Source organism: Agelaius tricolor, unplaced genomic scaffold (genome assembly GCF_023055355.1).
Source record: "Agelaius tricolor isolate 1412-34295 unplaced genomic scaffold, bAgeTri1.0.p SCAF_4, whole genome shotgun sequence".
NCBI lineage: Eukaryota > Metazoa > Chordata > Aves > Passeriformes > Icteridae > Agelaius > Agelaius tricolor.
In genome coordinates this window covers 27,526,164-27,670,342 of record NW_027269264.1, presented here as the reverse complement: position 1 = coordinate 27,670,342, position 144,179 = coordinate 27,526,164, and the positions used below count along the sequence as shown (strand labels likewise).

Genomic DNA, 144,179 nt, shown 5'->3' with positions numbered 1-144,179 from the left:
CTTGTACTCATGGGTGTAACACTGAACATAGGATTTGGGGTGTGGCCACATCAGTGCTAAGGTACAGGGAGACAATCCCTGCCCTGCTCCTGCTGGCCAAGCTGTTGCCAACAGCAGAATGCCAATGGTCTTCTTACCCACCTGGGCACACCCTGCTCATGTTCAGCCATTGTCAGCAGGACCCCCAGGTCCTTTCCCAGTGAACAACTTTTCCAGTTACTCTGCCTCTGGCCTGTGGCACTGCCTGGGATTGTTGTGACCCAAGGGCACGACCTGGCCTTGAACGATCTTGTTGAAGTTCATATTGTTGTCCTCTGCCCATCAATCCAGCCTGTCCAGATCCCTCTGTAGAACCTTCCTGCTCTCCAGCAGATCAACATTCCTGCCCAGCTTGCTGTCTGTGACCTCACTAAGGGTGTGCTTGATACCCTCATCCAGGTCATCAATAAAGGCATCAAACTGAACTCGACCCAGCAGTGAGTCCCAGGGAAGACCACTGCTGACTGGCTGACAGCTGGATGTAGCTGGATTCCCCACCACCCTTTGGACCCACCCATCCAGCCAGCATTTCATTCAGCAAAGAATGCACCCCTTCACAGCAGGAGAAGCCAGTTTCTCCAAGAAGATGCTGTGCAGCACACTTTACTATAAAGTCCAGATACACAGCATCCCCAGCCTTTCCTTAATCCACTAAGTGAGTCACTCTGACATGCAAGTTATTAGTTTCAAATTTTGATGTTTCACTCAAGCACACAAAGAAGAAAAATTATTCAGGGCCTAGTTATTAAGGCCAAGCAATAGAAATAATACTATTCCTCCATTTTAACAACTGAGGACTTCTGTTTTGCATAACTAAAAACATGATGCCTGAGGTCTGTGGTTAGTTTCATTCATATTCTTGTGATTTTCTCAGAAACATTTACTGTTAAAACTCATTTAGAACTTATTTTCTAATACCTATAGAAGAAAAGTAAGCTGAAATAAGATTGTGATTGTTAGATTTAAGGCAATGAAATACCTCTCTTGAGAAAATTTCCAGTATCACAATATTGTCATAATAAAGTTGAATGCAAGTTTAGTAGCAGAAGTCTAAATTCAGCATTAGTTTGATTCACGAGAGGAAATCTTGAATAGTAAAGCAGAAAAACTTGGAATGTCAAAATATTCTTTCTCCTTTTTTCTCTCTTTTGGTCCTTATCCTGGAGTGGTCCACACAATATTTGTTTTTATCCCTTTTTTTCAAAGTCTAGACATCTGCAGTAAAAAACAATCTTGAAAAATACTATTATCTTTGTTGACCCATATGCTGACTAGTACAATCTCATTTGTCTCTTGTGTTTAGAGAGATGAAGAATTAGAATCTCTATTGCATAAAGTCAGATGATTAAGAGATTTGAAAGAAATCTGAACAAACCTTACATTTTGGTTTGTTGCATTAGTTTGTGCACTGTTTGTGGTTTAGTGCAAACTTTTCAAGTCTCACCAGAATAAGTGAACCATAAGATGTTCATACTTAGAAGTGAATGGAGAAAATGGAAATACAAAAGAAAAAATATAAATCACTAGTAAACTTAGCTCTCTCTTTGTTCATAGCCTTTATCCCATCCCAATTATGTTAAAAATGTTCCGCTTAATCTTGAGCATGCAAAATGAAAACAGTCAGCCTCAAAACACTAATTCTGCATTTCCTGCAGACTCAGGTTTGTGCTAACAGTAGCCATAGGCCAGTAATACAACCACATCAGCTTCTCTCTTTAGGCACATAACTAATCCCACTGAAACAAGTACAGCTACTTGAATATTGAATGCCTTGTTTGTCAGATAACTCCAGTATATGGCAGCTGTCTTTTATGATGAGCTAACTAAAGGAATATGCAAACCACCTTAATTCTACCTAGATTATAATATTAGTTTGATGAACTTCAAAAAGACCTGGCATTCTGCTGTAAGCAAAATGAAAAAGATATAGGACCATTAGTGAAGACACCCATTATTATTAGGCAATGTATGAAAAGTCTAAATTTAAAAATCTGTCTCTGTTTGATCTCTGAGTCTAATCATCCTGCCCACCACAAGCCCAGGAGAAACATTTGGCTTTGTTGCTCAATAAGTCTCCTGACATCTTTGCATTCTAGGCATAGGAAAAGTGCATTGAAAAAACATACACAAGTTATGGGATGTCATTTCAAGCTAAACAGTGTCCCAATGAGTTGGTTTTGTTTCTGTTTTGAACCACATATGTACTCAAATTAAATAGCTCCAGCATATATGCACAGCACTTCCCTCGTCTAACTCAGAGCCCTTGGGCTTCCAAAGTTGCCTCTTTGAAGCAAAACTCTCACATATCTGCCCTTTGGAATTTTGTTGTAGACTCTGGGCTTCTCTGAGTTATGCCAAATCCTAGATGTAAGCCTGGAATTTTTTACTTCCTAGATGAAGCAAGCAACATCTCACAGGTTCTTCAAACAGGGAACTGAAAATTTCACAACTGGCTGAGTCAGTTGGCAAAGGGACTCTACCCAAACCTGTGAGAGTCCATGCAAGCACAGACAACCTGGAACTGTTTAGGTGAGCTATGACTACTCTATAAGCTGATCTCCACTGCCAGAGCTGTTCAACCTGCCAGAAGCTCCTGCTTTGAGGAATTGAGATACAATAATGAACAAGTTGGAATGCGTTTTGTGTAAAGCTGTACCAACTTGTTCACAGACTGTAGGAGAACAGCTTTTCAGGATTCACATGTCTACTGAACCAGTTCAAGCATGAATTCTTAGTGTGTTTTTAAAATGGATTTTCATAGAATATCATGGTGTGATGCTATCACACGATGTGTTGGAAACAAGTTTTTTCTCTGAGAAAGGCTCTCGCATATCTATTCTGGACCATGTCACAAAGATAAAAGGAAAAAATCACTATCTAAAAATGACATCTCTGAAGCGGTTTTGGGTTAGAATTGCAACAGTAACCTACAACAGACTAATAATTCTGAAGACAGTGTTTTTACAGCATTGTTTCAGCATGACTCAAAAGGTAAAATAGAAACTATCATACAGCAGCAGTTCATTGGAGTCTGCTAGCCTGAATTAAGGCAGCAGAAAGCATAGACCTCCAGTGTGTCCTGGGCCAGCACATCCCAGAAGCTAACCAGCTTGCCATCAGTATCCTGTATTCTGAGCTCTTCTATCCCTTATTTATCCAACTGCATGCTATATTTAGACTATATACTAAAGAACAATGACTGTATATCAATCATAGCCTCGGAATCCCCTCATAGAAATATGGTGCTCTGTTGAGAAAAGGAACTGTCCATTGCCACATGCATCAAGAAAACACTATGAGAAGCAGTTGCTGAATCACATGATGTTCAGAAAATATTATGTGAAGAAACTGCATGTGCTGTTCTTTTGTAACTCTGTTTATAGGTAGAAAAAAGTTACTGGAATTTTAAGTTAGCAGAACAGGATAACATTTTCAGAAAAGTGTTAGTCTTTTTCTTAACTCCTTGTTTGTTATAAATTTCATCACTAAATAATCACCTATAATGAGGATTGAGAGCAGCCTGCAGTAAGTATCAAAGACCTCAAGGATGAACTGGTCCAAACTTTCTTGGCAAAAGCACAGTCCAGACAAGATGGCCCTGTACTTTGTCTGGATGAATCTTAAAAGTGTTCAATGCTGAAGAATCCACAATTTCCTTAAGGAGATTATTACAATGGTTGGTTGTTCTAACTGTAAAAAAATTTCTCTTTTGTCTAATTGGAATCACGCCAGAAGTAACTTGTACCCATTGCTCCTCATATTCCTGTCTGACTCCTCATAAAAAGGGAATCTCCTTCTTCTTTGTAGTCATCTTTTGAATATGGGAACATGTTGATAAGGTTTCCTCTAAACTTTCTTTTCTTAGCCCTCTCTTTCTCAAGCTAGAAAAGCTAGATACAGATATACTATAGATATAGCTAACCATAGGTTAAGTGGCCTTTCATGCTCCTTAGGGCATTCAAAAGCCATGTCCTACCTTTCCTGCCTCCACAGCCAGCAGGCTTGTCCATGGTGAAATAGACATCAAGAGGATGCTCTGTAAAATCTGCAGAAGGGAAACACACACCCATGTGCTCCTCAGGGAGCCACCCGCAGTTCAAGGTTACTTGGGAAGGGACAGTCATTTGTGGGCTGAGAGGCAGAATTTGCTGAAAATGGCTCAACTAGGGTCAGTTAAAGTTTTAGCCTGGTGTTGAACTGAAGCTCCCAGGGGAGCAGAGAAGCAGAGTCATGAGCCAAGCCTTAATTCACTGTGCGGAAAGTCAAACAGTGGACTAGTTCAAACTAGATAATGCGAACCCCTTTTAATGACCTGCCCATATGTTGCTGCATAGATCAGCTATTATTAAGTAAATATGCTCTCTGGGATTTGAGCTCCAAAACAACACCAGGTAGCTATTTATTAATGAAGGGAAATCGTACAGTCAAAATTTACCAAAGTTAGGTCATATAAGGTAAAATCCATGAGCAATTTGCTGTTTAGATAATAGTGGAGTGAAACACTATTACTTTTAATATGTGTGGAGGAGATGGTTCAAAAAATTAATTTGGAATCAGGAATAACAGGACATAGCGGCTACAGGATAAGAGTAGTAGAAGAAAAGCACCACCCACTTCTGAAAAACATGCTGTAGCTCTTTTCGTCTTCACCAGTATTGTTGGGAGGAATCTAAGCACCAATGCAGCTCCAGCTTTGCTGCCCAAGGACCTATGTTGCCAAATACAGGCACAGGATTTTAAAGAGTGTAACCAAAATCATAAGTCCTTGCAAGGGGATTGTCTGCAAAGCATATCTCAGTCCACAACTCTGGGACACTTTCAAACAACTGCAAACTCAGGTTAGTGCTCAGGGGAAGCTGAAAGTAAGCACTTGAAAGCAACTCAGACTTTTAAACCATGTATCAGATGACATGAATTAAATCTAATTTGCTACCAGATGACTGAAAAGTGAGCTGAGGTTAAACACAAGCCCTCGTTTTTGTTAAAATTCTTATGAACTCAACAGCACTGATCTTCCAGAAGTACCAGCTCTAGTACCAGAAGCTGCTGGAGAGATGTGAGCAGTGTATTGTGGTTGTGGCTGCATTTGAATTTGGATAACTTCATCCTGTATGTAAGAGCTGAGTGCTCATACCTGGGCTGTGTGAGCAGCCCGGTTCCTTCAGGAGTTCATCTTGCTGTGGAAAGCCACATACACCAAATACAGACTCAGAATTCCAGGTCAAGCACCAATCCTAGTAGATTCTTTGGGATTTTCTGCCAGCAAAGCAGGTTCCCCTGAGCACATTGCATACTGACCTCCCTTTGGCTGGCCACAGGACTGAAGTCAAACATCCCCCTACATCCTGGCTGTTGCACAGTAATCATCTAGACCATGAATAAGCACAAAGGCTGCTCAGGCATGGCTGCAACTTTTTTAAAAAGCTGGATAATTAATCCTGGTAACAAGTTGGTGAGAGAATGTTCAATCTGTTGTTTGTAAATAGAGATGGGTTGGTGGGAGATGTGGTGGTTGAAGGTCGCTTGGGGCATAGTGATCATGAAATTATAGCATTCTTGGTATTTGGTGAAGTGAGGAAGAACATTAATAAGACTTTTAAATTGGACTTTTATACTGCCCTTCAGAGGGCAGACTTTGGCCTATTTAGGAAGCTTATTAAAAGAGTTTCTTGGGAAGCTGTCCTTAAAAGCAAAGGACTTCAGGAAAAGTGGATGTGCTTCAAAACAGAGATCTTGAGGGCACAGGAGTAGACTGTCCCCACATGCTGAAAGACAAGGCAACAAGGCAAACACCCAGCCTGGATGGGCAAGCAGGTTTTGGAGGAAATTAAGAGTAAAAAGATGGTGTATCATCTTTGGAAGGAGGGCCAGTTCTCTTAGGAAATATTTAAGGGAGCTACTAGGGCATGTAGAAGAAAAATCAGGGAAGCCAAAGCTCAGTTTGAATTTAGAATGGTGACTTTAGTAAAGGACAATAAAAAATGTTTTTAGAAATATATTAAATATAAAAGGAAGTGTAAGATCAGTCTTTGTTCTTTATTAGATGCAGGAGGGAACTTGGTAACTGCAGATGAGGAGAAGGCAGAGGAGCTTAATACCTTTCTTGCCTCAGTTTTTAGTAGGAAGACAGCTTGCCTTCAGGGAAACTGCCCTCTTGGGTTGCTCAGTGGTATCAGGGAGCAGAATGGTCCCTCTGTTATGCCCCAGGAGGAGGCAGTCAGAGAACTGCTGAGATGCTTAGATATTTATAAATCCATGGGACCAGATGGGATCCATCCCAGGGTGATGAGGGAGCTGGCAAATGAGCTTGTGAAGCCCCTCTCCATCATTTGCCAATAGTCCTGGCTCACTGGAGAGGTTCCAGATAACTGGAAGCTGGCCAGTGTGACACCCATTCACACAAAGGGTGGGAAGCAGGACCCTGGTAATTATAGGCAGGTTAGCCTGACCTCAGTACCAGGTAAGATAATGGAGGAATTTGTATTAAGTGCCATCACACAGCACTTACAGGGTGGCCAGAATATCAGACCCAGCCAGCAGGGCTTTAGGAGGGGTAGGTCGTGTTTGACCAACCTGGTCCCTTTTTATGACCAAGTGACCTGACTAGTGGATGCAGGAAAGGCTGTGGATGTTGTCTGTTTGGACTTCAGCAAGGCCTTTGACACTGTCTCCCACAGCACACTCCTGGACAAGCTGGCAGCCCACGGCTTGGACAGGAGCACTCTGTGCTGGGTTAGGAACTGGCTGGATGGCCGGGCCCAGAGGGTGGAGGTGAACGGTGCCACATCCAGCTGGGGCCAGTCAGCAGTGGTGTCCCTCAGGGGTCTGTGCTGGGGCCTGTTTTGTTCAATATCTTTACTAATGACATGGATGAGGGGATTGAGTCTTTCATTAGTAAGTTTGTAGATAACTCCAAGTTGGGGACATGTGTTGATCTGTGGGAAGGTAGGAGAGCTCTGCAAAGAGTGGAAGGGATAGGCAGAGTCTAACAGGATGAAGTTTAATAAATCCAAGTGCTGAGTCCTGCATTTTGGCCACAATAACCCCCTGCAGTGTTACAGGCTGGGGACGGTGTGGCTGGAAAGGGACCTGGGGGTACTGGTGACAACTGAGTGGACATGAGCCAGCAGTGTGCCCTGGTGGCCAAGAAGGCCAAAGGCATCCTGGCCTGTGTCAGGAGCAGTGTGGCCAGCAGGAGCAGGGAGGTCATTCTCCCCTGTACTCGGCACTGGTGAGGCCACACCTCGAGTGCTGTGTCCAGTTCTGGGCCCTCAGTTTGGGAAGGACCTTGAGACGCTGGAACGCGTCCAGAGGAGGCAACGAGGCTGGAGAGGGTCTGGGAACACAAACCCTGTGAGGAACGACTGAGGGAGCTGGGGGTGTTTAGCCTGGAGAAAAGGAGACTCAGAGGTGCCCTTATCACTCTCTGCAACTCCTTGAAGGGTGGCTGTAGTCAGGTGGGGTTGGTCTCTTTTCTCCAGGCAAAAAATGTCAGAACGAGAGACACAGTCTCAAGATGCATCAGGGGAAATATAGGTTGGATATTAGGAAGATGTTTTTCATAGAAAGTGTGATAAAATATTGGAATGGCCTGCCTGGGAGGTGGTGGAGTCACTATCCCTGGATGTGTTTACAAAAAGACCGGATGTGGCACTCGGTACCAGGGTTTAGGGGAGGTGTTAGGGCACAGTTTGGACTTGATGATCTTGAAGGTCTCTTCCAACCTAGTGATTCTGTGATTCTGAGAATGGCATTGGCCCTGCTATTGACTGTCATGGAACGGAAACAGTCACTGAGACGGAGAGAGAAAGCCACCATTTGTTAAACCCCAGCTACCCAAAATTGATCTTACCCTCTCCAATCCAGTCTGGCTGTCTGCCATGGAAGCTGGTGGAACGTTGGAAGACCAAAGGGCTTTTTCTGTGACAGAAATCTCTCTCTCTCCATCATTGGCAGGAGCAGCAAGTCTAGAGGGTGGTGCAGGTCTTCTACAGCTTGATGACCCTGCCTGAGCTTGTTTTCTTTTTCTGAAAATCCTGTCAGAATAATTTCTGCCTGAAAATTTCTACCAATCCTATCCTGTTCAGACAGCTCCTGTCAGCAGGAGTGGCCTCCCATTGAGGTTGAAGGAACCTTGGAGGCATTTGATGGACTGAGCAGAGCCCCCATTCCCGGTCCTCTTGCTCCACTCAGAAGGAGTTAGAGAATTCAGGAGTAAAACCTGGCAAGAAAGGAGATGTAGGGGGAAAGGAGTTTTAAGATTTAGTTTTTATTTCTCATTATCCTGGTCTGATTTGATTGGTAATTAATTCAACTAATTTCCCCCAATCAAGCCTGTTTTGCCTGTGAGAGTAAGTGGAAGTGATGTCTCCGTGATGTCCTTATCTTGACCCATAAACCTTTTGTAGTACTTTCTCTCCCCTGCTCATCTGCTAGAGTGACTTTGATGGTCACGTGGCATCTAGTCAGGGTCAACCCACCACACATCTGTTTTCCTGTCCCAGGAGAGCTCCTTAACTCTCCCCACTGCATGACACACAAAAATTATCAGTCACAATCTTCCCAATCCTCAGCACAATGTAGCTACATGTTCCCCCACATCCCATTTTTCCCCCCTAACTTTCTCCTCCATTTTCCAGGAGCACACTAACTTGCTATGTTTGAAGAATATGTACTGATGTGATATTGGCAGGTTCCAAATACACATTTTGATGTGAAAATTCCTTTGCAATTTAGAAATACACAAACCAACTTTAAATGGAGTTTATTGTAGTATTACTGATGGTTTTGTGACTACTGACAGGGTAAAGCTCTTTTTGGGTAAACCTAGTTCTGCTATTTAAAACTATACTCCAGACAAAGCATAACTTTTCTCAGACAGAAATTGTAACGTTCCATTCCCTTTTGCAGTAACTCTGGTGGCTGATCAATTCCTACCTCAAAGGGAAAAATTCCTCCAAAGCAATCTTATAGTAACACAGTGCTGATGAAAGAGCAAAAGAATATATCTCCATTGCCAACAAAACACTTTCTTTACTCATGTCAGGATGTTCTAATGTCTGGAAGAACAGAAAATGAAAAAATTCTCATGCATGGGCTAATGGCAGAAGCATCTGAGAAGGGAACCCTTATTTCAGACCCTGCACTGAATTCAAGATTCTTCTTAATGTTCTGCTGGTGCTGCCAGTAATGGGTGCTTGCATGTCCACCAGTCACACAGACATCATAGCCAAAAGTTTAAAAAGTTTTTTTCATCTTTACTGAAAACCATCCTCATCTGATAGGATCCCACACCATCAATAGCGAAACAGCTACATTTAGAGATTGCACAGCATCCTTGAAGACTAAATATATGGTCAAACCACTGATAGAGAAATAAGGTTACTCCTCTTAAAGCAACAGAAGGAGAAAGAATTCCTGTCTTTTGTCATGACTTGGATGTGAATGAAAGCTGGGAAGAGAAGAGGTTACTGGAGCATATTTTACCCCAGTCTGTTGCTGCTGTATTGCTGGTAACAGTCCTGCTCTAGTCACAGAAGAAGGGAGGCTTCTGTCAAGCTGATTTGGGTATGTGCAGTGTACAGGTGTTTATCTTGCCTTGTACTCAGTGGGGAGTGAATGATTCACTTTGACTCAATGTTTTTTCAGTCATTGAAGAGAGGTGCTGTGTATTTCCCTTCTTTACCAAACACCAATGTTAAGAGTTGTTATGGAACAGTTTGTACCTTGCTTGGAGATTGTGAGATATTAAAGTAGAGAGAGGATGTAACCTAGTACTTCACAATGTAGATATACAGTGTAGAAATGCTGTCACTACACTGGCTGCCAGCCCAAAGCAATAAGATGGAAATTTGAAAAATTAAGATCAAAGTCCTAAAGTTCCTATTTCATTATACCAAAAAGCTGAAGGTACTTCATAACCCCCCATTCTGCAGTTCATCACACAAAACAGGACACAGAGAGTCTGCTTCCAGTTGTAACATGATAATCCACCCATTTATCCTGAGTATAACTCCTAGATCCAGCTGACAGTGGCAGAAAATAGATAGAATTTTATATTACATTATGTTTTTACTATTCAGGGAGAATTTAATCATGCCTTTGGGCCTATCAAAATTTTCTACTCCCTTCTGCAGCCTGTGCTGCATACCAGCCTCAATTCTTCTCAAACACACCTCTTCATTCAAAGGTTATGCCACATGGCTGTGGAAGATCATTATTTTCAAACTTCATTTCTATTATATTTTAAAAGCAGTCCCTGATGCTCTCAGAAAGGGAGATAAAGGTTATAAAGAATAAATATTTGAAAAAAATGAAAAGATTTTACTTCAACACACAGAGTAAACAGCCTGGAAAATACATTGTATTTTTACTAAATACCAGGTTTCACTCAAGGGAAATCTATGGGAAAAACAAAGGAAAAGATTCTCTTCTGCCATTCTGTTTCTCCCAGTAAATCAACATCAGCATTTATAAAGAGAGAAGAGACCACATGCTAATAATTCCACCTTCATTTGACATGAAAATTAACCCCATTCATAGGAAGATTCTTACCCATTTTCATACAGATTGCCAGTGCTCACAAGTGTAAACTAAGCCCTAAACCAAACTTTCCCTGGAGAAATGTCTTTAATCTGAAAGAGCAGCAGCCACTGTGGGTTCAGTCTGTTTTACCACAGCATTATTACATTGTCCCCTTGCAGAGCACATGATTGCCTTGTGTGTACAGCATTAACCCACTCCAAATTGTGGAGCTGCTTTTGTACTCTTCAGCTGTGCAGGATGGGCAGATGCTCTCATGGGGTTGTTATGATGTGGTGTTTACAGTGTCAGTGCTCTGAGCAAAAAGGCTCAGCAGATGTTGTGCTGCTCTTCCACACGTGTCAAGAGGTTTGCTGGAAAGGACACCTGTAGTCTACAGCCCACTCTGTAGACCTCTTGCTAACTACCTCAAAACCCCTGATTTATTTTAAAGAGTGGTTTATGAAGCCACAATGTCCTTGAAGGGATTATGTCTATATTTCCATAAAATGTGTAACACCATACATTATGACATCGAACAAAATATTCAACCTTAGTCTAGTTGTCTATTTGTGGAACAGGTGCTACAATGAAGTGTGAAATATAGAGCTAACTATAGCTCTATATTTAACCATTACACGTTGGCAGTAAAACTGTAGTTATCCTGTTTAAAAAACTTGAATTACATATGTGTTAACTTAAATCACCAAAATCAAGTCTTCCCTGACAGCAACACTACATCAGCAACAGATACTGGTCACTTGAATAGTTTTTTTTTTAATTTGCAAGGCCAGCAATATGTTTTTATTAACATGGCAGTGTTACAGGAATTAAATTATAGAACAAATTATTGAATCCATGACATGCAATACTCTGTTCAACAGGAGTGAAATTGTTTATAATACAAAAGCCAACCCTTCCACAAGCAGGGGTTATTAACTATGCCTTGTTTATTTGTATCATTTTCATATGAAATTACAGATGTATTTTAGTGCTGCTGTGTTGAAACACTCAAAAGTGATACTAAATACCCTGATTATGTCCCACTCAATACCACAGAATTTGCATGCCTCTGAAAAGGAAGAAAATAAGGGGCTACTGTTGTCAATTACAAAAATCAGAGTGCAGATACTAGGAGGAAACCTGATTCACACTGTGGTGGCAATATTTGAGGTTGCCACCATGTTTTCCCATGCAAAGCAGTACTGTGCTTCGTACAATAGTGCAACTGAAGCTCCAGACTGAACAGCCTTGCCCTTTGTGCAGCCCCCTCACTTCCAGATGGAGCACACGGTCTTTTCCTTCATAGCTCTTCACCCACACAGCAGAGGATTGTCAGGGAAGGCCAGAAGAAATGAGCTGCCCCCATGGCGCTTTCATCCTTGCAGCATGATTTTTGTATTGATTTCAATTGTTTATTTCATGCGCAAAGCTTCTGACTGCAGCCCTCAGGAAGCTTTGATGCTGTTAATTTAGCTTAGTTTATCTACCCAATTCTCCTTTTTCTTTGATTTGACAGTCTGTAACCTGGCATTTAAATGTTCATTTTTCTGTCAGTGTATTTTAGTTGCATGTTTGTAAATAAATATTCTCGCTACAGTAACTGAACAGAATTGTTTTCCATTATTGAGGCCTTCACGCAGAGCAGGGCCTCTAGCAAAACAGGGTTCTAATTTCCATAGATTTGGAGTTACAGAGTTTTTATAAATCAGTGAGGGAAATACCACAACAACAACCCCCAATGCAATGACACACGTTACACTGGCTAGTGAGGAACTTCTATACTTGTTAACAGTAAAATATCATTTCTGGAAAAACAACCTGCTAACCTTGGAAAAGGGATGGCTTGAAGACTAGTTATTTGCTCTGCCTAAAAATGTTTAAAAAACTGATTATTTTTTTATTCCTGGCAAGAGATGGAATCTCCTGCCAGGAATAAAAAATCTCTAAGAATGTTGCATCTGAGATAAAGTCAGCAGATCTGAGATTCAAATCCAAACATATTTCTCCTTTTCTCTCCCACACCAGGCTTTTATTTGTTTTGGTTTTTTTTCCTTAGCCCACGTAAAATTATTGGGTTTTAATACTAGGAGAATTCAGAATTATTTTTAATGAAACAGGGAGTTGTGTCCATTAAACCAGCTTGTAATCAAAAATTTACAAGTTAAAGGTCATCAGCAGGAAAAGGAATTATATATAATAGAACCATAAAAATACAACTCCTTGTTGCTGTAGTGACAAGACAAACAAAAACGAGGCATGGAGAAACACTTCCCGACTAAGACTTTTTCTGTCCAAAGTACACAGGAGATTATTTGGCAGCTGTCTTATCACTGGGGTGCTCTGAGTGGGATGGGAGCCTGAGCAGCCTCTACTCACTGTGGTCACACAACAAACAAATTTCTACAGCCAGCAGCCTCAGATTCTTACAGCCACAATCAACAGCTGCAGGTAGCTGAGGGATGGAATCTGTGCACAGTAGAGAATTAGTTTGCATTTTGGCATGTACGAACAAGGAAAAAGGAAGCCAAGATGGAGTCCTGCACCAGATTGCCTTGCAATCAAAATGGTTCATCTGCTCTAAATATCTCTGGGAAATGAGATCTCCCTGTTGTCTCTATTTGTTTGATTATTTTTTAAATCCTTTTTAAACAATGTAATTATCAGAGATGACATTTTGCCTAGTTTGAAACAAATGCACCTTATGACAGTGACAGTGTGCAAGTCAAATTTTCATTGTATGCTTATCTACATGACTAATTGCCAGAGACTACAGTCAGTAAGCTGACCTTCATAACTTTATAAAAATGCTATTCATGTGATCTGTTATCATTTTTCCAGTAAATCATACTAAAATTAAATGTTGTAATTTTACTGCATGCAAACTATTCTAAAATCAGTTTATTTTTATTTATTTATATTTGATTTTTTACTTTCAGAAGAATTGTCATGGTATGCTTGCCTTAGTCTGGGACAGATGTAAAAATCTTTTAAGAATAACTTAAAATCTTTTAGGAATAACTAGGCTTCAGTTACATCTGATATTATTTTAAAGAAACTTTGATCTAAACAGAAAAAAACATGTAAATCACCATGGCTCAAAAATCAAAACTGAAAGGAACTAAAAAATTTATGATAGTAAGAATATGTCTAACAAGTAGGATTTGTTTGTTAAACCTTTTTCTCTGATTTAACAAACATAAAAAGTTTAAGACTCATGCATGCTAGCAAGGTTCTTCCATTTAGCAAAAAACCCTAATTAAGATATTTCAGATATTCACAAATCTTCATATTTCTACATATGCTATTCATTTTTCCAAAGTACAAGGGACTCCTTCTTTTATCAGAGCCTGAGAAGAAAAATGCACAGTATGGTGCACAATTAATGGGAAAAAATGCACATAAAATACACATAAAATGTAAAGGTATTGAGGCAGCAGGTGTATATGTAAACTTTTCCAAAAATTGCATTGTAAAAACCTTAAAGGTGCTCATTCTTCTTTTCTTTCATCTCAATAATATTGCTGTTCTAATGTTTTGTTGTCAATTGCTATTTAAAAAAAAACCAAGGCAACAGATCTTCTCAGTAATGCAGGCATTGAATTGTCTGTTTCTAAGCAGTAATGTGAAAGAGGACTACTAAGAGATAGCATTTTGAAAATTTAAATCCTCATAAATTTAAATATAATTTTTAGCATGTTCTATATTATAGAGACATTTAGTGTCCTGTAATCCTTTCTAAATATTTTTAGAATTCAGGCCAGGCAAACTTAAAAGCATACTTTATCTATCAGACATCTTAAAAAAATTATGGAGAGATAGAAATGAGCTATAAAAACAAATAGGAAAAATTCAAGCATTCTACTCCCTCAGCTCATGGCAGATTATGGTGCCAAACAGACTGAACAAAATCAGTGAGGTGAGAAGTCTAAAGCATTCATACAGCTGCAGAAAAAAACCCAAATGAAAACAAATGAAAAAATGGAGAGGGTCAATGCCATTGACCTGGTGGTAGAACATGTAGCATGGAGAAAAAATATCCACCTGCACCCTGTCAGTGCGTGCAGCTGGTCAGGGGCTGGCAGAATGCATATCAACAACCAGCAGGTAAACAGCAGCTTCTCTGCTTGACATTTTGAGGAGACCTTGCCCCCTTACTTGCTTTCCTTTTCCTTCACTTGTGGGCAGATGCAGTGCTTTTCAACTTCTTCAACCTTTTGACACATGCATGTGTCTTCTTCTCCAGAGCATCACTTCCCACACTTCCCACATGATCAAAACACATTAAAAGAGGGCTTTTGTCCCATGAAGCCCAAAGTCTGTTCATTGTATTTATATTATCTCCTCAATACTGCTCTATTGAAAAGAGCAGTATTGAGGATATAATATAAATAAAAATAATTGTCCTAAAGTCCTGTCTATGCAACAGACCACTGTTCTTTTGAAGTTGCTCATCGGAGCAGGGAAGTCAGAGATGGGATGCCAAGTAGCACTACAAAAACATGTATTCTGTGACCTAAGTCAGAGTACATACAAACACAGAAAGCCAAATGAGCAAAGCCTGTCATAAAAGCACAGTATTAAGCACTTGGCTTTCCACAGAAGTTTTCCTTGTCAATGTTTACAAGTGAAGTTTTCCACCTGGTTAACAGCAAATCATTTTTCCAATATGTATCAGCTTGATGCAGTAAATTGGAAAAAGTTGTTGGACTCCAAAGAGAAACACAATATAAAAAGAAAAACAAAACAAACAAACTCATGTCAGAAATTCAAATCAAATATTTATCTCTATCTTATTTATTCACCAAGCCCACATACCATTGTTCCTATATCATTATTATTTTTCCAGTCCAACCTCTATGTCTGCTTTCCTATATATCAACAGTGATTTTTCCTGAGTGCAACTTATTCAAAAAAAGCTTCCTTCTTTTCACCAAGCCATATTTATACTAACAAGAGCTGGTAAATCTTTCTGCAGAGCCTCTCACCAACTTTCATAGGGTTTTTTAACTTTCTTATAAAATTATCAAGTCAGAATTAGTCAAAAGTTTCATAGCTATCAAATAAATTTACAGAGGACTGCTATTGCAATATTTTATACAGGAAGAGCTCTTGAATTTGATTAATCCCAGCAGAAATCTAGATTTTTCTGCATCAATTTCAATGGAATAACTTTCAGGTATGATCCCAAATCACAAACATATTATATTGTATTTCAATTACACACCAGACTCCATTGTCTGATGCAGATGATCCATCTACAGATATCTAGACATAAATATGTATGTATATTTATATAAAATATATCTCTCCTTAAGTATAGTTTCAGATGATTATCCAAAAGATTTTTTTAATATAATGATGCTTAAGTAGACTAAGATCCAAATACTTTCATGAATTTATACTCCATGTGAATAAGAAGGAGAGAAAGATTAAGTGGAGCAAAATAGACCAGTAAAATCCAGACAAAATTAAAACACAGTTAAGAAATTGTGACTGTTTTCAGAAATACCTGTAGTGAAAAAAAGAAAAAAAAAAAGAAAAAAAATAAAGATTTCTACTCAAAACTTCCATCTGCCCTAGTATTAAGGCAGTCTTGACAGTCCTACTTGACTTTTTCACACATAAACATTCCCAACATCTGCTTTTAGGATAAAAATCTATGGCCTGTTTCCCTTTTTCTTTCTTCAAATTAAGAACTTTGATTTTCTCATGTTTATGCTATCAGATATTGAAACAAAAAGGTCTGGCAAGCTGTGTTAGACATATATTGTGTACGTCTTCCAGTGCATTTTTCTACTGAAGTCCCTTGCTGCCACTAGCATCTCCTGGCATCAAAAGTCAGCACGTGCTCCATCTCTGTGTTCTGGGCAGAGCATTGAGAGTGGGGGAGTCTGTTCTTCCCCTCTCCACATGGATATTAAACCCCCTCCACAGACTTTACTGTGAGACACCCTGTACTTCTGAAAGGGGCAATCAAAATGACAGACTTCTCCCTCAAGCAGCACATTCAGTGAGTTTTTGAAAGGTGTATACATGAATCATGCAGAGAGGAGATAAAACTACCCAAGCAGAGGACATGGAGAGTTGCACCTTGGCAGGTGAAGGTGTTAGGAGATGTCCTGATTTAGGAAAGCAAGCATAACCTCTTCAACCCGTTTTGGAAGAAGACTAAGACAGACCATGACTATGCACACTTCCACAATGACAGTCCTGGCACTTACAGGATTATTTCAGATCATCTCTGAGATCACAGTATCTGATCCACAAAGACTTTTTGCAAGGCTTATCTCAATCTTCTCTGTGATTAGAAATGTCTTTACTGTAACAGCACCTAACTTTGTCATTTGCAAGGACAAGGGGGTCATGTCACAAAGAGCAGAAGAGGAACACAAGAGATACCAAGATGAACACATATTCTCATATGTATAGTGCTGAAAAGTAGAAGTGGTACACATCTTTAAGTTTGACATGGAAACTAAAATTGGCATGAAATTCAACAGCAGTGTATCCAAAAACCAAAAGTATGAAAGGCATGACATCAAATGTACCAGATGTCTTTGAGTGTTGTCCCTGTCTTAAGCATAAGTGTTCAGCCATTCGATCACAGGTAGCAAGAAACAGATTTTTCACCTTATGCAGATACTTCTATGTTGACAATCAATCTTTTTCCCCACTGAAATTACTTCTTCCTCTCTAAGAAATAATTTTGCAAAACATAAAAAAGAATAAAAATCTTAACTTGGAAGTTTGTTCATATTTCACTTCCACATCTAAAGAAGATTATCCTGTGAATAATGAGCTGAAGGAAAAGCGTATTTGTTTACCTACTTCCCTTTTTTTCCCTTATATATTCACTGCGGTACATCATGTCATGACTTGATTTTTTTTAATATTCTTTTGCACCCACAAAACAAAGGTTTTTTATTGTTCTCCAAAGCAAATTACCAGAACCTTCAATGGTAGTCTAAATTAAAGAAAAACCTGTTAATGCATATAAGTGCAGAATCATCAGTGTTGAAAGAGACCTTTAAGATCATCAAGTCCAACTATGAATGCAACACCACCATAATCACCCCTAAACCAAGTGTACAGAGGACTCTAACCACCAAATACCCCCAAGTGCCACGTACAGAGGACTCTAACTCTTGACTCAACCATATCCTGGGTAACTTATTTAAATGCCTAACCACTCTTTCAGGGAAAAAAAAAACCTAATATCTAACCTTAACTTTCCTTGGCACAACCTCCCGATATTTCCTTTCACCGCTTCACTTGAGACATGACTCAAGTGAAGAGCCCAACCCCCTCCTTGCTACAACCTTCTTTCAGGCAGTTGTAGAGATCAATAAGGTCCTGCCTGAGCTTCCTTTTCTCCAGGCTAAACACCTCCATCTCCCTCAGATACTCCTCAAGAACTTGTGCTCCAGAGCCTTCACCAGCTCCACTGTGCTTCTCTGGACACACTCCAGCACCTCCAAGTCTCTCTTCTAGTGAGGAGCCCAAAACTGAATGCACAGTTCGAGGCGCAGCCGCACCAGTGCTGGATATAGGGTATAGTCAGCGCTGGGGACAATCCCTGCCGTGCTCCTGCTGGCCACACTATGGTGATCCAGGCCAGGATGCCACTGGCCTTCTTGGCCCCCTGGGCACAGCTGGCTCATCTCCAGCAGGCTGTTAATCAGTACCCTCCAGTCTCTTTCCGCCCAGCAGTTCTCAAGTCACTCTGACCCAAGCCTGCAGCTCTGCCTGGGGCTGTTGCAATGCACATGCAGGACCCAGCAGGGATTAATTAATTGAAGCTAGTGTGGGAGACTGAAATGTTATGGTCTACGGCTATTTTCATGAAGGACTTTTGTTCACTATAGAAAAATTGTGTAAAAAATGCTGCACAGAAGACCATCGCACCCTGAATAGGCCTCTTGACTGAGGCCCTGAACTGCAAGTTGATAGAGATAAGAAAAGTGACACTATTATTCAAAGCATCTGGGAAGTGATGGATAAGACATGAAGAGCACCCACGGCAGGGCTCAGACCTGCAGCTTAGGGTGGCAGCTATAGTCCCATGTTTATTATTGCCAGGCTTGCACACTCCCCAAACCCAGGGGCATGGAGAAAGGTGTTGGATTCATGGCCACAAAAGGCCTCTGGTCAGCCCCCCCTCCCTCCCTCCCTCTTCCTCCCTCTCTCCCTCTTCCTCCCTCTCTCTTCCTCCCTCTTCCTTTTCCTTTTTTCCTTCTTCTTTCTTTCTCTCTCTCTGTGTCTCTTTTTCTCTTTCCTTTTTTCTTTCTTTTCTCCTTCTTTCTCTTTCCCTCTTTTACTATTATATAAAATATATTGCTTTTTTTTTGGTGTCAACATCTAACCTCATTTGGTTTTAATAATATTTTTGGGAATATTTCAGGGTCCTTTCTGCTTTATTCACAGAGAATTGGTTCTCTTTGCTCTTATGTGATTAGAGTGGATTGCAATGGACCATTGCATAAAACTCCAGTAATAAAAGGAGTTTACAAATCTTGTTTTTACTAATGGCCAAGTCTAGAGCACAGTAGAAGTTCTGGCAAATACACTCTCTAAGTGGTGTGGTCTATCACCCACATAACTACTTTATTCCTCTGTGTGGATGTTACTAATTAGTAGCTGCCTAAAATCAGTATTAATAAAGTAGTGTCCAAGCATCAAGACATTTAGCAGCCACTGCACATTTGCAGCCACAGGATGATTCCAACACTTATGCTGCTCAAGAGTATATTTAAGACACCATTGCCCCTAGAGATGGCAATTTTCTGTTGTTATTTTAAACGCACATCATGATCTCACCTCTTGGCTCAGAGATTTCTGCATTCTTCCATAAGCTCCCACACAAAGACTCTTGTGCTTCAGAGCAGATGCCAAAGGGACTGTGTCATTGTCTCGGGAGTCTGGTCTATAGAAAGGCAGATCCCTGCAGAGACTGAGATCCCGGTGCTAAGTGTGGAAGCTGTCCCCCCACTCTTCTGAGGGACTCTGGGGAGTGTCTTCCCAGAAGCCCCTGACTGGCTGACTTCTCTGACAAGAGCAAGTCAAGTAGGTTCCTTGTCAAGGGCTTCTTTCACGCATGCCTGTTTGTAGCCAGCAATCCCATGTACCAGGAAATAGAGCAAATCTTCCAAATTACTAGCAATCTAAACAAGCTGGGTCTCCAGTCATCTAAAATTTAACAAAGGAGAAATTATTCATCTGCTTCAGATGAACACATCGCATCTATACCAGGTGGAAGGATGTTGGCTGAACAGAATTTAAAAAAAAGACCAAATACTGCCAGGCTATGGATTAGAAAGTCTTTTGCCATAGCCAAAAGAGAGGAGAGGATTCAGTATAATATTACCTCACTTATAATGGAGGTGTCACTTGCATTTAGTGGCATGCTTTGAGCCCCTTCCAGTAAAATGGTCTAAGGAAAATGACCATTTATCTTCAGGATAGCAGAGGAATGGTCATAACAAGTTTTGAGAAATACCAGATAGCAAAAGGGACTCATACAATTTCTTGTTCCTTCCTACCTCACAGTTTATATTAAGTGGCAAATATGGTATCCCAAAGAGTTTTTACCTACATTTCCAGTTTCACCAGAGTAAGTCTAGATCTGATTTTTCAAGATTTGTTCCTGTGAATAGCATCAGTGTTTCCAGCAGGATCATTAACACAGATGAGTATTACTCACACATATAAAATGTGCTGTATTAGGTTCTTACATGATGATATCATGGAAACTCCAGTCTGGATTTGCCCAGATAAACACACCAAGGAAAGAATAGCTAGACAGCTGGCACAAAGATAAGAAACAAAACAGAAAATCCAAAATCATCACTCCATATTAGGAAGGGCAGGTAAGATGTTCCGTACCAGCTTTTTCATAACCTACCTTCTCCATCTTGCAAATATTCAGCATCTTTCTTAAACCGACTGCATGCTGAATTCATGCTGAACAGTTAGAACACAAAAGCAAGCTGCTCATTGCAGACCAAATGCACTATGGTGCAGTTTTCACAAGTTCAAATAAAAAATGAGCATCATGGTCACCTCTGGTTAACTTTATGGCACATCTTGTCTCTCCCCTCACATCACAGAAAACTTTATTTTGTACTCCATTTGTGGGAACAGTGAGAACTTGGGGACTTTTTCCCCACAGAACGAAGCTGTCCAAAATTATTTTCTTTTTATTTTTAAATGCATTTTATAGAACCTAAGTTATTAAGCATGAAAATATAGTATGAACACAGTTATGTAGCATTCTATCAGGAATCTTCAAATTTTTGGAGGGTATTATTATCAGATAAAGGGCATACACAAAGTTCTTGTTATTTCTTACCATCTCCTACTTCCTTGTCAATTTTCCTTCTTGCCAAAAACAGCATCTGCCAACATCTCCTACACCCTGGAGGTGCTTGCACGGATTCTCCAGAAGGCAATCATTTTGCTGTCACTGCAGGCTAGTGATAAATCATGGAGCATCATGTAGTGTCACAAAAATGTCATCACTACACCCAATACAGGAGAAGAATATTTGTTTGGAATAGAACATAAAATGATCAGCTGTGCCATGATCGGTATCATGCTGCAGTCTGGTAATTCTTACACAATTCTATTAATTAATTGTGAGCTGATGAATGACAAATGATGAGTTCTAATGACTTAGAAACTGAGGAGAAAAATGGCTTAAAGTACATCTGATGAAATACAATTCCAGTTCAAGGCAAGGAGGTTCAATATTTTCCCAGTTTCCATGGAGTTTTCCCAGTTCCCAGAAGGATTCCCACAGCTGGAAAGGGAAACATTTGTAGCATTTGACTGATATCACTAAAATTTAAAGTGCAGAAGCATGTGCACTGTTTTCTGCAACCTGTTTTTCAGGCCTGCTGTAAGATCAGGAAGACAACACTGCCCTGTGTCATAGTTGGGCATTTTCCCAGGGAAAAAGGAAGGTCAAAAAACATACCCCTAAGTTCATGCCTAGCAAAGGGAATATAAATACATCCTTCAAGCACAAGATGAGCAGCAAGCCAAACAGCAAGGAAGGGCAAAGAAGCCGTATGCTCCATATCAGCATTGGGAAAAAAACAAACACACTTTCCTTAGAAGATCACTTCTCATCTGAATCCTGAATTCCAGAATCACATTTACTCAAATCATCTGTGTGAAATTAGACAGAGAATTACAAATAAGCTCTCATCAGCTGTTTTTCACATCATTTAATGGCCAAGCACTGATAATATACATCAACCAGATGTAGTGAAGGCAGGAGAGAAAGCAGTTTGAACTAAATTCCTCTTTTGGCTTGAGCTTTGAGTCTGGCTCCCAAATGCTGTGGGCAACACAGGCAGAGTGCAAATTGTGCTCAAAACACAGCATGTTAAGAGATGTTCCAAGCACCTGTGCCATATTTTTCCACAGCGCAAAGCCTCACAGAAATGTTGCATATTCTGGAAAGAGTCACTGCTGTATTTGACCTAATAGAAGAAATATCACCCTCAATCCATTGTCTTGAGTGTCATCTTATTAGCACAAACCAAACCATGGTTTAGGATAATGTGGTAAATCACAGATCTACAGTGCCCACCCAAATATTTTCACTGCAATATCTTTTTGTTTTTTGGGGTGGAACGGATGATGAGCGGAGGGGAGGGGCTGCAGGGTTGGGGGAAGACTACCTCAATATGCAGATATCTTACAGCACCTCTTGGTCAATAGGGTACACAAGAGAAATGTCCAGCATAGAGGAAGGGTGAAAGAGGCACAGCTCAAATACATGCTCTCTGTAATTTGCAGTAACGTCTTTGTACTATGGATTTACAATAAATCTTTGTTGCTTCAAATTTACTAGTATATTTACAACTCCAGATTTTAACATTCCTCATAAGATCACAGATACATTTAAAAAAATAGTAACATCCCTGGGACATGCTGAAGCAGATGGACTAGTCAATGTACCTACAGTAATTTATATAGAGGAAAATTTATTTGTTTATACCTATACTATAATACCACCTACCAGCTTTTTTGTCACTAATTTTGTATTTTGATTCAAACTTGGTCAACAGCCACTTCTATATTTTAGCAAACTTTTTAAAAATAGGTAGTTGAATGCACAGGATTCAGCTGAAAATCTTCCAAGTAAATAAAAAAATCAAGTGAACAGGAATACATTATGCATTACAACTTCATCTAAAAAACCAATCAATGGAGTTCTGTCTGTAACCTCAGCATGAAAGGTAATTTATGTAGAAAAGCAAATCAATGGCACCTGAATTTTCTGTAAGTTTAACTGATGCTCTCAATGGGGACCATTGACATTGGTTTATTGGGAGAGATAACATGTTTGCCTCAATCAGTTGTAAGTGAAGATAGGGAAGAATAAGTAGTCTGCCTAAACTCAAGGAATACCCTAAAATAGCTTTCAGAAGGCAATAACATGTTCAATTAAACAGAAGCTACACTGAAATTAGTATTGCATAACACTGACACAAACAGGTGTGCATAACCTTCCAGGGGTAATTTTTTACATATAATTTATGTGGTGGCCTTAAGCTGAAGTACAACAGTCACCACTAACATGCTTGATTCTTTAAAAAGTTCTTATTTTATGTGAAATATTACTTTTCTTCTTTGTTGTCTTTGGCACCAGTACCTGCAGGAAGTAAATTCCATCCCTAGAACAATACTATCTTGTATTACATGTGCACATTCACATCCAAGTATGACCATGCTATGCAGCATGGTCAAATCATTTGGGAGTAAAATATGGAAAAAAGACTTTCATCGAGTTCTAATACCTATGAACTTGAAGATCCTAGCACTAACTTTATTTTGCCATTCACTTGAAGGAGTTTTCTTGCTCTCACCTGTGATAGGTGACTGAGCCAAAAAAAGGAAGATGCAATTTCTTAATAGGTACAAGTTACCAGAAAATTTAAAGGCAAATGAGAAGCCTTTATTCTTGGGAAAAAAAACCCCAATCCTCAAGGAAAAAAAAAAAAAAATCCATGTCATGTCTCCCAGATGTCATCTGTTTTTTTAAGAATCAAACACAATGTAAATATTTAATTCAGAGTGAGGCAAAGTTAAAGGTATATATGGACATAGAAATTTTATGAAACATATATATATATGTCTATATATATATATATATGTATATATATATATATACACATAGAAATTTTATGAAACAGGCCCAAACCAACATATTATGTGCTTCTCATTACCCAAAAACATCTGGTGAAGCTGATCTTCAGTCTGATATTGCAAACTGGGGAGAATTTACTATTGATTCCAAAAATTATTTGCATTGATGGCAGGAAAGGAAGTACTTCATGCAGTAAAGTTTTGAAACAGATTATGTAGAGAGCTCAATAATACAAATATAGAATGCAAACCATGTTGATTTCTTGAAAAATGTATGCAACCTCCACTAGAATGAATGAACACCATAGCAATTAACCTATGACAGCCACATGAACAAGCATTGCACAAAGCAGGCTGCTGGACAGTTCCATCAGCCTTGAAGAAAGGCAGCGTCACTGAAATGGTCATCCAGTAGAAATTCACTCTCGAGAATTAAAGCTTTAACACTCAGTACCCTCCTGTTTCCTGAGAAAGAAAGGCTGTGTCTGTGTGGGAAAATGGGGGAGGGCAATGTCTGAGCAGTCCTGTCAGCAGAGGGTGAGTTACAGGGGTTGTGTGTAAGCCTGCCACTGAAGGCAGTGCACCCGAGTGACCGAACTGCGCCCAGCGACACCGGGCCGAGCAACAACGCGCACCCCAGAGCAGTGGGATACAGCTTCTCAGAACAGCCACGCCAGGCCAGTTAAAACTGAAATATCTGGAGCTGAGCATTTAAATGAACAGACCAAATTATGGGTCCAAATTAAAAGCCATCTCACTGAGCTGCTCTTTAACTCCCAGAATGCAAACCCAGGACCAAGACTTTGTGATCTTCTTCCTCGACCTGTAAGAATGAAGAAGAGTTTAGACACAGCATTATGAATAGGCCACGCTGAATTCCAAGAAGCTATATCAGAATTAACCTATGACTTCCTACTCATTAAATCCAAGCATGAAACTTTTCTTAGTATAGCAGTTCAAACTCCCCAGCCTGTGAATGTAGCATTTTTGTCTCAGATTACATAAAAGCACCATTAGACAACTGTTACAAATTAAGTGATGGAAAAAAAACCTAAAAGTTTTTATTTTTAGCTGTAAATCACCAGGTTTCAAAAACATAATGAAGGACTGCTAAAGTCACACCAGCTGTTTTAAATACATGAAGCTGGGGAGGGCTTGGTTAATAATTGATGAAGTACTAAGAAGAAGACAAATCTGAAGAACTAAACAACCAAAGAGCAAAAAACATTACAAGAAAGGTGGGGGGGGGGGGGGGTGGGCAGACAGGGAGGGCATCTATTTTCATAGGGCAGTTTCCAAGTAAAAAGGGCAGTTATTTTAATTTGACTGATTACAGAAATCTGCCTATTAACATAGTCAGAGATAATGATTCCTAATATATTTTTGCTAACCCAGTATGCCTGCTGGGCATTCTATGCTGTCATTTCCATCACAGAGGCATGTACAACCAGCTTGCTTCAAGCAATGTGTTTTCAGCAATCACTCAGTTCAGACATTCGGTGCATTCACATCCAGAAAATTTTGCAAATAAATAATGATCACTAAAAAAAAGAGAACAAACTCACAAACCCCCCCTTTATTCAATTTTAAATTCACCATCTTCTGGGTGAGTCCAGTTGGGGTCCCTTAGTCATATGGAAAAACCCTGCACAGTGTGACAAGACAAGCACAAATAAAAAATATGAAACAGATGTTTGTCAGATCACATATACACAAGAGAATTCAGATATTCTTGCCATCCTGATAAGGCACTTAGAGATTTTTTGCTGATGAGGAAACCCCAGCGAACTGGGGAAGAAGAGCCATTGCCTGGAGCTCTCCAGACCAGCTCCTTCCTGCTGCTCTGCCCTCTGCCACCAGCTCCAACTACATCCTTACATTGGTGGCTTGGTGGTATCAAATAGTCCTTAGATTATGATCTTTCTTTCTTTCTTTAGAGTTTGAAATTTTCATGTAGGTGTTTTCTCTCTTAGAAAATCCTCTTTGATCTTTATACACCTCATGGTGCTGTTCCAATCACCCTCCATCTGTTTGTAAAATTCTCATTTTATTTCTCTGCAAAGTTTTTTTCTGCTCACTTTTACTCCCTGTTGGTGCTCGCACTTCTCTGAGATAGGATTGTGCAGCTGGGTGGGATCCAAGATGAATCTTTATCTGCTAGGGCATCCCACCTAAACAGCATGGTTACTCTGAGACAGAGCTTCCTATTTGGAGAAGGCACTTCCCCATAGAATGCAGATCACTTTTCTAATGAGTGTCAGTAGAATCATATCTGGATACTGCTTACAGAAATCTTATCCACAATTTTCTTCACTATCTCAGGGGAAGTCAGAGAATTGGGAGAAACAGAAGAATCCCTCATTAAGAGAGTAAGATTGACAGAAACCAGGCTGAATTGCAAAATATTCTTACTGTGATAGGAGGATCTTCCAGTGCTTGAACTCAGGTTTTAGGAACAGCAAAATGAACACCCCAGATAAAAGTGCAAAAGTTTTTGCATAGTACATATAATGGTATTATTTATCTCATCTGGCAATGAAGACTGTCTTAAAAATTCAAATGAACTGTTTTAGAGAATTCAAATCTGTAGGGATAATACACAGTCAAAATTATGAGAGGTAGGAATGGCTATAATTTCTTCCTACTGACTCATTTGACCCTCTCAGCTTCCTGATTTCCGACATTTTTAATGCCTACACTACTCCTTTTCATGCATTTTGGGTCCTTTTCTATAACAAAATTAAAAAAAAAAAAACTTAAATAAGCCAAGGGAAGAAAAAAAAAAAATCAAACACCTGCTACAGTATCCATCACTTGTTACAGTCAAGATTTAAGAGGAATTAACACCAAAAGGCATGTTCATTTAAATGTAAATGTGTAAAGAGAGTTCAGTGAGGTTAAAAGTGCTGCCATGAATTGCAGACAAATTTCCAGAATCACAGGATTTTATTTAGACATCTTATCACTCTTGAACTTACTGGAAAATCAGACTGTAAAATTTCTTAAATAATTGTATACTGAGAAGGCAGCCTGGGTATAAACAACAACCTAAAATCAGTGTCACGTAGACAATGTGCCCACCACTCAGTATGAGATGCCCACCACTCCCTGGCAGGAACTGCTACTTTTTGGCTAGTGGTGTGTATGCTGCTTTACTGTGAACTAAGAAGATTTGCATAGACACAGGCGCAAATCCTGTGCACCAGAACGATTAGACCAAGTGCACATGCCTCTGAAATCAGAGGCATGATGGCTTTTTCTGCCAGAACTTCTGCTCTGAAATGCAGGTAGAAGCAGATAAATGCATTCCATAATTCAGGATAATTTCTGGTTTTAGGACTGAGTAGGAAGTATCAATAGTTTCCTTCTCACAGGAGTTTTGCTTTTTAAGTGGAAGGCACAACAAAACATTCTCGGACAAAGCAAGCCCTGAAAATTAACTGCATTTGGTTGAACTTACTCTTCCACTATAATGGAGATGTCTCAGATAAAGTATCTGAGACTGAACAGTTGTGTTTAATTAGCTTAGTTTTACCTGTATATTTTTATCACTGATTTGTCACAGGCAAGTGTATTTTTCTGTGATTCAGAGGAAAGCAACTTCTTTAGCTCAAAGGACTAAAAACTTCAGTTGAAATAAGGAGAACAGACTCAGGACAAAATGTTGTACACCATTTTATGACAGTAAGAGACAGAAAATATTTTTTGACCTCCTTTTCAAAAGCATAGTGCAGTAGCTAAGCATTAAATAACAGCTCAATATGTTTTCATCAATGCAGAAAGATAATTATCTGGGAAAACATATAACCTCCAACAAACAAGGTCAAGATATTTTTATCCATGGTCTGTAAGCTTCCCTCTTGCATGAAGTAACTTCTTGGATAGAAAAAAAGGCTGAACACAAATGACTTATTATTTTAGCACCAATTAATTTTCCTTCATGTTGAGCCTATTAGGGAAATTCATTATGGAGTCCCACTGGTTATTCTACTTCTCTGCTCCAGGCCTATCCATGAATCCATACTGACCAACCAAACTGCATTTTTCTTTATTTCAGAAGTAAATCTAAAAGTGTTACTTTTTGTTCTTTACTAGAAACAAAATTTTATGGGCCTCTTCCAGCTTGTTTCATTGACTTGTCTTTTCTCTTTTTCCTGGAATGTATAACTATTGCCCTTGTAGTAAAAGAGATCCCAGTGCACAGTTAATCTACGCCAGTTAACAGCCAAAATTCTGATATGAATAAAGGGCTGAACCTCATGTCCTTGCAGTAAGAGCCAAGAGTTTCAATTATTAACCCATCACACTTACTGCATTAAATAGATCATTAATGTTCTCAGCAACCATAACTGAGTCAACATCACCCAGCAATTGTAAATGCGCCTTATGTGAGGACTGCTGCTTACCTGGCTCTATGTATGACATCTTCAGGGCTGGTATGGGAACAATTCTGGCACAACCTCCTATTTCTCTGCGGTGCCTCATTTAAAGAAGTTTTATTTTCCTCTTGCTGAGATTCTGCCATTTCTGACACTAAGCAATAGACCTCCCCAGTGAAATACTGCCTTCCCAAAAACCAGAGCGCTGAGATCGGTTTCTGTGTGGTCAGAGTTTATTCTGCTGAGTCCGGGACTTCCCATTTAAGCGTGTGCAACACATGGTGCTGCAAATTGTGGAGCTGAAGGACTGAGAACAAGGAGTATTTTTCAGTCTTTCATAAGGCGCTTGCCAGGTTTGGGGGCAACTCTGCAGGTTATATAGGAAAACCCAGTTTAACCCAGTTGGCTATGAGCCAACATGAAGAAAAATTTCACTGACATATCTGGGATGATATCCTGGCAGTTGTTTCCTACCACCTCCCTCCAAACCACTGATTCTGACAAACTGGAGGTGGATCTTGCGCTGACAGTTTGACCATACTAATGGAGTGACATATGATGCATTTCCAGATAAATGGAGTTCTCCTCACCACTCCAATTAGTGTGTTTATATGAAGCATAATGCCACAGGATTCAAGCTTGAGAACAGCTACGATGGAATTTTCAGCCTATAAATGTGATCCATTTTCTATGCCATCTCCATCAAAACCAAATCCCATCTCAGTTTGTCAACAGCTAACCCAAAGTCTTTGACAATCTCAGAAATGACCATCAATTTTAAAACCATGCTTCAGGTTTCCTTGAACATTTTAACATTTCTCTTGTGTTAATAGTTTCAAGACCAAATACAAGTTCCCTGGTCAACTCTGTATCAGATCCAGTATCTTGCTACAAAAATCTACACTTTCCCACTTGAACACCTTTATTGAATAACATTGGTGCTGGCATTACTGACTTTCCAGTCCTAGTTATTATTAATTCTCTATTAATTTACTATTAAGAAGGGAAAGCTGCTTCCACTGAATATCTTACAATAGCTTAAATAATTTAAATCCATTAAAAATTTTATGGCTTTATAATTATCACTTATAAATTAAGGTATGCAATTAGTGAGCAATATAAGTAGTCTCACCCTCTACAGGTGCCAGCCCAAAGAAATTTCCAGTCCTTTGCATAGAGCAGAACATCATATGGTTTGTCATTAAGGCAGCTGTGAGCTGGTAACTCCCCTGCTAGGTGCTCCAGTGGTGCTGCAGGTGAACAGCTGGATGTCAGCCTTTTTCCCCACTGTGCTGGGAAGTAACATCTTCCTGGATGACCTTTCCTACCCTGAGGAAAAGGTTCAAGATTTTGGACACTGGAAAGACATTTAACCGAATGAAGGCTGAGGTGATGTGTAAAACCTAAGAAAGCAATTCAGTTAACTAGTGTGGGTGGCAAATTAACCTGAGAACTGTTGGTACAGTCTACTTGTGGATATTTGACTTTTCCTTTATTCTGTAAAGAGGCATTTGGTAGTCCCAGTGGATGTTCAGACAATAAAATACTTGGAATGCTGTGTGCCAGAGCTCTTCTAAGTTAAGGAAGTGCTACTTCGAAAAAAATCCTTGCCTACAAGACTATATATACATACACACACACACACACACACACACATCTGTATTTATATATACATATCTTCCAGATATCTCTCAGGGGAACAGTGGTATTGTGATCGTTTCTACAGCTAAACATTTTGCACCTTCTCTGTTCTCTTTGACTGAACTGATTTGATAATTTGTATTCTCTAGTAGTCACTGCCATGTGGAAAAGATCTGCTTCTACTGACATTTTTCTGCACATCAACTACGAGAAATGGCAAGTGCTACCTTGTCCATGACAAGTGTTTTGATTTTGCTCCAGTATTTGAGAGGACAAGAGGAATAGGGTCTGAGGACTAAGACCATCCAAGTTACTTGGACAACCATTTGGGTTACTTGGACATAACCAAGTTCAGCTTTCTTTTAGGCTTACAGTGAACTGGTCATTTCCAGAATTTCAAGCAGTTTGTATGGAGCTCTTCCAAGTCCAAAGCACCTGCACTGAAGTCCTTTTTTGAATGAGCTGTCCTGAGCTGTCATGTGACAACCCAAAGACAAGTGCATACTGCTTCTCATCTTTCCAGGTGCGCCAGATCCAGGACACAGATTCCAGCAAAGTGCTGGAATTCGACCTGCCTTCGCTCTGATGCACCATGCAATGTGGAGCACTATAGAGGGGGATCCCTGCTGATGAAAAAAGTGCACCAGCTTTTTGGGCCAGGCCTGTCCTGTTTCTCCAGTCCAGCTGTAATTCCCTCTGAACAGAAACAAGTGTCTCACACATCTTCCCTGGCACACAGAGGCTATTACCTTGTCCTTTTCATTCCCTAAAGCAAAAAGTATGTATAATACAGATTCTAGGGTTTAAACTGTAATTTTTGACATTTCATAGAGCATTAAAATGCCACATTTCTAAGCAGTAAGCAATAATTACATATTAAGGCAAGATAGAGAATAGATTTAATAATGTGCAAACATGTACCCATGGCAATGAATAGGAATTTTTACCTTTAATAGGTCAAATTGTGCAGCTGAAATCTCATCACAACTACATTTTGGCTGAAAAAATATACATTTGGATGAAAAATAGGCATTTGCTCTGGCCCCTTGAGGGCCAGGAAGCTCTGATGACACCACTGGACTGATCATGCCTTAAAGCATTTGGACTGCTCAACAATTATTTTTCCATAACAGTAGTTTCTGGGTATATTTACAGAACAACTGCTGGAAAGTTTTATTGAACAGATGCTAAGGGGTGAGTTACTTTCAGTTGATTTGGCTATGAGGAAAATTTATACTTTGCAAATTTAATTCAGATCTGCGCTGCTTGACTAGTTCACTATCACAAAGACAGCTGCTTACTATAGTTGTCTTAATTCCGGTTGCATGTTTTGTCTGCTCAAGCAGTAGATCTTTGGAAAAGCAAAGAAGGAAACAATGATTATATGGATAGAGAGGGAAAACGTTCCAGCTGAAATTCAGATTTATTTTCCCACATCACCTAACTCAGGAGCTTATCAATAAAGCATACAAAACATGTAACTACTTCTCTCTTGAGCTGTGCTTAGCTTCAGACATTACCCATCTTTTGGACTCTATGTGGCTTACTTTCAGGTCACCACATCTCTCCTCTGAACACAACATAATCCAAAGGCAGTTTTTTGGGGTCACTACACTTTGAAAAAGACAAGTAGTTCTGTTTTATTTTGGTGGTATACCTGGTTAATCTTAACTGTCTTCAGGGATTAAAATACAGCAGTCTCAATCTCTGGTGTGTCTGTAAGACATGCAGAAGATGGTCTGCTGTTTAATGAAAACCAAATGGAGATGGTTTAGCAGATGTCATAGAGCATGATTTTCCCAAGCTACTTGTTATCAGCAGAAACACCTAGGCTGGAATGTTCTCACCCTTTCTTGAGCTGGGCCTTTTACTCAGATGTAATGTAAGCACTAGACCAGGGTCTACAGAGCACTAGAAAGGTAAAGCCTGCCTGCACCTCTCCTGAGACAGGATAGCATAGTGATATGTGGCTCCTAAAGTTTTCAGTCAGATACCTTTGCTAATGCTTGCTTTTGCGATTGTCAGCAACCACACACAGCACTGCTTATGTCTTGCACACACCATCTCTCTTGCCATCCCACACGTTCACTCTGCTTTTTTGGGAACCACATGTGTTGACACAAATTCTGTCTTTTCCAGCTTCCAAATCCCCCTGCCAAGCACATTTTTTTTAAAATTAAATAATGCTTGGTGGCGTATACAAGCAAACAATTACCCACACAAATTTGGTGCAAGCAAGTGTAAGACCACAGCAACAGAGCAGAGGAAGTTTGGTTTAATCATTAAAATGTGTCAAGTGCAGGTTCAGCAATTGTTTTTGTTCAACAAACCATGCTATTTTATTGTGTGGTTAGCTTTTCTGGGCTATGGATTGAGCCTAAATCAAGTTTTAATAAAACACCCAGCTTCTGTGACAAAATGGAGGACCATCTCATTATCACAACTCTCCCCCCTGCTCTGACCTTTTCTCACAGATGAAGGCTGAATGACCTACCATTTTGAGACTTCAGTGCATTGCAGACACAGATAACACTGTATTAAGGACCAAATACAGTTATCAAGGAGGTTTTGTGTCTTCCCAAATACAGCAGCAAATAGGTTGAGGAAATTAAGTTTGGCCCTCCAGCTCTTGAGGTTGTTTTGTATTCTGTCACTTCAGATGCTTCTGCCTGTACCATTCTCACCTGGTCCTACTACTTCACCCAGCAGCTGGCCATTGCAATCCGCTTGATTAACTTTTAGCTACAGCAGTGTTCCTGGGATTTTGATTATGACTTAATTCCCATGCAAAAAGTAAAACAAGGAAAAATTTACCCATGGTTATTTGAGAAGCAGTCCTGCATCTAAATGAAGTCATACCCAATGCTGATGAAAGAGCACTTGAAACCAAAGGGTAACCAAATGCCTCAGGCCATTTCATCATCTGAGCTACACAGGAGTAAATATGAAAGACCTCTGATGTAGATTAATAGGCATCACAGGTATGTAAATGATATCTCAATTTGGCATGCTATAACTTACTTGCTCTTAGATCTTAAAATACCCTAAAGTGTAACTTTATAACACAAGAAAACTGTTCTTAATTCCCTACAAATACTCCATGTAATTTTAAAATTAAGTTAATTGGAAAAGAAACCTTTTATAAAGAAAATAAATACTTTAAACTATATATTAAAGATCAGAGATTACTTGGGAAAAAAAATCTTGCTTCAGGTTTCACTACAGATTAGAAATACTATCAGAAAAAAACCCAAAAAACTAAAACATCAGTTTCTGTTCTCATTTTTCCTACTCTGCACTAATGCCAGCCTACAGCTCCCTGGCATCATAGTCTGGTTTACAAAGCATGTGTGCCTTCACTTACTACTTCCTAGTGGTAACTCCAGTTCCTTCAAAAAGAATTGCAAACAAGGCTCCAAAAATAACTGGCTAGAATTGTATGTTGGCAATTCAACTAATTTTTACCGCCTCTAATATGCTGAATGCAGGTTGTCTTATGCTCAAGTGTTTCATCCCTTTGTCTTTACTAGGGAAATCTTCCCCACTCTGGCCACACACAAGCTTATGGGCACAGCCTTGACAGCCCTCTGAACTCACATGAAAAAGATTCTCAGTGTTTTGACAGCAGGTTTCCAAAACAAGGACTCTCCCCCCTAAAAGAGTTATTGAATTACACAACTCATAATCTGCAAGGCACTGTCCCCACAACCCACATGGGAAAAAAAAAACCAAACTGCAATAAGCAGGATGCTGCAGATAGGTTTCTGAGATTGTACTTTACCATACCTAGAAGTTGCTTATACACACATGCACAGATGGATTCACACTGAGATTTTACACGTCTCTTGGCCTTCTCACTGTCTGGCTGTAAGTTAATGGGTGTGAGAACAATGCCAGTATGTGCCACTTTAAGAACAGCCTTTTATGTAACCCAGATTAAAATTTAACTGGCCTGTTTCACTATTCAGTATGTGCAGCCTTTTCAATGGGATCTGATAAAGATCAGTTTTGCTGGAACTTGTTTTCATAGCACTTAAAAAAACAGCTTCCTTGCCACTGGCACTTGGAGCAAAACAAGCTGCATTTGAGAATGAAGTAACAAGCTTAGTATGGTTTTACATGTGCAATAACTATAAGGCCAAAAAGGGGTTGGAAGGATTTTTAGTACAGTGTCAGTTGCCAGTCTTGCTTTAGTTGCACTGTCACACTAGTTCACCTCCTAGTCCTGTAGGCTTTACAGGCCTGGAAACTGCAAATAGCTGTCAACTACTAAAGGATGCCCGAAGCTGCCTGAAAGTGTGACTGAAAACCTTACTCAGCTCCATCCTCACGTAATGGACTCTTATCACTAAGGAAGTTCAGCTCTCCAAGCTGAAGTTAAGGAACTGGCGTGGGAGGAAACAGGAGAGCTGCAAAATCTTCATTTAAATTGTGGAGAAACAGATGATCAACCTTCAGTTCCGTTAAATTTCTTATCTTGTTTAAACATGTGCCTCTCACATACTGTCAAGAAAAGGTGAATTTATAGAAACTGGTAGGTAATGATATTCTGGGTGTGCTGCAAGTGCAAGCAAGCCTCAAAGACAGCCCATGCATCTCCTGATAACAGGCTGTCATTTCTGCAAGAAACAGTTCACTGGCTGAATGAGTTCACATATGCATCAGCCCAGTCCACTGGGAACTCATGTGAGCCCCTATTGATGACAGCCAAGACTGAGGTGTTTGAAGTCCCCATACCTAAGATGAAGCATACCTATAGCAAACAAGCCCCAGTACAGTTGCACAGTTTGATATCAGTCTGTTTAATGTACTTCAGAAACAAGCTACAAGCGCTAGATGCCCTGAGCTGATTATGAATCTCTCCTTCAAGACAAGCATTTAGGCCACATTACTCTAGGAGTTCAAGACCATCAAACTTCAGATTTTAGATCCTTGTGAAAAACTCTTAAGACATTATCAAGGGAGGATTTGGCATTCAGTATAAAACCCCTGTTAATAAATAACAGAAGAATATGTGATTACTTTGAAGTTACTTTGAAACTGAATTGAGGAATGCAGTTTTCAGAGGAGACACAAAGTTCTTACCTCGAACAGCACCTACAGCACCATGCATACCTGTGGATATTCCTCAAGACTGCCACAAAAAACTTTATGAATGTGCAAAACAAAATTACCTGCGTGCATTAAGTACATGGTTTACTTAAAGAGGACTGCAAAACCTATGAAAATGCACTGTAGATGCAGGCAGAAACCCATGTATTTCTCCGAAAACCTTTATGCCTTTCCTAACCCAAGTTCATATGGGACTTCTTGAAAGGCTATCAGTAAGGAAGTCGAAGCAGTACCTTTATAGCTTTCATAGCAGAGATTAGAAAGATCAGTCCCTGCATTCTCATAGAGGTCATCAGCAAAGATTTCTTCAAGATCCGAAACTATACTTGAAAAACCTAAAATGATGAATAATTTTTCAAGGGACAAACTTAGAGACAGTGACAGACTTTTTATTCTCTCTACAAATAAACTGAGGATTTTTTTGAGGCATGTTTTTGGAAAGCCTATTATCCCTATGGATATTTTTAGAGGTGTTTTTATTTTAAAGCATTCATTTTGTGATGCCCAGTGTTAAAAATTTTGGATTTAATGCATATTTTGTTGAAGCTTGTGGTTTTCAATAAAGTTCAAAAGCATTAAAACCAGGGTCAGAATAGGGCAACTGTTCAAGCTACTACTATGTGGTTTTCTGCTTGGAAATATATCAGTGTAGACATTTTAAATACATCAGAAGGTAAAATAACATTCTCCTGACTGAATAATTTCCATTAGGCTGCTGATATGAGCTGAACACCAACAACAGGCTCCAGTGGTTTTTTGTTTTGGAGTGCTTGTGTTCGTTTAAATCTCTGCAACCCATGCAGTTTGAGATTTACCTTGATTCTCTAGTGCTATCTAGTGGCTATTACTGAAAATTATTAATGTGTATAAATGTAGCAAAATACAAGTCAGCTTTTATCAACCAATCTAGGTCCTCCTTACGGGGCTAGTCTGACTTCAAAGTACACCTATGGGGCTGTGCAGCAGAGCCAAATAGCCTCTCCCACAAAGCTTCAGCACCTGGAGCTCCCAGGCTAGGTGCACAAGCTGAAACCAGCCACTGACGGCATGAACACCTTGCTTATTGGTTTTGTAATAAAAGAGGAACACTCATGGAGCCATCCCCATGCCTATTTGTCCTTAAATAAGTGAGCACTTCCCCTCTCCTGCTACCCCTTAATTTAACTTACCCCTCTCCTGTTAAGTCACTTTTGAATTGGATGTTCGTACTATGGCAGTTGCAGCCCTCTTTCAAAACAGAGAGACTACACAGGCTGCCAGATGTCAGTAAATACCTTTGTCTCCTCGCTGCTGGCTGCCCAGCATTTCTGTTTGGTTCACCTCCTTGACATTTAGAATGAAACCAACACAATTCAGGTTGCCACTTCTGGCTCGATCAGAGATTTGTTAGCTTGGCCAACCGATTCAAGGTTTACACTCAAGTGAGAGTCCATAATATATGTACATTGAGTTCAAGCTATCAGTAAATTAAAATTGAGTATAATTCCTGTATAAAAAAGGAACAATCCTATGAATGTGAGGTCTTCAACATGGGCCTAAACAGAGGGTTTCTATGAGTGAGGAACTATGAAGTGTATTCCTACTTCATGAGGTGATTTTTGCCCCAGAAACACAGCATCAATATCCCAGACCCAAACATTTCTTTTCTCAGCTTCAAATAGGACTTGATTGTCCTGAAAGCAGAACCTGGAATGTGTTCCATTGTTAAACTTACCAGACTAACAGAAAGATGTGCATTCACATTAGAAAAAGGTCCACTGGGAATCACAAAGAAAAAACAGATAATGCCTCTCCTGCGGTTTCTTTCTGACATTAAAATAGATATTTATTCTCTTTCTAAAAATCCTTTGAGAATGTATATATATTAAATAGGATTAGAGTACCAATTTAAATTTCTTCTGTAGGAAAAAAACCCTAACATATCTGGCAGGAAGTATCTGCAGGCCAATAGTACTTACACAGTACTATTCCCAGATATACACATGCACACACGTGCACGAGCACACACAGAGCCTTTGACATCCTCCCCTCACACATAATTTCCTCCCCCCCCCACCCCAGCCCAATGCACACACTTCAATCAAAAGAAATGGGAGCAGGAGAAGTGCAGACAAGAATGGTTTGGCTGCTGGCATAATACCATGCTTTGAAGAGACTCTGACTTAGAGTGGAAAGTAGAGAACATCTTGCAGCAAACAAACTGTTAATGAGCTATTTCTACTAAATGTTAATATTCCATAAATCTGCACTTAAAGCAAAGGTCCAATTGTATTCTTTTTCTTCCTGCTCTAGCAACTACAATAGAAAAAAAGCTTTTTTTCAGAGGGAGACTGTATACATAGAATTCTGATGGTCAGCTTCAATTTGAAACAAACAAAAGCCCAATTGTTCCTAGGAAGATAAGGCACAGATTAAAGAGAGCATGCTCAGTCACAGTAGGAAAATCAGCTCAGACCAGGAGGTTCCTACCTTGTCTTAAGCAATTCTCCTTCCTGCCCAGATTTGTCCTTATTGCAAAGGTTCTGTTAATTTTGCAAAAAGGCAATCACTGCTGTCATTCAGTGTTGTGAAAGAGGCTGTAAAAGTCTCATCATGAGAGTGTGTCCATAAACATTTTTGTGAAATAATCAACATACGTACTTAGTTAGAACATACTTAGTTAGAACAACCTCTAGGTCTACATTAACAATAAATTCAAGTGCAGTACTTTTCCTTATGTATTTGCTTAAAAAGGGTACGAAGTAAATATATTATGAGGTAAATATGAATACTAGCATTTTTATGCTTCTTCTGGTGTTGGTGACAGTAACAAAGGTTAATGCTTTTCCCATATGACAATCTTTTACTATCACCTATCTTCAGTGGTCTGTCACAAACAGGAATTCCAGTGAACATCTGCTGTCTTAACAGTTATGACTGTATTGAGGGCTATCTATCTATCTATCTATCTATCTATCTATCTATCTATCTATCTATCTATATCTCTTTCTCTCTCCCTCTCTCTCTCATTTGCAATACTGGTCTTTCTGCTTCCAACAGACATTCACATTTAACAACAAGTAATGAATACATTTTTTTTAGTCAAAGCAAACTGCACATGTTTTTGACAGTTTTTGATAAATATTCCCCTAAAAAGAGAGTACAGCTTATTACCTATTAACTACCCAAGGTGCTGCTCCCAATGCTTTTGTAAAATTCCCAACAATGTGAAACCTTGAACTGTTGGACACAGTGGCTTTGGCATCCCTGTGATGACAAGGCATTTCGAAGTTACAGCCTGAAAAGACCTTTCATGTGCCTCAGTCTACGTGCTTGTGTGAGGTGCCCAAACAAGAAACTTTTTTACCTCTAACTGGTGTACAGTAGTGGCAATCTGATAATGCATCATTTAAATGTACCCCATGCCCTCAGTTCTCTGAGTCCCGGCATCATTCTGTGGCTGTGGACAGTGAGGAGCATGAACAAAACGCTATGACAACACACCAAACTGACACTCTGTTGTTGAACAGTGTTGCACAGAACTCAAAAAGTCAACCGACATCCCACAGAAATAATCGAGAAGAGCACTCACTCTCTTTTACGTATGACATCTACCTTGGTCAGTCAAAGCATAGTTTTAATTAAACTGAATTCACTTAATGAAGTGCAATCGTAACTAATAAAATACCAAACGCTGAAATACCAGAAAATACTAACAACTGTTAACAAATTCAAAGCCTCCCCTCTTAAATAAAAAGCTTTCTCTTGTCTGCCTATGGACAAACCAGACATCTAATTGCCAGCACTTAAAAACCCACGTAGTACTGGCAATCACAAAAACAACTTACCTGTTTTTATATGTGATTCCAACACTCCTTTGATGTAATAAAAAAAAAATTTATTAGGTAATTTATGCATTTAAGCCACCTATATGAAGATCAAAAAACAATGGACCGAACAGAAAGTAGTCTGAAGTGAAATAGTAAGTGAAAACCTGCTTGGCTCACTTTCACAAACCAACTTGCTGCTGTAACTAAAGAAAAATATCTTCGGCTGCAAACTAATAATTTAGTTTGGAAAACTCTGTTGTTTTCAGCTCAGGCATATGCAGCTTTTAGAATTAATATCTTACCAGAATTTAATCTCCTTTCTACTGAGACATGAGAAGAAGTATCTACGTTTTTTCCACCCATTTCAAACAATCATTTTCACAGAGAGTAGAAAGCTTAGGAAGATTTTATGTCAGAAGAATAAGAACACAGGAACCTCAATCTACTTAGGCATCATTTTCTACTAGGTGTATTCTTCTCAAGTGTTTGAATTGGATCTTCTTACCTGCCATGGTTGCCACTTCCATGAATACAGGTGGCCAAACTTCCCAAGTAAATGCATTACCCTGCAACACCAGCTATGGACTAAAACACATTATATTAAAGATCTACATGTCTGTTGAGAAGCATGTATGATGACCAGTTACAAAAAATCCACACTGCAGGTATTGAATATCTTCCTGTATTCAAAACAGGAAAATACTGTTTACTATTAAAAATATTTACCATTTTAATAAAATTTGTAAAGAATGTGAAAACTTTATTCTAAGTAGCTTCAGTTGGAGCTTAAAAGAGAAGTGCCCTCTTCACAGGAATATTTTAGATGCTTCAAACTATTTGTTTTTAAAAAGCAAGAAAAAGTGTGTGTAGAAATCTAACAAATGCCCCTTTCCAGTGTCACTCCCATTTTGAGGTAAGGCTTTCTTTGCAAATCACTATTAAATGACCTAAGTACTTCCACATTACTTGCAAGTCTCTGTCACCAAAACAAAACATCCTGACGCTTAACAACAAGGATGACTCTCTCTTCTTCTTCTAGGTCTATAGAATATACAGTGTCTTTTTTTTTCCTTATAAAAAAGACTGAATAGACTGAAGGAAAGGGGATCAGCAATAGCTATTAAATTCCAACCCTTCTCTCAGCTGAGAATTAACAATACTACTGCTACCATAAAGCTAACCCAGAAATAAAATCTAACAGAAGAATGAACAGAAAAGCAGCCATGCCAACAATACATGGTCACTGTCAAGAAATGAAATATGTGCATTCCTATGAATCAGCTGTCCTTTGTTCAGACTCATGCTTTCAAAAAGTGACAGTCCCTTTCATTAATACCACTCTAAAATTAAAGAGCTTTTCATTAATACCACTCTGATTACCCCTCAGCAATACATAGTTGAGAGTTTAAAAAAAGGGCTGGGTATCTGCCCAGACAATGGGATGGGGCCTTTAAGGTGCCAGACCCTTCCAAACCTGTAACATGGTGACATGGAAAAAACGTAACCAAAACCATAAAACTTGGCAGAACTGGCCCACAGTATCTAGCACCTTAGAGGACTAACTCCTGTGACTGGAAAGTTGCATTGAATATGAAATGATAAAGAAAACCAAACATCCTAAGCTTGAAAAGTCTATTACTACATGGTCTGATGCATGGCAGCCACTAAGCAGTTGTCATGCAACAATTTCCTGGCAAGGGGCCTGGGGGAGAGCCCGTTCTCTGAGCCCCAAGCTCCATGGCCCACTATTTTTGTCCCTCATGGCACATCCCATGCCTGAAGGAATGGTTTTTTTAACAATGATTAACGGTCTGTTACAAAAAAGCAAGACAGCTTCACAGTTTCATGAATTTGCTAAGAGTTTGCAAGTGAAGATAACTTCTTTAAAAAAAAAAATCAATTTTTAGAAGATGCTTTAAGGTTTACATCAAGAGTAATGCCTTTTTTAAACTATTAAATTGATTTGAATTAATCTTTTGCAACAGAATGAATAATAAAAACATGCTATTGTAAAGCAACTAGTAAAAAAGCCAGAACTTCACTTCATCATGACAGTTTGAAATTTATTAATTTAAATCCCCCATTGTGACACAAGAGCAGTAACAAAATAGCTGTACACTACTTCTGTTACAAATATAGATACTATTTAAAGTGACTTTACATACTCTAATGTAGGCATTTCTCACTCTATGCAAGGAATAACTACAAAAGCAATTCAATAACAGCAGCATCCAGCAATGGCACCATCTAGTTTATTGCATCTTAGCCTACCACAATGTAACTTCTAGAATAGTTAAAAAGACAAAGAGCAGGGTTTTTTTGTTAATTCACTTACACATAGCTATCAATTTGTTAACACTATTTGACAGACACTCCTAATACTGCTTTTGTGACCCACTAAAATGAATGCTAGTCTTTTGTATTATCCCCTAATAATGGCCTGACCATTGCCTGCATTTTCAGTTCATATTTCTCGTAAGTGATAGTTAAAATAATGGCCTTCTTGCTAAAATTCCATTTTTGTTAATTAACACAAAGCATCCTCCAGCTAAACAGCATACTAGTTTGACTGGTATCTTCCTCTCTCAAAAGACTCAGCTAAATTTTTCTGCAGGAAAATAAATCATGGGAGAAGCATGCTTTATCTGCCAGATTCCTAAGAGCATGGCAGGCAAGGGCAGGCAGGTTACAATCAGCTAAGTGTTTCATTGAGTGCAGTTTTTAGATAAAGTTTAAGTAATGAGAAAGTGATGCATTTATTGACCATGCTGCTGATCAAAGAAAGCTCCACAGTTGCACTATACTTATTAGATGCTTTTATCTGTGCCTCTAAAATTAATATCCCCAAAATAACAGTTGTAGCTGTCAAAGCTCCTCTTCTGCTTATTACTGATGCAAACCCTCGCTACTGTCTTACAACTCACCTCCACTGTGAGGCATTTTCAGGTCTTTACCCAACCTCAACCCATCACTCCTGGCTGTATGCCTCCTCAGTTCAAGGAGGACTCTACCTTTGCTGCTAGTGATAATGGCAGCAACACCATTAATGTCAACTCCTTCCACACTGGCAATATCTAGACATCTGCTGGCAGCTAAGCAGAGCTGCTCTGAGAGGTTTGTTCAAGGCTCTGAAGCAAACAGCTTGCAGAAATGTCTGCACTGACCCTGTATGTGGTGTTGCATGTTGGAAGAGGACAACCTTTGCTTACAGACAAAAAACTTCATATTAGAAAATTTGTTTTCACCCATAAGGACTATAAAATATTCCTACTTTAAAAATATAGTTCTTCTAATACTGCAGTTGCTGGGCATTCTCAATCACCAGGAAGTTTCCACTAGTAATGGATTTTTCAGCCCTGAGCACAAGTCCCACAAAACCCACAAACAAAACAAAGAAACAAAAAACAAAACCATCACCACCACCACCACCACACCTCCCTGACACCAAAATAATGAAACCCTCAAACCTAAGCCAAGTGAAACACAGTGTTCTTTTTTTTTTTTTTTTCAGATACACCACGACTTAGAAAAATTTAAACACACAGAAAGGCAAGCAAAAAAATCCACCCAGGTCACCAAACTAGTTTCTCCTATTGAGCATTGTGAAATAATATGGTCATTGGACAGTCTGGGTTGAAAGGAATCTCAAAAATTGTCTAGTTCCAAAGAACCATCTAGTCTATTAACCATCTGTCTCCAGATTACATACATTTCCCCTTATCTCCCAAATCTCTGATTTAGTAATATTTTCTTTCTTCATTAACCTTGTTCCTGTTTTCTGGCTACTGCTACACCTGCAACCTCCATGCTGACTTGGTGAATTTATCATTTTTCCAACATTATTCAAATATACAGCCTCTGCTTTTCAACTTTCTTGTGTGGTTATTAATGGCAACATTTTTTTCGTGGTGAATTACTAACAGGAAAAATATCCATGTGTTTCCATTGTGAACATAATTTCATTCCAGTGGTTTGACAGGAAGAGAAGTACTTCTAATGTATACAAAAATATGGTTAAATGTTATTTTTCTTCAGTGTTGTAACACAGTCCTGTGAAGCTGAAAGAGTAAGAAGACTACTCAAACATTTCCATTCTCTTTACTATGTGGAAAGTAAACAATATTGTCTTATTGACCCTAGCCTGTCAGGCAGCCAGTTCATGACAACACAGTCAAAGTGACTGTTCCTTTTGTCCTTTTCAGAATAGCAACTGCTTCCTCATGGGTCACCCCTTCTAAACTCTGCCCATTCACAGCAATGATTTGATCCCCCCTCTTGAGGCGTCCATCTTCTGCTGCTGCACCCTGGAATGATAAAACAAGTAACTGCAGACTCACACATTTCTTTTTCTCCCTGACACACAGTCCTGAAAACAGTCCTCCAATATTTTTCATTTTCAGGGATACAGACAGAAGCAATTGCTGAGAAGACTGACAATTTTGCAATACTCCCTTCCCAGTCTAAGTTCCACATCTAGAAATTGGAACTACATGATTGTTTGGTTCCCTCAACCCTGTTTTTCCAGCTAGTGTAAGATTTAAACCCTAGTATTATAAAAGTAACATTTTCAAGACCTGCAGAACTTTTCACCAAGTGCAGGTGAAAAAGACAGCTTTATAGTTTCATATACCTTAAAAATTTAGCATTCATGATTCCAATTTTCTCTGACTCTCTGTTGTTTCCTAGAGCCATCCAAATTATCAAATCCAGGTCAGCATCTGAACTTCTCTGAATGTCCAGTCTGAGTTCAATAAAACACTTTCGTCTACTACCTGAAGTAAACACACTCTAAATATAAGGCAAGGGAGCTTTTCTTCCTAAGTATTACACAATTCAAGTCTCGACAGGTGGACAAGACTCTGATGATAGGGCTGAATCATGTCTATTTGGAAATTCTCAATCTTTTGAAGACTACAGCCATCAAATGCTTGCAAGCACATTTTCATCAGCCTTTGCACTAAAGAGGGAAAGCTGTGAGAAACTGTAACAATCTTTTGATTGCAAACCCAGGCCAAGATTTAGAACAATAACTGCAGTGAACTAATAAATGGATTGATTGGACAAATTTCCACCTACCTTTGCAAACACTGTCTTCACATAAATGGGTAAGTCTCCATGGGGACTGCCATAGCCACCCACAATACTGAAGCCAAGGCCATCTGGTCCTCTGTCCAGAGTAATGGTCTTGTACTGAGGAGGTCTAAGAAAAGGGAAAAGAGTATTTTGTCTGAACTTCAGATTTAACACATCTAATATTCAACAAAAAACATTACTCCTTTTAAGCTAACCAATATATTTTTCTTTCCACTAAAACTACAAATACTTTTGTTATAAAGAACGGGCTATTGCAGTTAATGTAAAACTCTGTAAACTAACTAATGCCCATATTATTATAAGAAAGTAGCTATTTCAAATACACAGCTCAGGGCATAGTTATGGCTGCTATGTGCCACCAATAGTGGTTACTGGTGAACTAGAGAGTTATTACCAGTATCTCCAGATTCCCTAACATCTACTTTAAAAAGCCTGTAAAGCCTAAAATAAGCTCAAATAGTTTACGCTATTAAGGTTGAATTGCTTCTCTCCTAATAGATGACTGTGTATTTGTATATATGTGTTTATTATATAGATCATTTATAGGTGTATTTCCCCACATATATTTTGATAGTAAGAAATTTTGGAATTCTACTTTTCAAAGTAGGTATGTGTGGCTAAAGAATACTTCTTCTCTTTCCCCTTTCCTAAAAGAAAAAGTGCCTCAGATTTATGACAGAGTTTGACACAAAACTTGTTTACATAATGCACCTTGCAGAATACAGGAGCAGTATACCTTGTATACCAGAAATATCTGAGACTCCTGATTGCCCAGCACTAGAGAGCACAATACAGAAACACAGATACAACAGTGGAAAGAGAATTTCTGGGCGTATCAATTAATCCTAGCTACCCAGCCTCAGTGAAACAATAGAGGCTGTAGAAGAAATCAGATCACATAACAAGTCTACAGAGAGTCGAAAAATTTGCAGCACAGCAAATTGCATAATGAAAAACACAGAAGAGGACCTATGGCCCACAGGTCTTAGATATAACAAATGTGTTAATCATGATTAAGCCAAAAATGCCACCCACTATTAGGTAGAATTTGTAAGGTTTATAGGTTGATTATTATCTAAAGTAACAGGCTACAGAGGCTGTACATTCTATAGTTACTGACCCTAAATCATCCTGAAAAATGCCAGTTGAAGTTAGTCCTGAAAACGAAAGACCGGGAGTAGGTGGATCCTGCTGCTGACCAGTTATGACACTCACTTCTCCTCCAGCTACAACCTAGGAATAGAGGTTGGAAATCAGTGGCATAAGAATGCTGACACTAAAATAGTTCAATGTAGCAGCTGGCAAAACAGTACTCAGAAAATATTCAAAATGTCACTGAGGATTTTTTACCTGCAACTCAATAGTGCCTGAAGCATTTTTTAAGATATTAACAGCTTGGGAATGAGTCATGCCCTCAGTAGATGTTCCACAGATGCTAACAATCCTGTCCCCAACCTACAGAAGAAAATGTAGAAAATCTAACTTAGTTACATAGATTTGTCACTTTAAACAACAGCAGAGCTACGAATGGCCCAGTATGAAGACAGGTAATTCAACATTAGAATTGGCAAATTACACTGGTTTAGTGTAATCAGTGTAAAAAATACGGATGCTTTACAGAACTGATCCTAAAACTCTAGAAATATATGTTAAAAAACAGAGATGCATTTTGCATGTCACCTAAAGACAGGCAGACTGATGTAGCAAATTATCATCAGAGATTTGGTCTGACTTCATCTTGAAATAAAATTTTCTAAGAAACTTGAGCCAAATTCAACCACTTTTGATGCAGATTGGATACAGCATGCATTTAAATACAGCTTAAAAATCTCTCACTCTAACTCAGAGCCTAAAATGTACTCTTTCTATCCTAAGCATAGGAAACACAAGAGATAAAGCAGACTGCACACCTACATTTGCAGGAACGATCACTACACTCAGCAATGGCACTTGTTTATAGAATGCATCCTTCTGTACCACTTTCTATGCTTTTAATTTTCACAAGCTGACTAGCTCTAAGATCCAAGACTGCTTTAGAACCTCCTTTCTTAAGTTAGCACATGTCAGCAATTACATTTTCCCATGCTACCAATCTGAGTTCCTTTTTCATCAATCCAAACAGCAAGAATTCTTTCCACAGCCAGAAGCACTTATGACTGTATCACTGAACTGCTAGTTTACTGCCTGTCTAGAGTAATCACATTACCCATGCAATCTTTACAGCCTTCTTAATAATTAACTTACTCTTAATTTCTGAGTCTGAGCTGCAACTCCATTCGGGTGCATCATGGCAATAAATATGGGAACATCTCCAAGAGGACTTCCTACACCTCCAGCAATGCTCACGCCTAGTGAATCTGTAGGGTTCTGTTACAGTAGTGAAAAAAAGATTAGATTTTTCTGGAAAGAAAACACAGAACGGCAGGCTTACCTCAGAAGATGGCTAAACTCCCTATTTTATGAAGACTAGAATTCCTGTGTCAAGCCAGTTTTAAAGATTACACACTTTGCATTACCTCAAGAAAGCAGAGAGAACAGAATGGATGTTTCTTTCTCTCAGTGGTAGGAGGAAATTTGCTGATTTAGTTGTGTTTTTTATCATAACTAAACTAAATAATTACAGAATTCAGCACCTGACTCTTAATGTCAGCACAGAGGTCTGAGCAAGGAAAACCAACGAGTTGGGATTGCTGTCCTTAGTACGGTCTATATGAATATCCTGTTATGAATCTCCTGAAGACTAGAATTAATCTTTATGCTCCCCCTAGTGCCCAAATGTTGAAGGGCGAAACCAGCTGTGAAACCCTGTACCACACCCAAATACTACACTGGAAAAATTGCTATTGCAAACTGCTATTTGCAGATTCTACTATTAAAAGAATGACTGAATACAATCCGTGTAATCAAGTGAACTAGATGCCAAGCAAAAACATATAAATATTTTGGAAAATAAGATGCAGTTTGTGACTAAGCACACATGCATAATGAAGGTGACTGAAGTTCACACTTGAAAACCTGGCAGCTGTCATGCAAGAGCCTACTAATTAAAAATATGTGTGAAGAAAAATATCAAATATCAAAAAACAGCCTTCCAACTTTGGTACAATTCCTCTGACTTTACCACAACAGAATCTGCATTTAACTCAATCTGGTAACAATAAAACTAGGTCCCAGTATCTCTTCCTTCTTTTACTTTCAACACAACTCACAAAACATGATACCATAAGTCACACTACTTTACATAAAAATATAGGCAGTGCAGATTGTACAGTCCCAAACTGAAAAGACAGACAAATTAATGTCCTGTTCCTTTCCTAAAACAATGAATGGGCCTAGACTTACTTCATTCTGTAAAGACACCTACTGAAAACATCTACAACCTATTCCTGATATATGCCACTGCAAGCTACAACTTACCTTTTTTATTTCAACTGTTCTTAGTCCCTGTATTTCAGAAGCTGCTGTCAAATGAATTAAGATAGATTAAAAAAAAGTTAAACAAGCATTCCTAGAAAACTTTTTCAATAAAGTCATCCAAATCACTATGATGATTCTACCTTTCTGCTTGTTTGTTATATACATTTTAATCTGATTTTGATAGTGACCATCATTGCAATAACTGGATTGAAATACTTCTAGAGTAGGTGAAAGAATCAATCATTTTCTCCATTTAAATAATTTTTGGAATAAGACTGCTAAGCTCAAATGGAATAGAAAAAAACCACTATTTTCTAGCAATACTATGATCAGAAATAACTTTGTTCTAAATTTAAGCATCACATCACATAGTTATAGCATTTTAACAGAAAGATCTCGGCTACCAGTTCACATATATAAAATACTGAAAGCACCAAAAAACTCTACAACTTACTGGTATGCCTCTTTAGGCCACTTTCAAAGACCTCAGGTGCACCAGACCCAGACACTGGGAAACTGAATGATGAGAGACTTCCACTTCCTTCACTGACCTACACACAATGTTAGAGTGGGATTAGAGATGAGCTTCACTGACCCAGGTACTAAAAGTAAAACTCTAACTCACTGTATTAATTTTATTTTCTGCAGTATTTTATTTTTTCTGTGCCCAGTTAAAACTGAGTCAGAGAACAACACAAATTTTTTGGTCACTGTAGATAGCTCTTTTTTGAAGCATCATCAGACCAAGAGAGATTGTACTTCTACAACCCCGTGCAAATCTTTGAAAAGCTTCTTCTGAGGGCCAGCAAGGTCCTGGTATTTGCACCTTCTATCACCTTATAGAGATCTTCTACTGCAAGTTAGCTACAAGTACCACAGTAAGGACAGAATACAAAAGACAGATATCAGTACGTCCTCATGAGGGCTTTCAAACGTTCAGCTACTGCACCAGCTGCAACTAAGATTAGGCTCTCCACTCCACTTGACCTGCACAATTTCCAGGATGATTTTCACTACACTTGAAGGGCAAGTAAAGGAACAACATAGTTCCTAGTAAGAATAGTCCACTGACTGTGACACACTTTTCAAAACATTCAACATTGTGAACTTCATCTTAGAATAAGATCAGCCAGAGTCTGCATGTTTTCATACTACTTAACAATACTAATTCTGAAGATAGCCTAAAATGTCAGTCCTATCTAAACTGCTCACTTGAATTTTAATTATGTCTTAAAATTATTTATATTTAATACTTGATAATTTTCATCCCCAGTTCACAATCAAGGGAAGTTATTAAGGTAATTTGTGAGCTTTCAGAACCATAGCTCCTACTGGATAGAATCACAGTGCAAGCTGTTATGCCATGGAAGATGCTTTCAAATACAGGAATTGATTTGAGATTGTAACAATTCACCATCAGACCAACAATAAAATAAGTAAGAGAAGTCTGATGGAAAGAGCACATGTTTCCTGCTTCTGGCAGGCAAGATTTCTAAGGACATGCAAGGAATGGAGAAATTCCCTATGCTTACTGAAGCAATACTCCACTGCATGCCAACTACTCAGACAGGTTTAAAGTTGATTCTAACTTCTTCTGGTATTGATTAGAACTGGAGTTCTCTATGCTTCCAAGCTGGAGTCTGGAGCAAAGTCATTTCTGGATTATATTTTTGGCTGGATCTTGTCTATAACAGATACAATTTGCTAAACTGAACATAAAATGGCTACTGAAGAGCTGCAAAATTTTTCCATCTCAGATCAGGCATGTAAAAAATAATTGTCATCATAAAACCGATCTTTCTATTTAACATTATTCTTTATTTTATTCTTTATTTTTTCATTATTTATTATCTTTATTCTTTCTTTATTTAACATTATTTCTCCTGAATTAACCAGTTTTATAGTTACATACCTGGCTGCTCTGGGATGTTCTCCTTTCAGAATGAAATGGCCCAGCTTTTATTCTTCCAACCTCTAGTCTTACTGTACCTAAGGAACACTAAAGAAACAGTTACTTGTAACATATCTCTCCTCTCTACAAGAGTAAAAACTACAATATTTAAGTGACTTTCTAGAAAGTGGAGGAAGAAAAAAAAACACATGGACAGATGGAAAAAAACCCCCATGGACTAGCAATCCTGAAATGAGCGCTTTGCAGATAGAGTTCATGGCAAGACCAGTGACACACACAAAGCACAACAAGGTACTCAATACTAAGGGTACTTTTTAATACTGGATTAATCAGTATTACAATGCAGACATGAAAATCACACAAGAGGAATAATTCTATAGCATTGCACTTATTAAGGAATAGCTTCTGAACTGAAATGTCAACATATAATTTTTACAATAGAAAGTAAAACCATTGCAACACACCAAAGTCTTAATCATTATTTATCTTTAATATGACTGAGAATATGGTAATTGAACTGGAAGTTACTCATCTCTCTCTAACTTTTGAAATTATTTATTACTCTGGATAGACACCAATGTAACAAAGAAATTTTGGGCAGAAAATTTCCTAAACATATATAGTTTAAGTGAATTTTCTGCATCTGACTCCCAGCAATAAGCTGGGTGATATGGATTGACTATACATTGGAAAGTCCTTTCACTAGCCTTTAAGATTTTAACTACTCTATTGAGTATTCACACATCTACACAAAATGCATGTCTCAGAAGAAAATTCATCCTACAATTAAATATTTCAAAATAAAAACATTATTTTGAAAAAACAGAAAAGTTATTACCACAAGGGTAAGAAAATTAGACTTTCAACATAATACAAGTAGTGTCAAGAGAAGACATCGATCTGCAATGTATTAATATAGAAATTTCAGTTTTGCTGTTATTTTGATTTTTTTCTTTCACTGGCAAGTTGTAAGAGGAAACTTCTGCATTCAAATAATTTAATAATACATGAGGTTGCCTGTATTTGCCATGTTTTAACTTTATTATCCTAAAAGAGATTCATGCATTTATCAGAAAAATCCATAGTACTAGCCCAATATATCAAAACCAGCCAGACATATCCATTCAAACAAAGTTTCGATACCTCATATCCTGTTGCTATTCTCTTAGGAATGACACTAAAAAAAATTTATTACTAAATTGCTTTTTGTTTTATAAATAATGTTGATTTCTCAATGTCCTGGAAAAGACTTGATCAAAGCTCAGGCAAAACCATTCTTCTCTGCTTGTATGAATTTAGTCACATTAAACCATACAGACAACTCTTATTCAAAGTGGAAAATGGAGGAAATATGTACCTAAAATTACCACATCCTCACGAATACACAAACCCACAAATGAGATTTTAGAATTGTGTAAAAGTAGGAGGCAATACTTTCCAATGGGACTAGTGAATAAATCAATTTCCATTTAGTTTTACTACACCTTTCTCCCTCTTCCTAAATCCTCCCATTTGATAGATCCAGTAAGTTTAGTGAGGGGAAAAGCTGATAGTTTTTTTACATACTTTAGGGGATACTTCAAAAGAAACACTGCAAGAGAGACAGAATTCTCAGACTGATGACACATTCTATTTGTATCATTGTACTTAAAATACACAGGAATTTTCCAAAGATTATGAAATAATTTTTTAGCAAAATACATTTTAGGTAGTTCACAACAATTCACTCTAGATCCTGCTCTCACGAATGAGAACCTAATGGACACCTGAACAGGAAATAGTGACTACATGGGAGTGACCATGTTTTATTCCACTTACACTACATGAACAAAACAATTATTAACAATAATATGCTTAAGGTATTTTAAAAGCCCATTCCTCAGGGCTATGACAATTAACTACAAGTACTACTACTGAGCAATGATGAAGTACTTAAAACTTGAATATATGAATGGTAAGTGGAATCAGTTAGATACTTCAAAATGCTTGTCAAAATGAAAAAAATTTCCCACATGTAAAGGCATTTTTATTCAGAGGAGAGGTACAGCATGTGAAGAAGAAATGCTGTGTTCTTAAATAAAAAACTATCATGTAAGAAGGGAAAAGCACTATAACCAAATAAGAGTATACTAACAAGTTCAGTGTCACAACATAGATCCTGTTCCGGCATTCTCACTAATGGGCGCAGACTGAAAATACAGAAGTCCTCATATCTCCCTTTCTGACCACTGCTCTCCCCCAGGACCCCTGCTCCCCAATAAATCCAAAATCTCAAGGACCTGCTCAAGATCTGAAAAAATATACCTTTGAATCTGAGTGTTAAGAAGCATGACCATGTGCCTATGTACGCAAGAGACAGCTACAACTAACATCTGTTAATTTTTTTCCAGTGAAACAGTTTTCCATTGAAAAAGCTGACTCAGTGGAATCCTTACCATGCAGCATGTCTCAAAACTCTGGACTGACAAACAGACAAGGTGGTTAACCAGCTGGATTTCTTGGCAGACTACAGGAAATACTGTGTATCTGACTTCATTCTGATTTGCAAATAGGGGAAGGACATCAGAAAAAAAAAAAATATCAAGAATAGGTTGTCTCCAAGAGCTGCAGGTAGTTACCTCAGCAAACTCTGAGAAAGCAGTTTCTTATACCGAATATTTGGTAACTGAAAAATGCATTGTACAATTTAATGGATGTAAGGTGGTACAAAACATACCAATAAAAAAAAAAAAGATTAATGTCTCCTAGTAGACCAGGTTACTCAGAGCCCCATCCAACCTGGCCTTGTACACTTCCAGGGACAGGGCATCCACACTCCTCTGGACATTCTATTCCAGTGCCTCACCATCCTCATTGCATCTCCCTCCTCATTTCTTTCATTAAAGAATTTATGCCTAACAACTAATTAAACTTACTCCTCTGGTTTAAAACCATATCCTCTTGTCCTGTCCCTACAGGGCCTTGTAAATAAACTATGAAAGTAGTCATTTCTAGCACAACTACTCTGCTGAATTCTCCATCATTCGAAGTCAGTTCTGCATATCTTTCTGAAAATGCAAAACAGTTAACCAGCTATCAGTGTGTTCGACAGAATACAGTGCTAAGTTTTCAGCTGTTCTAGGTAATGATATTCTATAAAGGTCATCTATCAGCCCCATGTTCATTAATATATGGCTTTCTGCACCACCACTACTTTCAGTTTTATCAGGCAAAGTTTCAAAATCTGAGTGCTCTAGATTTCAGGAAGCTTAAAGCTGGATCCCCAAGTCATCTCACTGACATCTCAGTAACACTCTCATCTCAGTCTGAATAAAGTTAAAGCTTTCAAAAAACCTGGATCTCAGTTTTTCACTATTATCCACCTTCTCTTTTCCCCAATACCTTTAGCAAAGCTGCAACAGCCTCCTGGTTAGCATTTCGGACATCTTCTCCATTCACTGTCAATATCTGGTCTCCTTGCATCAATCTCCCATCTGTATCTGCTATTCCTCCTTTGACGATGTCTGACACAAACACACCTGTGTCATTTCTGCAAATACACACATGAATTTTACATTAAAGTACTGTTTGATGGCAATGTTTATGGCTTTCTATTGGGAACACAGATAAACATTGTCTCATTTTTCTGTTGAATAACACTGGCTTAGTCCCTCCAGGGAAGACTGGTTAGCTTAAGCACAAAAATAAGATGTATGGCCTTCAAGCCCACAGAATCTGAGCACCAAACCACAAAGAAACATGATAAGCAAGTTCCAGACACTGAATCTCCAGGTACATTACATACCTTTTCCCAACAATACTCAGCCCAAGGCCTTTACCAGGCTTCTTCTGGAGCTCTATATTCAGCACATCATACATGTCTTCCTCCTTGTACTGGGCTTCATCTCTGTACACAGTCAGGCGAACTTTTTGGGGTGTCTGACGGAGGACATTAATGGCCTCATCATGTGTGGCATTCCTGAGGTCAATTCCATTCACCTGCAATGAAAGTGTACAATGGCAAATTGTGCAGCATCTTCCAGCAGACAAATACAAAAGGCTTAGCCAGCAATGAAAACAAAAACAACCAAAGAAATCACCATGCCTCTAGTATCTGATCACCAGCCCACAGTCGTCCATCTTTAGATGCTGCTCCTTCTTCATATACCTCATGGATAATGATTGCTCCCTGACAACAAAAACAACATCAAAATTTCATGTTGAAAGAAAAGCCACCATTTTGAACCAAAAGTAACTGAAAATTGCTACTACAATTCATCAGTGAAAAGTCAGATGGAATGAAAGTCAGATGCATGATGAAAAATTACCAAAATATTTACGAAGCTCATTTTTACTTTTAATTTTAGAAAGGGTTTTTTTCTTGTTTTTGTTTCTTTTGTTTCTTTCTATAAATACTTTAAAACAAATGACAAAAAATCTCTTCTATCAGACTTTATTTTCATTACTGTTATTTCACATGACTGACACATATTTTTCCAACGAACCAGCAAAGTGTCCGCTCCTCCAACAATGCTCAGCCCAAGACCAGTCCTTCCTTTGGAGATATCAATGGTTGTTTCACATCCAGGAATGATGGGACAAGTAGCTGGGTCAGAGATTAACATGGCTGGAGTTGAAGACCTGCTTGTGTCTAAAACGACAATGAAACATCCTGGTTACAGTAACAGCATTTTTCAGAGTTCACTGACAGCTGTATAGCAGTAACTGAACATCTGATCCACAGAGAATGATGCTCCCAATTCTCCCTCCTCCTCAGAGAAATACTATCCTGTAGTTTTATTTGCATGCCTCCTGTAGCTTTTATGCCATCAAGTACCTGGATTATAGTCCTGACAGCCAAAGCAGACATTCTACACAACATACTCTATTTAGGATAGAACTTAAGTTAAACATCTATATGATGTGTGCATTACTTGAATTATTATTAACTTTGAAGTGTCTTGCTTAACTATGATCCATCAGAAACATCATGAACTAATGACTATGATCCATCAGAAACATCTTGACACTCCACTCTGAAGGAGAAGAGCCAAATGTGGCTAGTCATAAATGGCAAGACATTCTCAACCATCCTTTTTTTCCACAAAAATTGACATGACTTTTCTCCCTCACCTAAAGGAATGCCCTTCACTTAGTTCTAGACAACCACAGCAGAGGCACCTGCTGCATATCTGCTGCTGTAATCTGGAAATACTAGAAAATGCAGAAGGCAACTCAGTGCACACAAAAGGGGAAAACTTACAAGCTGGGTCTCTGTTTATGTTACAACCCCAGTTGTAATACAGACACACATAGGAATACAGACACACAAGGAAAACAATACTTTTGACTGCTTCTGGTTCCGGTGAGCTGGAAGTTGGGACAGCTGCTGGTGGTTGCATATTCCTCTTCTCTGCTGGGACAGTGCTGGGAAGGGCTGGTGCTGTAGTCAGGTTATCTGTCTCTGTTGGGTTGATTGTAAGCCTCACCACAGATTTGGATGTCTTCAGGAGACTAATAAACTGAATTATAAAGAGAAAAGCCTATGAAAACTGTAACTGGATCGTTCAAAAATAAAGTAGAGTAACAGTTCTGCAAACTGGAGCTACTTGTCACAATCTTGCAGGTTTTCTCATAATGAACAAACACAAATATTGATGTTTTTTCTAAGAAAATTTTTTCCATGAAACTCTGCCAAACTATAGTAGATGACAATATGGCAGTCTTTCAATGGTTTCTCTAGACAAAATACTATATTGTATAGCAATTATTGGAGAAACAGAAGTATTGCCTTTTAATGCTGGGTGGAGCCCAATTCTGATCTCACAGAAGTCAATGCCAAAATATCTAGTGAACCAAAGAAATGTGCAACTGTCATTCTGGAATAAAAGCCTGAAAATACTACCTGAACTATGGAAAGGAGAGATAGACACCAAGGTGTAATGCAAAATCTAGTTCAAAGAGATACTGAAGACCCTCCAAAATCAATTGCCATCTTACAGAACAGACACCAAATCCTCTTGAGACTTTACATTTCAGTAGAGATATTTTCAGAAATTACTTACTCAATCTCTGTTCTTACAAAGCTTATCTACCCCTATCTCCTTACAGGCAACTTCACTATTTCTTACTTATTTACTGCCTCAGAGATAGCAGCACATCAAAGAATAAGATTGATGCTCTCCTAATTGCCCTTTAACAAACAGAAAGTAATCTACTCATGCCTAAAGAATCACTTTTCTTGGTAGCAAGGTAGGTGCTAGAAAAACAGCCTCCTTGATTTACTACAGAACCCAAATTGAGTTTGCAGAGCTAGAAGCTAGAAATAAATCTTGTTGTTTAGGAATGGAGGTATTTTTCTCCAAAGGTTTGAAATACTAGGCTTGGAATATAATGAGACTGTTACTACAGACAGTTCCCATGGATAAGCACAGTTTATGACTTGATTTACCACTGAAACAACTCACTCATGCTAATTTACACTTATTAGTTTTACTGGTTCTAACACCTTTAAAGTGGACTAGCTATGCAGAGTCATTACTGAGCAATAGTTCATGGCTTTTATCACACTACTAAGTCTCTCAGTCATCAGGTCTGAACCACAGGGAAAATAAAACCACATTTGAAGCAGAGATAGGAGGATTCATGTAGTGCATTGATGTAAAATAACAGTTGAGCTATAAATTTATTAGGCTTTAGCTTATTTCGCAGAGTTTTCTTTTCCAGACAGTGCCTGCAGATCTTTGATTTTTTTAGTCAGGTTTGAAAATTAAGTATAGTCATGAGAACTTCACTAGTTTAAGACACGATCATCTCCTACATTAAGCAGTGTGCTTTCTGTAACATTCCTGACACTTCAGAAGCACCTTTTCTACAGGATATCCCACAACAATTTCATCATCAACTGCCAGAATCACATCTCCAACTTTGATACGTCCATCCTGGAAAAACATAAAATAAAAAATATAAACTATGGATGCTACTCCAAAAAACGTTCTTCATTCCCTTATTAGATTTTAAATGTTCTCACACCTTTGCAGCTGCACCGTGATCTGTTAAGCTTTTAATAACTACTCCATTAGTTGTGTCTTCTTCACTAATGGCAATTCCAAAGCCTCCTTGATCCTGGGGCAAACAGAAAACGCAAATGGTTAAATACTGTGACATCAAAATGTTAGAATACAATCACTAAAGACTAGTGAAGCCTGCTGATATATCAAGTCTGAGGTTTCACAATGCACCAATATTTTTGTTTTAAACTATTTCTGGAATAGATTCTGCCAAACAAACAGTATACTGACTACCAAGATAAATCTGAAACACTTTTAAATTCAAATCCCTTCCTTTGAAATCTACAAGGTAAATTGTTATTCACTTTTTACTTTGAACAATTAGGGCATTGATTTCACCTGAGGAAGCATCAGTAGCGATGGTTATAAGAAGTTGGGCAAATAGAACAAGAGAATACTTCTTCCAGAGACACAAAGCAATTAGCAAATCAAAAACAGTCTTTCTGTGAGGAAAACTTTGAGATCCATTCCCAAACAGGAAGAGTAGATCTCTAGAAATCTCTTTTCCAACTTCTAGTAACTGAGGGTCTGTTTGCTGTAAGAGGGACAGCATTACAAAATTGAATGGCTATTGACTGATGTAAATTCAGTACACACCTTAGGAAGTTCCACGTACTGAATGTTTTTACATGAACTTAAGTCAGAAAATGCACTCGGATTTGCAACACTGATGTCAATCTAAGAGAAAAATAAAATGCAACTGTAAGTGACTATATCCAACATTTTGCACCAAAACAAAGAAGTGCGCAAATATTTAAAGCAAGTCTGCTCATTTTCTAGTTTTGCCCAAGCTTCTAAAACTTTACTGATGGGAATATTAGACTTACTTCATAGTATAGAAGAATATAAAACGAAACAAAATTGATGACAGCTGTACTAAATTTAGCAACTTTACTAAAATCTCACTTGTTTTTCTATGAGTTTCCTTTTCTTTTACTGTATTTACTAAGCAGACAGGATCCTGCTCTATCCAGAACAATGTTAGTATTTTGGTCAAATAAGGAAAACAAATATTTACTTTACCTCTTGATGTTGAAGTGTTCCTGAAGTACACTGTGAAGCCTCTACTGACTTTGCAGGGCAAACAGCCATCTGATTTACTGCATCCTTGTTTCTGCAATATATTCAGTTAAAGGATGTAATAAGAAGGCAATAGTACCGCCCCATATTTCTTAGGACAAGTTTAAGTCTGGTTCTTAATTTCTGGCACTCACAATACAAATATCAAAACAGAAAACTACAAGACATATTTAACAAGTAGTAAGATTGTCTTCAAAAGTACATCTATGTTACCAAAATTAAAAATAACAAACGCTATGTGAAACTTGAGCACATTAAAAATTAAACCTTTCCAGCCAAATCTTAAATCAGAACTTACCTGATAAAGATTACTTTAACTTTAGATGGTGCGCATTTGATTATTGAAGAAGCGTTCTGATGAGTCCTTCCATAAAGGATTTGGCCATTTATCTAGATAAGGAAAAGCAGCAATTATTTATCAAAATATTTTAATTCCTTACACTTAAACTAATTTTTTAGCCTTAAAACAATCCATATCACTGACTAAACAGAAACTGCATAAAAATAAGTGTTATGTTATGTCTTACTTTCACTCCCTTTTTTCAGTAAAAATATTCTCCATGGTTTGACTTCAGACTAACACTTTCACAGTGCTAAAAATGTCATTCTCTGAGTTATATTGGGTTGACTTGGCACATAATCTATTTTCACTTGCCATTGATCACTTCATGACTGATGAGGTGATTAAGCAGGGCCATGGGAAATTCTAACCATAACAAATAAATGAATTGCTTACATCCTGCAATGAGATTGCTATTCTTTATTGAATCTCAGGCACTTCAAATCCCTGAGCCAGGCACTTTTTACATAGAAGTCTGAACACTGGTACATTTAGCAGAGTTTTAAACTAGATTTGATGAGGAAGAGGGAAGGGGATGTACTAAGGAGGCTTCTTCTCAGAAGGTGAAGAGGTTGACAATCCAGCTTAAGTGCCTCTACGCCAGTATGGGCAGCATGGGTAACAAGCAAGAGGAACTGAAACCAGTTCCTCGATTGCACCAGAATCATGCGACTCAAAGTCTATAACCTAGCTAGACTCATAGAAACCTGGTGGGATGAATCACACAACTGGAACATTTCAATCAAGGGCTACAACCTTCTCAGAAGAAAGAGGCTGGCAAGAAGGGGCAGCTCAGGAGCTTGTGGGTAAAAAATTAAGGACAGCATCAGAGAGGGACACTTTGTGGCTGGGGTCTACCACAGGGTGCCTGATATCTGCAAGTCTGTTGACTTCTTACTTGAGATACAGAAATCATCATGCTTGCATGCTTTCATCCTGATGGGGGATTTCAACCACCTGCATGTCTGCTGGGAAAGTGGTACAGCTGACTGCAAGCAATCCAGAAGACTCCTGGAGTGCACTGAGGACAACTTCCTGATCCTGGTATTGGACAAACCAACCAGAGAGGCAGTGTTACTGGACCTGGTGCTCACCAGTGCAGATAAGCTTGTTAGTAAGATTGAGATGGAGGCAGCCTTGGCTGTAGTGACCATGCCCTGCTTAAATTACTGATCTCAAGGAACATGGGCTTGGAAAAGAGGCAGAGTCAGAACTGACCCTTATCTTAAGAATAAGGGACTTCCATCTGTTAAAAGAATTAGTGGATGAGATTCCCTCAGAAACTGTCCTTAGGGACAGAGGACCTCACCAGCACTAGTTGCTTTTTCAGGATTCTCCATCCCCGTGTGTAAGAAATCAACTTAGGCAAGCTGGAAACCAACATGGCTGAACAAGGACCTGCTCCTCAAATTGAGGAGTAAGAAAGAAACGCATAGCCAGTGGAACTAGGGACAGATGATCTGGGAAGAGTACATAGATATGGTTTGGATGGGTGTAGAGATGGGTTTAGGAATATTAAGGCACAGAAGAAAGAGGCTTTGGCAAGGGATGAGAAGAGAAATCAGAAGGGGTTCTATAAGTAGAAGTCAGAAAAGAAAGACCAAGGAGAGTGTACCTCCCGAACAATTAAGAATGGACAGTTGGTGACAATGGATATGGAGAAGGGTGAGGAACTCCTAAAGTTCTTCACCTCAGTCTTCAATGACAGTCTGGCCTCTCACATCTCTCAAGTTACTGAACCTCTAGGTGGAGGTTGGGAGAAGCAAAGTCTCTCCCACTGTAAGCAAAAAGCAAGTTTGAGACCACTTGATGAAACTGAATAGGCACAAGTCAATGGGGTATGATGATCTGCAATCCAAGTTCCTGAGGGAACTGGCTGATGGAGTTGCCAAGGCACTCTCCATCCTACTTAAGAAGTCAGAGAGGTCAGGTAAAGTCCCCAGTGACTAGAAAAAAGAAAATATCACTCATTTCTTGAAAGTGGAGAAAGGAACCTCCAGGAAACCACAGACCATTGAGCCCTATCTCTGTACCTGGAAACATCATGAAGCAGATCCTCATGGAAGCAATGTTAATGCACATAGAAGACAAGGAGATGATCTCAGCCAGCACAGCCAGTGACACCTACTAAATCCTCTAGAAGGCCTTTGACAAAGGTCCACACAATGTCCCTATCTTCAAACTAGATAGAGATATTTGAAGGGTGGACTATTTGGTGGATAATGAACTGGCTGGATGGAGGCAGCCATAGAGTTGTGATCAATGGCTGTGTGTCCAGGTGGAGGCTTGTGACAAGTCAGGGCTCTGTCCTGGGACAGGCTCTTTAATATCTTTATCAATGAAACAGATGAAGAGATCAAGTACACCCTCATCAGATTTGCAGATGACATGAAGATGAGTGGTGTAGCTGACACAACATAAAGATGGGGTGCCATCTGGAAAGACCTAGACACACTTGTCAAATGGACCTGCAGGAATCTCATGAGGTGCAACAAGTTCAATTACAAGGTCCTGCACCTGGGTTGGGACAATCCAAGATAAGAGTACAGACTGGGAAGGCTAATGTCATCCTGGGCTGCATCCAAAGAGTTGTGACTAGAAGGTCAAGGAAGCTGTACTCTGCCCACATGAGACCCTACCTCAAGTACTGCATCCGGTTATGGAGTTCTTAGCACAAGAAAGATGTGAATCTGTCAGCGCAGCTCCACAGGAGGGCCAGGAATATGATCAGAGGGCTGGAGCACCTGTCCTGTCAAGATAGGCTGAGAGAGTTGAGGTTGTTTAGCCTGGAGAAGAGAAAACTCTGGAGACACATTACTGCAGCCTTTCAGAACTTAAAAGGAGCTTACAAAAAAGAGGAAGAGTAACTTTTTATGCGGGGTGATAGGGTTATGACAAAGGTTTTGATGGTTTGGTTTTGGCAATGGTTTTAAACTGAAAGAAGGAAGTTTTAGATCAGATGGCAGGGAAAAACTCTACCCAGACAATAGTGAAGTCCTGGAACAGGTTGCCCAGAGAAGCTGTGGATGCTCCACCTCTGGAAGTGTTCAAGGCCAGACTGAATGGGACCAGAGCAACTTGATCTCATGGTTGGCAACCCAGGCCATTGAGGAAGACTTGCAAGTAGACGACCCTTAAGGTCCCTTCCAACCCAAGCTATTCTAGACTCCACACTTATTATCTGAAGATGTGACCTGGCAATCTTTTTTCCATTTGGTAGAGCAGACTAGTCATTGTAACACCTTGAAATGCCTACAATTCAGACAGGAGAGGAGCTATCAGTGTGAATTTGCAGACTAAGTCCATTATTTGTTTGCATTTTATTAGTTGCATTTTTTCTTGAAAAAATGAAAAAAAACTTCTCAGTGCTGAAGTTAACTGAAGAAAAGAGAAACGACTGAAAAAGGACAGTCTGGACCTACACAAGGGAAAGCAATAAAATGCACATAGGTAGGACTAACAGAAGCAAAGACACAGCAAAGCAACAGATGCAAGACACTGTACTGAGGGATGAGCATAACACCAACCACCTCCTATGCAGGGTGTGTGCATCAGGCATGGTTGCAGGGATTCCAAGCTCTGTCCTTTACACCGGAATTCACAACCCAAATGCAGCACTCCTTCCAGTGTTTGCCACAGCCTTATGAAAAATACATGGTCAGGCTGCCAAGTGGGGGGGATGGGACATGGCCCTCATTGTTGGCCCAGACATCTCCTCTCAGAAGAGGTTGAGGCAATTTCTTAGCAGTAGTCTGCAAGTTTATAGTGTGGACAGTAACCAAGAAATCACAAGACGATAGCTTCAGACAGACATGTGTCAACATGTTTTCAGAATATTCCACCTCTTCCACTTCGGGATTTTAAAAACGGATGCTTCAAGTGAACTGTCTCACAATACTGGAATCTGCAACAAAGTTCCCTCCATTAGTCTTGGTCCACAGTGCCAAAAATCCCTTAATTTTTTTCCTAGTCTGCAAATTCCAGCCAATGTAATTTACTTTCTCAATGTCTCCCTCAAGTTTTATTTGGATTCACCATTCCCACTCTGTACCACTTTGCCAGTACATCCCCAACACTTCCACACAGAGCTTTGAAGTTACACAAAGCAATTCTGTGAGGGTAATGTTACCTACTGCTATCAGAAAGAATGGGAAAAGCTCTAGTACAGAATACATCTCCAAGTACCATCAACTGGGCTGTGGGAGTATAGAAACATAAATTATGCTCACACATGTACTTGAAATGTTAGTTGCATGTTTAGTGGTTCAGTCACTCCACTCCACTAGAAAACAGCACCCAAACACATCATGAGTTAGAAGTCTATAATGAAAATAGATCCATTCCTGTTTCCCCAATTTAATTTCCACATTCTGTGTTACGCAATATAAAAATATTCTGCTATTATCACACTTCTAGTAAACAGGGAAGTAATTAGAAACTCTAGAATACTGCACAGATGGATGGATTGGAGGACTTCGATATTTTTCATGGCCTGCAATTCACTGCCATTCCACACATCTCAGTAACTCAGAAACAGCTGTCGTCCCATATTTCTATTCAACACACCTTCATTCATAATTGCAGAATCTTCTGAGTTGGAAGGGACCCACAAGGATCATTGAGTCCCACTCTTAAGTGAATGGTGCATACAGGGATCTAACCCATAACTTGGTGTAATTATAACCAGGAAAAAATCCACTACACCTATTTGGCATAGATCAAAAGGAAAATCTTATAGCATAGTGATATGAACTTGGATAAACTTTGGATTTCAAAGTCTACTGAAAAACATACACATTTTAGCAAGAATCTGGTATTGAAGTCAGTACATTTGGGCTTCAGTATAAATTGCAAAAACTCACCTCTAGCAACTCATCTGCAATCTGCAACCTCCCATCTTTTCCAGCTGCTCCATTTGGATCAATTCCCACTATAAAGACACTCATCCTGGATCGGTCTTTGTTACCAGCAAGACTAATTCCCAGACCTGTCTTTCCTTTTTCCAGCTCAATCATGTGTAGCTCCCCTGGTAGATTTCCATAGCGCTGCATGATCTTTTCTAAATGTAAAAGTATAGGTAGCAGAGGTTGGATTTACATTAGAAAGTTTCACAAGTCACCTAGAGTCAAGATCAGTGTGCAGTATCTGACAGAAGAAGCCCAAAAATGGATGATTAAATTTTCAGTGTAAACCCCACCCTCTTTTAAACTAAGCCTTAGGTGATTTATAATAATATTTCTAGCTTCTTGTTTTCCTTATACCTTCAGAAAATATTATAAATTTTCTTTAAAAAAAATTCATACACAAAAGAAGCAATCTTCTCTCCAGTAACACTTTCAGGTAATAGATACTATCATATTGATCACTGCCAACAGTTACCTGGAGTATACTGAAATTCTTCAAGTTGTCCTACATTGAACTGGAACCATGGACAAAATCTTTTTTTTTTACTATGTGCATCTGACCAAGCACAACTAAAATAGCAACCTTAGCACCCAAACCATGATGCACATGAGAAAGAAGCAGTTTAAACTGGATGCCTCCACACCTGTGTCTTTTACAGTGCTATTTTAATACTAAGCATTTCAAATATTATCACAGGAAAAACTTACTCCAGCTGTAACCGTACTCATCCTCCTTCTCCACATCTTCTGGGACCCTGATAGAAGATGACTGTGCAACATCAGAGCTCATTCCTGAAAATGGTGAAGGAGGGGGCAGAGGCAAGTTACAAAGCGAAGTCTTTTCTGGCTCCATATCAGACTGACCAAATGCCTGTGGAGAATAAGAAAAATGAAGTGGCTAAGAAGATGCAGGCTCTCTGTAGGGCAAACTAGTACACAAAAATGTCAAAATGGCAATGACTATAGCTTTAAAGTTTCAATACCAAGCAGCTGAAACTCTAAATTAATAACAGCACACAGAAAGGCAGAGAGATCAAAGACAGAAACAAACACCAGGCAAGGTAAGAAAAAAACATCACTCCAAAATGTATCTGGAAGCAAACAACTCACAGTAAAAGCCCAATTCAGTAAAGTTTTATGTGCCACTTTATGTTTCAGAAAAAGCCTCTAACAAAGACTCAAGTGCTTTTGTTTCAATGCCAGATTTGTGAAAGATTTATAACCAGTTTTAAGAGTCATCACATATAATTCCCTACAATCATATGCTTAGGAAGCCAAATATGAGGAAAGAGAAAGCAAAAAAAAAAACCAAACTGGGAACTTTCAAAAATACCTACAGGAAAAAAAAAAGCAATTGGCATATTAACTGAAAGGAGAGTTTAAAACCAAAATTAAACAGAAGAAATCCATAGTGACTGGATCTTTTCAGTCTCATTTACTAGTTTCTTACCAGCTGCATAGAGAAGATCAAATAAATGAGGATACAGGTTAAATCACAAGAGACAGATACTTGATGTGTTCTATCCATATTCACACAAAGAGGTATAAAAGCACTACTACTGCAATATAATGGTTAAATGCCCAAATCCACAGCCTTGAAAGCTTTCATTCAAGACAGCTTCCTTGAGGAATATGGAGTCTGATAAGGAATTTTGCTACGTGAAATTTGTATAATTTTTCCTTGCTTGAAGTAAACATGCAAGCAAGAAACCTCTCTCTGAATATCATCATTCTTTACTTATGTACGCCCAAGAGACCTTGATACTTGGCAGATTGGCTACTGAAGTAAACAAAATTTTAAATAAAAACCAAGTTTTTACAACACTCAAGTTTTCAGGTGTGTTGCCCTCACTTCATAACCCTATTCTCATCATTTCAGTTCTCACTACTTTCATCATAAAATTTGAACACAGTACCTCCGATCATGCCTTTAGGTGCCAAAATCACTTAGGTAATAATCTCTTCATTCACAGGCAACAGTGAAATGAATAACAACATACACCTTGGAAAAATTAATCAGTTTTCAAACTGAAGGTGTTGAGAAACCTGGGAAGTTACCAGTTTAGTTCATTTTGAAATTTAAGAAAGGTCCCACGTCTAAACAAAAATTACTTATCTTCACTATTAACTCCAAAGATAAAGATATTGAAAATGCCCTATTTCAGTTCTCTCATTCTGCTTCTGCTCAAGGAAGAGGAAAGGAGCTCCTTTCATTTAGGAACTTCTTAGAGGAACTTAACTAAGAAGTCACTAAATCTCAAAAGTGTGGGAAGTGACACCAAAGCAAATAATTTATCTAAGAAAATGTCATCCTCCTAAGATGATACCTAACATTCCTAAGCTGAAGCAACAAAATTCTAGCACAGACATTGTCACCTACCAGAATCAGAGAACAGTAGAAACACTGCCTCGTAACATTAAACGTTATTTTTCACAATCAAAAATTCATGTGTGCACAAAAAGAAAAGTTGGTAATACCTCCACATTGAGAAAGGGCAAAAGGGAGAGACGTTCTAGAAAAACTCTTTTTTCAGAGGTCTTCCCAGAGTTTTACTAAAGCTAAATAATATCCTGGAAAAATGAGGAAATATGGCATCATGGTGGGTTGACCCTGTCTGAAGGCTAGGTGCCCACCAAAGGTGCTCTATCATTTCCTTCTTCGGCTGGACAAAGGAGAAAAAATATCACAGAAGTCACCCCCATAGCCTCCCCTACCACCATTATCTTGCAACACAAATCCAGTACAAGTGTGAGATCAAACCAGATCAGCGAACTTTAGTTTTCGTGTTTTAAAACCAAAATTAATATATTACTTTAGAGGTACTGTTTGTAAATGACAGTGTCCAAGAACAGCAAAACTTAATGAAACCAAAAAAAGGAACAATATATTGGTGTAAAGGATCTCTGGAAGATTTGCAAGGTGTGGATGTTGGGCTACATCCTGACAGATTAGCACTTATTAACTGCTGCCACCATAATAGGACTGACAAAAGAAAGCATCTTTTTGTACCATTGTGAATGTATAACAACATAACGTAATCTGAACGTTTTTGAGGTTTAAGAAAATGCTGAAATGAAAGTAAAAGCAAGTGTCCTTTGCAGGAGGGTAAAAACTGTGCTACAATGCCATTTGTGGGGAGTGGAACATGTCCTGCCTGCAGAACTGAGCCTGACACATTTGAACAGCCAGAAGCAGAAGCCAGTCCCCACAGTTTACACACACATAAGACTTTTGCTCCCTGAATCGGGCAACACACAGAAACCTAAAAGGCTTTAACTCATGAAATACTTTCAGTGTGCCACACCACAGTATTTCATTTAAAATGCAAAGCATCCAACAGTTGCTGAACCCATTTAGCTACCAGGGTCACTCTGGTCACAGCCAAGCAAATACTGAAAATTGCAGCAAGTCTCGAACTTGAAAAGTTGAAGGAACAGGCAGAAAAGAAGCAGTACTCCAGAAGTTATCACAGTCCATGTACAAATGTACAGCACACATACAGTAGGACCAACTGACGGGAATTAAGACAAACCTTGAATGGTGTGGGAGCAAAAGGGTTAGTTGGGGAACAACGGAAGGTAACCCTAATTGGATTCGATACCTCCTACAGTAACAGAAAACAGCAATCCACATGTTATAGCATCTTTGGCAATACACAGTAATATTAACCAATATCTCATTTTCAATTACGGATTCATTTTGCTAACTGCAACAACTTTATTAACTTGATTTATAAACGGACAAAAGTATTTGAGGGGTTACTAAGGACCCTGACTCATCAAAGTTTCTCACTATACATGAACCTGAGTTCAGAAAAGGAAAGATGACAAAAGGCCATTCTTACATCAATGCTAAGAAAGGAATTATGCATAAACTACAGGATCATCAGGTTTTCTCTTAAAATGCATGCAATGTTTTTTCAGAAATACTTTTAAAAAAATAGAAAACATAAGTCATCATTTATGTCACATGTCTACTCCCTTTCCTCAGAACTGTAACAAACACAAAAAGAGATTTCAAAACACACATGCAATTACACACCACATATCATAAGTGTTTGTTGCACATTCAATATTTTCAACAGCATGGGAAAATAGACAAAGGGCACAATCACTTGCAAGACATAAAACCAGCTATAAATTATTTTATTAAATCAAAAATGCATGCATATTAGGATAAAGTATTTTTATTAGAGATTAGCGCTGTTTCTATTGTGAATAACATGCAGTAAGTATGCACTAGCCACAAATAAAAAAGAGTCTAACTTTTTTTTTATTTCCAAAGACTTCAGCATCCTAATCATGGTGCATGAAAAGAATTTTCAAGAAGCAGAGGGAAAATATTTCCATGAAGCATCATAAAAAAAAAGCTGCAAGTTTGGGGGTTTTTTTAATGCAAAAATAAAAGAAAAATATCAAACCTGGAATGTCAGAGCCAAAAAAAACCAAAAAGAAGTACATAGCAGCAAAAGACCTTAGACTGATGAGAGAGTTACACTTACGTATTTTAAAATATACATCAGGGACTGATCCTATAATTGAAAACCTATTCCTTTGGTAGCTCTGAATAGATCAGCTTTAGTGGTTATGATTAATGGAGCTGGCATTTTTTAACTTCTCCATAACTTTTCTATGTATATGCATGTCTGTGTCTTTAAATTCACTACATAGAGTTCTCAAGCTCATCAGCACAGCACATAACTCAAACTAGTATAAAAGAATTTAAATGCAGAGAGACACCAATGAAAAAAAAGCACACATAGGATGTTTGGTGAGTGAAAAGATAGTGTGTCATCATCCGACCTTAGCAGTGTTGAACTGAGAAGAATCAGCAAATGGGTTAGTGCTGCTGAAGACAGCTGGCCTACTGAAAACATTGTTCTGCAGAAAAGGCAGGGAAGGGTTCTAAAAGGAAAGCATAATAGAAACTAAGCAAAAAAAAAGTTTTAAACGAACCCTTTTTAATCATGAACCAAAACATATTCATTTTGTTGTCTGGGCTAACTGAACAAGGTCCAAGTTCTGCACTTGCCACAGATACGTGAAATTGGGCAAAAGTGTATTTGCCCTGCGTTTCTGATGCTCTGTCAGCAGAGAGGAAAAGCACCAATCCTCACACCTGTTCTAGACCACAAAGTACATCAAGTGCAGAATTACGCTGCATTTATGTGCTGTTGCTGTGATATTTGAAAAATTTTTTCCCAACATATGGGACACTCTTAGACATTAATTAATTGTGGATTTCTGGGTTAGGATGAACACAAATATCTGTAATAATGCAATAGCTTTAGTCTTATTTTGAAAACCACAGATTCTCATAATTTGATTTAACTTCTGTGGTAATACATTCACTGTTTATTTCGTAAAAGTGAGGGCATAGTAATATTAGGCATCACTAAGCAGATTTCATATCTAATAATACATTTCACAGAACACTTTGTATATGCACATATGCATGTGTAACTGCCTGAATTTATAGTTTCTTGAAACAAAATACTCTGGTCTTCCCCTAAAGCAAGGTACTCTCTCATTACCATTTACCAGAAAAAGAGTTTACACATTTAGACCAGATAAAAGGATATAATTTGACCATTTATATTCTTTAAGCAGTATTTGTACTGTATTCTATTTTGAGATCAGAATCTGCTTAATAAGGAGGAAACAGCTTTGATTTCAAATAGTATGTTGGAAATATACTGTGTATACTTAGAAGTAATTTCTACACTGGTTGTATCCATCTGGCAATTACCTGTAAGTCTAAGGGCTGTAAATTTAACACTGCTGGAAAATAGTATGGACAGAAATGTGAAAACCTTCCAGGATCATTCGTACCAAGAGTAATTTAATCAAAAGTTACAGTGCTATTTAAAAAATTTCTTAAAGCATTTGTTTTTTTAAATGCTCCTGAAAATAGTAAACACATCTCTAAACATTTATTTTCAAATACCATGTTGCAAAAAAGTAATTCTATTTTGTAAGACAGCAAATGTCTTGGCTCTACTGTATCTTCAGCAGTGACAAAGTAATGCCATGAATGACAAAGTTTTCTTCACTGTCAAGTCATTCAATGTCAACAGGCTGTTTCCCTAGGGTACAATATTTTCTGTATTTGTGATTCCCATTTGATTTTTAATATTATGAAGAAAGGTTTGTGAAAAGTAAATTGTTACTGTAATCACCCTATTACACTTTAAAATTTACATGTTCTCTGCATAGAAATTTAAAATACATCTTGTTGAAATTTTAGGCAATTAAAATAAGTATCACAAACACTTCATAAATCAACAGTACAATCCTAGTAAAACAACAAAAGTTCAGCTACAGTCATTCAAAATTGTGCCTTTTTCATTTTGTCATGATGTCCTAAAATACTAACCCAAATACTAATCCATGCAACAGCATTGTATTAATATGAACTGACTATTATGACAAAATATGGGGCATTTGAATTTGCCTGAACAGTTCAGTTTAGCATACTTTTTGTGCCGTCTAGGACAAGAGGAGTAAATGCTAAATAAAGGGAGTTCTCTCTTTATCTTTTAAAATTCAAAACACAGCCTAAAGTAACAGGATTTTTTATTTCTGTTATTTCCTTTTTTCAACTAACTTCCATTCAGAATTTTATCCATGTGTCCAAGATGCTAAGTTATCAGAAACTAGCTAGCATTTCATATAGTATAATGCTGTAACACTACTATGGGACCATAATCACAGTGATATATTGTTTCTTACTCAGAAATACACGGAGGGGTATAGGTATGAAACACAGACTTGATGGGTAACTCCTCATTAACAAAACTATCACTGTCTTTTCACAGGACAATTGCATTATTCAGGCTGTTCTGGAGTACACACAGGCCCTCTCTTAACTGCTAAACCTTGCATGAAACAAAACAGAAGAATTTGGACTCATTAGCTACATGTCACTTAAAACCGACTGCCTGGTTAAATACATAGTGGTACCATAATAATTATAGCTCATGTGTGCAGGTAGCTAGCTATGGGGGTGACTGGACACGAATGAAAGCAGGAAATTCTTATTATGTAGTAGGATCTTATTAAGTACAAATGCAAGCTTCAAAAGATGAAAATAAAAACATAATGCCATTTATGACGATCACAACATAATGTATGAGTACAGGAAGAGCATTTGCAATGTTTCTGCTTACAGAGAAACAAGAGTTTGTTAGTACAGTCAAGAAATAACCAACAAGCTTAATTTGAAAATAGAGAATAAAGAACTACAATCAAACAAAGGAGCATTCTCTAAATAAAAGTAGTGATATAGTAATGGCATCATTTCCATCCCAAATCGGCATAAACATTCAGTAGCAGCAATTCTGTTCACATGACAGCAAATACAAAAGCATTACTTTAGTAGTTTGAGTGTCAATAATCAACATTCAACAGAGCTTTTTCATGCAACTTTACCTTAGATGACTGACGATAAAATGGGTTAGTAGTTTTCTGCCCACAGGGAGCAGAAGCTGAAGAAGGGCTATAAAGAGACTCTGGCTGGGGAACAAGAGTTATGAGACAACTAGTAAATAAACATGCAGCTTACACAGACTCTACAAAGAGGAAGTTTAGTTTCTAGTGATGCAAGGAATTTATATTAAAGCACTGTAGCTTTTGTCTGCAACGTCCATGCAGTTTAGTGACGGAAAACTTCCGTGTACTTCTAGGTCTTTTCATTAATGTCCACAGAATTTTTTAACAGGTGCTGTATTTCTGCATGCGCTCCTCAGACATGCTGTCAATCTCTAACAGATGGTTTTAGTTAGACTCCTACTCTGCCCCCCAATAAATTATCTTTCTTGAGGCTTTTCAAAATAGTTTGAGGACGGCGTGCTGGAGGGTATTTCCAAATCCAAATCGATTTCATTCTAAATGGAAATAATACTTAAATCAAATCTTTGTTCCTAAAATAGTTGAGATGGCACTTTCAGGATTAAATATCCCATTCCCAAATACCACCATCTTGAACATTTGCTTCATCTATTACTATGTATTACATCTCTTTTCATATTCTTTATGCTTACCCTTGGTCTGCTTATAATGCTCTGTACCATAAAGACTACAGGATTGCCTGCCTTCCGTATGGCTTCCACAGCTTGTTCGTGGCTGGCATCTCTGAGGTCAATTCCATCCACCTGTAATTGGAAGGCCTCATCTTAACATTGCAAGAAGCTACAAGAGTCATGAGTTGGTTCTGAGTTTTGGTTAGGAAACTTTGACTAAAACCTAAGCCCAACCCTCTGTTTTTAGTGGACCTTTCTACAGATTTGGCCTGAGGTTCTTCAAACACAGGTTTAGGATTTCCAAGAGCACTAATAGAACATCAAAAAAATATTCTCTTATTCCTCTGTTTTAAAAATGTTTTCCAACATTTTTAGTTAAGACTCCCTAAGTTTTCCCACAAGCAATGTAACAGAAGAGAGATGATAATCTGAAGAGAGTAGGAGTGTTTACCAAATACTGCATCCTGCAAATCCCACCTTAAGAAAAAACTATTACCCAGGACTTTATGAGACTTTAAAACTGAAACTTGTTAGGTGCTGGAAAGTCTTTCCTGATGGGGTATTAAGCCAGTACAGTGTACTTTTTTCTTTTATCTTGTTGTTTTGTTTTTTTTTTTTTTCCTAAAGCAAAATAAGATTAATTTTAGCTATTAGACACTTCAGAAGTTAAATTTTTAGAGCTGAAAATCTTTTTATCTTCTGGAAAAATGCATGTACACAGGATGGCTAAGGACAAATTTGCACCTGGTTAGTGTTATTTTTCATGTCTGTATATGTATGGGTGTGTAAAACATTTTGTCCTGTTATCCAGGTAAGAACAATGTTAAGGTGAGGTTAGCATCAGTAAAGTATTGTCACAACGACCACAATAAAAGCTAGAAGCTAACACAAAAAGGTTATTTGTTAGTGACAATTATAAGCACACAAACTTATATGATGAAGATTAGCCCTACAACTTTTTAATAGTCTAAGTCTACCTTAAACTTTATCACACAATGCAAATAAGATAGCACAAAAACAATCTGAGAGAAATTCTAAACCTATGAGCAACTGAACAAGAACAATAATACTCTCCAACTTCCCATGTCTGAAAAACTGTATGCACTGCAGAGATGGAAGTTTACATATGCCACAACTTGAGAAACTGAAATTGTTCATTCAGAAACAGTCACATTAACATAACATTTTGTTTTCACTCACCCATTCAAGTTTCCGCAAGCATCACTGTCAGAGACAATTGCACTTACAAAAATCCAGTTATTCAGGTGAAATGAATGTTTTTAACTTTGTGGCCTTCAAGCAAAATTCCACCTCCCAACTTCTTATACACTGCAAATTGTTCCATCCTGTTATAGAAAGTGCCACCTATACTAAGGTATTATTTCAAGATCCTCAATATCGGTATTGTAGCAAACAGCAAACTGCAGTTTTAGTACCACCATGTAAGTCAAGCCCAGTGTGAGCCAGAATTACCAACTCCATCACTCTGCTTGTTGGGCTTCTTACTGATGGACAGTCAGCTAAGGACATCCAGTAGGGTTACATGGAGGCAGTTTCTATTAGCCTGACACTGGAGATAGGGCAATGTCTGACAGGAAAGATCTATTCCCTTCAGTATGTTCATTCTGCAATATCTTTAAGTGACAAAAGCAGAAGTGGCTGCATGAGCACTGGACTAGCTATGTAGAAGAGAAATGAAGATAAATCCTACCCTGCAATACCACTGGCTACATTATACTGAGGAATGGGCAAAACGTTCTTCATGTCTCAAGTATCAAACACAGATTTCTTCATGTCAGGAGAAAAAAAAAATGTGCCTGCCTTTACTCCTGCACAAGACGCATAAGAACTATTTGAATCAGTTAAGATTTCTGATGGAAATAACCTTGGCATTCATTTTACATGGTTTGCACTGGCTGTTTCTATTGCTACCCAGTGAAAAAGTACAAAAGGTGAAAAATCTTTTTGTTTCACCAAACTTAAGCTTTTTCCTACACATTCTGGTTTTCAAATAGGCAAGTCAAACTGCTGGCTTTGTAGACCCCTGCTCACACAGTCAATCATATGTTTCACATTGAATATTCAACTTAACAGGCAGCTGTCTGCACACAAACATCAGCAGATGGTACTACAGTCTGTGTGGTTCAAGTGGTATCAGCTGTGGCAATTGCACAGCTGTCAGCCCACCATACATTCATCTCAGTGACTCCTGAGATGCTGGGGGAATTGCAGCAAAAGGCATTCAGATGGTACCTCTACAATCCGATCTCCAGTTTTCAGTGTTCCATTTTTGCCAGCTGGGCTGTCTTCCAGGATGTGTTTGATAAAAATCCCTCTCATCACTTCTCCATTGCTCAGGCGGCTTCCCATCCCTCGTCCTCCAACAATGCTGATGCCCAGTGACTTGCTAGGCTCTCTCCAGAGTTCAACCCTTTTGTGATAAGAAAAGGACCAAACTAAATTAAAATCTGTTGTGATTATGACAAAGACGCACACTGAAGACACCTGGATTTGCACAACTATTTTGAAAAATTCTTTTGAAAAATTGTTTGAAAATAACTCCTCCTTGCAAAGTTTTGTCTTTCAGTGGAAGTTATTTACTGGATTGATCAGAAACTCTGAGTTTAGTATTGGTCAGTTTGTTTTGAGTTCTTATAGAAACTTTGAATCTTTCTCTTCTTCTTTTTTGACTTGATCCCTGCAAGTCAGCTTGGAATAAGCAGAGATAAATTACTATAACAATCAAGACACTTCTAGACTGCAGGGATTTAGCTCAATGGCAGTAAAAGTCAATCATTAATTACTGCAGCAATGCACAACATACATAAGTGCAAGAATTCTGTTGTTTTTTCCTCTTCTAAAAATATGTTTTGGAATTTTTGAACTTCAGATGACATTTTATAATGTTCAAGATCTGCACTTACTTTCTGGGCTGGTTCCAGTTACTTAAAGCTGCATTTTGAAGTTCGCTTTCTTCTCCCTCCCCCTCTTCACGTTCTGGAAGCTCTGGAAGTTCCCTGATGATAAACACGAGCATGCAATTAATTTCTAAAGAATCCACATAATCACTAGATTTTTCTGAAAAATTTCATATATTGAGTAACCCTGACAGTTTTAGAATTTGTACATCGGATTTAGGTAAGGAACTTCTTTTCTCATGTCTTTTAGAATACATACGGTGTTCAGGGATTCCCTATCCACTTCTTATCTGCAATGAAGTTTCTATCCGCAACACAGAACAACAAAGTGCAATTTGGAACTACAACCAAATCAAAGCTAAAGGTAATTTACTGTTTTCAAAATGGAAGAAATTACAATAGCAGCACTCAACTAAATTTACTGCTTTTGGAGATAAATTGCAAAAATCCGAGTATTAATCACTTTGAAATTTTGGACAGTAACTGCAATGAATTTTTGAAACTGAAGGAAAAGAATGACACAATTTATTCTTTCCAGTTATGTTCTGGAATAACCATTGATACCAAAGTCTTATGTTGGAAGCCCTTCAGTATTTGTGGCAATCCATAAGTCCAATTGCATAGTATTTAAGAGAAATTTAGGATAAGAAAGAATTCAAACTTCTTTTTGGACAGATCAAAGAGACTTGTAAAAACGCTTAACAATTTGCTAGTCAAAGCAAAAACTCTATTTTTAACAGCTTTTTACTGTTTTTGCTGCCAGTCTGAAGAAAATCATCCATCTTTCACCTCTTCTAAAATAAAACTTTTATTTCCAAAATGTGCAAGGTGTATGGAAAGCAAGCTATTTGGGAGAAAGCTTTATGCCTTTCGACTCACCTCACAATATGTGAAGGAAAAAGTTCAAGTGGCACTGTTCCCTCTGTCTGTTGTCCCAGACTGGCCCTGTACTCGTCTAAATTTTCTGCTGGCACATATGTAATACTGCAATAAAATGGGACATGATTAAACTAGCATAGGGAATGCCAGTCCTCCCTTTAGTGGGGGTGAGTTATGGATATGAGGAAGCCACTCAAGACTACTTTGTTTGACTTCAAAGCAACAGCGCTGGTATGCTGGGAATAAGCACTCACACAAATCCTTTGCGACTTTGCAACAAGTATACATCTATAGTCAAATTAGGTAGCTGAAGAGCACATAATTTTTTGTAATTAAAGTAAATGGTGCTTGAACAGTGACAGTAACAAGAGACAATCCAGCTTCATTCAAAGCATAGATTCATCATGCAAAGAGAAACACTGAAGGATCTGTGAGGTTTGAGGCACCATTACCACACTTAATGACTGCTGAAAATGTTTCTGAAAGTTGGCCTGTAGGAGGTTTTGTGCTTTTATGGGTGGTTTTGTATTTATTTTAGATTTCTATGCTTTTAGTGAAGAATACTTCATAGGTTTGGACATAAAAATGTGTTAAGGCACACCACCTATGCCACAGGGACCAATCCCCTGCTCAACTCCTTCCCCCAGATCTTCATGCACTTCTAACCAGTTTAGAACAGTCAGAGAGTCGTATTTCATCAGAAAAATGATGTACAGACTCCACTTGATGTTTGAATGCCAGAAACAGTCCAATAGACTGGGGAAGAGTGAAGCAAAGAGGGGAAAAACGATTAAGACATGGAGAATATTTCTTGAAAAGCTTCCATCTGGGAGGCAAAAGGATACAACAGTATCTTTCATGATATAAGCAGGGCTACTTAGGTAGCCTTCCTTTGAGCTCTAAAAAACTACAGCTTAGCTATCATACTAAAGTATATCAAGAAGTAAGGCTGATGGAAAAATGGCAGGAAAAAGTCTCTTTTGCCATACATCACATTGTTCAAAGAAAAAAATAACATATTTGTCTCAGATATCTTTTATGAAAAATCCTTTCCTTAGGATTTTTCCTCCTGAGAAGCTGAGAGGCCTCAGGAACAAAATGTAAACATTGATTATTTGCTGCTGTGGAATGCAACAGGTGAATCTTTGATTGGCTCATGTTGGATGTTTGTAATTAATGGCCAATCACAGCCCAGTTGGCTTGGACAGAGAGCCAAGCCACAAACTTTTGTTATCATTCCTTCCTATTCTATTCTTAGCTAGCTTTCTGATGAAATCCTTTCTTCTATTCTTTTAGTATAGTTTTAATGTAATATATATCATAAAATAATAAATCAAGCCTTCTGAAACATGGAGTCAGATCCTCGTCTCTTCCCTCATCCAAGAACCCCTGTGAACACTGTCACACATATTTCCCCATAGAAGAGACAGGGCTAAATCAAAAATAAAAGGCCTTGGCCACTTCACAAGGATATGTAAGCTGCTGGGAAGAGACCCTTTCAAGTCTGAGGCTTTCACATGGAGCTGTCTCCTGTCCATCATTCCTGACTGATGTCATCTTTGTCATACCCTGATTACCACTGATTCCACTGTCTCAGTAGTTTTCTGCTGAATACATCAAGCATCAGAACAAATGCAAATAAAATTTTATATGACTAATGCTATCAGTCTAAAACACTACCAAAAACTATTATAAGGGTCACCTTAATTTGTCCATCTGTGTATGTGTCCAAGCATGTTCCCTACCTTCTCTCACACCTACCATATCTAGAAAAGTGAAAACAAGTGCCTAGGGTGCTGAACAGAAGGAACTTCCTAGTTCTTTTAATGGAAATTTCTAAAACCATATAATCCATATAAATCTCCCTGTTCTGCATTGGCCTTTTTCAAAACATGTAAGTCTTACTCCACTTGACACAACATATAATCATTTTGGAGTGCTGAGAAGTTAATATACACTTGGAAACAAACTCTCAGCACTATCTGCCTTTCCTGAGGGCATTCTAGCACTGCAAAATGCTAAAGACATGCAGCATCTATTCTGCAAAGACCCAGCAGTAAAACAGGAAGAAGTAAGAGAGAAAAGAATTTTGGAGAATAATGACTAATATTTCTCAGCCATCTCCAACTCCAAGTGTACTGAGCTACAGCGAAATACTAGTATTATGCTCACAAAATTCTCATGGGTCGAATGCTGATGCAGCAGCTTCACCCAACAGGTTCACAAGAATACCTTGCCTCTACAAAAACTGTTAAGATCTGTAAGTTACATTTCAATGTAAGAAAATGTAACATTCATTCAGTTATATTCATCACTTATAAAAATAAGTAGGAAATAATGTAGTTTTCCCTTGACAGAAAGATACAGTTAAGAAACCAGAACTTCTGGCTAGAAGGCCTGGACAATCTCCTTTATGCTAAACTGAAGCTGGAAGCCATAAGTATGAAAAGGAGAATGGGACAGTCCTACCAAGGAAATAGGTTATCCCAGATTCAGCCTGAATATATATAGCAGAGTGTGACCTCTGATAGTACAGTGCCGTTATATATCAACTCTTGTCTAGTCCTGTTCTGAAAGGAGAACAAGGCAAGCAATTATGCAGAGTGCCAAGGTCCAATGACAGCAGTTGTCCTTACCCTATGCATGAGCACTTGAGATCAGCTGATCTCAAGGGGGAGGCAAACCATATGCACTCCAACTTCTGGGATACCCTATTGTGTTTTGTTATATGATTAAATAACTGACATTGTGCTGAATCATTAAAAAGGTATGACTGAAAGGATGCTCTCCAAGAGTTTTAAATGCTACTTAGAAATGTCTCTGAAAAGCTGCCCTAGCTTCCTTTTCTGTGTACAGCACTGGAATTATAAAGAAAATAGGTTTGTTTTGCCAGTTTTAAAAAATGGATCTAAAACTGAATATCTGAATTATCCTAATTGATTTCCACAGATGGAATAAAATTTAGATAATCTCACTGGCACCTGTTACATTTTAGTTCTTTGGAAAAAACACATTAATTGTATTCTAGTGCTTAACTACAGTTCTAATAGCCTGGTATAAAGCACTCAAATGAACATTCATTATGGTTTTAACAGCTCATTCTTATCTACATGTTCATTCTTACCTAGGTCTCTGTAACACTTCAGTTATTTTACAAACTTAAACCAGAACACTTTCATTTTGCATAAAAATAACATACAAAAGAAAAACAAATTACATGGATCAAATACATGAAAAGTTATATTCTGTGTGGAGTCCATCTTTGTATCTTGCTCATGATTTCTAAAGTCCAGTTAACAGCAAAGGTTTCACTAACTGCTCTTATTACTTGTATTACTGACGTGACTGTCCTCCTACTCTCTCTGTTCTGCCTGTTATTATTGAAATGAAAGAGTATTGCCCTGCTTAGTGCTCATGGGCAGACACCTCACAGTTATCAAATCCATCATTTGCTGGATTGCTGCTGGAGCTCACTTGGAGGTCAAAGTGAGGTCTGAAGACATTCAGCATCATCCTGAACAGCCCAGCCAGTAGCTGGGATGATGAGGGGCACAGAACAAGAAGTGTTTTTGGCTCCTCTGGCTAACTCTGTTGAACTTTGTGCTGTAAAGCAGAAATAAAACCCCACCAAGGCACCAGTTCATCTGCAAAACAGACTGGTAATTGTCTTAATACAGCTACAGGGAAGAACGTAAGAGAAACAAGGGCCAGAAAACAGACATGAAGGCAGAGAAAACAAAATAAATAAATGTATGCTCCACTTCTGTGTCATATTTCTTTGCTGCAAGAGAAATAAAAGTTCAACAATTTCAAAGGAAAGTATATGCATGGTTTAACCATCTTCTTCTCTTTTGTAGCTGTAAAGCTTGAAAGAAAAGTGTTCTGGTCTTCTTTCTTAAGAGCTATCACCATTTCTCCTACCCCCAGAAATATGCACTAGCAACTAAAGCAGTGACAATGGAAACACCAATGGTTTTACTTATGAAAGTATCTTGTAAACACAACACTGCATGCAGTACAGAGGAACATTTATCACATGCTTGACTGAACAGCCACACAAAACCTTGAAACATCAACAAATAAATTACAAGTATGGAAAATGCTTAGGACAAATTACTGTAATTAACATTTAAGGTTCAATTTGAACCTTTGCATATATGAAGGAAGGAAAATGTAAGTGCCACAGAAAATATGACACTGAGATTAATCCAGATATCAGTACATTGTACTCATGCCAATTCTAGAAGTGAACCATGTACACATACACACGATATGCACACCTGCTCTGAGCACATCTTGGGTGGCTGTCATAGATGAAATTTAAATATATTAGCAATATTTTTTTTTAGAATACAGGTATTTTCATTCCAGACTTAGAAAGTATGCTCCAATCTTCAAATTTAAAGCCACATATAAATATATAATACAATTATACACACACAGTTGTATCTTTCTTAATTAAAAAATATATATACACATCCGCATGTGCAGCCACATGTGCATGCACAGACAAATATACATGAGAAGAAAGAGAATATGTACCTATATCTGGATATATCCCTGACATTACTATTGATATCATAAAAGCATGGAATGATTTTACAGACAACTTGCAACACAGAGCCATAATGAGTTTCTGAATTGCCAATACTCACACATAACACAGGGCCTGATCATCAGCAGGTGCTGGAGAAGATCTAGAACGTGAAGCATACGATGCAGCATCTTTTTACAATGGTGTTAATTAATATCAATGTCTCATGCTGAATGTGAGAGGCATACTTATGTACATAGAAGTGTGAGCTGTTGTTTTTTTTTTCTTCCTTTCCTTTTTTTTTCTCCTGTTCCACCTCCACTTCATCTACATCTCACCCAGAAAACATCTGCTCTTTATTATTGTCTATAGCACTGATTATTTAGAGGCATGAAAAATTGAATTGCAATCTCTCGCATTTCTTGATCAGGAATTCATCCCCCCCATTCAGTCAGGTGAATTCTAATTCAGCTTTATAATTATCTGACAGATGTTTCAAGCCTCTGCTGCTGAGCATAAAACACTGACTTTATTACAGAAATACAAGAGGTTCTGGCAAGGTAAAGTGAGAAGTGAAACAGAAAGCATTCAGTAGGGCATTTTTCTATACACAGAGGGGAAAAAATTAAATACACAACTCTAAAACTCAGGCTGCTTGTTCTTGAACTATTGAAAATCAAACATCCTTTAACAGAATTAAAGAATGCCTTTACATGGCCTGTAAGAACAGCTTTGTGTTTTATCTGCAAATACTATTTGCTACTATTTGAAATACAGCTTTGGAAGCAATATACTTCTGCTTAATCACTTTTCTGGGCCACCCAGCTACCCAAAAAATCAATCTACAAAGGCCAAATTTTGAAGTAAGGACTAAGAGGAATGATATCTAGATGGTCACGTCTGAGTGCTAGCATACCCTTGTTTTCCAAGGAAGACAGCAGAGATTCAACTTAAATCTTTGAAATGATGACCCTTAAATCAAAAATGCTGCAAGGTGATGCACCACATCAGCTCTAAATTGACAAATATGGGAGGGGAATGGGGGAGGGGTGAAGCTTAACATGAAGCTCCTCATCTCCAAATTTCTGATTTGGGGTGTTAGCCTCATGTTTGTATCATAATATTTTTCTGGGATCCTGTACTGCTTGTTCAAGTTAAAAATTAAACAAAAGTTTGATTATGCTGAATAGTACTACAGCAAAACTATGTAGTCACAAAAATACTGTCATTTTTCTTGCAAGACTCCTTTAGAAACTACCAATGGATTTAGTCTTTCTGTTTCTAAAGTGGAGAAAAATACTTTCTAAAGTGGAGGGAAAAAACTCTTAAAACTTGTCACAGGAATGCAAGAAAGAACATAAATACAAAGCAAAAGACAAAAATATTGAGTAAGAATATGAATAGCAATCGCTCCTTTTCTGCAGTATCTTTCAGAAATGGGATGCATTTTTCTCTGGAAAATCTGAATATCCACACCTAAGGCAAGATTTCCAACATAACTGCAAAAGAATAAGACTACAAAACAAAATTTGTAGTCACCCAGCATAAAATAGAGCAGCTATAAAAGCATAAGCACAAATAGTGAACATACTATGTAGTACTATGATTATGAACTATAGCATGAGGAAAGACTCCTCATAGAAGAACAGTGCTGCAGCATTTGTGTCTGTAAGCAGATATACACACACATGCATGTGCACATACAACTGACTTCAATCATGACATAGGGAGTCATAGTTTGGAACCCTACAGTAATACTCAGACTTTATCAACGTCAGACTTTATCAACACTGACTCGCTTATATTCCTGAGAGCATTAACAATAATGTAATTCATTTTATGAGCATATCCCTTTATTTAAACAGGCTTACATTAAATCATAATCTTAAATGTATGACAGCTATGGGGCAGGCAAGTAACCCCAGTAGCCATTGTGAAGGTACTTTGCCCACCTGTTCCGAAAACACTAGATCTCTTCCAAGCTAGAATACTTCTGGGCGAGTATGGAATGCCCTGCTGTCCATTCTGAACCCAGTTTTAACCTCAGTTACACCCATAACCACACTGGGACTGGACTGATTCTTTCAAGGACACCCTTACCAATAAGTAGAGGCGTCTATTACGAACAACTCCATTAATCTCTTTCCATATCTGACCCAATAAATGTTACCACAGGCTAAACAGAGAAAATAGTCATTAAGTTTTGAAGCTGTAAACTCAGCATTGGTGTTCCTACAGTTCCACCCACATCTTCAGGAACAGCCTCATTCCCAGATGCTTCTTGTAGGCAAAGTTAATTCCACAACCACAGCAATTAGAAAGAATTGTACTTTAAGGCAGTTAAAATTTTGCAATTTTGTGAACCTGAGGAAAAGAAACTTTCTCCTCAAAAGGGGTTCTCAAAACTTGTATTAACTATTGGAAATTTGAAACTACTACTACCAAGAGCAGACAGTTGTGCACAAGAGCAACAGCTCATTCATGTGTACTAATAAAAAATTGGAAGTGCCTACAGAAAACAGTGTTTCTAATGTTTGTCATAGACATACTGAAATGTTTTAAGCATTAATTTTCTGCACTGACATCATATTTCACACTTTCTGTCTGGCACCCAAAACCAAAAGCCATGAAAAAAACTAGACGAAATTACTTGTGCAACGGCTGGGAGAGTTCAGCTTCAAGAACCACAAACATCTTGAGAAAATTGTAACTTTCCTCAGAAGAGTCATACTATGAATGCAAAATTCTGTCTAATCCTATTTTTCCCATAAAACTAGGCAGGACAGTAATAATGATACTCATGACAGTGATTTCTAAGAATATCTGAAGCCTCTCACTTAAGTGATTTCATCTTTGAAATCCATGGAAATGTAATCTGAAGGTGAATTATCCATCTGATGCTGCAACTTAAATTGATGTGTAATAACGAAATTTTCATTTAAAGACTTGCAAAAATTTTAAAAAAACTGATTATCAGCTTTTTCCTACCATAACTCATCATCTAGTTTTACCTACTTTATGTCTGGTCCAATGAGTGAATGTCGTCTCAGCATAGCCCGGGCTTGTGCATTGGTTAAGTTAGTGGTTGACTCTTCATTAATGGACAGGATGCAGTCCCCAACACCAATCCGTCCATCACGACTTATTGAGCCTCCATGGATGATACTGCGAACTATCATTCCCAAACCATCTTTATTGGAACTTACTGTCATCCCTATAGTAAAAACACATGAAACAGTTATTGTCTTTGAGTCACAGCTCTAGTGCCAAGATAAAGAAACGGGGCACAGGGAAAGGAAAAGTCAGCCAGCCAACCTGCCAATATCACCAAGCCTATAAACATTGCTCTTACTCTCCTCCTTTGAGACAGCAACTACAAATCACAGTTACAGTAACTTTACCTTGTTATCAGTTTACATACTCAGTTCAATACAAGAAAAATTAAGACAGCAGAATATTTAAGCAAAAAATAAGAAAGATAATGAAATTGCTTAAAAACCATTTAAAATCACCACTCTTTTAATGGTTCACTGAGTTTATACACATTTACTTTTGTTTATGACAACTCTATTTGGAAAGGTGGAATGATTAAACAGGTAATTATTAGCCGAAAACAAATACACACTTACTTTCACAGAAAGCATGAATCAGATCCCACTGAGATGCTGGTTGTCTTCCCGCTCTCTTAGGTGGGCCGTAGCTTAGACCCAGAAGAGCATTCTGACTTCTGTGAAAGTCTGTACATTGCTAATGGATACAGCCCAATATTTTACTTTAAACAGAAGGATACTGCTTCTCAATATTTATACCCTTTAACTCCACTTTCTTTCCAGTAATGGGAATAAGATGGATATCCTCTTGGCATCTCCTCTCCCATGGGGAACCTATAGGGACTGACTTATGATGGCCTTCATGCATCACTGTGACTGTTCTTACACACATGAGTTGTCACTGTTATCTTCAGGGCAGTTAGTGTTCATGAAACAGACCCTAATAACAGTTACAGGAAAAACTTAGTTCTTCACTAAGGCAGTGGGAAAGGCAGGGCTGGAACCCTGAAGTCCACTCAGTGGACTTCCACTATCTTAATACTGCTTAATAAAAACTTTTTATTTTTTCAAAATGTGGTTTGAAATTCTGAACCTAACTTTGCTGTTTGGTTAAAATAGTAACAGACATTACTGAGGGTAGTATAACAGCACTTTAGGAAAACATCACACATACAACAGACACTCTTTCCCTTTTCCTATGCTGACACCATCATTACAGATCTGAAAGCCTGATGTCACACTTTGGAAACCTACAGTTTCAGATTAAAAATGCAAATTCCACTGTAAAGTTGCCAAACTTTTTGCAGGACAATGGCATTTCAACCCTTCTGCATTTGGGTGCTTCTCATCTTTTAAAAAATCACAGTCAAAATGTTAGAGCTCCAGCAGCGGCTGGCATTAAAGAGCTGCTGCAAAATAAGGGTGACACCATTTGAAAGGAAAAAAGAAGTGCCAGTTCCTAACCCTCAATTATTTAATCCATGCAGCTGCAGCTTGCAACATCATTCATAGCTCTTGACTTAGCTGCTTTTTTAAAAATGAAGGGTAAAAGCAGTGCAGCCATGTGCATAAACTGGTCATTGTGCTGAAGCTGCTTCCCAGGCCAGAGCACACTCAGACTGGAAGAAAAACGCTTCAGTCAAAAGCCAGAAGAAAGCAATATTCACATTCATATTTTGTACATATCAAGACCAGTCTTATTTTTTATGCATAAAATGTCTGCCAATATGGACCCTGCTGAAGTTTGTATTTTCATGCCGCATCAAGCTTGAGATGAAATTTGCTTTGATGTTCACTGCACTTAAAATATTCATCCATAAATGAAAACCTACTCCACTCAATGAGGAGTTTATTGCAAAGGAAACGTTTTTTTACAAAATCCAGATGCTTTGAAATGCATTGTGACGTACACTTTATACAGCCTGGCAATGAGGCCAGTAAAGGTAGTAGTTAACCAAGCCTCTCACACCAATGAAAGATAAACCTTATACCCATATCAGCCTTTCCTACATCTTTTTATTTTTCAGATCCTAATTTTAAACCAGATCCATTTTGAAGGATGGCTGTTTCATGAGGGTAGTATGTGGCAGACTGAGCATCCAGCCATCAGAAAGCAGTTTATTCTAGGTCAAGATGCCCACTGAAATACAGCATCACAGCTGTAAAAAACTGACATCCACCTCTGCACAGCAAGGAAGTCCTGACTTGGGACTGTTTATAAACATCCAGTTCTGTGGACAGCCCATTTTAAAGCATTTGCAGAGTTATTAGCCAGCACCCACACAAAGTCCTGCTCTACCAATCCCAAAGAGTCTTCAAGGTTATGCAGTTGGCTGGAAGAAACAGTACTAGGAACCTAAATGAAACCAAATAAACAAACAAGCCACAAACAGGAGGCATACATCACTGCCTTTCAACACAAAGCCTTCCCTGTCAACACAAAGCATGGGCTCTCAGAGGGTTCTATTCCTGTTCTCCTCCTCACACTGCCCAGGGCCACACCTGAGAGTAGGACAGGACAATTAAAAACATTATCATCTGTTGTGTGTGTTCACTCCAAAATATGTTTCTAGTCAGTATGCTCAGGAAGTTGCAGATTGCAGATATTGAAAAACTTAGAACTTCACTACAAAACGATAATATTATTAAGCCAAAAATACTGCCTATTAAATTTATCAATGACATGATTTTTAGAAATGTTGAGGCACTTTGGATTCAAACTTGAGGAATGCTTAGTCCCATCTGACCATCCTCAGAAAGCAAGATCATTTTGTGTTTACAAATATTTGAAAGTCTCATCTTCAGCTCTTTGACCACATTGTTCCTCTACAGCATTCCTTGGCTATATCTTGGTTTTCCACTAAATTAGTACATTGAACAATGATGCATTAAAATTGTTCTGTAAACACTAAGGAAACACTAAAATCCTTTATGGGAGAACAGATTGTCAGATGGACTGCACATTTCACTTTTGTGTTCACAACGACAGCGTGATCCAGTGCCATCACTGTCAAACAGGGAAAGAGCAGCAAAGAATGAATGTCCTGTTCCCACTAAATGGAAAATACTTATTTTTTACTAATTAAACAGGGAACCTACAAGGGAAACCAATAGTCATATTCCTGAAGAGTTTACAAAAAAAGTTCACTAACTTACCTAGGCTTGAATTGCCTTTTGCAATAGTGATAGTCTTCTCATACATGTTTTTGACTGAATTTTGGGGTGTGGAATTTCCCTCCAAAGACACTGGGCATCTCTTTTCCATTAAATGCAATTGATCCTAACATAAGGGAAAATAACACCAGCTCAGTTTACCAAGATAAAAATGATTGGTCACACTGATCTCAACTACTTTTGCCTTACACAAAACCCATGTACATAAATAAGTCAGATTCCTTATGCAGACAGAAAAGTCAGTTCACCAAAGATCAATATTTTCATTAAATATCATAAATTGTGTTTTCATTCAGGCAATGTATCACATCTATCACAAAGCACGCTTTTAATTTAGAGATATCAAAATTAGCATAACGAATTCAAGAGCTTCACATTCATTCACCACAGATGTCTAACAATTTGCCAGTACAAAGTAACAAATCCTGTAAGAAATTGCAACTCTTTTAAGCATTTCTTAATAAATCACTGAATGGAATAAATAAGAAACACAGGTCACAGTGACTGTCATATAAAGGAAAATTATGTTTGCACACTGCACTATCACAGATCAGTTTGTGAGCTGAACTGCACAGGCTTACAAGAACAGCATGATGCAAGACATTCACACCACCCCCCCTCGGCTTCCTAGGCCCAATTCCAGCTGTGCAGCTCCTACGTGCACTCATGTCCCTGTGAAGGTTAACAGGGGCTAAGCAAACTCCCATCCCTCCCAGGAGGTGCCTAGCAGTGTCAATGATGCAAGGTCTGAGAAGACTTGTATATACCCCTGTACTGCCAGCCTCTGAGAAAATACTGTCTTGATGACAGTAAAATAAATTCTGTCTTGTTTTGGAAAGGTCTATGTCCCAAAGTTTTGATGTGAGCTAACATATTCAAAGGAAATTAATAATCCAAGAAATATACATGGCTATTGGCTTGTGACAATTCCTGCAGGAAATTCTTTGGTCTAATTACAGCCTTTCTGTATGTTTTTTAAATGATTGTAAAAAAAAAAAAGGCAAACAAATTTACTTTTTCATTGGGATCAAGCTGTGTGGTAGTAGCAAGGCTTGTATTTAGCACAACTTCTGATGCTGTCTGAGATGTTGCCCATGTTGCTGTATTTTCACTTTCATTTTCGTTGATATCTGAAACTTCCAGAGTCAGAAGATCTATTTTAGTAAAATCACTTGCAGGTTCCAGGCTACTGTCCACTACAGATTTTTCATCTCTCAGTCTCTGATTCAGATTCATGTTGTACAGATTCTTCTCAGACACATGGAAATCACCTGCAGCATTTGGGCATTCCTCTCCAACAGACTATTCAACACAGGAGACAATAAACAATCACCATTCATTTGTAGTATTATTCAAAACCACATTTCATGCTAAAACCTTAAACAAAAACTAATCTCATAGAGTTTAAACATATTGCTGTGAGATCAGCAAGACCAATGTCATCTGCAGTTCCCTACAGGCATTCATTCTACTATAAAGTGAACTTGATTTCTTAGACCATTTCTTCTGCTTTATAACACCAGAAATCAGTACAAGTTACTAACTTTAACTTGAATAACTCCATTAAGTTTTTAAAATTCAAGCATACAGTTGTTTTTCTCAGGTGAAAGAATTTTGCAATACTTTCAGCACACTTAGCAAGTAAAGAGGAATTTCAAACAGCTCAGACAATAAGAATGTAATGCTATCTTCCATTTAACTGAGCAGAAACTTTCAGACTTCTCTTCCTTAGAGAGTGACAAGTAAAAACTAGGTCAAAACTCAGCAAAAGGTGAATATGGGGGATTTGAAATGTGACAACAATGAAATACAATAATGCAATTGCAGAAGCTTACTAGTTAATAATTATTGCAAATCTACCAATTATGGCTGCACTACTAGGACTAAGTTCCCTACACAAAATTCTGAGGCCATGACTTTGAAATGTTTCAAGGGATTTCAACAATCACAACATTCTGGAAAAAAAAACCACTTCAAATATTCTCTAGCTGACCTTTTAAAGTAAGTTATTTTAAAAATAGTTAGGCCATTAGATTTTAAAAAGGTATCTCAAGGACTCAGAAGTTAGACTTAGAGGCTCTGTATCAATATTAGAGATTTTTTTCTGAAATGCAATAAGAGAGCTCAAAATCAACTACCTCTATCTGTCTTGTTATCCACTGGTCCTATTTTAATTCTTCTACTGCTTCTCCAAAAAGCTGGGGAGATGCGCTTCCCAGGATTTGGGGATATTTTGCAACATTTTGTCTCAAGAGCCCTAGAATTCATTTTTGTCAACTTTCATGAAGTACATACAGGCTTGCTCTGTCCCCAGATAAGAATCAAAAAAGGCTTACCAGTAAATAAGTGGTTTAAGTAATAGCTGAGAAGATAATTGAGTAGAGCCTAAATACAACTAATCTGCATGATACAATCAATGACATAATTTCCTACCTTTTTGAGAACAGAACACAATACTACAATCTATTTAAATTATTTTACAAGGTTTCAAATGCAGCTGGGACATGTACTCTTAAGCTTGTTTCATATCCATTTCCAAATCAGTGAAAACAAGCATCAAATCATACTCAACATTTATTTTGTATGCCATATATTAAGAGTTGCATCATATGCTCATTTTTATTTTTGTTTCACTTAAAGAAAAGCCAATGATGCAATTTTTTAGGACAAACACAATTCCAGGAATTCGTAACTACAGTAACATATGGCCTCACTAGAGCATCTGCATTATTTAAAATAGGTTTTTCAACACCTATTTTAATGTGACACCAAAGTGACCTGGCAGAATCTACCAACTGCCCTGTAGCCAGAAATAACTGAAAAAATAACTGAAATATCTTTGAATTCCTCACAGCATCAAACAGTGCTGTTTTAATTTTTACTGCATTTTCCTTGCTTCAAAAGTCTTCATCAGACAGATCTTCCCACTATGTTTGTTTTTTCAATCATGAATAGGCTACTTGATGAGAACTTCATACTAGTGTACAGAGACGGTGTACATACTAGTGTACAGTACTCACTTCATACTAGTGTACAGAGACGGACGCTGAAAAGTCAGGACCATGGTATTTTAATAGAGTATGTAAACCAAAGCTATCTTTAAGTCAATGGTCAAAATAACTAAAGATTTTCTAGAGCCTCAATGCGATATATAATGTAAATCCAGTCTCTATCTCACAAAATGCTCCTAAGCATGTAAAATGCATAATCCATTTAAGTAACAATTACGGAGTTAAACAATACAAGCCGTCCCACTGGCACAGCAGAAATGTGCTCTTCTGTGGATTAGGAGAAACCATTAGAAGATTAATCTTGCTTTCTAACCAGCACCTCATAAGAGCTAAACATATTCCAGAATGGTTAATGGGAGTTACTGCAGCTCAGGTGTGGCAGAAAAAGCAGCAGCTACTCTATTCAAGACCACAGACTGCAAACCCAGTGGTTTTCAATGAAGACTGCTAGGAGAATGGAATTGGAAAGCTCTAGGTTAGTGATATTAAAATCTAAAGATTAAAAAAAACATGAAAAACCATGGAAAGAAAGATAACACAATCAGGTTATTATGGGTATGTGACTAAGAACCAAAAAAGCTATTATCTTCTTAATACTCTGAAATAAATCTTCATTTATTGCTTTACATAAAAACTATTAGCAGTTTTGACATTCAAGGATTTGCTTTTCATGACAGCATCATTATGAAAATTTCATTCAAAACCACAGAAACAAACAAATTATGAAGCATAAAAGTAAAAATAAGGATGAAAATTTAGTCTTGCTTTTCATACTAAAATATGAGCAACAGAGTAATTTTGTGTTACCACTCTTTACTATACTTTGAATGACAATTATATTTTTCTAGCAGACTGCTCACCACACCTTTAATACTACAAACAGTTCACCATACTCTAGCTAAATCATGCTTTATCTAGCAAAAATCATGCTTCATCTAGCAAAAATCCAAGCTTTGTGCCTTCTGTGTGCTTCTCTCTTCAAAAAAGACATCTGCAAGATATCAGCACTACTCTAAACAAAATTTTACCCTGCTAGCAAATAGAGCATTTTGAACCAGCATGACACAAAACATTTCTATCTGATAATACAGCCTGCTCACACTTAAAATCAAAGTTTGCCATCAATAAAACCATCCTCAATTTTACCTTGGGAGTTGATAATGGAAGAGAGAAGCTGTCGTTCACCTCACCGCTACAGGCACTGTCATGCAGAGCTGCCACTGAGTCCTGGAAGACGTCTCTCTCCAGAGAATACTGTGATTCTAAGGTGGACTCATCCGCTAGATCTGCCTCGCCAGAGTCCACCTAACAACAAAAGCAATTCAATCAGCCAGGCTGTTGCCATCACATCACATAAGCCTCAAACACATGCACACCAGCCACTACATACTGAGACTTTTCTTCTTTTTCTTTTTCATTCCATGTTTTAGATTGAAATTACATTTGCACAGTGCAGAAGAAAAACTTCCTGCTTCCAGTAAATCTGTGTTACTACTTCTTCAAAGGTTGCAAAGAATATCTGAAGTAATGCAAGAGTCTGAACCAGAGTAAGTTGCGGGGCTGAGGCACGCTCATGCCTATTAATAGAAGTACAAAGTGTTGGGAGAATTCCACTGTACTTTTTGGTGTCTATATTTTGATTTCTTTAGAGTTTTTTCTTTTTTCTTTTTAATTTTTTTTTAGCATGGACAAAATAGTGAACTTCACTTGGTGCCACATGTCAGGAATGTTCTCTTCACTCAACTTAGGATCAGTTATTTTTAAACTCTCTTAAAAACAATTTCGAAAACTACAGAGCTTTTAAGTGCATTTATACGAAAAAATCTTTATGTGATTTTTTTAACAGATTTTAAATTATTTTGCTTTTGACAACAAAATTACAATAAGTATTTGTACATTTCTATTACGCTTACATGAGAAATAATATTTTTAAAAGTTTCAGACATTGACATGGGTAGTATTTTTGCCTTTTTTTAAAAATGAAACGTATTTTTTTCAAAGACTCATATTCTTTTAAATACGAGAATAAAATTAAGCCCTAAAACCCCTAATTTATGGTGCTTCATACACTAGACTTTGATTATTATTTCATCTCCCTGGCAGAGCTCAAGAACATATTGCAGGCCAACAAAATGATCACTGGATTAAAAGCCATCCTCATATGATAAACTTGTATGAAGCAGATGAGTGCACCCATCTACTGAGATGGGATCTAACTTGTTTTTCAGCCCCTGTGGTTAATCATATTATGAATCCATTATAGCAGTAGCAACAATCTGCAGTAATTCAACACACTGATTCCTTTTCAGGGTAAAAAGAATTATTTTTTTAAATTATTTCAAGCCCACAGACTTAACTGCTAATCCAAACTGCTTCTTTGCTGTAACTTACTCTCAGTTCATCTTCTTGAAAATGCATATTCGTTTTACCAAAGCTATGGCCTAAAAAATATTGTGAAAATTCAGAACATATCTGTAAAATCTGAGTACCGATTTGTCTATGAAAAACAGTATCTCATATGTGCACTCTCAAAACATATCTTCAGCTGGGTGACTGCAAATTTAATTTCCCATTTTGCACATTTAATTAAGACAACTGACAAACTTGACTGACAATTTTATTAAGCCATGTATTTTCATTGCTTTTTTCACAAGTTTTTTTTTATTTGAAGCACAGATAGAAGTCAAATTTTTTAGACAGTTTGAATTTGATCATTTCAACATATCTTCAATTAAAGGCTATTTAGAATACAAAACTTGTGCTTCTTCTAAATGAATGGAGCAAGAAAAATACTGTTACCTAACTGCTAAAGGTAACAAACTGAAGAATTAAAAACAGGCAGTCTTGTTTAAAAGCAAGCTATTAATCAGCTTGTCATATACAAATGTGAAAAAACAGCAAAACTGCTGGAAGCAGTAATGCAGAGATTTTCTCCTTGACAGGATACATTTCAGGTTCTTGTTCAATTTTGACTTTTTCTCTAATGAACTAAGTTCTCATGTTTAGAAGCTGTTTCCCTGCTCAGGTGCCCAGAAAATGAGGGCCTAATAATTTCAACATCAGACCCAGAACAGAACAAACAACCATGAGAATACACACTTAGAATACATACATATACATGTGTATTCTGGGTTGTTGCTTCATTGTTGTTTTTTTTATTTTATTTTGTGGGAGGAGAGGTTGGGGGATTTTTTGCTGTGCCCTAGGTCCTGTGTCTTTTTAATCTGAGTTCTTATTGGCAACTTCTGGGCTATGTAAGGCACTGAATGCTCAGGTAAGCCGCATTGTTCGTACAAGTGAAGACCTTTTGACCTTGTAAATCTCATAATCACTGATTGATGTTGAAGGCTGAAGAATATTATTAGGAGGAAGTATTTGCAGCTTTTGAAGACAGAGTATTCCTTGTAACGCTGGATTACATGCAAAAAGGGAATATCAAAAACCTTCCACAGTAGAAAAGTGATGTATTACGATACATAGAAAAATAGGCACATGAAAAGGTGCACATCTGAAAAGGTGAGATTTCCAAAGGGCTGTTCAGTGCATGCAAGGACAAGGGGATAGCCATGCACTTTTGAAAACATCAGCAGAATACTTTTTTTTTCCCCAGCAGTGAACATATCAGAGGCCAGATTCATAGCTCATGCAAAAAGACGAAGTCTCTAGACACCAGTTTCTACAAAGTCAGAATCCATCCCACCTATGGTGGATGAGTAATGTGGAGACAGTGCACACTAAAAATAAGCATGGACAGTGACAAGGCAACTCCTTTCACTACAAAATGCAAAGACTGAAGAAATCTGTGGTAAGTTGGGCCACTAACCAGAGCCAGCTCAGCATGGAAGAGGGCTGCATCAGCTGGCCCCTCTTCCTCAAGTGACTGGGCAGTGTAGAAAAAGCAATCTTCCTTAGCAGAGACATAGCCCTCCTCAGGTGAAAGCTGCAGAAAGAACGAAGCTCTGAGTCGGATGAGTGGCCTGGACACAGCAGGTGCAGTGTGCATTCTGTGAGAGGGGCAGGGGGCTGTTCAGAAAGGCAAATGGATTCCAAATGCAGCAAAGAGATCATTGTAATCACAGTCACAGTATCCAGTGGGTAAAGAGACTTTTTTTTTTTAATTTACCTGAATTGATTCAGCTTCACACCTCATTCTAAAACCCCAAATAATGAAAAAGGTTTGTCCAGGTATACCACAGAGCCCACAAGTTAAGTCTAGGCTCATTTTCAATTTCTGGTCTTAATAAAGATAAACTAAAACTGCCATCACAGCTGCCAACAGAGAAAGAGCCTAACAGCAGAGGTCTTTATAATCTTGCTAGCCACAGAGCAATCCTGCTTGCAGGCAGGAAGACTTCATCTACTCTCTGTGTTTCACAATTGTATCTGTCAGCCTCTAGAGGACAAAATGTAATCTGACTATAAACCAAGACCTTTTTCCAACATAATTTGATAGTAGGTGCATTTGTCCAGTACTGCAAAAGAAGCAGGGATTATTTGCAACATTTAATTACTTGGCAAACTTAATACATGAAATATTGAAGTGCAAATGCCGTATGTTTACAACTTTAGGGAAACAAAACCACATGCATTTTGTCTTTTAGAGTGGCATCTTCTAGAGTATGAAATTTCAATTGCAATTAATATGGAGTCTCCAATTAAAAAAAATTAATTTAGCAGAGCAAGTTAAAATGTACTCTCTTACTACAAAAAGCAAGGTTTCTGGGAACTTAAACAATAGACATTCCCTCCCACTCACTCCACAAAGATCTACTAAGAATGAAAATTTGGTATCTACATCCATAAGAGTTACAAGATTATAAATTTATGAAAGGCAAAAATGAACCCCTTAAACTGTACTTGCACTTACTAATATAGAGAAAGGTATCTTCCTTGTATGTATGAACTAATGCCATTCTCCTGATTTGAACTTAACCCACCAGGGATGCTCGTTCACTAGCATTCTTACTGCGATACTATCTCAGTGACCATAGGTAACCTTTAACCTCCTTTTTCAAATTTTTCCAGACTACCTTATAAAACCAAACCTGAAATAACCAGTTAGATGTATACAAAGTGAAGACCACACAATATAACATAAACAAAGTGTGCTATTTAAATACAAAGATTGCATAGAAACTTGTGAGGGGCTGGAATGTTAATCGTCAATGCATCAAACATTTGCAGAAGCAGCAGGCACTTTGCTGACCAAGCACAAAGTAACCACCCAGCTACAGAGGGGGTGCACACCCACCACCCAAGGCTACAAGCTGGGTTTTGAGCCAGATAAGGGAAGAGGCTGGTAAAAAGCAAATCCTGCAAGGTGCCATGGTGCTTTTTATCATATCCATGACCTTACACAAGTGGCTCAGGTGTGAAACTCCCCTCTAGAGACCTACCAGGACACTCATATAAAGCCTGAAGGTATTCATGCCTTCTCATGGGCTGTAATTCACTCCATTATGGTAACCTGAGAGGAAGCTGTAACATCTTAGGTGTCATAAACCATCAAAGGGAGAAATGCCCCGTGATCTATGGTGTTACATGAGACAGTGTAAAACTCTCCACCTCATGGGATGTAGTTGGGCATTCTCACCTAGCCTGAGCGTGTATTAACTCTTTGAACTTTGTGTTTCAAGGGTTTCCCCCATCCCCAGTGGATCAAGACTGTGACCAGCACTTTGAAGGGGCACTGAAATTGCAATAATCAAGTCTTGTCACTGGATCCATGGGTGGTGACTACATACCTTTCTATCCTTATCCCTTCTTTTTCTCTCTTTTCCCATATACATTTTCTGAAGTGTTATTTTTTTGCTTTTATATGGTTGCATTTCTAACTAAAATACCTACATTTTAAAATTTGCCAAGTATTATTCTACCTTAATGTTCTTAAGCTTGCAAGTAGAAATTTGTTATTGAACCTCTTGAATGTTTTCTTGTTTCTCCCACACAACACCCAGAATAAATAAAACAACCTCCCCAAGCAGAATAGCAGCTGTAACAATACTATACCTTGCAAAGCAAAGAATCAGTAAATTCCACACAAATCAAAACCAACTTTATGTCACCATCTCACACATTCAGAGAACCATGTAAAGTGTACAGTGTACAATATTATGGCAACTTTCAGCCCTGAAGGACTCCGCTGTTTGCAAGGTGTTTTGCTGTTTTTTCATCTGCAGGACATGTGTGCTAGGTCCTGCAATCACTACACCAGCAATATACTACCCAGGCTACTCCTACATGTGAGGTAATATTTGGGCCACCCAACTGTACCTCAAAACACACAAATGTATGGAGAAGTCAGGATCAGCGTGTACCAGCTTCAATTATATGAAAAATACACACTGAATTCCCAAATCCTTACAGGCAATGGTTTGGCAACTCCTATTTTAACTGTTCCTGTCGGGGCTCCTTTCAGTGCTTGCACCGCTTCCTCCAGGCTGCCATTTTCCAAGTTGATATCGTTGACAAACATAAGCCGATCTCCAGGAAGAAGTCTGCCATCTTGCTCAGCCACACCCCCGGGAACTAATGAGCGAATTACAATTACAGTGTTTGCTGGATCAACAGGATCCTAATTAAATAAAAGGGAAGAAAAATATTTAATTTTTTTTACTCTTTTATATCTTGAGAGGACAATTTTTATTCATGACCTTTTATTGACTAGAGTTGTGTTATTAAGAAGTGTTGTTCTCCTCTAGATGAACCCTCAGTAGGAGCAAACCATGCTGTCTGTACTGTGCATACATTTAGACCTCCTTTAATTTCAATTCTTAAATGTAAAAATTATTACTCCTGTCTAGGTGATGTTCCATCATGTATCTCCAATTTAAAATACTACTATATGTGCACAGTGTCATTCATGCACACCAGAAATTCATAGACTTCCTACTGTAACAACAGTGTTGCAAACTCCATCCTCCCTCACACTCAGAGGACACAGGTGGGGAATGTAGATGGGGGAAAATATAACACATACACTCTAGTGGAACGAATTACTTATTTTCAATAACTGACTTGTACTTCATGATATTGCTCAAATGAGAAAGTAGTTTTCAAGAAGCAAGGTCTTGTGCATGCCTAATTAAACACTTACATGAGAGAAGAACATACCAATATATAGGACTAATCAACAAGACAAAACGAAGTGATATTTGCTTTTAAGAAAGAAAACTGCTTTTAAGTGATCATCCTCCAATATACTGATTTTTATTAAAAAAAAACTAGCATCAAATACTATTAAAAGGGATATATAATTCTTCTATAACAATTATCACATACGCAAAAAATTTCTGCAATTCTTACAGAACTACATTCACAAGGAACATCATATTAATACTTCCAACATGCAGTTCACTTAAGAGCATGAACAGAAAAAGAACCCAAAAAATGTAACCCTGTAACAGTTTTACTGAAAGCAAAAGTAGAGAAAAGCAAACATCTACAGACCAGCATGCAGCTGTAACAAGTTTTTATGTCAAGATGTACATCTGAAAGGAGAGACACCATCAAAGCAACATGAAAATGCCACAGGAATACGGAGACTGCTGAAAGCTGGTGTGAGAGAGAAGTGTTGATGGAGGGAGGGAGGGAGGGAGAGAGAGAGGGATGGAGGGAGTGAAGGAAAGAAGGAAGGACATCAAGAAGACCCTTAGCACTTGATGACAGTAAAAAAAAAAATGCCATGGAGCAATAAAACACCTCCCAAGTCAAAATGTAACTAGCAGTGCTGCTGAGCATTGACATTTTCCTTACTATTTTAACAGTAAATATTTACACTGTCACTTTAGATGGCACTGCATGACACATTTTTGGGGAAAAAAAAACAAAACAAGCCTCTCTGGTCTATGTGGCAGTCCTGTTTAGGGTTAGAAATTATGCAGACCTTTCTACAGGCCTGCCATTGTATAAAACATAAGGAATGCATTAGTACGTGCACAAATCTCCTTAAGTTTAGTTCACCCTTCACTGAAAATGAATTGAGAATTTGATGGAAACAGAGAAATAGAAATGTAAATCTCCCTGTAAGTTTACTGTTCACAGTCTTATAAGAAAGAAAAAGTTCAGTGACAAAGTGGAATTTTTTTACTGCACATCAAAGGAGAGAACACATGACAGTACCCAAATATTGCAACATCAAAAAAAAAGCTAAGTGTTAGAAAGCTGAGTAAAGCTGGAAGACCAACTTCTATTTGAAAAATGTAAGTTATACTACCTTATATTTGAAAAATACGTTAACCAGCTTAAGGCACTTCCCACAAGCCTATAGTACTATTATCCATACACAAAATTCAGTCACTAACCACATACGCACCCACCATTTGTGTTAATGCTCAAAAGAGGCTGAAGCAAAAAGATCTTCTACTGAGTGCTGACATGGATTCAAACACTCAGTCTCCTCTGTGATGTCTCACTGCAGAGCATCATGAGCAACACTTTAAAGAGTAGTCAGTGCTCAGCATTCATAAAAGACACTTTACTATACCTTTATCCTTCACATTATTACACTACACTGCTCTTCATTTTATCACTGTGCAAATGCAAAATCTAAGCCATAGCTTAATTGTAAGGAGTGCCCTGGGGCCATAATTTCCCCCTGGAAGTTATGTCCAGATGCAAATGCATTTCTATGGACAAGATCAAGCAGAAACCTGGAAAGAGATGTGACCCCCACAGCACCACAGCACAGCTCAGCAAAAGCCTACATTGACCTCAGGGAGAAATTACTTGATATTCAATTAAAAATTATCCACTGGAAAACTGGGAACAGGAGGAATATTTGTTCTGACATCCTTACCAAGTGAAGGCAAGAGACAGGCAGTAAGCTGTTGACTGGGACACACCAAGAAACATATTTTAGATATCCAGGAATTCTGAAGTCAAACACAAAATGAATGGGGATGTTTAAGCATGTCCCCGACAGACAGCAGCTAAGCAAGGGATTTCAGAATTACAGTTCTGGATTTTAGTAAATCCTGCTTTAAGCATTTAAGTCCTTTATTGGATCTTGCCCTAAACACCTCACTGCAGGTGCAAAATACATGGCTAAATGCCTAAATATGCTGGCTACATAACTTCTTGTCCTTGGATCACTAGGAGACAGGTTTTTGAAAACCCTAGCATATAATGGATCATCTGTTTTTCTGAACCAGTATTACTATAATTCGAAACTGTAGTCTTAATACAATGAGACAAATATGTAATATAATTACTGGAATGCCTATCAGCTGTGATTAGTTCTACTCTATTGCTTGGTTTCAATTATTGTTGACCCTTAAAATGCATAGAACATACTGCAAGATCCAAACAATATGAAGTATTTTGTCCTCCATCCAAAGAAGTGCAGAAATTACCTGATAGTCCAATATGCTAAATCCAAGCCCCATACTCCCTTTCTCCAGCTCAATGTGCTGTATTTCTGTTTCCCACATTGCCAGAGACGAGCTTTGCACCTCTTCCATACTCTGACCGTTATCAGCTGTTTCCGAAGTTGTTCCCTCTGTGTTTGAGGAGCCGACAAATCCAAGCTCTATGTGACCCTGAGAAAAAGAGTAAATGTTCATCAATAAAATGTAAACACTTGAGAATCTTTAGAGACAAAAACCTGCTTACAAAAAAAAGATAAAACCTAAGTGATATCTCTAAACACAGAAGAAGTGCAAGCACTCAGGAGATTTAACAAACACTGATAAACCTCGCGCAAAATTCATATCCTTCATAGCCAAGCTGCAAGTATATTAAACTACTCACGACAAAAATATTTAGAAAATTCTGTCGAATGAAAATCTTCAAAAAACTTCTTTAGTATATGCAGTCAAATATATGGGAAATATATGTTATTAAATATCATGTCTAAAATATGCCTTCATTAAATGTAATCATACTATAGTAGCCAGAATATTTAATAAAAGTAAAAACAAACAAATATGTACATACACAGACTTTTCTTTACTTGGTTTCATAGAGAAGTTTAGAAACTATAAGCTGAATTTGGTGCCTTGCTCAGAACTCAGAGTTAACTGTTTCTCTTTTCATACAAATGCTATTGCTTTGTATACTACACCCTAGGCTATTCCTACATGTTTAGTTCACCAGGCTGCCCAGAGCTGTGCACTTACAAGTGACAGAAGCGTAAGTCAAGGAAAGCAAACACAGCTATGTGCAATGCAAACCCAGGCAGCAAAGTTCAAACCTAGATTAAATACATTCAGATTCTAAAGAACCCAAGTTCAATTTGTTATACTCCTATATCTTGCCTACAGGACAAGAAGTACAGTACTTAGAGAGAAAGCCCCACATCCTAGAATATTTTGCCTCTGACCAGCCAGAATTCATATCTTCTGGGGGCCTAAAAATAGCATATAAACATTATTTGCTGTTTCCTATTAGACTGGCTCCAATTCCAAAAATATTAAAATATATTTCTAATCATATAGAAGAACTTAATCTTCTTTTTTCTCAAGGAAACTGTCATTTTCGGTGATTGTTTAAAGACAAAATACCTTTTCTGTGAGCTGAACTTCAGATAGGCTTAGACTCTCTAGTATTTCTGGTTGAGTAACAGGTGGAGCTACTGGACGACAGCACACCATTGTCACCTTAATAGGCAGCTCTTTCAAGATACTGACCACATCCTTGTGGTTTTCTCCAAGCAGAGAGATGTCATTCACCTCAAAAAATAAAGAATACACACTGATTAGAACTACAGTGTTCATTTGAAGCACAATAACAAAAATGAGTAAAAAAAACCCAAGCCAACCCCAACTCACTAATCACCTCATTAAAAAAAGTAAAATAAAAGCAACAAAAATCCCCATGCTAATAGACACTTCCAACCCTTAATTTCTACTCAATTTGGTTCTCAGTACCAAGATACGTATTGAACTAAATGTATGTATGGTCTTTTAAATTGCATGACACTGCCCTACAAACACCATATACAATGTACCTTCATGTTTCTTGCATTAATATAAACCAAATTCACATCTTAATTCTAAAAGAATAATTTAGAAAAGTAATTAGATGTTTAGTCCATTCACTGAGTTGGGATAATCCTATTAGATCTTAATACTTTTGCTACATATTCTTTTTTGGTGACTGTCTTGGTTTCAGCTGGGATAGGGTTAATTTATTCTCACTAGTTGTGCAGTGCTGTGTTTTGGATTCAGTTTTGGATTAGATAACACACCAGTGTTTTGGCTGCTGCTAAGCTGAATCAAGGAGTTTTTGATGTTTCATGCTCTGCCAGTGAGGAGGTACAAAAAAGGAAAAAAAAAAGCTATGAAGGAACACCAGGGATAAGTGATCTAAATTGGCCAAAGGGATATTCCACACCCAAGAGCGTCATGTCCCCAGTATATAACTGGGGAATTAACTGGAAAGTGCACTGATCAGAGCTCAGGGACAGGTTCTGGCATTGATCAGCAGGTGGTGGACACTTCCATTGCGCATCACTTGAAGGTTTTTCTCCTTTCTACTAATATTTCTAATATTATTATTATACTTTACTTTGTTTCAATTATTAAACTGCGGTTATCTCAACTTACAAGGTCTTACTTTTGATTCTCCTCCTCATCCCAGCAGACTGGGGGTGAGTAGGGTAGGTAAGCAAGTGGCTGCATGGTGCTTACTGGCCAGCTGAGCTTAGACTATGCGAGAGACCTTGGACTATCGAAAAGTCAGCTAAGAAATGTATGTATGTAAGCACGTGTACTCACATAAATATATGTAAGTATATATGAAGTGACTACTCAACCACTAACTGGCATGCCGTTAGGCATACATCACTCCCATGGTCATAGCCTATGAGAAGAAACTTACTGCTCAAAAACCTTACTGAATGCAGACTAAGAAAAAGCAGTACTTATTCTTACTTCTAGCAGTTCATCTCCACTGAACAGCTTGCCACTTCGTCCGACTGGCCCTTCAGGTAAGATAGATCTGATAAAATGATGACCCACTGTAGCTTCAAGGCTTATCCCTAACCCACTGCTTTCACTAAATTTATTAACCACAGCCACCTAAAATAAGATGAAGAAATGGTTACATTTGTCATATTTACAGCCAGATCTGTTACTTTCCACTTCAATTAACATGCAATTAGGTCAAAATTCCAGAAGTGAGAAACCAGAAGTACTATCACGTAAAATGAGGAGTCAGGTAAAAACTGACTCGTCGACCACTTTTCAATACACAAGTGGGAACTGCTTATGACAACAATGTATCTAATAATACCTAGTTCTGCAGACACTACATCTGTTACATGTGATCTCCTAAAATCAGATACTACTTTTTTTCTGTATCTACAGTATATGTTCTATGCGTTATTTAGATCATTACGTGAAATCATTTACACAGTATGCAGAATGAGAATGAAGGTTCAAGTCCTAGCTAATGAAGTGAGCTTTGAAGTTCACATTAAATATTTTTTCTCTAAATACATTTATTCTCCTGAAGCTAGAAAATAAGTGAAACAATAGTCATGGGCACAGTAATCATACAAGTCTGCTCTGGTTTTGATAAAATACAGAAAAATACATATCTATATTCAAAGTCTATAATTAGAATAATCTAAAGATACTAAGGAGCATATGTGTAATTTTCATACATGAAGTTACAAATGCAATACAAGCATATTTCTCTCCATATGTTGTCAAGATAATAGATGCACAGATGAAAGAGATGCATATTTAACAAGAGTAAACAAAATTTACCTACCACTATTTCATAATTCGAACCCATAATCCTCTGCCATTTTATCTTTGCAGCTGCTTCTTCTGTACTAGTTAGCTGGAAATCTAAAATTTATATTTAAGATTATTGTGACAAAAAATTAAAAAACCTAGTAAACTCCTACAACTGATAAAGTATATGGAACATGCACAACGACACAATCATTCCCATGATGTCAGAACTCTCCTAAATATGACTAAAAATTTGGCATGTTTAGTCTCACCAAGCTTGGGGTTACCACAGCAAAAACTCGCAAAGCAGTATAAAGATTCCAATCAAAAGATTCCAATCATTCCAATGAAAAACTAACTGTGTATTGAAAGACATGAACAGTCAAATAGTTTGGTGGCTGGGAAAAAAGATACATACTAGCCTCAGAGTTAAGTCAAGTATTTGCAATTTTTCAAGATAATAGACACAAAGGAAATGAAAAGGTTGTATTCAAGCCCTATGTTAAATCAGACTACATGTGTGCTGGTCAGATTAATTCAGGAGGACAGCTAAAATAGGGCTTAAAAATGTACACTGATCCTTTTGGACAGACCCTGTATTTTACAGAGAATGTCCAAAAACCACAATCTGGAGATCTTTTATTTTTAAAACCATGGGAACAACTGTGAAAGACCTTTCTGAAACAGTAAGCCCTAAAGGTCAGTAACAGAATGCAAGAAGTCCAAGTTCTTTGCTTTTTTAAAAAATTACTTTAATAGCTAAAGAACAGTAACAAACTTGGAAAGGAAGGAAGCGGGAGAAGTACAGTGATACAGTGACAGACTAGGTAGCAAACTGTGGCAAATCTTAATTTGACTGAAAGTTTATTTGCAGGTTTTAAAAACAGAGAAATGCTGTCTTTCTGCTCATTTCCCCCTCATTCGCATTGTCTAGGCTCTATGGCAGAAACCAATAAAAAGCAGTATTTAGATACAGCTGCCAGCAAACACAGCAAGTTTAACAGGATCCTACATACTCGAGGTCCATGGTCTAGGCTGTGTCTACAGTAAGTATCAAAATAAACTCTTCAGATCTGAATGCTTATCACAAGCAAGGAGAAGAATCTTCATTACAAAGTTCTCAAAATCTCAAAGTAATTTTAGTAAGAATAGAAAATGACTAGGAGCCTCAGACAGTGTTTTAAGTCTAGTCATTGCCCAGAGACATTACTAAATATAAAGTCAGATGTTGCATTGTATTCAAGGAGGACAATACTTTCCCCAAAGCCAAGACACAGCAGTATCTGAAGGGAGGAAGTTAAAAAGAAATTCCGTCAGCTATCCAAGAAGATCAGAAAGCATGAGTTATGAAAATACATATATCGCAGAACTTTTCAGTTCCTCCTTTTACTTCAGAAGCACAAAAATGTTACACATCAAGTTGACACATCAAGTTATGTCTAAATCTGAAAAGCATATCAGCACACAGGACTTCTGAAAATGCTGAACAGTGCTCTAGAAGATCAAGCAGGAAAAACATAGAAAATAGGAATTTTGACAAAAAGTATGGGAAAATTTGGAGAGTATCAGTAAACCAGAACTGACTGAATTTCAGACATTACCAGAGAATACTAAATGAAATGTAAGCTCAAGAATTTGGGAAAAGGAAATTCATCAGAAGATGCAGAAGTGCTGGAATGCAGCTGCACAGCTGCAGACAACTGTAAAGATAACAGGGAATGGGAAAGAAACATTTTTTTTCCTAGGCTAGACTAAGAGATATGCAAAACTAGACTAGGAGAGGGTTAAGCAAGTAGCCAAATCAGACTGCTTCATGTGATATCTTCAGCATATAATTATTTTCAGTCACATACAGTAGTCCTGTACCAACAAAACTTACAATTGAGAGCCCATGATTAAATGTATGACTACTTTGACTTTCTAGTTCTACCTCAGCTACAGAGATTGCAGAAGATGGAAAGACACACAAAACACCTGATCTTTGTGTAAGCACACAGAAGGGCATTTTCACAGAATAAAATATTAAACCTTGAGAACCTGTTTCCTGTTGTTTCACGTCAGTTCCCATATTTACCACACTGGCACTGCATGGCAGTGATGGGGATCCCTGTTCTGTTTCATTGTTATCTGAAAAAAAGAAGAAATCTTTTCAGCTATTTAGCTATTTTATATGTCATAATACTTATCAAGCTCACAGGTATGCTCTGGGACACCAACTCTCTCCTTCACTGGACTTCAGAGTACTCATATTTTGCAAATGGAATCTGGCATGTGTGGCCCAGAAGAAACATCACATTTCAAAGACATTGTCTTCTGTTAATGCATTGCCTTCTCCAGTGAGTTCAACGAAAAAATCTGACAAAAGAACCCACCACAACCATCAGTACCTGCATTTCTATGACTAACTAAAAATACATCTAAATATAACATTCTTTAACATTCTTGTATTTGTTTCTTTTTTTTTTTCCTTTGTGCAATTCAGAAAGCTGACACTGGAAACAAAAATGCTTCACCCTTGGAGAGCTGTATAGCTGGCACACTTTTCATATGTAGAAAACCTCTCCTTCCACCAAATTCTGTTATGTCTGTTGTGACCTGTCAGATGTCTTGAACACCTGTTGGCTGGAGAAACAGCATCCTGAACACTGGCCTATACCTCTTGTTAATGGTGGGAGTGGGAGGATGAAATACATGTAAGATGCTACTGGCTCTTTGAAAATCTTGTGCAAGATGGAGATTAAGCCTCTGTTGACTACTTGTGACATACTTTCACTGACATCAAACTATAACACAAGCAGCTATTTTGTGCTTCCAGCCCCTGTGCAGATACATAACTTTCATTCAAACAGTGACGTTCAAGACATGGCACATATACTTAAATATGTGCAGAGTATGTAAGATAAAGCTGCACTAGTGTCAAGTCATCAGCAGCAAAATTACTACTGGTCTTTGGCATCTGAACATTTTACACATGCATTGTCAATACCCTATCAGCCCTTAAATACAGGCTACTCCTCTCATTCCTCTACCTTGTAACAAGCAAAAGTAAAAGGGGATGAGACTGATTATGCTCATCAAGGAGGGTCTTTCTCTGATTGCTTTTGAATGCAGCTCTCACTCCTGAGTATGAATAAAACATTTGCTGCCTTCTTACCATTCAAAGATTTGCAGGATCAAAGGCTTGAAGCAATTCAGACAGAAGTGCAATGCAGGAAAGAACATTCAACACTCACTTTGAAAATGTAGCAAATAATGCCACTGTATATAAAAGATTAATCAAACCATTGCAGACAAAACTCCACCCTCATGTACAGCAGCTACCATTACCATCTGTAATGGCTAACCAGAATGAATCTGGCCCATTTACTTACAGTTTGCAATTGAAAAGAAAAATGTTTCAAGCCAACTTAACAGCAAAGCCAGTTTTAATTACCTTTGGCTGTGGTACTATCCCTTGTTTGGAATAATAAGTCCTGCTCAACAGGAGCACTGAAGTCTTCCTGGGGTGGAATATGATTTTCCTGTTTAAGACCTCTTCTGATCAAAGTGAGCCGAACCGTTTGTCCCGTGTGCCGCAAAACATCAACTGCTTGCTGGTTAGTAAAACCCTGAAGATTTGTTCCATCCACCTGCAGGATCAAGCAGCTTTTCAGCTCACCCACAGAGAAAAAGTTCAGGGCAAAACAATGCAGTGAGCTCTAAGCATTTGTTAGCCTAAGCAAAAAGCAAGTGGAGGGGCAAGAACAAAACCTATACCGTTTTATGTAGTTGGATATGCTAAGCACACCCACTGGAGTAGCCCAGAGCTAGGTGACAACCAGCACCACAGCAAAGAGGGGAGGAGCACCCACCATGATGCAGCCAGGCAGATCTGCTCTGCAAGGTGGGAGAGGATATAGCATGTGCTGTGCAGGGCATATTGTACAGCCTGTCACTCAACCACTTCAGCCATCCCTACCTCTGAGGGATAATACTGGGTGAATAAACAACACAGCCATGGCTAGGAGTTCTGGAGAAACAAGGAGACACACATCGACCCACTAGGGCAGAAAGACCTACAGAGTGCAGTCATTCTGAGGTCAAGTAAACTTAGATACAGAGAAGTCTACCAATGAACACCATGAATTCCAATTTAGAAACAGAACACTGTTGCAAACAAGTAGACATTATCGCTGGTTCATCATTATAAGAGTTTAAAGAATAAAATTTTGCCTCCTTTGTTTCAAATTATTTTATTATGGGTTTTTTTATGAAATTCAAAACTTTGACATTTCTTAATTCTATCCCATTACCCCTACCTAGCACCCACCATGTTTTATTCTTCTTCTCCCTGCAAACTCCATTATATTCTATTATTCCTACATCTACCTCACAGTGCCTTAAATGTCTCAAATACTTCTTACAATACAATGCTCTCCGACTCCTGTATTTGTTTCTGCCTATCTACACAAAACACATCCTTCATTATTTTAAGTCCTCCTAAATGAAGAATGAATCTCCTGGACCCTTAGTCATTTGTTGTCCTTCTCTGAAATTCTTCTAAAGTAACTAAAAATAAGGTGTGACTATTTAATTTTTCCTCCACACTAAAACCATATTTAAAAAACATTTTTTATTCTTCAGTGTCTGAGATCACTCAAATAGTTTTCTCCTTCTGCAGCTGGAGTAGAAGAAGAAAACAAACTTTGGAATAATCCATTTTAGCCATTTGTATTCAGCATGTAAATCATTACAAAAAATATATGTACTTTCACAAACAAACATGCAGGCACTTCTGGAGAGAGACCATAACCTGTTGTTAGAGCTGTTTTCACACAAATGCAAGGACAGATATATGAGAGACACAAAAATGCACTCCCTGCACTCAGGACCTGATTTCCACCACAAAACCAAGAGTTTATAGATGAAAATATATTCTTATTTCTCTGAACACCTAAAACTTTTGAACATAACTTCTTAAAATAATTTTGAAAACAGTTGCTCAATTTGAATCAGATTTTGAAAGTTCACACTTACCAACCTCCTACTGATAAGGAGGATATATAATGATATAGCCTCACATACAAGATTTTTTTTAATAATTATAAGTTACATGCAGGTAGCATAATCAGAAAACTTGTGGTGAGATACTCTGTCAGGAAAGGACTCAGAACTGCAACACTGATCCACTGAGTATTTTAAACAAGTACTTCATGAGCTTTTCTTTGCAACATCAAGAAGCAGAGTCTTGTAGACAAGCGATCTCAGTTCATCCCGCGTTTACTTACAGCTATAATTTGATCTCCAACATGGATTCTGCCATCATGTTCAACAGCACTGCCTTTTGTAATGCTTTTCACAAAGATACCAGAAGGTTCTGGGATGAAAAAAACAGAGAAAATTAAATTAACTGATTTATTAAGAAACAATTTAAATAATGCAACTAAAGGCACCAATCAATAAAGGGGATAAAAAAGAAAAAACAATCCCAAAATAAGATAATAAAAGAATCATAAAGAAGGCAATGATTTAAGAAAAACATATATATTATTATCATCTTAAACAATGAGCCAGATTGTCTGTCTGCATTGGATCAGATTTAATTCAAAACCTTACAATGCCAAATACACAATTCCTGATGCAAAACAAGAAATATTATTGATGCAAAACAAGAAATATTATAACTTCCTTTAATCTAAATGTTGAAACCAGCATAGACAAAAAACATATTTCTGACTTTTGCCAGATTTGGACAGAAAATTCAGCTTGAGTACACTAATCCAGCAATTTCTGAATTTTCTATGTACCTAATAACAGCTTAAAAAAATGCATGTTTGAATTGCCATATTGATAAAATTATAAATGAACAGGAACACAACTTTATGTTTGAACCAATTTTTAACTGCCGTTATCACTATTTAATAAAAAGGTCACAAAGTTTTAAAAACTCAAACAGAACAACAAAATTAAACAAAAAAACACCCATCAAAAATATTTTAGTTACTAACTAATTACTACTTTTGAATCAAAAGGAAAATAATACATAGAAAACACCTACAGAAAGGACACTTTACTAAAAGAAAACATTTCAAGAAAAACACACTTGCTTTGAAACAACTTCAACAGCTCAATAAAATACAAATATATGGAGTTCCTACATGAACATTTTGCACAGCTTACATTAAATCAGGAGAAATAACAGCGTAAACAGGCATGAAATCACTCTGATGGTCTCAGGCCTGTAACACTGGTATCAGAAATCTTAACAGCATCGACTTTTTCTCAATAAATGTTCTCACTCTATTAAATGAATATGCTTGATGTGAACATAATACACTAAAAAATATATTTTGAAAGCTGTCACACCCTTTGCAGACCTCAAGCTATCTTTTTAATGGCCCTCAATATGACAAAAGTTATAAGGAAGGAGGGTTAATGACTCAACTCAGCTTCGGAAAAATAAGATTACATATATATTCAAGTCATCTCATTGAGAAGTCTCTGTATTTCTGTCAGGTTTTGGGGTTTTTTTTGGGGCGGGCAGGGGGTTGGGCTGGGTTTTTGTTTGCCCAGGCTTTGTGCATAATTACAAAGCTGGTCCTCCTAACTTCCAAGCATTCTTATATCCTGTAACAGCTGTAAGATAACATGACAACTCCTTCTCTGACAGCCAAGTTGTTCCGTAACTGTTATGCCACAAAATTGAGTTACCTAACTAGTTCCTGAGACACGGATATTCTCTAACATAGCTACATGCAACACAGTAATTTCAAACTGAAGACCAATGACACCCAAATACTAAATCAGTCAAAATGTGCTCTCAGATCTATACATGTTCTACATCTAAATTTGCCTTTTGAAATTCAACTAGAAGCTGCTAAAGAGTGGACTTTCATGAACTCTGACTGTCTGGTCCCGTGGAAGTCCAGTTATCTCTGATCCAAAAAATTATAGCTAGAACTGCCAAAAATATGGAATGTACCATAATCCATACATTTTTCAAACAATATACAAATCAAAGCAACAGCTCTTTGAGAAGCTTTATGACATGTTCAAAAGACATCCCTTCCTAGCATTACTGAATTTGCCAAATTTCCCCTAAAGAAGCCTAAGAGAGATCTGGATTATTTTTGTGAAAAATGTAGTGGAAATTATGAAGTAAAAATAAGCAACTGTCCATGAACATTTCTGCATTTATTTCTTTAAATAAACTTATTTATTGTCTGCCATAGCACACAGATGAAGAAACAGTTATTACATCCAGAAGTCAGTAAAGAATTTATGATGTGCAAGTAGCATTATGGACATTGTTTAAAAATTAATAACAATCTCTAAAAAACTATGCAGAATGCTACTGTGTTGCCCTGTAAGAAGGCTACTTCTAACAGAAAGGGCTCAAACTATTTTACAATTGCTTTTCAAAACCACGCAACTATGAGTTTAGCCAAAAGTGAAGATAAAAAGAGATTTAAAAATACTGAGGTGGGATTTTTTAATAATATCAATTGCTTTTATTCTGAACATCCTTTTTAAAAAATGAAAACCATTCTTTCTCCTTTTCAAATTTCAAATAGATTTTAAATGGTTAAGGGTTCTTTTAAGAGAAGTTATATCAAAATTAAGTCTTTGATGCACATATACCATAGTATGCAATAGAATGCATAATAAAGTGCAGGAATCAACAATTACCTGATGTCTTGTCCCCAATGTAACCAGCAATAGTTATTCCTAAACCCTGGTTGTTTTTAGTGAGTTCAACATTGAATTTCTCCCCATCCTCACAGCTATCAACAGAAGCATCATCCTAAAAAGAAAAGGGGGATTAGAAAGGAAGCTCTTTTTCTTTAAAGATTCACCACATTCTTTAATGTCAGTAACACATAAAATTAGATAAAACCACAAAAAAGGAAGTATGAAATTTGCTTCTGTTCTTATTTGCTGTTCATCTGTCAAACAAGAGGTAGGTAACATTCCTCCCAGTAAAGCAATGCAGGTCAGGTCATGTCCTCCTTCACCCCACTACTCTGGGATATTACCTTCAACCTATCAAATCATTATTTAATTGATAAAATGATTGGTAAAATTTGCACAAATTGAACAATTCATTTCTTGTACAGCAAGTTACATATATATGTATATGAACATGTAGCTTGCTGATTTTCTGGGATCTCCTCAGAACTAGCTTTAGACTGCTGTGTTATTAAAAAGAAGAAAAAAAAACCCAAATTGTATTTTCTATTCTACTTGTATAAATTTCTGTTCATTAACTATAGGTGTCTTTTTAAAACTTGCAAATTTAAAATATGCTAAAAGCTATCACTAGTCAGGCAATTGTATTTTTTGCTTTTGAAAGGCTTAAAAATTTCATTTTAGCATATAACAATTATATTTCCAGCTAGCTAAATAATTACAATCTTCATTAATACCTGCTATAACTCTCTCTCATTAATTTACTTGATATATTTACATTTAAATGTATCTGGCCATTGCAGTATGTGGCAAAACAGTACTGTTTCTAAATCCCATGAAACCAGACTTTGTTAAAAACAAGCAAATTACCAGTTTTGTAGAGGTTTTGAGCTGACAAGTCATGATAATATTTACAGCATTTTTTAAGTGGCTGACACTTGTAGAGGAGTAAAGCTACAAAGTACAATCATCAGCAGGGGAGTAAGGGGAGCAGCTGGCTTACTTTTTTTAGAAAATATCTAGCAAATGAGCAGTGACAGGTGATGTACGAAAGGATTAGCATCTGTGTGCTGCTTGGCACAGGGAGAAAAGTTCTGATGAACAGATGAAATAATACAGAAAAAAGGCAGACAGAGAAATGCTAAAGACTCAACTAGCTCAGTGCTGAAGAAAAGACTGCATTGCTTCAGTTGTCCCAATGTAATAACATACCCTTACAAGCAACTCAGAACAAGTTGTTAATCAGATTATACTTATTGAAGTCCTAAACCTTAATCCCAAAAGTCTTCAAGAATACAGTTCCTTGCACTGTAGACTCATTACATTTAAATTCTTCCAGAATTGCGCTACTGAAGAAGAAAATCCTAGCTTCTGAGAACAGATACAAAATTAATACAAAAGATATTTAAAGAGCAGTTAAAAAGAAAAGAAGTTTGCAATGGGTTACATATGTTCACTGTTGCTTACCTGTTTCTCTGGTGTAGAGGTGGGTACTGGTGTTCCTGGAGGAACTGCGGGTAGAAGGGGTTCCTCAACAGGACCTCTTGCAATTACCAATTTCACTCTATTTCCACACTGCCTGAGAACTTGTGCCACCTGCTCACTGCTCATTCCAGCTAGGTCTGTATCACCAATTTTCAAGATGTGATCTCCACTACACAGTCTTCCATGCTGAAGGAAAAATAATGATGAAAAAATGCCATTTCTCCCATGTACTATTAACTAGAAAAATAGCACATAGCTTTAGTCACTTATGACATATGAATCAGGTGACTTTTTTTGGATGCCAAGTCAATATCCTGATAACATGGAGAAGAAAAGAAGGCTGCCTAATGGCACACAAGTTTTATTAGGAATTTCCCCAGAGATATCCAGGAGATCCTTTCTCAAGACATCACCCAAGCACAGAGAAAAAAATGTGCTTAGCTACAAAAAATGTGCTACAGCTACCAGCTCCTACTGGTATTTAACAACTGCATGTAGATTGCAGAACTTTGGGTTCCATTTTCAAGCACACATCCAAAAAACAGAATAGAAATGCATATTAAGGTTTGCACTGATACTAAAAAGCTACTACTAGTAGTAACAGGATTAACCATGACTTCAAAATAAAATTCATTTCTCTCTTCCTGTGATCCAGCTATCTAAACTGATTCACACTGGTTTAGTCTCTTACTGAATAACCTTTAATTAATAAAAAAGCTTCATATGAATTTAGGACATATGATGAGTGTTAAAAAGACAGGTTTGTAAAAGGAACCTATCTACCTGTTCAGGGGAAAGAGGACAGCAGTAAATGCTGTCCATGCCTCTCCAGGCCCTGTTATCAGGCCACTACTACTATTGTTGGAAGACTGACCAGTCTCTGTGCCTACCCAATCCTTGACCATCATAAATGCAGCCAAAGGTACCTGTCCAATGAACAAGCTTGAAATGAGGTGTGAAAACCAAATTCAATTCACATGACCCCTTCAGGCAAGAGCAGAGCCCGTGTCTTGAAGAAGACACGTGAAGCCACATACCTGCTCCAAATTTCAGTAAGCTCAGCAGAGAAAAGCAGATGCTCTTAGCTATTAGGACACAGAAAGTCAATCTTTGACTCAACCTCACCACCCCTGATTACAACCTCATACACTTGTGAAAGTACACTCGTGAAAGAATTAAGACTGTAAATCCACACAACGTGTATAATGTTACTAGATTTGAAAATGTAATTTAGAACCTAATTCATCTTTAACATTCAAATGCAGACTCCTGCATTAAAGACACCTTTACAGAGGAAAATTTTCCATAATTACTGTTTCTTTTTTTTCATTTATTTGGATAAAAGCTACTACTGTTTGGTCTGATCATAAAAGTAATGAGTAATTTCACACCTTACTGAACAGTAACAGAGAGGTAGGTTGAACTTACCTGATCGGCCACCCCTCCTGGAAGGATGGTTTTAACAATCACGCCAGTTGACTTTCCTCCCACTATCCCAAATCCCAGACCTGAGCCATCATTGACCAGCTCTATGGTCTCCACATGCTGCCAGTGAACCTAAAAGGAATAAATAAAAGCTTGCAAATGATTAAAAACATAGCATCATAGAATTGTTCAGGTGTAAAAAGGCCTTTAAGATTATCAAGTCAAACTATTCATATGCATATAGGAATTTGCAGCATATTGTCTCGTATTTCTTGAGTATGTTTTTAATAATGGAAAGTTGGAGGAAGATTTACATATAATACCTTTTCAAAAATTACTATTAGGTGTGATATTACATAATATTTAATCAGTAAATTACTAATTCTATAACAGGTGGAGCTTCTCTGATACAAACCAGAGTTGAATAATGAGTCAGAACTTCCAAGAACTCGTTGAACGAATACAGGCAGCAGCCTAGCACTGCCCACCTTCATGCCCCTTTGCAGTCAGTAAATACTGCTTCTAGAAAACCACACAGGACTGGAAATTAAAATTTTCAGGTCTGTTCTTCAGGCATGTTCACATCAGCCATTACAACAAAGCAAAAGAAAAACCAAAATCCCAATTCAGTACTTCTAAGTCTGAAAGCAGAACCAAATATTGTGAGGCAGGTAGTAACAGAAATGCCCCATGTAGTATTCTTCTGGGTTGTCTGATGGCAACAGCATGAGAATGAAGTCATTCTGATGGCAGACTGTGTTCTGAAAGGGGCAAAACTGCTCTGAAAGAAAGGCAAATCCTATCTCACTCGCATGGGGCACTCCTTGAAGGGACAGCTGGAAGCTCATGGTACTCTTTCTTCTGAACAAGAACTTCCACAGTAAACTCGTCTGAAATTTAAAACCACAGCTGGTGCTACACCAGGTATAATCTTAAAATAAGCTTTTTTTTGAATAATCAAGGTATTGCAAACTCAAAGCCCTGTGGTACCTGTTTGGAAATCCAGTGTTAACATAAAGCCAGTACAATAAAGCAAAGCCAGAAGGAAAGAGAATGGCTCCTAGTATGTTGCATTTGAAAGCAAAGAGAACATGAAAACTGGGAAAGGTACACTAAACAAACCAGAAGCAGCTATGGAATGTTTGTAAGGAACATCTTTTCATTCAAGGGAAGCTGTTCAGCGAATACAGAGGCAATCACATGGATAACAATTTTGTCACAGCAATACTGGAAAAGAACAAGCTTCCCCTACGTGCTGGCAGGAAAAGTTAGGTCAGTCAGCTGCCCTCCTGTACACAGATATAAAGAACATTTCTGACATTCCTCCACTAAAGGAATAATATAATGATATATATATAATGATTATATAAATAATCATTAATAAATAAAAATAAAAATAATAAAATAATAAAAATAAAAAAAATATAATAACAATAATAATAATAATGAATTAATAATATAATTATTTTTTTTAATCGTTATACTAATGATTAAAAAAACAGTTCCTTTTTCCAGAATGATTGCTCTCTACACTTCTGGTAATTGACTCCCTTAAAGAAGGGCCACAGAAGACTGAACTTGAATATAAAAAAATTGAATATAGGCTGCTTCATCCCAGGACAATCCATTACATGAGTGAGGTAAGAGGAAGAGAAAGTACAGTTAATATCAGCCTGATATCACCATGTTTCTGAACTGTGCTGTCTACACGTAGATGTGCAAAAGCTCTCATAAGAAAGGAATTGTAGTAGAGCTGCTTTTTAGGGAGTCCTTAAGCACATCTTGTAATTTCACTGGAGCTCCCATGCTAACAGACAACAGAGAAACAAACACAAAAGCACCCATCCAGCTGGTGGTGCAGATCAGATTACAAAGCCTCAAAAAATTGTTTGCTTAAGCAGAATGCAAAGAAAAAAATATCCTGTTTAGTGCAACCTCAAAATAAAGCTTCATCAAGTAAGGTAAACATGCTGCATTTGCACTGGTGGATACAGATAATTTGGCAGATGGGAGCAGGGAATACATCCAAGATGAAGATTTTTCCCCCAGCAAGCCAGAATATTTTCTAGTCTTTAAAGGGAAAAGGTATAATAAAGATAAATAGAAGAAAAACCTCAAGAATTGTGAAGAAATGTACATTCAAGTTACCAAAAATTACTCAAAAGACTATATGCAGTAAGTACATGCACATCCAGAACTGAATACACAGATATTTGAGCTATACTCACCGGGTTGGAATGGGCTGAAACTGTGCTAGCAGCAGATGGAGACCGGGAAACTACAGGACTGATGATCTGAGGAAAAGTGCCTCTAGCCACAACTAGCTGGACATTATCTTTTGCCTTCTGCAAAATGCTGATAGCCTGTTGATGTGTAATTGTCTGATCAAGAGCTTGTCCGTTAATAGCAAGGATTTGATCTGCTTCCTTCAGCTTTCCATCTCTGTCACACAGGTGTAAACAGATGACAAAATAAACAAAAAAGAAAAATCAAGGAAGCATTGCCACAGAATTTGCAGTATTTTGACAACTTTACAGGATTTTTAATAACCTGGTCTCAATTCCCCTCACTTTTTTAATCCCCCCCTGCAGTGCTGCTGAAAGGAGCTGATGTGGCATCCTGGTGATGGCTCCCTTTGAAGCTAATCCCACTGCTACTTTCCCCTGGTGACTACCCCCTAGCCAGCTTTCTCTCCCTGAACTCCCATGCGAGACTAAGTATATTAATCTCAGTTGCTCCCAACCACAGCCTGGGAACTTATGTTTATCCTAGACTTTGAGCATCTTGCTTTACAGACCAAGTGCTCCACTTTGTTCAGTGCACCCATTCTAAATATTCATCAAACCATGGAGTGGAACACACTTTCATCACTATGTTACAGAAACAAATTTTGTTTTGCTGAAAAACAAGGCGGGGGGGGGGGGAGGAGAAGGGAAAAAAAAAAGGACAAAGAAAGAAACCAAACAAAAGCCCTGAACAAATCTAAAAAACCTCATCGCTTTCTGACAAAGAAAGCATCACTGTAAAATCACATACTGAGTCCTTCCTCACATCTACTCCAAAGGAAATGAATGAAGCCTACATAGCTGGATTACCCTCTCTTTCTTCCACTACTTCTTTGCATCCCAAAGTGGCAATGCTTTGATTAAAAAAGGGCAGCAAGGAAAACAAGAATCTCTATTACAACACCCTTTGTGAGCACCCACACTCAAGAAACCCAGGTAGAGCACCAAGGTAGGGAAAAACTATTTAGCTTCAACTTGAAGAGACAAGCAAACAGAAAAAAACCCCAAAAAAACAAACAAAAAAAAGCCACCTCACCTAAACCAAAAGAAAAGAAAACAAAAAGAGAAAGTGGAAATTGGGGAGACTAAAAAATATTGTAGGGTATAAAGCAAGCCACATTTTGTACCTGATTAACTACAATTAAATCTGTATACCATGTTCTTGTCTCTCTTGCCCATGTTCTTTTTAGACTTACAGTGAATATTCAGATCACAAATAATCCAAAAATATCTCCGTAAAGCACAGTGAGAAACAGCACCAACATGACTCAGGCTCTCCACACAACGTACAGAGTACACCACAAAGCAGCTTGGACCAGTGACACACTTTACTAGTCTGCAGTGAACCAGTGCTGCTGCCATTTACCTTTGAGTTTGTGTGCTGCCTCGGCAGTTCTCTCAACATTAGCTGTGAAATCTGAGTTTAAGTCTGAAGCATAATTTCAGCAAGACATTATTACTGAGCTTCCGTAATATCAGCTGAGTATCTCTGTGAATATCCCTGACTTTAGGGCAAGACTTGCCTGACCTCAAATCTGGGTTTCACACCTGCTCTAGGGACTCTACCTAACAAATAACACTGCCAGATACAGCTGACTTTTTTGCATCAAATTGTTCTTCAGTGCATTCAACGATGGCAAAATACGTATTTCTACTTTAAAAGGCATGACACAGAACAGTAGCTTCCTCTTTTTCCCTATTTAAAACCGCAGAGAAAGTCATCTGTAATTTCTGTAAATTAAGAACAGTTCATACGATGACTGTTTCAACATCACATCAATTGTGGCAAGTAATTTCACATGTGTGATGATGCTCAGAATATGAAGAGAGAAACATGTAAACATGTCCTTGTACCAGAAGGTAAAAAATAACAAAAAAATAAAAATAACAGTAGTAACACAACTGAACTGCAGTGTCATATACACACTTGGTATAGTAAAATATTCAGTAGTAATATTACCTATGTGCCACACTTCCCTCCTGGATTTCTTGCACAAATATTCCTAGTTCTCCCCTGTTTTCACTCTTGAGTCCCACAACACTGAAGCCCAGACCACCACTTAGAGGTTTAATAAGGTCAATTATCTCAACAAGACGACCCTGTTTAGCAGAAGTTAAAAAAAGGGTACAAATGTTAAAAGGTTAAAAATGAACAAAGGTTAAAAATGTTGAAAAGCAGCAATAATAAACGTGGCAAACAACTTGGAAATTAATTTTTGAAACAAATAAGTTGTCACTAATTAATGACAACTACAGCTGGGCAAAACCATACAAGCTAATAACTGAAACACAGTTGTTCCTTTCCAATTTCTTGCTATCATACAGAAAATGTTTGAGAAATAAATATTATTACAGCCCAGAAGAGGAAATCAGGGAAAAAAGATAAATATACAAAGTTTTGGTTTAGTAGTGACTGAATAATATATATATATATATATGTATGTATATCTATTTTAGAGGATACAGGACAACTTTCAAGCAAAACCAGAAACAGATGAATTTCAGAAAGATGAAAAAAACTTGGACTATGCAAAAAGGCTCTCCTGAACACCACTAGACTTCTCCTATCCTGCTCTCTTACAGATTAAATAGAGAAATCCGAGAAAATATGCTTGGGCTTTCCCAGCTCCAGCCACTGAAGGGACTCGTGCACCATTTCTGCCTACTACAGGAAAGTAGTAAGATTAGAGAACAGCATGCAGCAAGGTCAAAATTTTCCATTTTATTTCCAAGAAACAGATAGATTTCATTAATTATGCATACAAGAGCATGCTCTGACAAAGTACCTCCCTCATGCACAGAGCAGCAGCTCTACAATGAGCATGAAAAAATAATGGCATGCTGATCTGTACGACACACACTGCTCAGGTAAGGACAGCTTAGGAGTGACTATGTCAGGGCTAGTTTTTCAACTGCTTTCTCATTTACTAATTGTTTTTCAAACTAAAAGGTTACTTTTATTTATACATAAATGGTATTGTGGTTTGTACAGTAACTCAATTGCTTTTAAATAAATACACATGTATCTTAATCTTCATATAATCAGTAATCCATATTTTGTAGTTATTATATGATAGGGTTACCTGGGACATGTTTCTGATCAGCTGCTCGAAGTCATCACTAGAGAATTTGCCATCAATCTGAGGAGTAATGGATCTCATTGATGTTTCTAACACATTAGCTGGGTTGCCATTCTGCTGAGCCAACAAATATGACTCATTAAGTGGCAAGGACCCCATGTGTACACCATGATGGAGAAGCTGAGGGAATTCACCACTGGAATGTATGGAAGGAGTAATATTTACCTGTAAAAGATTGAAGGCAACACGGATTTATAGACACAGCATAAACCTCCTTAGGTAAGGACATTATCATAAGCCAACTGCCCATCAGAAGTACTTGAAATTCCAATTTGCAATTTTAAACAGACATTTTAAGGAGAAAAATTACCTTCAATATTTATACCCAATTGAGTATAACTGAGTTGCACACTACAAGTACAAAACAAATTGATTAGAGTAACTTAAAATTATTTTCCATACTCTGTCTAAAATTCATTTGTTCCCATCACCATAGCATCTTGAAGTACTCCATCACTATGCTAGAGGTAAACAAGAACAAAGGTTTTCTACAACATCAGTATTTAAGGAAAAAAACCCCAAAAAACAAAACAAAAAATGTTATCAGTTGTTTTACAATTTTAAAAAGAAGCATGCACAAATTGATGAAAAAATAAGTAAATCACACAGCTACATAGAGAACAAATTTCACTGGTCAGGGTCTCTGCATCACTATGTACTATACCTACCAATGTTACTATCTGCATGAGCTAGGATTAAATACAAGATTAGTGAACAAGTCTGAAACCACCAGGCTGATCTGTAAGTCACAATCATACACTTACACAGACTTTACAGCCACTTTTCTCAGAACAGAAAAGAAAAAAAACTGTTTTGCACAGCCATAGTAAATCACCTCTTCCCAGCAGATATGTGCCAACTAATCTAATAGCTGCTGGTGATATAAAGCTCAGGTAAAGCAGAAACCGTCATTTGTCTTTTGTCCCACATGCCTGTTGACTTTCAATTGGTACTGCTTTACTCCAGATAAATTTGGTTCCTACTGGCCTGGCATACTAACTATTATTGCAACTTCAAATACTTTTCATAGTTTGACAATGCACACTTTCTAGCATTCTGCATCACAGTACAGAAACCTAAGGTTCCCCTTCCTTAAAGTCATATTTTATACTTCAAGTACCAATAAAAATTTCAAAACAGTAAATATATTCTGAAATATCTACTGCACCAGTCTCAATTGTTCAAGCATGTTACATCCATTGGGTTTATCATATCAGTTCTCCAACAGTCCAGCTATTAAAAGGTCAATATTGTTCTCCATCATACAATTCCATCTCATCTGAGTGTTTTAGGAAAATGCAATAAAACAAACATAATTTGTTGAACAACTTATATGGCTGGGAAGGCCCTCAAGTTAAAGAAAAAATACCACAAGTCAGCATTAAAAAGAAAAGTTTTCATTAGCATTTCTAAGTCTGCTCTGACCTAAAAAAACTGTAAAGAAGAAAATTTGATGTTTGAACGCAGGGATTTTTATATCCCAACAATTATGTTCTTTATCCATACTTGGGAGGAATCATTTGGGTTATGTTTCAAACAAATTGTAACGCCTAAAATGTACACATATGCACTTTCTTTGACCGCATACATTTGTGTTGGAAAGCTTGTAATGCACAGATAGGTAAGCCTTGTTTCACAGTTCATTACACATAACAAAACGCAGAGACATAATCAAATTCTACCCTTTTGAGAATACAAGACTTCCCCTTACATTATATGAATGGATTTGAAACTAGTGAAGTCTATGACATACTTGTGTTTCTTATCTGCATAAGGCCATATAATAGGTTAATTCACTTCCACCTTCACAATGTTGTCCATTTCAATGTATAAAACTGTATAGCTGAACTTGGTCAATTATGTGCTTTATTTCTTATTCTCCTCCATCTTCAAATCTTCTTATAGAGGCTGTTGCTATGCTTCTTCCCACAAAAAATGGTAATTGGTGAAATCATTAACCTTAGGAGTATCTAAAATTATGGCAATTAACCATTCATACGAAACAGCCTAAGAGTATATGAGATACACACCTGAACTACCTTTCATGTGCACCTAAAGGCCATAGTATACAGGTCTGGTATCACAAATGTTAGTAAGTCTTAGATTCAAGTTCTCTTTCTAAATCGCAGTGGTCATTGCAGAAAATAGCACAGAGTTACCCATTCTGCTGTAAGTTACCATCCTCAGAGCACTCTTGGTCAAAGCAGTCCCTAGAGAACTAACCACCTGCTCTGGCAAAGCCAGCAAAGTTAGCCTAAACAAAGAACAGAACAGTACGAGTAAAAACTACCAATTTTATCCAATGTCCATTAGTGAGGGCTCACTAAACTATTTTGGTGCAGCTTTTGGAGTGGTAACTTCAAACTAAGTGAGCCAGGCTCAGCAGCTGAGCATGGTATTGACTTCAATCAGTATGATTACACCTAGAGAAAAATACATTAAATGTCTGCAATTTCATTTAGCACCATTCTAACTGCATTATTCTGTCCTGGGGACTCCTTCATCCAGGAGCTTCTGGATGTTTCACATTTCAGGGTGGCAAAAGTAGAAAGTCATTGGTATTACTGATAGTCTTATAAAACCCAACTGTGTGCGAATTCCCCACTTTGAGTAGAGTGTATAGTCAGTTTCTCAGACAAAAGAGGGAAAATTCTGTAATAATGCTAAAAGCAAAATTTGAAATGTACAGAAAGCTAGAGCACCTTCTACTTTACAAAACACAAGCCACACTGGCCAAAAAGGAGAGAAACAGAATTTTATGTCACAGAAATTGACTGTAGCTGAGAGCCCCCTGCTTTGAATTTATTCCACGACACCACACAATGTTTCAGACTGCTAATGCAGAGACAGTCCCAGTTTGCGAAACCTCTCTTGGCATAAAAAGCCTATGTTCCTCATGTATCTAAAGTACTTCTTTACACACAAATGTGTAGGGAGCAAGTTGCACTAGAAAAGTCATGCATAAAAATCTACATCAAACCACAGTAAACAAAATTATGTCAGTTTTAAAATAGTATGGATGTTATAAATGGTTTTTGCATTATGATACTGTTTTTCTCTAGTATACCATAAAAGACTCTCTGTATCTATAATCACCAAAGAACAAATGGAACTACACATCAAAAATAAAAGGTTTTAGAGTATGACACATTGCCGTTATGACTAGTATTACATGCTTAATCTGAATCCAAAATACTACTTGTACCACTCAAACTTGTACTATGATTTAAGTATGTTCTCCTAGTACTACTGAACAGTGGATTGATTGCTTTAGGCAGCTCATTGCACTTTTTGCAGTGTTCTAAAAGCAGAGTAGTCACCTTCTTCCACCTGAACATCTGTCCAGTATCACCGTGCTTTTCTCTATTCAAGTTTGAAGGACTTTTTCAAAAAAGGTAAGGCAATGTCCTTAGGGAATTCTGGATTTCTCCCTGGTAGAGAATTTGCACATTCTCATGCTGAAACAGAAGTAGCTACAGGACAATTAATTTTTTTAGTTTCTACATTGTATGTTTTCACTGACCAAGTCCTGTTCAAACCGGCAAATACAGTGGTTATTTCCTCCATTTGAAAGTTCATCCTTTCTCCATACTTTTCTGAGTATATAGACATACAGGAATAGACTGACTTTTCCCATTGTCTTTCAGAGCAAAAGATGGAAGTTGTTCTTGTTTTTCTAATACACATAATGAAGTAACAACTCCACTATTCTGAAAAAAATAGATTATATTTATTTGCACAATGGTTAAAATACCACTGAAAGGAAGTTTTGCATACTATATATATTGCAGGAAAAGGAAAAAATAACCTTCCAGTTCAGACTAGGTTAACTAGAACTTTAAAACCTTCTCCTCAAAATTTCAGTACAACAGCACAGTTACAACACAGTATTGAACACAGTCACATCAATAGCAACTGACAGCAATATCTCATTTTCATTACACCCTTTTTAAACAAACACAGCTCATATTTAATGGAGAATGTGCTTAGTGCATGAAGCCAACCTCACATAAAATTTCATCTGACCTCAAAAACTCCAAGAAACAATTAAACTAAAAAAAAAGTTCAACTGTTAACAGAATAAAGTTTTCTGTATGTCTGTGCAAAAACCTCACATTTCACATCTCCTCTTCTGAAACAGACATGGTTACACCTTAAAAACTATAAAAACATTTATAGTGATATTTACAGTAGTTCTTAATGTAGAAGTTCAGAATTCCAAGACATATTTATAAGCAGAAATGTGATGACCACTCTCTTCCACATGCCCCACGAAATCCAGGTTTATAGCACAAAAAACTAGAGAGCAACTGCTATGTATTCTTGCTAACCACAGCAGTATAGGTCATTCCAGGGGGAGCAATAAACCTCAAGCGCAAATCTTAAAATGAAATATTTTTCTTAACTTACAAATTGCACTACTTTTGCAAACTACCATAATTCCATTAAAAAGTAGCTTTATAGCCCCTTGATTGTATAATTACGGAATGAGACATTACTCCTTTTTTTATAAGCTTGCTTATGCTGTTTTTCCTTGATTGGCTTTCTCTGCTGGTATAAACATTTCCATCATGGACAAAAATTGCATAAGATAAAAAGAAAAAATCATAAATACCACTTATTATGACAAAATATATGTTTTAGTCACATAGACAGAGAATACAATCAAGTAGTGCTTACAGGCAGTAGCTCAAAATACTTTAACAAAAAAGCAACACAAGCCATGTCTGTACTGTATCAAAACTTAAAGCAATGTCCTCAACATCTCTAGGTCTCAACTTATTCAACAAAAAGAAATTTTCAGTATTTCTGCACTGCAGCCACTGAGCAGCAACCCTGGACACCCCAAGAAGCACAAGACTGATTTCAAGATTCCTGAGTAGCAAGAAGGCCAGCTGCAACTGCAATCACACTGGAAGGGAGGAAGCACAAGCCAGAGAACATGCACAACAGCAGGAAAGGGCCCTGAGCTGCCAGGAACAGGAATTGGCACCAGCACCACTCTGCTGGCTGCACCTTTATGGCTCCATCCGCAGAGTAGATGAAGTAGATCCCAAATTAGCATTTCTTGTTATCACTTCATTTAAAAGCACAAACAGTATTGTTGCCAAGAGGGGCTCAAAACATGAACTAAAAATCTCTAGTTGTCCAAAATATAGAGTTGAGTTAACAATATTAAGTGTTCACCAGCAATAGGAAAAGACAGTTTCCCACTTCTTCCCTAAATCCTCTCTTGTACAGACATCCAGCTGCTACCCACTACCTTTTTCTTCACTACATTGTGAAGAAAAAACTATGGTCAAATTCACAAGTAAAACCAAAAAAACAAAACCAAAAAACACAACAGAAAAACAAACAAACAAAAACAAAACCCAAAACAAACAAAAAACCAAACTATCAAACAAAAACAACCCCAAAACTGAGAAATGCAGCCCTGCCATCTGAGCCAACCACTAGATATTCTGTTCTCGCACAGCTATGTGGCTGCAGAGTGGAAAAGAGATAGGACAAGGTGTGGAGGAGGAGCTGAACAACTGAGAGACAAAAAGGAATAGAAAAGAAGCGGGACAGGGATGCTAACATAGTCCAATCATTTTCTTTAAAATATTTCATAAAGAAAATAAAATATTATTAAAATATTTTAAACACCACAATCTCTATTTTTCTTCTCTGTCTCTGTCTTATCTTCAAACAACAAGACTGCTCTTCAACATCAGAAAACAAGCATTAACTGAAGAACAAGGACAGAAAGAGACAAGAAAAAAATGTTTTTTTTCCTTCAGTGCTCCCCAGTTCAAGAGACTTCTGAAGTCAAAACAGTAAGTCACAAAAAAACATCCCTTTGTTGTGCTTAGACTTTTTCACTTCAGTTAACTTCACAATGACAGTTTAGCAGTACAAACAAATCCTGCTTGCTCATTTAGGAAAAAAAAATGCTCCTCAACATTAAAGCCGACTAATAAGAATCAAGGCATCAGATTTGCTGACCTTAGACCATGCCTCAAGGTAAAGCAACATACCACCCAGTCCACACACTGCCCAAATAGAGGGCAGGACTTTCACTATCATCTCTGTGCTTTCAAGACACAATGCCTCAAGCCAGGAATACATTTTTACCTTGAAATTTATTGATGACCCTAGAGGTCCACAATGAAGTCTCACTGGTTGACCTACTTCTGCTGGGATACTTGCAAAGAATCTGTTTGACTTGTAAAGTAAACTGCCATGCTGTCTTCCCTGCTCCCATCCCCTTTTAAACTACACTGTCCTAAAAGATGACGTCCTCAAGAATTTTGCAGTAGTCTTGTAGCTCTTTAAAAACTCATTGAAAAGAGAGGGGCAGTTAAACAGATTGTCACACTTCACCTCGAAAAGAATCAAATGGCCATTAAACTGTCACTGCAGCTCATCATTATACATAAAAAAAATTAGCCATCCTTATCTCCAGTGGGTAGAAGCTGCAACATCTTGTCACTGCACAAGCCAGCACCGTTTGTCATCCTGTCTCAAACATGGCTCTGACTGCAACTGTAGGGATACAACTTCTCTCCTTAGTCTGACACAGCTTGGCCAAAAAAAACTGGTCACTACTCACATGCCTTGCAGCTTTCATCAACCTGTTGCTTAAGAGCTTCAAGAGCACAGTACCCTGACAGTTGTAAAAAGGGTGTTCTTGAATGGTGTCCTCAAAAGTGCACCTATGAAAACACAGGTTTTCTTAACATAACTACCTATTTTATGCTTTTATTCTTTGTCCCGTTTCAGTATGCCTTGTAAATATTTACCACAAAATAAAAACAAATAATCTCATGTCATATTGTAGGGAAGAAATTCTACAGAAAAAATACAAGATAAAGAACTGACACAAATCTAAGAATGCTGGAAACATATATTTACACGTGTAAGTGTTCATATAAGCACACATAAAAAAAAAAAAGGAATTCACATCCAAATAGCTCCCCTGTCAAATAGACCAGGGTACATACCATGCAACATGCACAGATCACTAAAGTTACTTCACAGACAAACCTGCAGAGTCAGGACAGAAAGTGAAGTTATTCTTTGCTTTTTAAAAAATACATGACTTAAATTACCTATCCTAGTATCTTCTGCTTCATTTTCTAATTTAGGAAAGTGTATTTAAAAAGACAGCCATCCTTTAACTACACAGCTAATGTCCAAAAGTGAAAATTTAATTTGCCATTTAGAAAATATTTATTAATGTTTCAGGCATACTTTTACTTCTCACTACATGTTCCTAGGGTCTTCTCCATGTAATTCACACAATTTCTGGATGTCACTGTTAAATTCTCATTTCCAAATGGCAGTGCAAGCAAACCCTCAGGACAGTTTTTTTTTTTCCTGAGATTTTTTAAATTACTCCAATGTCATTAAGTCTCTAAATACTAAACAGACAAAATTTGAAAACCATTGTGATGAATACAATATAGACACCATTCTAATTTATTTCTTGTCTTGCAAAATAGCATCAAGATGTTCCACAAGAAGCAATAAAGGGCTACAGGGCATTCTTCTGCCGCACAGCTGAAGTACTGTGAGGATTGTGAGGAATCCGTCTCATCATAGTCTGGTCAGAGACCAGATGAGGCTCCACACTGATGATAAGGTCCATGTGCAGAGTCTGCTCCCTCCCACCAGCAATTCTGCATACCAGACAGAGCTGGCCATCTTGGAGGAGTCAACAGGAATGACAATTTGCAAAGCCAGATACATAGTTTAGTCCTAATTCAGTTACTGAACTACTTTCTATATTATTCAAATTCTTATTCTGCTGACAAGAAAATTATAGCCACAAATAAAGTCAATCTAGCCAAGCTGCTGACCCTTTTCTCAAGCTCATTGAAAACATGCAGAAAATTAATACTTAATACCCTGAGCAAGCAAAAAGGAGGCAAGAGCTCTGGCTTCTCTTTGATCTTTTATTCCTATACAAAGTACAAAATAGATCTTCGTTTCCTTCTGAAGTCAACCATTCTACAGCTTCCCTCTACATCCTTATTTTGGCAGGGTAAGACACAAAGGAGCAAAAAAAGGCTCCTAGGAAACAAGTTCTAGACCTCATAGAAAGCATGCTCCTTTTGAAGGTCAGAGAAAAAAAGCTTTATGTTACCCCCCCACCCATATCACCATTTCCCTACACTGCACATTTTAAGTAATGAGCATACACATAAAAATCACATACACATAAAAATCACATGCACAAAATATAGCTTCAACAAAGCCCCAAAAAGTCCATGTGGTATGTCCCCAGACCTTTGGATCAGATGTTTAGTTTAAGCTATTTCACTGTTCAAAAAGCAGAAACACAAACATATTTGCATTACCTTAGCAAGTTTCCCCTTGCACTTGCAAGACTACTTTTCCTACCTGATCTCTCAGTTGTTGAACAGAAGTCTGAAGGCTCAGAATTTGATTAAAAAGGGGACTCTGCAGCACTGATTTTAATAGGCTCAGTTTCTCCTCATTTGCAATGTCACCTCGATCCCGAAGTTTTGTCTGTAAGCGCTCCATGGCCTGGAGGGCCCGATGAGTATCTGTAGCAATAATCATTCCTAGTCAGCAGCAGTTTCTAGACTGCATAAATCAGAAGCCAATGAAAATTGTATTTTTGTCCATCAAGAAGTGGGTTACAAAATGAAAGAGCCTTAATTGAAATTCAGTTACAGGAACTGTGGCTACAGTCCACTGCAAATAAATAGGGGCATAAATAGTCATAATAGAAAACATCTTTCTTTTCTATGCAAATTTTTAATTCAAGAAAAGAATAAAACAATGAAATCAAGACAACAGGCTCAAATTCAAATACACTAAACATATGGTTGTACAAATTTTGTTTTCAAATACAAAAACCCAAACACAACAGCACTTCTAAGCACAGTATATTATTTTTTTTCAAAACCTCTTTCAGCAGTATACACCCATATCCCAAATCTATCACACCCACTCAATGTGGCCACAAAAATATTGTGATACAAATGAAAAAAAATTACCAATTGTTTCCAACATGTTTTCTGCTTCTCAGCTTCTATTTCAACACTGGAAAGAGACTGTAAATATTTCCCTGAAAAGTAACAGAAGGAAAAAAAGGTCACATTTATAGAAATACTAAGCTCTGAAGGGAAAGAAAAGAGGTTGACTTTTGAAAGCAATAAACTGCAAAATAATGATCCACAAAAAAAACTATCTTCACAGATAATTAAAATAACCTCAAAGTCAAAGTCTGACTCACTTTGGTGTTCAAAATCTTCCTGAAAATTGCTTTAGGAATATACTTTGTAATTTATTTGCATTTCCATATCAAAGTAGCTGTCTGCATACTGTTGCACAACATGTCCTGCACTGCTTTAATCAGACACTATGAATCATAGCTGCCACTGAAATTTTACAGTTTCATTGCTTTCCTTTTCAGTGATTCACAAAAAGACATTCCCTGCGGGATCAGTTTTCAAGCTCAATTGTCAATTGTGTTGACAATTTCAGGCACATGAGCCACAGCACACTTTTTACAGTCACCTTTGAAAGAAAAGTCATATAAACCACAAGGCTACAAGCTTGTAGGATTCTCACACTAGAGCCTCTACTATTAACATCTAATGGAATTGACACTCAGATGTGGATGATAGCTGAGTTTTTATCAGTGTGGGTTTCCAGGAAGGAAATTCCACACTGGGAGGAAGAAATTCTGAAATTGTTTTGCTTATTCTTTTTTGCTGCTGTTAATGGTTGTTTGGGGCTTTTTAAAAATGTACATCTGCAATTGCTCAGAAATTTGCAGTGACAGAACACGTTTGATGGAGATGGATAGGTGAGAAGTGAGGTGTTCAAATATCATTGCAGGTGTATGAACTGTTGATCTTATCTTTCACAGTTTGTTTTCTTTATAGTAGGAAAAAACCAGTACAGCATCCCCACTTCAATCTGGAGAACCTAAAAACATGCAGAACTGTGACCTCAAAGCACTCAAGAAAAGTAATTCTTTCTTGAGACATTGGATAAAAAGAGGAAAAGGAATGATGTTGACAGATCACTAGATAAGACAGCCTAACAGGATCATTAGTTATAGAATCTGATCATTTTGTAAAGCCTATACTGTTTGCAGTTTGTGCAGAAAAAGCAAACCAAATGGACTTAAAATGGTTTCAAGTTCCATCAATATGACTTCCCTAGTTTCAATATGCCTGAAGCTTCCTAGTTCCAAACTTGCCATGGGCAGAGAACTTTCCACTAGATCTGGTTACTCAAGAGCCCAGTCCAGCCCAGTAAAAGAATGGGGAGTAATAACCTCTCTGAAGACTGCATTTGAATTTGACAATACATTGATACAGAATCACTGATCATCCTTTTTAGGATTATTATTAAACCCCTTAAACCTGACTTTGTCAAAGTAATTTGGACTCCATGGTCCAAATTATGCTTTTAAGTAAAAATAAGCCTTTATAATTTTTTTTTCTTACTTGGCAAGGAAAATCCCAACATGTGATTACCAGATCTGAAAAACTACTCAAATATATCTTGTTTTTTTCACCTTGTCACTCTATAAAACAGGACAAAACAAAGTCTATTTTACACGGGAAGGGCTGGATGAGATTATTTAAATGTTATGAAAGAAGCTGACTTCCCCAAACCTTTATCACCCATAGCTTTTCTTTGTAGATTAAAAACTACTATCACTTCTATTCAGAGCCACTATTTAAAATCAGAGGTATTTATGCCATGCTTGTAGATGTTTTCCTCAGTATCAATTCAAATCAAAGCAGTTCTTTCCTGTGTCACTGTTCCAGTTCTTTCTCAATACCTATCCTTGGGGCTGTGTAGTGGATGGAACCAGAGAGCTGTGCAAAAAATAAGAAATTGAGTATTTTTTCAGTTATTTCATTTATCACAGCACTATATGCACAAGCACATAACATCTTATGTTCCACAGATGAAACTACTCAGGAAAAAATAGAGGGTTACTGTTCTGCTTTAGCTCTGCAAGAACCTCAAGAAGAGATGCAGCTCTAAAATGTCTCTACCTTTTGGGGTAGCTGGATATTGTTTTATTTTATGACTCAATTTGACTAAAATTTCATTCTTCTTGTGCCGAGAAATGTAAATTTTACAAGTGACAGTACCCACAATCATCTTTGTGTTCATGTAATTCTGAAGATAGGAACTCTAACAACTTACAGCAGAGGATTCTACAAGCAGACACAAGTCCTAAACTTATCTATAGGCTGAAATTATGCCATGTAATTTGCAATGAAAAGAAGTCCTTAGCTCTGCTAAGACACTCATTACTTACTTTCTATTCATCTCATGCTTTAGAGAGGAGTGAATACTGCCCTAGCACCATGCTAGTATCAGCAAATCCATTTTGAACTCTCCGTTTATTCACTTTATTTGGGTTTATATTAGTAGGGAATCCCTTCCCAGCTGGTCAGCTTAATGCTTTTGTCGACATCACCAATAAGCATGAGAAAGACCAAAACTGTCATCAGAATGTTTTCCCTCAGACACCTCCTCTGAGGCAGATGCAATGCACTGAGGGACACCCATGTTTGCCTCTACAGTGCTGCAGGCCAAGATGACCCCTATTCGCTCTGCCTGCACTCTGAAAGGACAAATAGACACACGACTGCTCCTGCTGTGCCACATCCATGCTAACAAGTGGGATCTGCCAGCACCAGCTTAGTGGCACATTAACATAGTGAAGTACTTGGAGAAGCAACCACATATCTCTCCAAAATACATTGCAGAGACGTATCCAGAAACACCATCACCCACTACAGGACACACTGGCCTTTAAACCAGCTTGCTTCTAAGTATTTTAGCAACAATGTGCTAGTGAGAAGTAGAATGGAATGCATGATTACTTGTTGAATGGCCTAATTCTGTTATACTGGATATTTTTATAATGGCATTTCTAGATGCAGAGTGGGGAGTTTAGTTCTGATTTCCGCATTTTGCAATCTCCTAGCAGTCTGTATCACAGGAACCTGAAGCCAAAACCACCTCTTCTATACAGGATACAACAATCTTCACACCTCAAAGAGCTTAGGAGCTTAGCTCAAAGTAGATTTAACTATTTTTGTATTTCAGTGCTAAGTTAATTAATCTCTTCACAGTAATAAGAACACCAGCTGTCTGAGTCAAGACTTTATAAGCAAATCGAAGAAAGACAGTTAAGCAAACAGCAAGTTAAATCTATGTTCAAGTTCTAAACACACAGGTAAAAGCTGTGATGTAAACAAAAAACAAACAGCCAAACAAACCAAAAAAGAAAAAAAAAAAAAGGAAAAAAAAAATCAAACCTCATCATCTTCTCTCGCTTTCCTGCTGTTTTAGAACATTAGAATAGAAAACACAAGGAATAAGGTGACAAACACACCACATTCACTCTAAGAACAAACCAAAGTTAAAGATGATCCCTTTCAAGCTTGCACTTTCAAAATTTGATTCTTCCAATGCTAATGAACAAAAATGGGGGGTTTTGCCACTCTTCATGCTACCCTTCTTTGATAACACTGGTTGCCAAAAAAACAGGTGGCATGTTGCAACTCTGGTTTCTATCTGTCCACTTCTGAAACACTAAAATGCACAGGTGGCAGATTTTTTTTTAACTTCTGAAATTTATTTGATCACCTCCTTTCCACTACAATTGCAGAACGTATTTAGCTAAACAGACAAAAGATCTGTGAAAATGGTACCCATTTCCATTGATCATTCTTTCACATCTATCGCTTAGTTTCTACAAGGAAACCTACTCTGTTTCATTGACGGATACTCCATCTACTGTTTCACAAAGCCATTTTAGGTAATACCTTGGAAACTAATGCTCATAGCATGGATTAGGAAACATGCAATGCCAAAGATAGAAAACATAGTAATAGGCTTTGCCCCATAGCTCCTGCATTACTTGAAATACTCTGAGTATACAGAAGAAATGCCTATCTTAAGAGTGATCTCTAGGCCCAAACTCTGGCTTGGAGTTGCATGAGATTAAAATTAAATCTATTTCAATTAAGCAGCAAAGTAACCACAACATGCATTTTACAACTGCTAAAGAGAGTATTTTGGAACTTCTAACCCAACACTTTGGCCTATGTTTGTCTGGGCTGGAGATATCCTTTAGTACAAGATTTTTATCCCATGTCATCTTCCTCCCCAGTTTTCTGGCTATCACTCAAATAGGCATATCATGTTAGCACCCATGCGGTGCAGGAACAGAAACCAAACCACACAGGAAGTGAAAGATGCTCATTACTGCTTAACTTTCTGCCTTCCCTGCAGATTCTAAGAGCTCTTCCATTTTTCCCACTTACCTCCTTAAAGATGTCTACTAACCCCAGGAGGAAAACTAAGGTGGATCCCCAGATACTGAGCAGTCTTGTGAAAATTAAGGCAGTGAAAACTATTCACAGTAAATTCAAAGATCTCATGCTTTTCTATGTTTTTTTCCCTAGCTACTTTTCTACAAATGCAATTTTGCTGTTGCATACAGTACTTTTTTAAGCACACAAAGGGTGTGAAAATAAATGCAAGACAGCAATGACCAACAGGGAAAAAGAGAACAAAAAGAAAAAGCAAAATTAATGTGCACTGTTCCACAAGGAACAAAGCAGATTTCCATCAACTACCTGGAATGTAACAAGCAAACAAGAGACGCCTGACATCTACATTTGATAAGAATGCTAATGAAAATTGCTCTAAAACATTCAAAGCAGAAATAAAAAGGCAGTATTGCACAGCCTATATTAAGACTCTAAGTACTTTGAAAAAACATTACTAGCCTCTTTGAATTTAGCAAAATGCTGAATGCATCAAAAATACATATAGAGGTAGTGGTTCATATGTTGAAGAAAAGTTCTGCGATAGAGCTGATGAACAGCACCATGTGCTTTGAATCAATTACGAAAACAGAATTTTGAACATTCAACTACTTTTAACCTTCTGAATGCATCACTCTAATGTATTAAAGAAACTTAAAATCCTTCTCCATGAACTGGCAATCTGTTCCTCGTGTATAATTAATAATTTTCTGTAACATGTAAGAAGCCCTACATCAGCATAAGATATAATATCCATGGTAACTGACATGCTAATAATTGCAACTGGGAAATGGGACTAAACTATCCATAATGATTGCACCTACTGACAAATGTGTGTGATATAGTGTATTTGAAATTGATTTGCAAAGAGCATTTCAAAAACAACAGCATAGAAGGTAGGGTGTTTCTGGTGGGGTTTGTTGGGGGTTTTTTTGTTAATGAAACAAACGGATCATCTTTAAAAAAAATTATTTTTTCAGTAAATATCTTAAGATCAATTGGCATCCTTTCACATTAGCTTCAGGAACTGAAAAGCAACTTTTAGCATATACAGAATATAGGGGATGCTACTGAATATACTGAATTGATGAAATACAGGCATGGTTAATATTGGCTCTTTATGTTTTCAAGCATAGGCAAATGATAACCATATTCATTAAATTCAATTAAACCTGATGAAGCACAGATTTTACAGCAGTTGCACCTCAATGTGTATTGGATTCTTCACAGAGGTGACAACTGCATACATAAATGAATAAATACAAAGCCTCTCCAAACTGCTGCTAGTAAGCATCAACAAAGAGTCATCATTTTCCCTACAAACTGAAAACAGAAATTTCTCTTTGTGTATTGTGACAATAACAAGTGACTTATACAGAAAATCATAACGCTGTTTAACAAGACCACTGGGCAAGGGGTTTCAGATATAAGGACAGGGTCTGAAAAGCCTACAAAAGAAATATGTTATTATTGCCAAGGCAAAAATAGCACATTTTCCTATCAACTTGTCAGGAACACCAGCAGTGAAACAAGACTGTCCTTATCAATGATAATATAGTATCCTGCCAGCACGGCATTATATTAGCCAAAACTGGATGCTCAAATATAAAGCCAATTAGAAAATGTACTGGATGCACTTCACAAAATTTTAATTTTTTTTTTTTTTGTGTTTGAAACATGGAGCAGAGATTAAAAAGGTCTTTACAATAGTTCTCAATATGCTGAATTAAGTGCTACTTGTTAAAACAAAACCATCTACAGCTATCTGCATGACTGAGAAGATGTAAGGCATTCTTGCCTGAAGAATTCACAGACCAGGGCCCCATCAGGGCCAGGTGGAATAAAAAGATCCATTAGTATCTACGTAGTGCAGCTCTCTTTCCCTAGTGCTGACAGCCGTCTAACTTCCGTAGTGCACTTCCCGCACGAAGGGGGGAGAATGTACCCAGTTCCTAGTGAAAAGCCTCTTCAAAGCACTAAGGAAACCATTAGAAACACCACAGCTAATCAGTAAATGTTACATGCATGTTACTGTTAACAAGATACGACACATAAAAATATGCAACTAAAAATTGGTATTTTTTTAAATTATGTTCTCTGTCTAATAATGCTGCTTGTTAAGGTGGGTATGTCCTTAGTTATTTTCCACTTGCATTCTTCTCTTTTAGTGCGACAATTACTTTCAATTTTCACAGAAGCATCAAGTAACACTCCCAAAAAGCATTTTACCACTTTCCCCTTTTCCAGTTTAGATTCCTCCCTACCAAGGAGTTGCTGTTTCCTAAGGAAACGCACAAGTGATACGAAAACCACAGGGCATCACACAATAGAACTTCCGCAACTGCAGAATTCAGACCTCTCCTCTTTATCTCAGTAAATCTCTGCTCTCCTACTGCGACAGACTCCCAACACCCTTTCAGGGACCAAAGCCAGTAAGGACCTTTCCTATCCAACAGTTTGTAATTAAAAAAAAATCTTCTACATGTATTAGGACAGAAAAATATAGCTGGACGATACAGTGTTTATAAAAGCAAAAGGCAAGGAAAAGGAAAAAAATTATAACCAACGTTTTTCAGCCAAACGGCAAATCAAACCTCTTAAATGCTGTACCCGGAGTTCAAAAGGTCGGTTTTGTGAGTTTTTCTTTTTCTTTCCTTCCTCCTAATACTCCTTCCAGTAACACAGGGAGGTGCTGGCAGCAAGGGGGGACACGAGAAACGAACCATCCCTTTCCTTAGCGCACCCAGACTCATCCAAGAGCACATCTCCGTTTCCACCCAGCCAAAGCTGTTACCGGGGAGCTGCTGGCGGGGTCGGACCTGCGGGCAGCGCCGACACCAGCACGGCAACAGGTCCCGAAGAACCGCGGCCACCGGCCCGCCTGGAGCCCGAGGACACGGCCAGTGTCGCAGGGGCCTCCGGTCCGGCTGTGGCTCCGAGCGAGAGTCAACGCCGCCGCCCACAAGCGCCGGCCGCGGGCCGCGGCCGCTAGCAAGGTCGGTGGCAGCGGGTGCAGATAAGCAGACCGCCTCCCGTCATGAAATGCCCGCGGGAGATATATAAGGAATGCGTGAACGGGCAGCGGGGCTCCCTGCAGATGGCAGGGGAGGTTTGGCTTTTGTTTACGTGAGGACGACGCCCCGCCAGGCCGCCCGAGCCCGCGAACCGCCCGCCCGCCGCAGGCCAGAGCCCCGGCCCAGCCCGGCCCCCACACCCGCTCCCGCCGCCCGCGGTCGGCTGAGGCGGAGGAAGAGGGGATGTGCCGGGACACAGCAACAGGCTCATCCCCCCGGCCCGCGGCTCCGCGGCCTCTCTCCTCCTCCGGCCCCCCCCCCCGGCAAAACCCTTCGGATCAAATGAACAATAATAAATAAAACTTCTAGAGGCAAACGCATTTTAAATGGTCGCTCAAACTCCAGCGACGCGGCGGACCCTCCCCGCCCTTCCCGGCCCGCATCCCCGCGGGACGACTCGGGCGGGCTCTCCCCGCTCCCCGCCGCCCGGCCCAGCAGCACCCTGCTTACCCCAGCGGTTCGGCGGGCCCCGCCACCGGCCCGGCTTTCCGCCCTCCCCGCCCCCGAGTAGCGGCGCCGAGCGAGCCTCGCCGCGGGGGCAGCGCGCTCGGGCACGCCCCGGCGGCCTGAAACCTAATCCGGCACCCTCCGCCCGCGGGTCTCACCGGGGCGGGCTGGGCGGCCGCCCGCAGCGACGGTGGGAGGGGGGATCCGGGGGATAGCGGGGTACGCTCGGGGTGCCCGGTCCCGTCCCTGCCGGCCTGTAGCCTCGCGGCCCTTGCCGCCGAGTTTGTCTCCCCCCGGCTGCCGGAGCACACGCCGTGTCGGGATGACACCGAGGGGCCGGGCTGGTCCGGCTTAGCTCTCCGGTTCGCCTGCGAAGTGAAGGCGGCGGCAGGCTGGCCCCTGCCTCTCTCCAGCGGTGCGGTGCCGCCTGCGGCCGGGCCTGGCCCCGCTTGCTGCCAGCCCAGCCACCGCCGTACCCCTTCTGGTGCAACAAGATGAGCCTGGCCTGGAACGGGAGAAAATGGGAAATGTTTGGAAATGTTTAAAAAAAAAAAAAAAAACCGAGATCACCAAACAACACATCATGAAGTTAGACAAAATGATTTATAAAGTCTTAGAATTTATAAAGGGATGACTTTTCCCCCAATGCAGCAGCTGGTTGTTGTGTTAACTAGAAGTAAGGAAGATGCTGTGTGTTTCACATATATATGTCTAAGACTGAAGGACATAATGCAGAGATGTTTGCAGCAACCACAAAATACCCAAAAACATAAGTTCAGCTAAAGGTTATTTTGCTATTTGTTGACATTGCTTCTACTAATACTATCAGGGTCCCCTATTCCTTTCCATAAGATAATTTTTTGGTGTCAGTGCTCTCAGGCAGCTCAGCTGAGGTAAAGCCCCTGCAGATGGACCATGGCTGCTCCACTAGGCATATTGGCTGCTCCTCTGGCTCTGCAGAGACTCCATGGGCTTTTTATCTGCTTGCCTTCTGGCATGGCTTGGTTCTTTTTCCAAACAGAGGTTAACCTTAAGTGTCATCAAAAGTTCTGGTAGTTGTGGCTGAGGGGTGGTGGTGTTGTTTGGTTGATGAGCTTCTTTGAGTGTTTGGTGGTTTGGTGTTTTTTTTCTTTGCTCACACAAAAATTTTAAAGAAACCTAATGTTATGAAGCTAGAATGGAGTACTGCCCTATCTATTTTCAATAGTATCAATAAATGCAATCCCAGTACCAATACTTTCTTAAGCAGACCACTTTACATGTTAACTTTAAGAAACACAGGTCTTTGTACATTGCATGCTTTGGTTTTTGGTTTTTTTTTTTGTTTGTTTGTTTGTTTTTTATTATTTTATTTGGAAAACTAAATCCTGAAAAAAGGTTGAATCACTCTACTGAATATTCAAATACACACATTTATATTATACATATTTGTATTATATAATATATATTTTTAACAATAATTCTTCCACTTTTTAACTAGGAAAAGTAATTTTCAAGATTTTATTCACAGGTTCCATTGTTCAGTCTGGCATGTGCTAAAAGCATATTGCTTTTTTAATCAAACACAGAGGCTCTGCTATAGCTAGGACATTGAATGCTCTATAACTGTCCCGCCAACTTTCTGTGTTACATGAGCCTTTATTAAATCCAGAATAAAATTTAAAAAATAAGTTACAGTTTGTTTCCATATATCATTGTTCAATGAATAAGCCACAGTTGATTAGATAAGTACAAGATGAGAATGTTATTGTTATTTTTCCTGTTGCTCAGGATTTAACTATGGGTTATGACTAAAACAAAATGCAGTGATTCTATTAAGTTTATTTGGACAAAAAAATGGTCAAAAGTGCAGCAGTACTCACGATGTACAACAGCATCACTTGTGTAATAACTCTTCCCAGTGCAATTTGTCTTTGTATGGGATATACCTTTCAGAAAGTTTTTTAACATACAGACTGCTTTTCTAAAGTAGTCATACATTTTAAATTCTATTCCGATTTTGTCAAATCCTTAGAGTATATATTAAGTAGATGATAGTTAGTGAAGTTCAGAGCGTTGTGCTCCGTTAGGCCTTGCCTGTATTAAAAATATTTGCATGAGTATATTTATGCCAACATAGCTGTACAGAGAAACTGAGCCCTTTCAGTAAACATACAACTGTACATACAATAAACATGAAACTGTAATGGGAATGGGCATCACAGTAATCTAATGCCCTCTTGCACACAGTAGCTGATGACACTGATGAAGAGCCATGCAAGCACAGTTCTAGCAAATAGCAAAGCAAATTCTTAGGGTTCAGAGTACACAACTGGTCTCATGGATATATTTGGTACTAGCTTTAGAAAGTTAATTTGAAAGACATCCACCATTCATATTTAATTATTTCTTCCTTTTGTTATAAAATAGGACCTCTCCAGCCCCTCCCTAGAAAAAGAGGGTCCCAATGTATCAATGATTTTGTTAGTGTGGGTTCCATCATGTACAGTGACACACAATGTTTTAAGTTGTGTCACAGCTTTGTTAGTGCAAGGAGTGTGGCCATTGGTGTTTTATAACCTTGTGGGATCCTTCAAATATCAGAAAAGAGAATCTACTTTGTGTTTCAAGGCTAAATGTTTTAACAAGCTACAAATAGTTGATGTGTCTACACATGTTATTCAAGTGATTGTAAATAAAAATTGCAAGCAACTTTTTAAATCATAAGCCTTCCTCAAAAGACTACTATGACTACAAAAATATTCTGTCTGAAAGGACTCTTAAGGAGAAGATGAAGGGGATCTAAAGAGACCCTCATTTTATGTTCTCTAGTATTAACATTCTGATATATTTCATTTCTCAGGTCAATTTATAATATAGTCATGGTCAAAATATCAATATTGGATGAGATGCCTGCCTTGCTGATTTACTTAAATACATAAAATATTAATATTAATGATTCACTGCTTAGATTTATTGAAAAACATGAAGGAGAAGTAAACTGAGGAAAAAAGTCTTTACAGATATAACAGGGTCACCAGAAACAAGGCTGTGTGTCCATTAAATCATTCATTAGGCTGCTGTTGGGGATGCAGCCTTTTAAAATAGTAATGGGAACAGGATCTAGCCAATGAAATAAGAGTCTGATTCTGCTCTGAGTCACAAGTACTAACTTCACTTTGAGAAGATTTCGCCTATGAAACCCATTTGATTACATTTATGACACAGAACTATTTATTCCCTAAAAAAAAAGTGTTGATAACAATAATTGTTTCATTTCATCACTGTGTGTATCATATTTGGCATGGTCATTGTTATTGCATGCTCCACTGCAGAATGGGTAGAATATATATTTTTGGGACCTAGAAGTACCCTGTGAGGAAGGACTCAGGAATATTTATAAATTTTTTTATTTATGCTTGAAGTATTCCATCCCTGAACTTAGAAAAGAACCTGAAAAGGGACCAATAAACACTTTTCATAAGTACCACCTTGATTAAAAATTGTATGTACTTCTCTTTTATAGCCTTACTCTTCAATATTACAGCATAATTTTCTTAATGTATATTCATATGTGTATATATACGTACATAGACACAATATTATACTTTTCATTACAGCATTTGCTTAAATTTCAAGTTAAAAACCACTAATTACCATTTTCTTTTTTAGAGAATGGTAATAATTTATTATAGATCAAATTTTAGTCCTGGCTCTATAAAGCAAGATTAATCCATTGCATTAAGTGGAATTAAGCTGTAGAAAACCAATCTGAGATCAAAGGTAACTATGATCCTAACTGTTATAGCTGCTAATCTAAATATATTAAGTATGTGGTTATGCATTTTGTCTTTATCCAAACGAGGATGGATCACCATTTTTTTTCATGGAGCTCTTAAGAGTAGAATAAGTTATACTAGCAGAAGCATTCAGTATTAAATAGAACACTCTTCTTCATTTCAACATAAAAGTTACACTTCAAAAGTCAGATGGTATAACTACACAGTTACTTCTGTTACTGGAGGTAGCACCATGTATGTTGTTATACAGAGCTAAAATTGGAAACTTTCTCATAACTTTTATGTTTGAAATTTACGGGTTTTGGATTATTATGCTGCAAGTAGTGAATATTAGTTTCACATACCGAAGCATACATGTTGGCAAGAATGGTGCATAGATTTACATTTTAAGGATTCTTTGGGAAATAGTCTTCCCTGCGGACATACTTCGTAACTGTTATTATTGCTATTGGAGATTGCACATACAAAAAGAAGGGGAAGTATGCCCTGTAAGGTAAAAGAGAGTAAAAAAATCATAGAAGGTATATTAATTATTTATAACTACAACACAAAATACTTGCAATTATGACAAATTAAAAGGGCATTTATTTACACACAAACAGGATTGTTTAAAGCCACAGGCCTTGCCCATAGAAGAGAAGTGAAGCCAAATAAGTGACAAAGCATATTAACCTTATCATAATTCTTCAGACACATAATACCTACAAGGAGTGTCTGGTTTTGTCAGATTATAGTGGTTTTGGTTTTTTTAAAATGTTGTATTTTGCTAAAGATTGCCACATATTTGACAGACCCCACTCTCAGACAATCTAATTTTAAAAGCTTTCCTCAGAAGTCCTTCAAGGGATGTTGTCCAGAGCAACATGTGCTCTGGTATACTTGTCAATGCAACAGTTGTTCCAATATTTGAAAAGATAGGGCAATATCTTATTAGCAAGTCTTGTGTTAGCAATATTGGGAGCTCCTGCATGACGTATTCTTTAGAGTTAAAAAATTTAGAATGGAAGGAACCTGACCTGTCTAGTTCAGGAGTTTATGGACAGATGAATTGGTAAAACTAAAGTAAAGCACAGCAATATGTACAGAATGATTTGTTGTATGCCTCTGCAGTTTATCATTGTCCAAATAGTATTTACCTCTGTATGCACTATTTAACCAATCAAAGTATCTGGTATCTTGCCCTGTGCAGTGTACGATGCAGATTGCATTCAAGTCTCTGCTTCTGATCCAAATGTGAAATTGGAGAAATGTTTTGCTTTCAGTGGTGTTCAGAGTTGAAATCTTAGGAAAAATTACATCTCTGAATTTGCAGTCTTCTCTACCTCCAAGAAATATCTTCTGTTAATGGGCCATTGAGTCTCACTGCATGACTGATAAAATTGCATCATCCCACTGTGATACTCCATCCAGGGGGAGGAGCCAAGCATTCCAACCTGGATATAACCTCATATTTAGAACAGTCTTTTCCCACTAGATTTGCAGAAGAACAGCTGTCTTCTCCACTAGATTCCCAGAAGAAAACCAGACCCATCTACACCACCACCAGACCTTCAAAAGAAAACTACACCCTTCTACAAAATCAGTGCTTCAACAAAACCACATCTATCACTCCAAAAAGACTACAATCACCATTTAATCAAAACTACTACCAACACCCTGACCAACAGGGTGTCAGGCCATATTCAGACTCTGTCAGTAGTTTGTTTTATTTTTTTTTTTGTACTATTACATTTGTATTTTTAGTTTTCCTAGTAAAGAACTGTTATTCCTATTCCCATATCTTTTCCTAAGAGCCCCTTAATTTAAAAATAATAATAATTTAGAGGGAAGGGGTTTAAATTTTCCATTTCAAGGAATGCTCCTGCCTTCCTTAGCTGACACCTGTCTTTTCAAACCAAGACAGACCATCAAAGTGGTATCAATGTGGTATCACTACACTGTCCCCAGTCATGGACTAGTATTGGAGCTGTAGTCTGTTTGAGAAGGCAGTAAAGTTCTACAGTTAGCTTTGCCAAGTCATTGTGTGTAACAGAGAGACCAAGCAAACAATTCTGCTCCATTGCTTTTCTGAAGGAGTTGATTCCGCATGGCTCTGCATGTTCTTAGTTTTAATTTACATGTAGAGAAGAGGCAGAAATGTACATCTGTGTCCTTTCATCTTGTTTATGGAACAGGTGAGCTTTGGGTCAGAAGTAAAGCTATTAGTATTTACAACTATTATTAACCACCATTCATACAATTACAGAGTTGCATTGAAAATGTAATTACTACAGTCTACGAATTACCAGCATTAAACAAACACCAGTGTTTTGGTGTTTTGGACTCTAAGTACAGAGAGTCCAAAATCCAAACATACAAAGAATATATCCATCTGCCTGTGAACTTGAAAACTAAATATTGCTCATTCACATCAGCCAAGTCATTTATGGATGGCAGATGACATGTCCAAAGGCCACTCTGCTTTTTTGAAGAACTTCCCAAGAAAAAGGCTTTATTAGCTATTATACCTGTCCTTCTATACCAAAGCTATTTTGTCTAGCAAGATTGGCACCTGTAAAAATAAGAAGAGTGGGGAGAACATTTCTGTCATTGAGGATATCTCTATTTTGCCAGATGGATGTAAGAAGGAAACTTCTGATGCATTGTGCTACAGACTATGGGCCCAGATATGAGCATGTCTGTAACTGGCCAAAGCTTTTGGAGTCTCAATAATGTTCCCTGATATAAATTCCTTACAGTTTGCTTCGATACATGGAAGATCTTTTCTTCCTCTGTGCATACTCAAGTGCTGCAATGGAGTTCACCATTCCTACAAGCCACCAGAAAGTACTAACACTATGAAAAAACACAGAGAGAAAAGAGCTTTCAGCAGACCAGAAGATGTAAAAATGGTTGGTCTTTCTGAAATAAGCTCATTTATACAAATATCTGACAAACAGAAGTTTCATTTTAGTTTGTTCTTAAATAGGAATTTAATACTAAGTGAAAACCATTTTAGCAAATGAAACAAATTTAGATTTAGTCCAACTGCAACATTTAAAAGCTCTGTTAGAGAAGGAAACTATTGCAGTAAATGCCTTTTTTCTGTTAAAATACACTTTGGTTTAGGTCAGCTGCTTCTCTTACAGATAAATGTTCCTTCTCATAGTGATATTGTCATAAGGAGGTCTTAAAAACTTTGAAATTCAATGAGCAAATTTGCCCTCATCTGGTCATTAAGTGCCAGAAACTGGCAATATAAGTAAAAATAAGAATCAATACTCCATCCAAGCCACCCAATCCCTCATTTTCAGGAGTTAATCAGTTACCTATCAGTACTCAAAACCTTGTATGCAAAATATAGTTTGTTTTCTAGCTAGATGGTCTAGCTGTTCTTATTGGCTAAGTATCACTTTTTTTGTTGTTTTCTCTAGCCTTTGAAGTATTCATACAATGTGCAGAGCACAGGGTGAGATCTCAAGCTATAATAGACTTCCTTCAGTTTTATGACTTGAGACAACATTTGCCTACATCCAGTCAGAATCTCAAAATGCGTTATGCAAAGACTGGCTCAGATGAGCTGCAATTTGTTTTTTTCATTATATGGTTGTCCTTTAATTTTTGTTGCCAAGGGGACAAGCCAAGAGGAAATGGATTAAAAAACTGCAAAGTGATGAATTTTAAGTCTCCTCTTAATAATATTTGAACTCTGAATCTAATTTGTATGTAGGAGGAATGAATAATAATAATGTCATTTCCAAAAATAAAGAGCTAAGCAAAAAATCACTCTTTTCCTCTCATGCTTTTCTTTTTCATGCCCCTATTATTTGAGTACTAGAGCTTCAAAAAACAAACTATAAATGCCCAGGCAACTACAGAAACATACAAAGGTAAAGAAAACAGAAACATTAAACCTATTTTTACTCATAATCCAGTACTGCCTTAGCATACCTTCTTGAACATGAAGAATGCACAATGCATGATAAACACTGGTTTGTAAATGCTACTCAAACAGCTGAAAGAAGCTGCTTCCGACAAGAGAAATGTTTCTACACCTCCCTATCCATCTTGTAAGCTGGATGTAAGGAGAAAACATCAGGAGAAAAATGCTCATAGTTTTTAAGCCTGTTCTCTGCATAAAATAGCTGTACACAAACTTAGACCCACTAGTTCGTATATAACCCCCTGCCCTGCAACACAAAGGTCATCATTACACTCATTACACTCTGCCTTTCTCCTTTCCTCTTCCAGGTCATTGTATGTGTCCTCCTTTTCTAGAATCTTAATGCATGACAACTCAGGTTGTCTTCAGGTTGACTTCACTGCAAGAACATTTCTGGGGCTCTCAGACATCCATGCCTGCAAGGTCACCCTTACTGCAGATGACTTCTGCCAGTGCTTTTACTTATAATGTCACTCTCCATTCCACTGTAATGAAATAAATGATGGACTTGCATATTGAAACTATCCTCAGAAAAGTTAGAAAGAAAGAGTTCTTATAGAATTAATTCAAGCTGGAGAGATTCAAAAGTCTTTCTTCAGATCTGTGTGGGTACCTAGAGAAGCCTACCAGTATTGCTACACCCAATACCCAGCCCCATCCAAGTCTGGTGCCTGAGTTTTCACATATTAAGAGCCACTAGCGTTGTATTTGGGATATTGAATTTACCTAGATGAATCCATTTTTATTTCCTCATATATTTTTTGTCTACCCTCAGGTAAATCCTGCTAGAATTCATAAACTAGATGTTTTTCTATCTGATTTTGGAGACTGTACCCAGACTTCTCTGGGTAGAAGATATCTTCCTGTACAGGTACCACAAGGACCAAATGGAATCCTATGTGTTCCTTTTTGAGAAAGAATTTAGCACAGGCAAATTAATTGACATCCCTCTTTGAAGGGGCTAAAACTTAAATTTCTTGAAAAAATAACCTACATTATCCTATTGGTATGCTGAGTTGGGCGCATTTGATACCAAGACTGTTTGATATCATACTCCTCATACATGGCATTATGGATATCTAAATCAAAAAGTCTTTTACCAAACTCCTTCTAGGAACATCACAGTAGAGTCCTTGATCAACAGAACTTTCAGTCATAGCAAGAGGAGGAAATAAAATTGATCAAGTCTGCTACACTCCAGCTGGAGAGTCTGCCCATGAAGCTATTCTGTGTATATGTGGATGCCTTCTCCACACAAAAAGGAACAAGCCTTTATTTCAGGGGTTAAATAACCAGAGAATTTTGTAATATGTAAATCTGAAGTAATAGGAAATGCCTCGGTCCAGCAAGTGAGAAAGGTCTGAGTAATCTTGTCTATGTTCTTCCTTGCTAAGGCTGCTTTAGGGCCCGCACTATTTTCTAAGAAAACAAATGACCTCTGCCTATACCTCAGTACTTCCGTGAAGACCTTGAAAGCCATAGCAAGGTCATAGACATCTAGCATACTTGCAAACTTATAAGAAACTGAATCAATTTTATTTGCTCTGGATGCAACTTTACAGTAATTACATTGTGTTTTTTTGGAAAATCCAAGTGGACTCTTATTTCATATTATGCTCACAATTTTGGGAAAATGAGATTAGCTCAGTTGGTATGATGTTAATATGTATGATGGTAACAACACCAAGATCCTGGATTTGATCCCTGTATGGGCCATTCACTTTTGAGTTGGACTTGATGATCCTGGTCAGTCCCATCCAACTCAGAATATTCGTTATTAGTTAGAAAATAGCATCTTTAACATGTTTGTTTGATTTTTTTGCGTGAATTATAAAGAAAATCCTTGAAATTATTTAACAGGAAAAGTAATCTTCTGAATAATGTAATAAGACTTATTTTGCCTCTCCAATTTTATTCAAAAACTGTATTTTTATATCTAGTTATAATCAGCTTTGAGAAAAAATGCCAGTTTTGTCTTTTGACTGTCAGCTGCCTCAGGCTTTCATTAAGCCATAAACATGAGCAGTCTGATTTTAGCTTGTGTACCAAGTGCAGCAGTGACAGGCATGCCTTGCTTGTAAGTGCACTTTTCTTACATGAGTGGCAAAACATAAGTGATTTTTCAGCCTTGATGAGAGATTTGAGAAATCCAATTTCCTGTGGGAACAAAAGTGCCTTGTAATCCAGAGGTACTGAAGACACTTGCTAAAACTGGGGTGTGGGGGGGAAATGCAAACTCTTAGGAATTTGAACACCTCTTAAAACTCAGTAAGCATTTCCCCAAGGAGTGAAATAATAAATCTGATAGACTTTTGGCATACAAACTTGAAAGAATTGTAAAAAATAGATTTATGCTACAAATTAATTTGGCAGATGGCTTAAATAAGGGTTTCTTAATTTCTAGTCAAACTTTAAAAAAAATGAGATGGACACCCAAGAGAAACTAGGAGTCAAGGAATACATTTAACAGGTGTCAGATAAAGAGTGGCATTAAACGTTATCGTATCCATCACAGCAGCTTGGTGAGGCAATTAAAAGTCTGTAGAGCAGGAGGGAATTCAGGTCCCTAGTAGTTTCTCTGCAGAGCTTGACTCCATGGTGGCTCAAGCTGCTGCTGTGATCAGTCCTGACTCCTTGCTGCTACCTAGCACTTCAGATAGGCCCACATGCCATGATGCGCTGCCCTGCGGAGACAGAGATCCCATCTTCAGGTACTCAGAGATGGCTGAGATACCATGTGGAATTTGCAGGCAACCCCAACAAGGGAAGAGGTGAGAATCTTGACTCCATGTTTCAGAAGGCTGATTTATTATTTTATGGTATAGATTATATTAAAAGAAAATTATATACTAAAATTATACTAAAGAAAGAGAAAGGAGACATCAGAAGGCTAGC

General features: G+C 37.9%; 1 protein-coding gene across 19 annotated transcripts; it reads right to left on the bottom strand.

The window, feature by feature from the left end:
- Window positions 1–40,704: 40,704 nt before the first annotated feature.
- MPDZ (multiple PDZ domain crumbs cell polarity complex component) lies at window positions 40,705–134,081 on the bottom strand. 19 transcript variants are annotated; one of them, XM_071424993.1, is made up of 50 exons: window positions 133,742–134,081; window positions 125,743–125,813; window positions 125,120–125,286; window positions 116,675–116,896; window positions 115,552–115,691; window positions 113,535–113,748; window positions 111,310–111,438; window positions 109,864–110,067; window positions 108,397–108,511; window positions 105,996–106,084; window positions 104,162–104,357; window positions 102,757–102,855; window positions 100,763–100,842; window positions 99,919–100,065; window positions 98,548–98,715; window positions 97,399–97,584; window positions 94,410–94,619; window positions 91,869–91,985; window positions 89,192–89,350; window positions 86,049–86,336; window positions 85,017–85,140; window positions 81,826–82,024; window positions 78,932–78,973; window positions 74,277–74,381; window positions 73,404–73,496; window positions 72,733–72,910; window positions 70,501–70,611; window positions 69,890–69,973; window positions 67,262–67,363; window positions 65,992–66,063; window positions 63,167–63,329; window positions 62,417–62,613; window positions 57,513–57,604; window positions 57,158–57,248; window positions 56,732–56,812; window positions 56,097–56,189; window positions 55,931–56,005; window positions 54,409–54,586; window positions 53,570–53,715; window positions 53,170–53,253; window positions 52,870–53,063; window positions 52,467–52,614; window positions 49,086–49,172; window positions 47,628–47,724; window positions 47,174–47,217; window positions 46,001–46,123; window positions 45,107–45,211; window positions 44,877–44,989; window positions 43,739–43,862; window positions 40,705–42,966 (listed from the first exon to the last, which is right to left on the bottom strand). In XM_071424993.1, the coding sequence occupies exons 2-50, from the start codon at window positions 125,756–125,758 to the stop codon at window positions 42,820–42,822; spliced, it is 6,438 nt and encodes a 2,145-aa protein (XP_071281094.1). In that variant the 5' UTR covers window positions 125,759–125,813; window positions 133,742–134,081; the 3' UTR covers window positions 40,705–42,819. The 19 variants fall into 19 exon arrangements, with proteins under 19 accessions (XP_071281094.1, XP_071281093.1, XP_071281095.1 ...); XM_071424992.1 differs by lacking the exon at window positions 133,742–134,081 and adding an exon at window positions 133,587–133,730; XM_071424994.1 differs by lacking the exon at window positions 133,742–134,081 and adding an exon at window positions 133,587–133,730 and having other exon boundaries at window positions 47,174–47,214.
- Window positions 134,082–144,179: the final 10,098 nt, after the last annotated feature.

What these genes read in the sequence shown, in the direction of transcription:
- MPDZ (XM_071424993.1), bottom strand. An exon ending in TTAGCATATTGGACTATCAG is followed by an intron (nt 94,620 to 97,398) that starts GTAATTTCTGCA and finishes TTATTTAATTAG; the next exon opens with GATCCTGTTGATCCAGCAAA. An exon ending in AAAAGGCAATTCAAGCCTAG is followed by an intron (nt 82,025 to 85,016) that starts GTAAGTTAGTGA and finishes TTTTTACTATAG; the next exon opens with GGATGACAGTAAGTTCCAAT.